The sequence below is a fragment of the Erythrolamprus reginae genome, chromosome 12 (assembly GCF_031021105.1).
Source record: "Erythrolamprus reginae isolate rEryReg1 chromosome 12, rEryReg1.hap1, whole genome shotgun sequence".
Taxonomy (NCBI): domain Eukaryota; kingdom Metazoa; phylum Chordata; class Lepidosauria; order Squamata; family Dipsadidae; genus Erythrolamprus; species Erythrolamprus reginae.
The window spans coordinates 2,892,668-3,036,846 of NC_091961.1; the positions used below are offsets into that span (position 1 = coordinate 2,892,668).

The following is a 144,179-nucleotide window of genomic DNA, read 5'->3' on the forward strand; positions in this document are numbered from 1 at the left end:
AAAGGATCCACAACAGCTGGACATTCAGATTCCATTCTCTGCTTCTGTACGGTTTGTTGCTCTATATCAGGGATGTCAAATTCCTATTCAGGATGGTTCCAGTGACCCTGGGTCAAGTGATCACCTTTGGTGACCTTCTGACCCAGCAAAAACTTGCAGCTATTCACTTAGCAGCAATGGCAAAAAAGGTAAGAAAATGGGGCAAAATTCACTTCAAGTTTCAAGTTTAATTGGATTTGCATGCCGCCCCTCTCCGAGGACTCGGGGCGGCTCACAACATATACAAAAAGACAATAGTAGGACAGTCCAATTAATATCCATAAAAAACAATCCTTAAAATTCTGGTTTTTAAAAAACTTCCATTAACATTCATTCAGCAAGCATATTAAAAACATTTGTTGGTCAGGGGGAAGTTCTAGTAACCCCAGGCCTGGCGGCAAAGATGAGTTTTTAAACTCTTACAGAAGGCAAGGACAGGTGGGGCCAGTGCGAATCTCCGGAGGAAGCTGATTCCAGAGGGCCGGGCCCCCCACAGAGGAGGCTCTTCCTCTAGGTCCCGACAGCCGACATTGTTTGGTCGACGGGACCCTAAGAAGACCAACTCTGTGGGACCTGACCGATCACTGGGATCCGTGCAGCAGGAGGCGGTCTCGGAGATAGTCTGGTCCTATGCCATGTAGGTCTTTATAGGTCATAACCAACACTTTGAATTGTGTCTGGAAACAGATCGGCAGCCAATGCAGTCAAGATATGGGCATGTTTTGGAAGGCCCAAACCATTCACGCAGATGCATTTTGGATGATCTGAATTTTCCGAACACTCTTCAAAGGAAGCCCCATGTAGAGAGCATTGCAGTAGTCAAACCTTGAGATGATAAGGGCATGAGTGACCGTGAGCAAAGACTCCCTGTCCAAATAGGGCCGCAACTGGTGCATTAGGCAGACCTGGGCAAACGCCCCCCTCGCCACAGCCGAAAGACACTTAATATATAGATTAGAACTGCTCCAAACCTCCTTGTCTTCCGTAAACTACTTAAGACCCACCTATACCGCCAGGCATGGGGGATTTGAGACACCTTTCCCCCAGGCTTATTATAATTTATGTTTGGTATGTATGTGCTGTTTGGTTTTTAATTATGATAGGGTTTTCAGTTTTTTTAAATATTAGATTTGTGCCATTATAATATTGTTTTTATTGTTGTTGTGAGCTGCCCTGAGTCTTCGGAGAGGGGCGGCATACAAATCTAATAAATTATTATTATTAAATTATATGTCTCCCTTAGCAACATAAATTTTGGGCTCAGTTGTGGTCGTAAGCCAAGGCCTACCTGTACAGGTTGATGGAGAAATCTACTCTTGGGATTGTAAAACACTAATGCTCTAATTGCGTAACATTTCTGATACGGAAAGAAAAATTATAAAACTCTAGTTTCCTATTTCACTTCCTACATTCCAAGCAATTTTTCAATCAAACCAGCATTTCCGAAAGCTCAGAAACTTGTCCAATAATTTACCCAATAAGTTCCGGTCCTTGGTGACTACTGGCTCTGTAATCAGATTAATGACTTGCAACTGACGGGATCCAAAGTTATGCTTTTCCCCGGTGTTGGTTTTCTTAGTTTATCCTAGTGCTTTTGTGCTAAGACTGAGTCACTCACTTCGCAGTTAATGAATGAATTAATCAATCAATCAGGGATGTAAAATAAAACCTTTTGAAATTAAGGACAATGGAGCGCTGTAATTTCAGATGCTGCGTTTGGGACCACTAGCTAATTTCAAGGAACAACATAAACATGAATGTGAATAAATAAACATGAATAAACAACATAAATATGCTTGGCTGCATAGCTAGAGGTATAACAAGCAGGAAGAAGGAGATTGTGAACCCGCTGTATAGAGCGCTACTGAGACCACATTTGGAATCCTGTGTTCAGTTCTGGAGACCTCATCTACAAAAAGATATGGATCAAATTGAACGGGTCCAAAGATGGGCTACAAGAATGGTGGAAGGTCTTAAGCATAAAACGTATCAGGAAAGACTTCACGAACTCCATCTGTCTAGTCTGGAGGACAGAAGGGAAAGGGGGGACACGGTCGAAACATTTAAATATGTTAAATAAGGTTCAGGAGAGAAGTGTTTTCAATAGGAAAGTGAACACAACAACAAGGGGGCACAATCTGAGGTTAGTTGGGGGAAAGATGAGAAGCAATGTGAGAAAATATTATTTTACTGAAAGAGTAGTAGATCCTTGGAACAAACTTCCAGCAGACGTGGTTGGTAAATCTATAGGAACTGAATTTAAACATGCCTGGGATAAACATATATCCATCCTAAGATAAAATACAGGAAATAGTATAAGGGCAGACTAGATGGACCATGAGGTCCTTTTCTGCCGTCAATCTTCTATGTTTCTATGAAAAAAAAGGCAGGCATGGAAGCCCCCGCCCCAAAGAAAGCATGGAAAGATCCAATAAACTGATACTTAAGGCAGGCACTCTGCTCAGTTAAAATTATAACCCCAAAATTGTTTCAATATTCTGAGCTTTCTCTTCGTCAGGCTTCCATTATTTGGCAATTGAATTCAAAAGACAAAAATAAAAGGAAAAACCGAGACATTGACCAATATATGGAGAAGTGGAGAAAATCAAATAAATATTCAGTTACAGGGCCTCTTAAGCTCTTAAAAAGGGCCCATAGTGTTCCTCAAGACTAGGAATGGTTTACAACAGTTCATTTAGTGACTGTTCAAAGTTACAACGGCATTGAAAAAGTCATATGACCATTTTTCACACTTATGACCAATGTAGCATCCCCATAGTCACATGGTCAGAATTTAAAACCTTGGCATCTGGTTCGTTTTTATGATAGTTGCAGTGTCGCAGGTCATGTAGTCACCTTTTGTGACCTTTTTTTAAGTCAATGGGGAAGCCTGATTCACTTAACAACTACTCGTGTTACCAATTCAACAACTGCAGGGAATCACTTAAAAGAAAGTGGCAAGAAAGGTTGTAAAATGGGACAAAACTCAACAAATGTCTCACTTATCGACAGGGTTCAATTGTGTTGTAAATCGAGGACTGTTTGAACTAAAAGAAAATACGGGATTCAGAGTTTAGGAGAAGGGGAAAGGGTTGAAGAGGGGGGAAATGTGAGATTTATTTTCTCAACTTTACTCTGGCTGCGCCAATTGCTCAGATTTGGCACAAATTGTTATATGGATAATAGGAAACACATATACAGTATCAGGAAAACATAATTCTGTGAATAGTTTACTTTTCATCTTCAATTATTGTCATTCTCAGACCAGAAAAAACGTTTCTGTTTTAAATACGCAGCTGAGAATACGTCTTCCCACCAGCTGTGTGATATTTTTTGACAACAGCTGACTATTTACGGGACAGCCTGACTATTTGCAGCACCATCTTCTGCCTCAGACTTCCCAGGAACCGATTAGAGCCCACAGGGTCAGCCTTCTTAGGGTCACGTCGGACAAACAATACCGACTGGTGGGAGCACATGGGAGGGCCTTCTCTGTGGTGGCGCCAGCTCTCTGGAACCAGCTACCCCTGGAGATTTGTACCGTCTCCACCTTGCTGGCCTTCCAGAAAGCTTTGAAAATCTGGCTCTGCCAGCCAGCCTGCGGCCATTGAGTGATGACCATCTAACTCCGGCCCAGAAGTAACGAATGCTTTTAGCTTAAGGGTTTTTAAATGTTTTATGTTGTTTTATTTATTGTACGCTGCCCAGTCCCCAAGGAGTTGGGTGGCTTATAAATTTAATAAATTACATTAAATTAAAATTAAATTAACAGTAGCACTGTTTTATAATACATGCTGCATTAGAAATCAACTCAATGGATCCCGTTAGGATGAATGTAATAATTTTACAGGATTTTTTTTTTGTAGAAAAAAATTCCAATTCCTTTTGGAATTAGAAATATTTGCCCTGTTCTAGCCATTTGGTACTTTATTTAAATAATTTTGTGGATTTAAAAAGCATGGACTGGATAAAAGTCTAGTCTAGTGAAGAGAAGAACTGGAGTGATACGATAGCAGTCTTCCAATACTTGAGGGGCTGTCACAGAGAAGAAAGGGACAACCTGTTCTCCAAAGCACCTGGTGACAGGACAAGAAGTAAGGGATGGAAGCTTATGAGATCCAACTTAGAATTAAGGAGAAATTTCCTGATGATCAGAAGACTTAATCAGCAGAATGACTTGCCTTCAGAAGTTGTGAATGCTTCATCATTGGAGGCTTTTAAGAAGAGAATGAACAACCATTTGTGCGAAATGGTGTAGGGGGCTTGAGTAGTGGTTGGAGTAGAAAATCTCCAACATCCCTTCCGATTCTGTTATTCTACTGTTTTGTTATTAAATTGTCCACCTTCCTCACAGTCTGACTCATCCAGTCTTTAGAATTTCACAAAAAATACTGAAATTTTACTAGACCATCAGTGTATTCCTTAGCACCACATACTAAACCATAAATTATAGTTTACAAACCACAGTGGCTGGATTCATGCAACATACTAACCCAAAATTAAACTATAAACTTTAGAATCATGTATGAGCGAAGCTTGTATTTATATAATTCTGGATCTTCACTATATTTTAAAAAATCCCTCTGTCCTTCATGATAAATAATGATCTTCCAATTCTTTCATCTACGGTTATTTCCAAAAATGTCTCTACATTCTGTTTGGCAGCCTGTTAAAAATGTTCTTAAGTGACATTTGAGTTTTAGAAACTGGCATTTGAGAAAGTGCTTTGTTTTTATATATATTCTCTCTATTTTAACGTATTTTACATGGAGACCACTTATGCTTAAATTAGAAGAATTGGGAAGAGCTTAAAAACATCAAAATTATTATCTTGTTTAATTTGGAGCCCCTGGAAGCATGCAAGAGTGCCATCTGGTGGACGAGCACTCACACTGCAGAGAATAAGAGGTCTGAAGAACCTCTGCAGCAACATCATAATGACATTTGTTTGTTTGTTTGTTTGTTTGTTTGTTTATTTTGTCCAAAACATAATGAAGGTTACAGAGGATATACTCATTGTAAAATATATCAATGAAAGAATAGAAGAAAAGATATAGGGAAAGAAGAAGAGATATATGAAGAAATAAGCAACTTGAGAGGATAAGGCAGAACCATGGGATGGGTGGTTCCCGCTTACTCTAATTAAGAAATTATTCAGAGTGGAAGGCATTAAACTGGTGGTGAGTAGAATGGAAAATTATTAAAATTAAAAATATCCATGGAAGACAACTGCGGAAGATATGGGCTGATCGAAATCTGCAGGGCTGCTCCCTCTACTTCTGGATTCCTAGAGAAAGAGGGTCACATTTAAATCTCAGAATGCTTAGGGGGGGATGTGATAGGAATGGCACAGGACCACCACCACGTGCTTCCCAACGAAGCTCTCTAGCTGTGCAAAGCACTTCTTGGGGCATTATTATTATTATTATTATTATTATTATTACAGTATTATTATTATTATTTAGAGTTGTATGCTGCCCCTCTCTGAAGACTCGGGGAGGCTCACAGCATATAATATAAAACAGTAAATACAGAGACAAATCTAATTAATTAAAAAACTACATAAGCTAAAACCCCGATATATTAAAAATCAATCAATCAAATTCAAATCCCAGTCATACGTCACATTTATTGGCCAGGGGGTCTAGATCTAACTGCCCCAAGCCTGGCGACATAAGTGAGTCTTAAGACTCTTGCGAAAGGTCAGGAGGGTGGGGGCAGTGGGAACCTCCGTGGGGAGCTGATTCCAGAGGGCCGGGCCCCCCACAGAGAAGGCCCTTCCCTTTGGTCCCGCCAAATGACATTGTCTGGTTGACGGGACCTGGGGGAGGCCGACTATGGTGGGACCTAACCGGCCGCTGGGATTGATACGGCAGATATTCCTTTGGAATATCAGGCTTTTGATTCATAGGTTAAACTAAACAATAGAATTCCAGAGTTCTTTGCAAAGAGAAGCCTAACTATACCCCTGCTAGGCTGGCATCATATCCCACCAATGTGACAATTGCCTCAATGATGGAGTACACTGCACATGTCCATCTGGCGTTCCCTGGCACTATTTGTTTTTCTCAGAAATCGCCTTTTTCACTGCTTGCTTTTGTGACAAAGGCTTTAGGCAGTCTTGGCTTCGTTGCTTTGCTGACTACAGTATGTTCCAAGTTAAAATGCTTGCCATTTTACTCAAAGGCTGCTGCTAGGAGACAGTCCAGGCTAAGGATTAGTAGACACCAAGCGGGCCAGTTTCCCCTGGGCAGCATATGTTAATCCAAGTAGGAAAAAAAATCATGCAACTGAATAGACTGGATTGTGAAGTTTACTGGAAACAGAACAAAAGTGCGAAGAGAAGGCCAAGGGGGGAAAGGCAACCATAGTTTCTCTCATAGTTTAGTGGCTACAAAATAAATGCGCTCCCCTTCTCCCCTTTTTCTCCTCCGGGTTCAGAAATAAAAGGAGTAATGTTTCTACACAATGCTTGTCCAAAGGCAGAAAGCTAGATGAAACAGCTGAAGAGAAACAACAAAAAACTGAGCCTTTGAGTGGTCACTAAAATATAATCTATGAACTAGGTCTGTCATGATCCAAAAAGATCTTAACAGACTTGAATGCTGGATCCAACCTTACACAATAAATTAAAGATAGATAAAAGTAAGGTATTACACTTAGGCAAGAAAAACCAACTGCTATGTGAAACTTGTTCTAATGCTAGTAACTGTGAGAGGAATTTTGCATTATTGTGGAAAATCGCTTAAATAAATATGAGGCAAAAATGAGCACCCAAAAAAGCCAATGCAATCCTAAACTGCATTAATAGAAGGATAAAACCAACAGCATATAAAGTTCTAGTATCACTTTACAAATCCTTAGTGTAGCCATACTTGGAACTGCATCCCGTTCTCGTCACCACAATATAAAAAAGAGGTTGATACTCTGAAAAAGAACAACAAAAATGATTAGGGGGTTGGAGGCTAAAACGTATGAAGTATGGCTACAGGAATTACATATGTCTAGTCCAATGAAAATAAGCAGTAGGGGAGATAGACATGATAGAACTTTTACAATATTTGAGGGGCTCCTACAAAGTCAAACTACTTTCCAAAGCACCAAAAAGCAAGACTAGAGAATAATCGCTGGAAACTAACCAACCTAGAACGAAGGAAAAAATTCCTAAGATGAACCAATCAACCTAATCAACCAATGGAATAGCTTGCCTTCAAAAGTTGTGAGTGTTCCATCTCTGGAAACTCTCTTAGAGACTGGACGACCATTGGCCTGGAATGATATAGGTCTGAGTTCCATTTTTTTTACTCTATGTTCTATCTTAAAAGTATGTATTCTAAGCACAACAGATGCTACAGTGTATTGCTTATATCCCATGTCTGCTATGGAAAACTATCAAATATGTCTAAAATATTGTAGAACGATCTCTTCCAATCTGGTCAGCACTTTGTTGCTCTCCAGATTTGCTGACGTAGTTCTTTAGAACCTTCATGGATTCTTTTTCTTTTATTTAACAGTATTTATGCAAGTCCATCAATTTTCATAACCTTTTGACTTGATGATGACTAGTGTGCTGACCTAGTTTTCATTTTCTAGTAGCAGAACTTCTTGTACGCAGGGAATAACTTCTAAGGTATACAGTATTGGTAATAAATATAATCCAACTGAAACATATCCAATTCTCGTCATTTCAGTTTGCTAACACCAAAGAAGCCAGTGGATAGTTGAGTCAATTTTTCACTGTTTTCAGTAAGATTTTTCTGATAAAATACAAGAATACCTTACCATTGCCTTCTCCAGCACAATAGGCTTGACTACTGTAATGCTCTCTACATGGGGCTACCTTTGAAAAGTGTTCGGAAACTTCAGATCGTGCAGAATGCAGCTGCGAGAGCAGTCATGGGCTTTCCTAAATATGCCCATGTTACACCAACACTCCGCAGTCTGCATTGGTTGCCGATCGGTTTCCGGTCACAATTCAAAGTGTTGGTTATGACCTATAAAGCCCTTCATGGCACCGGACCAGATTATCTCTGGGACCACCTTCTGCCGCACAAATCCCAGTGACCAGTTAGGTCCCACAGAGTTGGCCTTCTTCGGGTCCCATCAACTAAACAATGTCATTTGGCGGGACCCAGGGGAAGAGCCTTCTCTGTGGCAGCCCCTCTGGAACCAACTCCCCCCAGAGATTAGAATAGCCCCCACCCTCCTTGCCTTTCATAAGCTCCTTAAAACCCACCTCTGCCGTCAGGCATGGGGGAACTGAGATATTCCCTTCCCCCTGGGCCTCTACAACTTATACATGGTATGTCTGTATGTATGATTGGTTTTATAACAAGGGTTTTTAGCTGTTTTAGTACTGGATTGTCACATGCTGTTTTTATCACTGTTGTTAGCCGCCCTGAGTCCACGGAGAGGGGCGGCATACAAATCCAGTAAATAAATAAATAAATGTGAAATAATGCCCATATCTTTGTCACCCAAGTAATCACCCACCTCCAGAATATTTCTATTTTACTGCTACCCAGTGTAAGTGCCTACCTGTTTTAGTTTAGCTGGACAGCTGAAATAACCTTCTTGCTCTGGTGACTCAGCTGGGATTACATCCTCTTGGTAACATTCCCAATGTTCTCTGCTTGTCCCTCCCGGTAACAACACTCTGTCAAGATAAGGAAGCAGTACAGCAGGATTTGAGAATCACAACTGTGTAATCCTGCAAAAAAAATAATAATGGCTCTACCAGTGTTCCCTCTAATTTTTTTTTTTGGGGGGGGGCCGAAAAGTATAGTGTCTGAGTGGCAGTCCCTTTGGGACTGGACGGCACAGAAATAATAAATAAATAAACAAACAAACAAACAAAAAACCCACCCTGTTTTGCCTCAGAGAATTTCAAAATAAAATACTGTACTGTGTGTCTATAACAGTGAGCTCATAATAGGGCAACTCTATCAATATCAAAATGCCACTTAAATAGTTGAGCTACGTAGTTTCAAACTAGATTTTGATGTTCTTTCTCTCTTCCTTACTCCCATTCTTTTTTTCTCTCTTTTCCTTCCTCTCTTTTTTCTATCTGTTTCTCTCTCTTCCTCTCTTCCTCCTTCCCTCTCACGCTTTCCCTCTCGGCTTCTGGGCAGGTTTGGAAAACTCTGAGTTGATGATGATTTTTAAGTGAGCGATTGCTCACTGCTCAGCTTAGAGGGAACTATGGCTCTAGCTTAGATCCTGCAGAGAAGACTGCATAGGCCTGTAAGTGTTTGTTCTTAACTGAGTTAACTTCCATAGATTTATCTAGTGTTTTGAAATCATCTAACTGTCAGGTTATTGACACTGACATCAATACATAGAAACTTGAGACTGAATCTCAGAGGTGTCATGTGATAACTTAATAGGTGGCTTATGCAATCACTTCTGAAGCCAAAAATTAGAGAGGAAGTTTCCCTCCATCCTGCAACTATTGTTATGATAGTGATCCAGCATTTCTGCTCCGACATAAGAGAATGACGAAGTGGCCATATCCAAAACATTGCTCACTTCTTAGCACTTTTCAAAAATATGTAGCCCTTTCCGGTCTTAAAACGATTCCACAAAGTGACTTTAGGTCACACAAGTCGAGGGAAAAGGAAATTGTGATACTTATTATGAAGTGTAAAAGATTCTTAATGAAGTCCTCATGGCATGCTCAGTTTTAGCCATTTGGGGTTTCTCTAGTCTAAAGCAGTGTTTCCCAACCTTGGCAACTTGAAGATATTTGGACTTCAACTCCCAGAATTCCTCAGCCAGCGAATGCTGGCTGGGGAATTCTTGGAGTTGAAGTCCAAATATCTTCAAGTAGCCAAGGTTGGGAAACACTGCTGTAAAGCCTTCTGCAAACTATAGTTCAGAGGCCTTTCTCTCGCTCAGCTCATGTGTGTGCCACCGTCACACACATTTTCACCATCTATGCATACACAGAAGGCTTTGTGCATGTATAAAGGGTAAAAAAAAGAAAATGGCAGAATCTGGGTGGGGCCTTCCGCTGCCGCTGCTACCAATTCTTCAAACCACAGGCAGCCACCGCTATCAGTCAGCCCGAACCAAGCATTTCACCCCTGCTCCAGGGATGCAAATGGCATCAGAGTGCCTTCTGTCCTGTTTCTCTTTTACTAGTATCATGTATATACATATTATATCTTTGTATACCACCAATATGTACGTGACAAAACAAATAAATAAAAAAAATAAAAATAAAATCCATTTCCTGTGTTCCAGAATGTTTTTAAGATTTCTCTTTGTTCTCAGGCTTGTTGTGTTTTTAATTGTTATGGCCGGTTTTGTCTAGGCTGTTATGCTTTGTGGCTAGGTGTATTAAAACTCAGCATTTTGGTTTACTCAATGAACCATAATTAAATAATTCCAAGCTTATGATGATGTAGGACCCAGGTCAGAGCTGAAATCATTTGATGACCACCAAAGGCTGCACTACATACCACTAACTGGCTGACTTATCTACCTTAAAACTATCCTTCCGTATTACTTAACCTGACAAGGTCACCCATAATTCCATGAATCATGACTTCCGGGTTTGCACAATGGATTCAACAAGGTGGCCCTATGGCTAGATACAATGTAGCTAGCAGATAATATTGAATCAGTGGCTGAGTTTGAACTAGCTACTGTATACAAGGTTAAAACAAGATTGCGTAAGTTTTGAGTCCGTGTGTCCTGAAATCCCAAGCTATGTCCTAACCCGCAAAGTGAATCAGGCTTTGGAGCAGAGCAAAATATGGTTGGTTGGTGCACTATATAAACTGGGTTTAGAATTGAGCATGTTGTGTGAACCCAGGACAATAAAGTTATTCTATAACCTATTGTTAAGTGAGAAACCTGTCGAGTTTGGCCGCATTTTAGGACCTTTCTTACCACCGTTAAAATGAATCCGGTGTCCCGTTAACTTTGCTTGCAAAAGAAAGTTGCAAAAAGGGACGGAGTGATCCTGGGATGGTGCAACCAACGTAAGAGTCCAGAAGGAGTTGGGTGGCTTATCAATCAATCAATCAAATAAATAAATAGGAATGAGTTGCCAAGCATCTGGATTTTGATGACATGATTAAGGGGACGCTAGCGAGGCCGTAAGTGTGAAAAAACAGGTGTAAGTCACTTTTTTCAGCGCTGTTGTCACTTTGAATGGTCATTAATGAACAGCTGTAAGTCAAGGAATAATAGCTGGACCATGAGTCCCCTGGCTGGGAGAAAAAGGTGGTTTTGCACAGCCTGGGGCGCCCAATAGGGGGCAGCACAGCCTTTGGAAAACTCTGCTCTTCGCCGCCTTCTACTGGCCGGCCAGGGCGCTGCAGTCCGGGGTCTTCTCCGGCCTTCTGTCATCTGTAGAAGGACCCCGACGCCCGGCCTCAATTCGGCCGCCTCACCGCCTCCATTCGGAGCTGTTCCTTTAAGACCCGGCCTCCAGGCCGCCGCCGCCACCGCCTCCCTTTCCTCCTCCCGACGCGGAAGTGGCCGCTGCCGGGCCTAGCGCGGCTGTTGCTGCCGAGGCTGTTAACGACTTCGCTTCAGGCTGCTATCGCTGGCCTCCTCCGGCCCAGCCAGCCATGCCACCACCGCCACCACCGCCCTCTCCTTCGCCTTCTCCCACGCCGCCGGCGCCTCTGCAGCCCCTGAACAGCTGCGGCCCGTGGGAGATGCGCGAGCGGCTGGGCACCGGCGGCTTCGGCAATGTCCTCCGCTGGCAGCACAAGGTGAGCGGCGGGCCTGACAGGAATTGGCGGGAAAAGGCCGGGAAGAGGGGGAGGGGGAGAGTCTGGTCTGCTCCTGACAGGAATTGGCGGGAAAGGGCCGGGCCGGGAGGGGTGGGAAGAGGGGAGGGGTTTGCCCGCGGGCACCCTCGAGCCACAAGGAGGCTCCTCCCCTGCCCCACTTTTTCTGACCTCCCCCCCCCCCAGGAGAGAAGGTGGCAGAGGGGACTCTGGGTTAGGAGGGGGGTCCCGCCTTTCCCTTCTTTTCTTTTTTCCTTCTTGGCAGACCTTCCTCTTTTTCCTCTTTCTCACTTAGGGATCTGGGGTTTCCTTCCTTTCCTCCGCCTCTGAGAGGAAATAAACTTTCAAAAATCAGCCAGATCAAAATAGAATTTAAAAATATGTGTGTGTGTGTGTGTGTGAGAGAGAGAGAGAGAGAGACTCCGTGTGTCTATCATCTGTCAATCATCTATATCATCTATCATCTATCTTATCTGTCTGTTAATCATCTATCTCTATCATCTACCTTTCTATCTATGTATCATCTTTCTATCTATCCATATCTATCATCTACATCTATCTATCTATCTGTCAATCATCTAAAACTATCATCCATCTATCTATCTGTCAATCATCTATATCTATCATCTATATTATCTACCTCTCTATCATCTACCTTTCTATCTATGTATCATCTTTCTATCTATCCATATCTATCATCTACTTCTATCTATCTGTCAATCATCTAAAACTATTATCTATCACTCTATCATCCATCTATCTATCTGTCAATCATCTATATCTATCATCTATATTATCTACCTCTCTATCATCTACCTTTCTATCTATGTATCATCTTTCTTTCTATCTATCCATATCTATCATCTACTTCTATCTATCTGTCAATCATCTAAAACTATTATCTATCACTCTATCATCCATCCATCTATCTATCTGTCAATCATCTATATCTATATCATCTACCTCTCTATCATCTACCTTTCTATCTATGTATCATCTTTCTTTCTTTCTATCTATCCATATCTATCATCTACTTCTATCTATCTTATCTATCTATCTGTCAATCATCTAAAACTATTATCTATCACTCTATCATCTATCTATCTATCAATCATCTATATCTATCATCTATATTATCTACCTCTCTATCATCTATCTTATCTATCCTATCTTTCTCTATCTTATCTATCAATCATGTATTATCTATCTCTCTATCATATCTATCTGTATCATGTCTTATCTGTCCACTATCCATCCATCCTTCTTGTATTATGCATATCTATTATCTGTTTATAGATGATCTGTCAATCTATCATCTATCCATCAACTCCCCCCTCTATATATAGAGAGACAAACAGAGACAAAGATAATCTATGTATTATACAGTATATAACATGATGTATATGACATGTAAAAATAGCTTTACAGATCTGAGGCCATCTGTGGTTTTGTTTTCAAGCAGACTTGCCTGCATTACTTTCTTTTCTGGCTGATTTATGTGCAATTTCCTCTCTCGATATACGTACTATTTATAGCTCAGGATCCCACAACTTCTCTTCCTTCAGTCTGACGTTGGGCTTTATTAGTTATATTAATAAATAGATTGCTCATTTTCAAAAGACACTGAGCACCTCACAAATAATAAACAGTAAAATAGAAATATAGGGGGAAGTGGAGGAGAAAGTGGAAGTCAGCAAAGGTCATGACAGAAATTACAAACGCAAGTCCATTGAAAAATTACATCAGCTAACGAACACTATGTTTCTCTATTGAAGTAACAACCCAATTTTTTGCAAGAGCTATGTAATAACATTATTCAGACAAGCACAAATGCACTTGGGCAATCCAGTATATCAGAAAAAGGAAATTGATTGCCTATATATCATATTTCAACAAAATGGATATCCATGCAACCTTAACAAAAATGCCTGACAACTGAATCCACTACAGCACAGTCAATACCTCCGGAACCACCTGCTACCGCACGAATCCCAGCGGCCGATAAGGTCCCACAGAGTTGGCCTTCTCCAGATCCCGTCGACCAAACAATGTCGTCTGGCGGGCCCCAGGGGAAGAGCCTTCTCTGTGGCGGCCCCGGCCCTTTGGAATCAACTCCCCCCGGAGATTAGAACTGCCCCCACCCTCCTTGTCTTCCGTAAACTACTTAAGACCCACCTATACCGCCAGGCATGGGGGATTTGAGACATCTTTCCCCCAGGCTTATTATAATTTACGTTTGGTATGTATGTGCTGTTTGGTTTTTAATTATGATAGGGTTTTTAGATTTTTTTTTAATATTAGATTTGTGCCAGTATAATATTGTTTTTAACGTTGTTGTGAGCCGTAGAGGGGCGGCATACCAATCTAATAAATAATAATAATAATAATTATTATTATTATTAATAATACAAGCTATGAAAAGGTGCATATCAAAAACATCTCAGAAATAAATCCATTGCAACTGTGCAGCATCATTTTGGCACCCAAGCCAACCAATGCTCTCCAAAACATAAGTAAACTAAAAAAGAAAGAAAGGAAAATAGGAGTTTTCTCCAATATGAAATGTAAGGACTGACAGCCGCTACGTTGGGCAGACGGGAAGATTACCATCAATGCAAAGTAGCAGTCAAAAGACAAGATTAAAAACACTTCACAAGGGATGGACTTAAAGATAGTTTCAACTGGCAAATTGGAAGCATCCTAACCAGTGATCACCAACTGGTGGCCCATAGATTGCTGGTGGTCCACGAGAAAATTTTGGTGGTCCGCAGAAAAATTATTTGCTTTTTTAATATTGCACTAAATCATGGGTCCTCAAACTAGGCTGGATACGTGCAATGTAGATTAGTGTTGCTGCAGAGTGTCTCCCTATTTGGGGTCTTTTTGTGTGGGTCGGGGAGGGGCGTGCAGCCTCTTGGTGCAGGGCTTTGGGCGAAGGCTGGAAGGAAGCACCACTGGTGGCAAAGAGCCAGAGGGCCTTGTTCCAGTGGGACTGCATCATGGCCTGGAAGCAAAAAAAAAACGGCGAATGGACATTGTGCTGTTTTTGCATTCTGGACACTTCAGAGGAGCTTCCCTGAAGCCCCGGAGTGCAAAAAACACCACAATGGGCTCACCGGATAGGCTTCTCCATAGTTCACTTAAACTAGTCCTAAAGCAATTCGGAAAAATCTGAATAAAAATTATCCCCGTGAATTGGGGGGGGGGGTCAGCTTTCCTGGTGCAAAAGCCTGGGGTGGGAGCGCTGCTTATGCCCTTCAAGGCAGCAGTTTTAAGATTGGGAGTCCCGTGCGCTGAAAGTAGAGCTTGACCTCTTTTTCGGCTGCAGCCGGAAAAAACCCGGAGTAAAAAGAAGGGGGGGGGCACTGAAAGTAAAGTGGGACCTCAGAGTTCCTCCTCACTTGCACAGCCCTCCTCCCCACTGTGTTCAAATATGTACATGTGTTTGCCCTGCGTGGAGTGCTCACCTTCTTAGACCAGACACCGCAGAGCAAAAGGGCTGTGCGGCCAGCCCAACTTTTGCAGAAACCCGGACAATAGGATCCGGATTGCCTGAATCCACTATGACAAGGTGAGGCGGGATTTCCACGCCTGCTGTTATTTATTTATTTATTTATTTTATTAGATTTGTATGCCGCCCCTTTCCGTAAACTCGGGGCGGCTCACAACATAATAAACCAATTTATAACAAATCTAATAATTTACAATTTAAAAATTTAAAGTAGTTAAGAAAACCCCATTTTTAAGCAGACATACCTACAAACATACCATACATAAATTGTATAGGCCCGGGGGAGATATCTCAGTTCCCCCATGCCTGACGACAAAGGTGGGTTTTGAGGAGTTTACGAAAGGCAAGGAGGGTAGGGGCAGTTCTAATCTCTGGAGGGAGCTGGTTCCAGAAGGTCGGGGCCGCCACAGAGAAGGCTCTTTCCCTGGGGCCCGCCAACCGACATTGTTTAGTTGATGGGACCCGGAGAAGGCCAACTCTGTGGGACCTAATCGGTCGCTGGGATTCGTGCAGCAGAAGGCAGTCTCGGAGATATTCTGGTCCAATGCCATGAAGGGCTTTATAGGTCATAACCAACACTTTGAATTGTGACCGGAAATTGATCGGCAACCAATGCAGACTGCGGAGTGTTGGTGTAACATGGGCATTTTTGGGAAAGCCCATGACTGCTCTCGCAGCTGCATTCTGCACGATCTGAAGTTTCCAAACACTCTTCAAAGGTAGCCCCATGTAGAGAGCGTTACAGTAGTCGAGCCTCGAGGTGATGAGGGCATGAGTGACTGTGAGCAGTGAGTCCCGGTCCAAATAGGGCCGCAACTGGTGCACTAGGCGAACCTGGGCAAACGCCCCCCTCGCCACAGCTGAAAGATGGTTCTCTAATGTGAGCTGTGGATCGAGGAGGACGCCCAAGTTGCGGACCATTTCTTGCATTAACACCCGTGTGAACTATACCCTTGCCCACACGTGTCCGGGTGTTCAAAGGACGCTAGGCACAACGATATTTCACAAGCTCCCCCCTACTTTGTCTCTGATATATTTTACCATGCGGCATGACATATGCCTATCAGGTTAGCGGATATAAAGTTAACGTTATGTGTCTATTGAGGGCTGGTTTCTCTAGTGATACATGCCTATGGGGTTAGGAGTGAAAAAAACAGCACAGCCACAAACCGGAAGGGCATTTTTCCAAACTTCTGGTTTGCCTGTTTGACGATTTTTTTTTACGTACTAGGTTTCAGAAAGGCCTGTGCGCATTTGAGGTGGTGGTGTACATGCTTAGGGAGGGAAGGGGTGTGAGCACATCATGCATGGTAGCCCCCACCCCTACCCCTTTTAGCACGCGAACCAAAAAAGGTTCGCCATCACTGGTTTAGGTTCTTCTGCTCGTACAGGGGGTTAGACTAGAAGACCTCCAAGGTCCCTTCCCATTCTATTCTATTCTCAAGAGAGAAAAAACCATCCTGCTACAATATGAAATATCAAAGTAATTATCAAAGGCTGTTGTGATTTCCTCAGATTTAACAAAAAAATTTGATCCCCCTCTAGCACACTGGCAGAGTTCATTCATAATCCATAAAGTAGCTTATAGAGATTTGATGCTGTGATATATTAACTAAGATTTATGTATAAACTTAACCAATGTAGCTTATTTAATATTTATGAAATTTATATAGTAGCCCATCTCAAAGATAAACCATGACTAAAGCATCATGACTTACATGAAATATAAAGCCATCGTAACATTCCTGTTGCAGTTCCTGAGAGTTTAAGTGTCTTCACATTGTATTTTTATTGTTGGTAAAAGAACCAAAAAAAATTCCTCTTTTTATAGGAAACTGGAGAACAAATTGCAATCAAACAATGTCGTCAGGAACTGAGCCTCCGTAACAGAGAAAGATGGTGTTTAGAAATACAGATCATGAAACGGTGAGTAATACTGTAAAACACAACTTTCCACAAACTTTGTGAGAAATAGTCATTTGGTTTAGCAATTATCATGAAGATTATAATCCTGTTCCATAAATATTTATTTAGCCATGTGAAATAGCAAATGACACGGCTAACATGATCCAAAGTTTGGAGCATCCTTGTGCGTCACTTGAAAAAGAATTACTTATTTTAAAAATCTAAGCTTTTGAGATATATTTAAAGCATTAAATATATGCATGCATCAGTTAAAGAGGAAATCTTATTGAGCTGGCAAGGTCCCTACACGAATCTTGGGTGATCATAAAATAACAAGTGAGCTCAGGATCATCAGAAAGCTGAAGGGTGTGCCAAAACAAAACAGAATAGGTCAAAAAATTAATCATATGCCAGATAGAAATACATATAGCATCATTCCAAGTATTTTTATTCTGAGATAGGTCCCACAGAGTTGGCCTTCTCCGGGTCCCGTCGACTAAATAATGTCGTCTGGCGGGACCCAGGGGAAGAGCCTTCTCTGTGGCGGCCCCGACCCTCTGGAACCAACTCCCCCCAGATATCAGAGTTGCCCCCACCCTCCTTGCCTTTCGTAAGCTCCTCAAAACCTACCTCTGTCATCAGGCATGGGGGAATTGAAATTTCTCTTCCCCCTAGGCTTATAGAATTTATACATGGTATGTTCGTATGTATGATTGGTTCTTTAAATTGGGGTTTTTTAGATTATTTTTAATATTAGATTTGTTTACATTGTCTTTTTATTGTTGTTAGCCACCCCGAGTCTTCAGAGAGGGGCGGCATACAAATCTGATTAATAAATAAATTCCAATGTTTCAAAAATTTCAATGGGATTAGAGGGTTGCCTGAATATCAATCTGTTTGAAGTTAGCTCCCTTTATGTTTTTCTCTGGAATATATATATATATATATTTGCTATTTATCTTTAGATCATGTATAAAATACAGTTTTGCTCTTTACTGTGTGGTGGAATTTAATAACTAATTCTGCAGTGTTTCTTTTTCAAAATGATAGTATCTTTAATGAATATACGATCACATGTATTTCTGTATAAATAGTATCATTACTTTTTTGGTAATTCATCTTAAATTATTTTAATCTTGCAATGGTGTGATGGCCTAGAGGTGGAGCTCTCACCTCACAGTCAAGAGGCCATGAGTTCGAGCCTAGGTAGAGGCAGATATTTTTCTCTCTGGACCCACGGAGAACATAATTGCTGAACAAAACTCCACATTGGCAATAGGAAGGGCATCTGGCCAGTAAAACACTCTGCTACTTCCATTCAGTTGCCCAGACTCCACCCTGCAAGGGATTATGGGATCGTTAAATGAAGATGAAGAATGTATGATGTGCAGTCATATTTTTTATATATATACACAGTATTTAATTTGTTTAGGAATACATGGGAATGAAAGTAGAACACAACATGCTTAAAATATTCCCTTAATCTGTATGATAACAGAAAGGATTTAGTATTATTATTATTTATTATTATTATTATTATTATTATTATTATTATTATTATTATTAATTAGATTTGTATGCCATCCCTCTCCGAAGACTCGGGGCGGCTCACAACAGTAATAAAAACAAAATAGTAGTGGAACAAATCTAATATTAAAAAACATAAAACCCTATCATTATTTAAAAAACCAACCAGCACATTCATACCAAACATAAAACAAAGTATAAAAAAGCCTGGGAGAAAGGTGTCTCAAGTCCCCCATGCCTGGCGGTATAAGTGAGTCTTGAGTAGTTTATGAAAGACAGGGAGGGTGGGGGCAGTTCTAATATCCGGGGGGAGTTGGTTCCAGAGGGCCGGGGCCGCCACAGAGAAGGCTCTTCCCCTGGGGCCCGCCAAATGACATTGTTTAGTCGACAGGATCCGGAGAAGGCCAACTCTGTGGGACCTTATCGGTCGCTGGGATTTGTGCGGTAGCAGGCGGTTCTGAAGGTACAAGAGTGCTGCTGGCATAGGCTAATGATGTGAGCAGAGGATTAAAATGATAAAGAGCCTGCTCTTGGATGTGTCCCACAATCCTTTGCAAAGTTACAGCTCTCAAGAATTCTGTATTAGCCACTTAACATACAGGCATGCAATAAAGCCGCTGCTTTAAAGTTGCGTGCCAGGTGTTCCCAAGCTTTTGTGTATTCTCCATGTGTCCCTTTTATTTCTCATAGCCTAAATCACCCAAATGTGGTGGCTGCCCGGGATGTTCCAGAAGGGATGCAAAATATTGCGCCCAACGACTTGCCCCTGCTGGCTATGGAATATTGCCAAGGAGGAGACCTCAGAAGGGTGAGTCTTTCGGAACCTACGTTGTCGCGTGTCAGAAAGAAATGAACTGTCTAGAGCAGTGATTTTCAACCTTTTTTGAGCCGCGGCACATTTTTTACATTTACGAAACCCTGGGGCACATTGAGCGGGGCGGGGGGGGGGGAGTGGCTAAAAAAAGTATGGACAAAAAAATTCTCTCTCTCTCTCTTCCTCCCTATCGCTCTATTTCTCTCTCCCTCTTTCTCTCCCTTCCTTCCTCTTTCTTTCTCTCTCCATCCCTCTTTCTTTCTCTTCCTTCCTCTCTTTTTTGCTCTCTTTCTCTCTCCCTCCCTACCTCCCTCTATGTCTTTCTCTCTCTCTTCTTCCCTCCCTCTCTTTCTCTCTCTCTCTTGCTTTCTTTCTCTCTCTTGCTCTCTCTCTTTCTCTCTCTTGCTTTCTTTCTCTCTCTCGCTCTTTCTCTCTCTTGCTTTCTTTCTCTCGCTCTCTTGCATTCTTTCTCTTTCTCTCTCTCTCTCTCTTGCTTTCTTTCTCTCTCCGAGTTTCGCGGCACACCTGACCATGTCTCACGGCACACTAGTGTGCCGCGGCTCACTGGTTGAAAAACACTGATCTAGAGTGCAGTTGGGGTCTTGGCCTGAAACTCTGAAAGGGGTCTAGAATGACATTATTGAACCTTGACAACTTTTAAGATCTCTGTTAGAAAAAGAGGTAGACACATACCACTTTGGCTTCTCCCTAGCACGATGGTTTTGTGCAAAAGGGAAATTAAATTATCCGACATTGTTAAATGACTTTAAAAAATACCTTTCTAATTCTTTATAAGTTGAGATCTGCAAGGCCAATCTAATGAAACCAGTCTGAAAACTGGTAGTGGTTTGAAGGAGTTAAAATCAATTTCATTGTTGTGCAAAGCGTAGAACTTTTTTTGTAATTGTTGTTTTGGCTATTTCTTAAAATGAAAGCAAACATTAAAGAATGGGTTACTTTCTGTTTTGGTAAGCAAAGCTGAATGTTCCTGGATGTGAGAAAGCCCTTTTCAAAGATCCATCTTCAAGGCCAGGGCATCCTGGAAGGATTTTTTGTTCCCTCAGTTTTGGTTCACTCTTTACATGACTCAGACAGAAGGTTTACTCGGGATGGAAGAATAAACGTTAAACGGTAGAAAGAAGAAACAAATGAAATTGAGAAGATGGCGTTGACTACAAACATGCTTTTCCAGTTCTGAATTATCTCTGGATTCCTTGGGGCTACTCTTCCAAAAGAGGTTAAGCAAATTTGGTTTCTCTCTCCAAAAACCGAATCCCATAGCGGTCACAGAGGTGGGTTCCTCCTGGTAAGGACCGCTGGTGACATCATTATATTGTCACAGATCGGTTTGGTCAGCACCGGTCCGTGCGCACCACACCATCTTTCTTCTTCTTCTTCTTCTTCTTCTTCTTCTTCTTCTTCTTCTTCTTCTTCTTCTTCTTCTTCTTCTTCTTCCTCTTCTGAGCATTTGCAGAAGCCAAGTTTCTGGCACTGTGCATATGGTTGCCACCTGTTTTTGGCTTTTTAAAAAAAAAAATATTTATTTATTCTTCTGAGCATGAGCAGAAGGTGAGTTTCTGCCACTGCATGCATTCACCATCTTGTTTTCGGCTTATTTATTTCTTGGCACTGTGAATGCGCGCACACTTCACACATACGCGCCCACGAGGCACGCCCACATAGCGTGAGAGGAAGCAAACCAGCAGCAAGGTAAATTAGAACCCATCCGAGTGGTCAGCTATATATTCAGTAATATTCTCATGACTGGCTGATTCCCAAAGTATACGCCCGTATAATGTAGTCCCCAACATGGCCAGTTATAACAATTAAATCAGTGGAACCGCTTGTCTCAAGAAGTTATGGGTGCTCCAAAGAAGAGATTGGACAATCATTTGTCTAAAATGATAGTGGGCAGTGTGTCGGATGTCCAGCTAGTGAATCCAGAAAAAGAAACTATTGGGACATTATTTTACCAAGAGTATAAAACTTTACTGAATAAACCACATTGGCACAGAAGAAGTAAACCCAGCTCTGGTTTTCCCACGCAAAAGCAAACATAGTTGGTTTCTCTCTACACGTTACCTACGATCCAAAATGTCCACCAATCACCCTTGTTCATTTTTTAAATGGGAAACGGTCTGCAGTGCTGGGTGTCCTTGGGATGCCAGCCTTGAATATCCCTGCGGCAAAAAAAGGATGTTCAGCCCCACACCCCACACCCCGGCATCGCTCCGTGCCCCTTCAGGGGGACCCGCCCCACTATTTGAGAAACACTGCAATAGGCAGAGATGAGTGAAAACATTGGAGGCTGGGGGCAACAAATGAAGAATGAAATTCTGGGGAGAAAATATCTCTATTTGTTTGTCAGGAGGTCAGAACTGGAATATCACTAGGTGTGCCAGAATTTAGGCCAACAATCTGATAATAGTGTGCAGTAGGTCAGTTACAATTTTCCTCCCCAACTATAAATAAATTCAGTATATCTCATGTTAGCATGAGTTGGCTGTATTGCAGTAGGTTGGTACATTAATTGTGCCAGATCACTTTTTCCCCTCTGAAGTGGAAAATAAATACTGTGTAAAATGTTTCAGTATTTTTATCTCATCTCTCAGATTCCACTTTCTGATGAATGAATCAATCCTTGCAGCTTTTCCTCTGGAGACTTTTATACATCCTTGTTCCCTTATTGGAAAAATAATAATAATAATAATAATAAACCCTTTATAAAAGATAATATTCTAATCTGCAAAACATAACGACCAGAGATTAAAGTGTGACGAACGTTGGGTTTTTTAAAAAAAATTCATCCTTTTCTAAGGAGGGTTGTGGAAAGTATTACGCAATGTGATTTCCAGTTGTCAAATAAGAGAAATGCATACTATTTGCTTCATTAAAGCAGGACTGAGAACTAAACTTCAGTTGTTGCAAAATTTGCAAGAACCTCAGTGGTGCAGTGGTTAGAGTACAGTACCGCAAGCTACTTCTGCTGATCACCGGCTGCCAGCAGTTTGGCAGTTCGAATCTCAGTAGGCTCAAGCTTGACTCAGCCTTCCATCCTTCCAAGGTGGGTAAAATGAGGACCCAGATTGTTGAGGGCAATAGGCTGACTCTCTGTAAACCGCTTATTGAGAGCTGTAAGCACTGTGAAGCAGTATATAAGTCTTAATGCTATTGCTATTCTGCTAGGACAGCAACCCCCAACCTTTGGGGCACCAGGAACTGGTGTATTACAAAAGGCAACTGCATTTTAAAGCTGCTTTGGGACCACTATGGCCTGGATGATTGAGAATCTCTATAGACATTTAGACTGGATATAGCTCTGAAAGTCAGTGCTGGAACTGTTATTTATTAGCTGACAGTCTCTCCTTGTAGAACTAAGTGCTAGATTCATGGAAAATAAAACCAAACACTGTAGCCAAATAATTTTAGTTTTATTTTCCATGAACCTATAACTTAGTTCTACAAGGGGAGACTACCTAACTACTGAAGGACACTGTAAAATGCAAAACTCAGAGTCTTTTAGTAGTTAGGTAGCATATAAGTCCAAATAAATAAATAATAAATAACCAAACAAATAAACCTGCATAAAGATACATTATTTTCTCGTTCTTCCATAGCATCTGAACCAGTTTGAGAATTGCTGTGGCCTGCGTGAGAAAGAAATTCTTATTTTATTAGCAGATATTGGTAAGTATCAGATACTGTGGGTCAAAATCTAAAGGTGTGGAATCCCAAGGAGTGGATTAAGGTTGGCAGAGCGGGGCTGAAACAGTTCCAAGGTTGGCCATATTTCAAGAGAGGCCTGCCAGAGGAGCCTATGGAAAAAACCACACGTATTAAGAGCGCCGTATTTACAGTATGACAATTGCTTTCATGCTGTTGGTTCAGCACAATCGGTTTAGCAGATTTGAAATCTATTTTGTGTCCCTCCTTTTCAGTTTATGACGATCCAAGCTCACAGTTGGAGTCATGCTTCAGAATGAAGGCAAATGTATACGTGTCCCAGGATAATTTTGCAGGATCCAATCTGGGTCACTCACTGGGACCAGAGCTCTTGTCTTCCAAGCCCTTTAACTCGTGCTGGAGCCCATCTTCAGGGAACTTCTCCCTACAAGAATGTGTGTTTGGGCTGTTCTGTGCATTTATGTGGTGCCTGGTTGAGTGAGATTTCCTACTAGTTGATTAGTGTGTTGATGGCTAGCTATTGGCTGTTGCATCCTTGTGCTGCCAAGTCCTTTGCTCCCAAGTACCTGACAAGCTGGTGGTAAATCAGCCCTCCTGTTGACTGACAAGCTAAGCCCGTTTCTCAAGAGTCAATCATTTCTCTGGCTATCTTTGTACCTGCTCAGCCAACAATCTTAGTACCTGCGAAACTGAATATTGTCCTTGTTCATTGCAGTGTGAGGCTACCAATGAGTTTGGCTCTCCTTGTCTGACTGCTCGCTTGTGTTCTTCATCTATCCTACCTACAGGGTGTCGAGGAAACCTGGAAAACAGGGAAATCAGGAAATTATCAGGGAAATCAGCGGTTTGGGATATATCAGGAAATTATCAGGGAATTCGTGGAAAAAAATGGGATAAATCAGGGAAAAAAACAAACTGTATTAAAATGTTTAAAAGTTAGGGAAACATCATGTAAAAAAACCCCGGATCGCACTGCCTGGCAGAGTCAAGCAAAAATTAGCATAACTGGGGCAACAACTTGCTTCCTCAGCTACTGATATTTCTCCATGGCTTAGCCATTTGGTATGACGTCATCTACGACTGTGCCTTAACTAGATCGCAAGTTACAGGGAAATGTCAGGGAATTTCAAAATGCTTTCCCCCTGGACACCCTATACATAGTCCCAGGGGTGATCCATACAGGGGATCCGCTAGATTACATTGGAAGTATCTCCCTCCTCCAAGCAATCTTTGCAATGAGTGATTTGTCCTGGGAAATCTAAACCTCTGGCCCCAGGGAACGACCTAGATTAGGTCCTGGAATCAAGCTTCTCTCCACATCCATCTTTCCTCAAAACCTAAGCATACCCAGATTCTTCCGTTTCTCCACGCAAGGCATCGTTTTTGTTCCTCTGACCTTTTCTTAACCTGTTTCAGTTTGTCCAAAAACGCAGTGGAGTGTTTGTTTAATATGACAGAGTTGGTTGAAAGTATTTTTTTCCCCATCAACATTAGCTTCAGCCCTCCGTTACCTTCATGAGAACAGAATCATTCACCGAGACCTGAAACCAGAGAACATAGTTTTGCAACAAGGTGAAGAGAGGGTGAGTAAGATTCCTCTGGTACATTTCCTCATTCCTCATAAAATTTCAGGAAGTTAAACATAGTTCTTCTGTCAAATATGTGCCATCTAGGGCAGTGGTTCTCAACTTGGGGTTCAGGACTCCTTTGGGGGTCAAACGGCCATTTAACAGGGGTCACTTAAGACCCTGGGAAAAGACAAATTTCCCAGGGTATTAGCAACTAAAGCTTCTATTCTGGCACCTTGGAACATATTTTTACAATCCAACCAGTCAGGCGTTTACCCTCTGACCTTCCTGCCAATCAGCTTCAAGCTCTATTGGGAGAACTGCGCTAGGCTTATGGTTGGGGGTCACCACAACATGAGGAACTGTATTAAGGGGCCGCAGCATTAGAAAGGTTGAGAACCACTGATCTAGGGGTAAGGCTGGGGATGGCTTTCATTCACTCTCAGAGATTGACCTCTTATATTTACTCAAAAAACCCAGAAGGAAATAAAGTCCTTTGCTTAATTAACTAATTCACAGTTTCTCAACCTCAACAAGTTTAAGATGGGTGAACTTTGTCGGTTGGCGGGTCCCAGGGGAAGAGCCTTCTCTGTGGCGGTCCCGACTCTCTGGAACCAGCTCCCCCCAGAGATTAAAACTGCCCCTACCCTCTTTACCTTTCGTAAACTCCTCAAAACCCACCGGCATGGGGGAATTGAGATATCTCCCCCGGGCCTATATAATTTATGTATGGTATGTTTGTAGGTATGTCTGCTTAAAAATGGGGTTTTCTTAACTACTTTAAATTTTAAAATGTAAATTATTAGATTTGTTATGAATTGTTTTATTATGTTGTGAGCCGCCCCGAGTCTACGGAAAGGGGGGGCATACAAATCTAATAAATAAATAAATAAATAAACTCCCCAAATTCCCCAATCAGAGTTCTGAGATTGAAGTCCACCCATCTCTGGGTGGCCTAAACAATACTTTCAGGGTTGCTTTCTTTGAGTTGTGTACAAAGGGTTTAGGAGCCCTTTTCAGTCAATTATTGGCTTGTTGCATAGTGTGTTTTGAATTGTGTATAGTGTTGTATGGTGAGGTACTGCAACAGAAAGTCTTTACAAGGTACACTGGATGGAGAGCTTGCTTTTCAGTTTTACTGGGCACACTTTTTTTTGTGGATATTTTTTCCAAATTCAACCGTGCATTACTCCTAAGTCCCATCCCTCCCTTCCTGTAGCAGGAAAAGGCTGGGATTTTAGACAAACCTGTCATCTTGCATTTAATTGTATCTTTCCAGGCGGGTGATTGTTTTCAATAATTTATGCACCACTTTTCTTTAAGGGTTTACAGTAAAATACAGTTGTATTTATACAAGACATTGATTCTAATTTATTGAATGATCTACAGTAGTCTGTGTCTATTCTGAACTGCAAAACATGGTTTACCAATCATATTAGCTGATTATACACAACTTTTTAAATAATAATCCAGAGATGTAATTATTAATAATAATAATCGTCTGGGTTGAGTGAACCCAAGACATTAAATTGCATCTATGTCTCCCAGCATTCTTAGCACGCTCACATATGTCATTGTTGTGTTTTTCTTCAGTTAATACATAAGATCATTGACTTGGGCTATGCCAAAGAGCTGGATCAAGGTAGCCTTTGCACATCCTTCGTTGGGACTTTGCAGTATCTGGTAAGCATTCTTTCAGAGTAAGTACTGGGGCTTTCAGAATTGTACAATGAGATTTCTCATAGTAAGAACAAAAAGAGCAGTGGTGGTACAGTGGTTAGAATGTGGTACTGCAGGCTACTTCTGCTGATTGCCATGAGTTCTGCTCAAGGTTCACTCAGCCCTCCATCCTTCCGAGGTTGGTCAAATGAGGACCCTGATAGTTGGGGTCAATAGGATGGCTCTGTAAACCACATAGAGAGGGCTGTAAAACACCGAGAAGCAATATATAAGTGCTATTGCTAAAGTTAAAGAAGTCCCTGCGGATTTTGCTCCACTAATCGTTGCCGTCTAACTCAATGGCTTTGAAATAGACCATCTGCTCAACCCCCTAAAGACGGCCTATTTCAAGGCCATTGAGTTAGAGCTGTCCAAAGATGTTTCCCCGGTCATATAGCCAGCATGAGGTCACAGAGCACTGTTGGTACCTATTTATCTACATGTTTATCTACATGTTATCTGTATGTGCATTTGCATGCTTTTGAACTGCTAGGAGCTGGGGTGAGGATGGGAAGACACACCCATTGTGTGGCGCTCGGGACTCAAATCTGGGCTGCAGGCTTTCCAGCCGACAATCCCAAGTGGCTTAACTGCTCAGCCACCCCACTGCCCTGAAGAATGTGAGAAGCGTATTGAATTTGAGATGAACAGGTGGCTAGGATCATGCTGTGGGAAAGCATTTCAGTTATGACCTGTAAATGTTCGTCTTCCTGAGAGAGACCAGTGGATTTTTCACCGTATACAGTATTATCTGGTTCGCAGTGATTTTATTTGTCTCTTATAGATAATAAAATGAACAGAGCCCTCCCAGCCCACCTCTTCTTCCTCTATAGATTTATCTTACCATGGTCCAATTCATTTTAATGTAATAAACATTGGAATGGGACTTATTTTCAGTTAGGGTACATTCCTGTATCCACCGAATCTTCTTTAAAATCTTTTAAGATCTTCTTTTAAGACAGTCGCTTTCTTCTCCTTCCCCTATAAAGTCGGAGCCTTGTAAGAACAATGGATGGGTGAGGACCCACAAAAGGAAATAGTTTTTGATACGACAGTCACGGAATTTACTACCGTACTATAAACTACAATAGAGGTCTTCAAACTTGGCAACTAAGACATGTGGACTTCAACTCCCAGAATTCTCCAGCCAGCATAGCTTCATAGAAACATAGAAACATAGAAGACTGACGGCAGAAAAAGACCTCCTGGTCCATCTAGTCTGCCCTTATACTATTTTCTGTATTTTATCTTAGGATGGATATATGTTTATCCCAGGCATGTTTACATTCAGTTCCTGTGGATTTATCTACCACGTCTGCTGGAAGTTTGTTCCAAGGATCTACTACTCTTTCAGTAAAATAATATTTTCTCACGTTGCTTTTGATCTTTCCCCCAACTAACTTCAGATTGTGCCCCCTTGTTCTTGTGTTCACTTTCCTATTAAAAACACTTCCCTCCTGGACCTTATTTAACCCTTTAATATATTTAAATGTTTCGATCATGTCCCCCCTTTCCCTTCTGTCCTCCAGACTATACAGATGGAGTTCATTAAGTCTTTCCTGATACGTTTTATGCTCAAGACCTTCAACCATTCTTGTAGCCCGTCTTTGGACCCGTTCAATTTTGTCAATATCTTTTTGTAGGTGAGGTCTCCAGAACTGAACACAGTATTATTCCAAATGTGGTCTCACCAGCGCTCTATATAGCGGGATCATAATCTCCCTCTTCCTGCTTGTTATACCTCTAGCTATGCAGCCAAGCATCCTACTTGCTTTCCCTACCGCCTGACTGCACTGTTCACCCATTTTGAGACTGTCAGAAATCACTACCCCTAAATCCTTTTCTTTTGAAGTACTGTATTTGCTAACACAGAACTGCCAATACAATACTCAGATTGAGGATTCCTCTCTCTCTCTCTCTCTCTTCCCCCCCCCCCCTGCAAGTGCGGTGTGTAAACATAGTACGGTAATAAATTCCGTGACTGTCGTATCAGACGCTATTTCCTTTTGTGCGTTCTCGCCCATCCATTGTTCTTAAAAGGCTCGGGCTTTATAGGGGTGGAGAAGGAAGCGACGGTCTCAAAAGTTCTCCCTTTTAAAGAAGATTCGGTGGATAGAGGAATGCATCCTAAGTGAAAATAACTCCTATTCCAATCGTTGCTTCTGATTTCTGTGTAGACAAGTATGGGATTGCATTGGTTGCCAGCTTTGTGTTTTACTGTTCTAGGCTCCAGAGCTGCTAGAACAACAGAAATACACGGTCACGGTGGATTACTGGAGCTTTGGTACGCTGGCTTTTGAGTGCATAACTGGTTTCCGACCTTTCCTTCCCAGCTGGCAACCAGTACAATGGTAATTCAGACATCTTGTAACTTGGAGTTGCTATTACAGGTAGCCTGGATTTATTATCAGTTATGGCCATTTTAAATTACGATGGGCCAAAAATGAATGATTTATGGCCTGTGAAGCACTTTTCTGGCTATTGTGAAATGTCACACACACACACACACACACACACACACACACACACACACCGGGACCAATCATCCTTGCATTTTGGACTCACCTGTATGTCTGGTTGTAGTGTCCCAAACTCACATGGCAATGATTTGTGATGTGTTTTGCCAGTTTCTGACATAAAACAGGAAAGAGTTAACAACTGCCACGAAGATTTCAAAATGGATCTGGGCACACGGGTTCCTCCACTTACAACTATCACTGGAAAATATATCCTGATTGCAGTCATAAGTTGAGGACTGTGTCAGAGAGTGATATAGTACAGTGGTTAAAGTGCTGTATTAGAATTAGGCTGAGATCTGACTCCTTGGGCCCCTTTGGCTCAGTGGATCCCTTTCAGCCCAGCTATTAGAGATTGGCTATTTTGCAAAGAAATTGGAGGCAGGAATGCTCCATGTTTGCTCCTGCAGAAAAGTAAGATATGAATGGCGTCCTGACAATCTTGGAAAACATAACACTTTCCCCACACCTTGATTTGAGGTTGCTTCTGACCCTTCTGTAGGTCATTTGTTTGTTTTGGTTGTTTCCTTTTAAGTATCTGTGATTGGTATTTTTTATTTTTGTACTTGAAATATAAACTGACCAGACTCATTTGCAGTTTGTTTGTTTATTCAGAAGCACTGTGATTAAAATATACTGTTCAAAAAAATAAAGGGAGCACTCAAATAACACATCCTAGATCTGAATGAATGAAATACTCTCATTGAATGAATGAAATATTCTCATTGAACGAATGAAATATTCTCATTGAATGAATGAAATATTCTCATTGAACGAATGAAATATTCTCATTGAATGAATGAAATATTCTCATTGAACGAATGAAATATTCTCATTGAATGAATGGGGTCGTGATTTCTGACAGACTCAAAATGGGGGAGCAGTGTGGTCGGGCAGTAGGAAAAGCAAGTAGGATGCTTGGCTGCATAGCTAGAGGTATAACAAGCAGGAAGAGGGAGATTGTGATCCCCTTATATAGAGCGCTGGTGAGACCACATTTGGAGTACTGTGTCCAGTTCTGGAGACCTCACCTACAAAAAGAGATGGACAAAATTGAACGGGTCCAAAGACGGACTACAAGAATGGTGGAAGATCTAAGCATAAAACGTATCAGGAAAGACTTAATGAACTCAATCTGTATAGTCTGGAGGACAGAAGGAAAAGGGGGGACATGATCGAGACATTTAAATATGTCAAAGGGTTAAATAAGGTCCAGGAGGGAAGTGTTTTTTAATAGGAAAGTGAACCCAAGAACAAGGGGACACAATCTGAAGTTAGTTGGGGGAAAGATCAAAGGCAACATGAGAAAATATTATTTTACTGAAAGAGTAGTAGATCCTTGGAACAAACTTCCAGCAGATGTGGTTGGTAAATCCACAGTAACTGAATTTAAACATGCCTGGGATAAACATAGATCCATCGTAAGATAAAATACAGGAAATAGTATAAGGGCAGACTAGATGGACCAGGAGGTTTTTTTCTGCCATCAGTCTTCTATGTTTCTGTGAAATATTCTCATTGAATGAATGAAATATTCTCATTGTTGTGTACAAAGTTGAATGCGCACAACATGTGAAATTGATTGTCAATCAGTGTTGCTTCCCAAGTGGACACTTTGATTTCACTGAGGTTTGATTTACTTGGAGTTATATTGCGTTGTTTAAGGGTTCCCTTTATTATTTTTGAGCAGTGTATAAAATACAAGATTGAAATGTGTCCAAGTGAAATAGATGTTGCCCAGAAACTAGCAACACGCTTAATGGCCGATGCACACAGCCATTGAGATGAACACTGTTGACAGAATAGATTCAAGTTCATAAAAGCTTTTTGACACAATACATTTATTAGCTTTTATTAAAGGAGCAGAGACCTATGCTGCACTGAAATCTCTTAACATACGGACCTCCCTCTGTTCTCTTAGGCATGCGAAAGTCCGACAGAAGAGTGAGCTGGACATTGTTGTTTTTGAAGATTTGTCCGGAGAAGTGAAATTTTCTAACAAATTGCCCTATCCTAACAATTTAAATAGGTAAGGTGTTATATGAAGTTCAAAGAAATTCAGTTTTGCATTCAATACTGCATTCAGTTTTGGTTGCCTTGATATAAAAAAGGATGTTGAGACTCTAGAAAGACTGCTGAGAAAAGCAACAAAGGTGATTAGAGGACTGGAGGGTTTTTAACTGTTTTAATATTGGATTGTCATATGCTGTTTACTACTGTTGTTAGCTGCCCTGAGTCTACGGAGAGGGGCGCCATACAAATCCAATCCAATCAAATAAAAACATATGAAGAACCGTTGCAGGAACTGGGTATGTCTAATTTAATGAAAAGAAAGGATTAGAGGAAACATGATAGCAGTCTTCCAATATCTCAGGGGTTGCCACAAAGAAAAGAGAGTCAAACTGTTCTCCAAAGCACCTGAAGGCAGCACAAATTAATAATAATAATAATAATAATTTATTAGATTTGTATGCCGCCCCTCTCCGAAGACTCGGGGCGGCTCACAACAACGATAAAAACAATATTATGCTGGCACAAATCTAATATTAAAAAACTAAAAACCCTATCATAATTAAAAACCAAACAGCACATACATACCAAACATAAATTATAATAAGCCTGGGGGAAAGGTGTCTCAAATCCCCCATGCCTGGCGGTATAGGTGGGTCTTAAGTAGTTTACGGAAGACAAGGAGGGTGGGAGCAGTTCTAATCTCCGGGGGGAGTTGATTCCAGAGGGCCGGGGCCGCCACAGAGAAGGCTCTTCCCCTGGGGCCCGCCAGACGACATTGTTTAGTCGACGAGACCTGGAGAAGGCCAACTCTGTGGGACCTTATCGGCCGCTGGGATTCGTGCGGTAGCAGGTGGTTCCGGAGGTAGAAACAAAGAAGCAACAGGTGGGAAAAAATTGAGAGAAGCAACTTAGAACTAAGGAGAAATTTCCCAACAGTTTGAACAATTAACCAGTGGGACAACTTGCCTTCAGAAGTTGTGAATGTTCCAACACTGGAAGTTTTCAAGAAGATGTTAGATAACCATTTGTCTGAAGTAGTGTAGGCTTTCCTGCCTAAGCAGGGGGTTGGACTAGAAGACCTCCAAGGTCCCTTCCAACTCTGTTATTGTATTCTATTCCAAATCAGTTCAGTTCCCCTATCCCTCAACCTGTTTGGCAGTGACCTTCCTTCCCACTTTTGCTATTCCGTGTTTGTATTCATAGTGTTTTGGCCGATAGACTGGAGAAGTGGCTGCAGATGATGCTGAAATGGCACCCACGTCAGAGGGGCACTCACCCCACGTACGGCACCAATGGGTGTTTCAAGGCTTTGGATGATATTCTGAACGTAAAGGTAGGTTCCGCCCAGGTGGAAAGAAGTAGGAAGAGTAACATTCAGGAAGGGGTGTGATAGCAGCACATGCTGGGGCAGTTTTGGAAGTCTGAGCGATTTAATGTATTTTATTGAGATACTTTTGGCGTATTGTTTTGTAAATAGAAATGGTGGATTACACGTTGTCAAGCATTGATAGGGTATAATGCTAAAATATTGTAATATAATGCTCCCCAGGTGGTTTAGATCAGTGTTTCCCAACCTTGGCAACTTGAAGATATCTGGACTTCAACTCCCAGAAGTCCATTATAATCAGGAGTCAAAAACATTCCTCACAAAAAGAAAAAAAATGGCGCCACTGCAACTTCAAACTAAATGAACTGTTATTAAGTTATGAACTACCTGTAATTGTATCAATAATTATTGATACGATTACAGGTAGTTCATAACTTAATAACAGTTCATTTCGTTTGAAGTTGCAGTGGCGCCATTTTTCATGCTTACGACCGTTGCAGCATCCATGTGGTCACGCGATCAAAATTCAGATGCTTGGCAACTGACTCGCATTTACGACAGTCGCAGTGTCCCAGGGTTGCGTGATTCCCCGTTGTGACCTTTTGACAAACAAAGGCAGTGGAGAAGCCGGATTCATTTTACAAACCTGTTACTAGCCTGACAACTGCAGAGATTCACTTATATATATATATTTATATATATTATATATATATTTATTAGATTTGTATGCCGCCCCTCTCCGAAGACTCGGGGCGGCTAACAACAATAAAAAAGACAATGTAACAAATCTAATATTAAAAATAATCTAAAAACCCCGATTTAAGAGACCAATCATACAAACAAGCATACCATGTATAAATTCTATAAGCCTAGGGGGAAGGGGAAAAAATTCAGTTCCCCCATGCCTGACAACAGAGGTGGGTTTTAAGGAGCTTGCGAAAGGCAAGGAGGGTGGGGGCAACTCTGATATCTGGGGGGAGCTGGCTCCAGAGGGTCGGGGCCACCACAGAGAAGGCTCTTCTCCTGGGTCCCACCAAATGACATTGTTTAGTTGACGGGAGAAGGCCAACTCTGTGGGACCTAACTGGTCGCTGGGATTCGTGCGGCAGAAGGCGGTCCCGGAGATATTAACAACTGTTTTCAAGAAAGGTCATAAAATGGGGAAAATTTTGCTTAACTGTCTTGCTCAGCAACATACATTTTGGGCTCAAACTGTGGTCCTAAAGGACTACCTACTTTAACATGAGGCCCAGTGACAAGAAGAGGGAAATAAACTTTAGCGACAGCTTTGTTTATTTGCTTTATGGGTTTTTCTTTTTCCCAGCTCATTCACATCCTAAACATGGTAACGGGTTCGACGCATGTGTATCCTCTAGCAGAGGGAGAGACTTTGCAGAGCATAAAAGTCAAGATCGAGGCAGACACTGGCATTCCTGAGCAGGACCAAGAATTGCTACAGGAAGGAGGCTTAGTCTTATTTCCCGAGAAACTTAATGTGCAATATCTGGCTGACATAAAGGTAAGAATGTAATATTTTCACTTAAGTGTAGTTTTCAAACTAAATCAATTTTTTTCAAACTTCTTAATCCATTTTCTGAAGCATTTACGGAGAGTACAGTGTTCCCTCGATTTTCGCGGATTCGAACTTTGCGAATAGCCTATACCATGGTTTTTTAAAAAAATATTAATTAAAAAATACTTCGTGGGGTTTTTTTCTATACCACGGTTTTTCCCGCCTGATGATGTCATATGTCATCGCCAAACTAATAATTTTTGCAAATCAATAACAAAAAAAATAATTATTGTTAATAAATAATTATGTTTATAAATATCAGGATCACTAAGTGTCTTATTCAATGGTGAATACCAGTAATAATGGTGAGTAAATTATTGTTAAGGGAATGGGAAATGGTAATTTAGGGGTTTAAAGTGTTATGGGAAGGCTTGTGATACTGTCCATAGCCAAAAATTGTGTATTTACGTCCACATCTCTACTTCGCGGAAATTCGACTTTCGTGGGCGGTCTCGGAACGCATCCCCCGTGAAAATCGAGGGAACACTGTATTCTTACTCTAGCAGGGTTGGTGAGGGATAAAACAGCATCGACATAATGCTGTAATTTCAGCAAATTCTATGTCTTTAGGCCAGCGGTTCTCAACCTTTCTAATGCCGCAACCCCTTTGAAAAGTGTTCGGAAACTTCAGATCGTGCAGAATGCAGCTGCGAGACCAGTCATGGGCTTACCTAGGTATGCCCATGTTTCACCATCACTCCGCAGTCTGCATTGGCTGCCGATCAATTTCCCGTCACAATTCAAAGTGTTGGCTATGACCTTTAAAGCCCTTCATGGCATTGGACCAGAATATCTCCGAGACCGCCTCCTGCCGCACGAATCCCAGCGACCGATTAGGTCCCACAGAGTGGGCCTTCTCCGGGTCCCGTCAACTAAACAATGTCGGTTGGCGGGGCCCAGGGGAAGAGCCTTCTCTGTGGCGGCCCCGGCTCTCTGGAACCAACTCCTCCTGTAGATTAGAACTGCCCCTACTCTCCCTGCCTTCCGTAAAGTTCTTAAAACCCACCTTTGTCGTCAGGCATGGGGGAACTGAAACACCTCCCCCGGCCACATACAATTTATGTATGGTGTTTGTGTGTGTGCTTGTTAATATAGTGGGGTTCTTTTTTAAACTATTTTAAATACTTAAATTTATTGAATCTATTTGGATTTGTACGATTGTTTATATTTTTGTTGTGAGCCGCCCCGAGTTCGCGGAGAGGGGCGGCATACAAATCTAAATAATAAATAATAAATAAATAAATAAATAAATAATATAGTTCCTCCTGTTGTGGTGACCACCAACCATAAGTCTAGCGCCAAGTCTCCCAATGGAGCTTGAAGCTGATTGGCAGGGAGATCAGAAGGACACCCCCACTGTAAATGCCTAATTGGTTGTATTGTAAAAATATGTTCCAAGAATAGAAGCTTTAGTTCCTAACACTGTGGGAAATTTGTCTTTTTCCCATGGCCTTAGGCCAGTGTTTCCCAACCTTGGCAACTTGAAGACATCTGGACTTCAACTCCCAGTATTCCCCAGGCTGGGGAATTCTGGGAGTTGAAGTCCAAATGTCTTCAAGTTGCCAAGGTTGAGAAACACTGCCTTAGGCGACCCCTGTGAAATAATAACAATAATAAATTTATTGTCATTGTCAAAAACAACGAATTGTCATGGGCAACGAAAGTCGTGTGACACCCAGAGACCAGTCGCACCATACATAAAATCAGAATAGATAAATTTTAAAAATAGAATAAAAAATAGAATAAATGTTCCACCCACTACAAATTCCCCACCCTGAACCACTCAACCATCTACATGACAAACCGAGTAATATTGTCCAACAGTTCACTGATGGTGACCCTTTAGTTCGTTGTTAAGTGGGAGTATAGCTCTGGGATAAAAAATGGTCGTTCGACACCCCCCCAAAGGGCCCCCAGGTTGAGAACCACTGTTACATCTGGTTTTGCCCTCATTTGTGCTGAAATGATGTACTCACAGTTTTGCCTTCAGAGATTGGACCGTCTCGTCTGTGCCTCCTTGCTTTGCTTGGGTTTGCCAGTCGGAACGTTGGCTACAACTTTCAAATGCAATGAGTTTTTTTTTCCCCTTCCAGCTTAATGACGCCACTGCTGCTGATACCAACCTTTTCTTCCTGTTTGATGACCGAAAAGTAGCCTATGAGTCTCAGATCTGTCCCCGGCCCAACCCAGAAAGCATCAACTACATTCGTAAGAATCTGGGGTGGGAAGAAGCTGTCTTATGTTTTGGGGTTTTTTGTTTTGCATGAAGAGGGCTCCAGTAATGAGCTTTTGTATCTAGACACATCAATACAGGTAGTCCTCAACTTACAACCATAACGGAGCGTAAAATTTCTGTGGCTAAGTGAGGAGTGTGCAAAGTGAGTTTTGTCCCACTGTAAAACCTTTCTTGCCAGGGTTGTTAAGTGAATCACTTAAGTTAAGTTAGTAAACACAGTTGTGAAGTGAATCTGCCTTCCCCAATGACTTTGCTTGTTGCGGAAAGTGGTCACATGACCCCGGGATACTGCAACTGTCATAAGTACATGCCAGTTGTCGAGCAACCAAATTTTGATCCTGTGACAAATTTTCCATGGTGTTAGGAACTAAAGCTTCTATTCTGGCATCTTGGAACATATTTTTACAATCTGACCAATCAGATTGTTTACAGTGGGGGTGTCCCTCTGACCTTCCTGCCAATCAGCTTAAAGTTCTGTTGGGAGAATTGGCACTAGACTTATGGTTGGGGGTCACTGCAACATGAGGAATTGTATTAAGGGGGTCATGTCATTAGAAAGGTTGAGAACCAAACCACTGAGCTAAGACATGAACATGAGCATCGCCTCCTGGAGTCAGGCACAACCAGGCAGGGGAAACCTTGACCTTTTCAGACAGGTAGTAGAGTTACCGCAATTCCAAATGCTACACTGAGCTGTACGCAGTTGGCAAGTCGTGTGACATCCGCTTTGTAGTAGAGATATTCTCAGTTGAGGCTTTGGTTCAGGTAGAATTTGACATAACGTCCAATGAATTAGGAGACCTAAACCTCTAAAATGTCGCACAGGTCTTTTCCTAGGGACTAGCATGAGCTTGTTGATGGTTTTTGTGCCTGCCAATTCCCATCTCTACGCCTGGCCATTCATAGCGACGATGATGTGCTTCTTCCTCAGTTCAAGACCCCAAGAGGAACCTCAGCTTCTTGCAGTTGCGCAAAGTGTGGGGCCAGGTGTGGCATGCGATCCGAAGTCTGAACGAGGACTTCAATCAGCTTCAGAAGGGGCAGCGAGCAGCCATGTACGTATCACAGGAGACTTTGTAAGGCAAAGGGGGGCTCTCCGAGGGGCCTGTCTGAATTCTGCACCATCCGATATCTCATCCCACCCTCCCCTCAATTCCTTGTTTATTTATTTATTTGACTTCTATGCCTCTCAATCCCGAAGGACTCGGGACGGTTTACAAAATAATAATACAATAGAAAAGATATAAAGCAATAAGAGAACTCGAATATAATATCTAAAACTAACCCCATGTTAAAACCCATTTATTACAAAACAGACATAATCACATACATACACACCATTCATACAGTTTGGCCATGAAAAATGTACAATTCACGGCCCCGAGGCCTAACGGCAGAGCAGGTGTAGTATGGCCGTGGGAGTAGTACGGACGTCGGTGGGAAGCTGGTTCCATAGAGCCAGGGCAGCCACCGAGAAGGCCCTACCCCGTGGGTGGGTGGGTGGGTGGGTAGATAGGTAGATAGATATAGGTAGGTAGATAGGTAGATAGATATAGACAGACAGAGAGAGAGAGAAAGGGAGAGAGAGAGATAAATAGGATAGACTATTCCACACACACACACACATACGCGCGCGCTACATATCTTACTTATAGTTTGAATGTCTCTTTTAATAATAATAGTTAAAAAAACTCCGGTTCCTCCCTCCCCTAGTGGAGTGCAGGGCCTGTTGAATCTCTGCAGAAGGTGACTCTCTTTCTCCATCCCTCACCCCCCCACCCCACCCCTGGCTTCGTAGGCGGAACCTGCTGCGTCACAACAGCACTCTTTCCAAGATGAAGAATACGATGGCCTCGCTATCCCAGCAGCTGAAGGCAAAGTTGGACTTCTTCAAAACCAGCATCCAGATTGATCTGGAGAAATACAACGAGCAAATTGAATTTGGAATCAGTGAGTTTCCTATTTTCTCTTTGATAAGATGTGAGCAGTGGTTAGGAGTCATTTTATTATTATTTATTAGATTTGTATGCCGCCCCTCTCTGTAGACTCGGGGCGGCTCACAACAGTGATAAAAACAATACATGGTAACAAATCTAATAATTAAAATCTAAAAATAACAGTTTTACATTACAAAGTCTAAAAAAAAAAAATCCTTTTGTGTCTAATCCCTCTTGTCCTAGTCTAGTCTAATCTAGTCAATAACAACAACAACAATAATATAATGCAACAAGGAGCAGCATGAGCTGGGTTAGGACAGCTGTCTGTCTGTCTATCTGTTTATTTCTCCTGGTTATTTCTGGGGGGATTGGAAGTTAGAATAAGCTGTTCTTGCCAAAAAAAAAATCAAGTTTTATTTGGGGTGGGGGAAGAGGCTCTTAAAATTTGCTTCCTGGAGCTGCTGTAGCATGTACAAAATCTACACTACATTTTGAATGTTATTTCTACTGGTTTGATTCTCTTCTAAATACAAACTATCTCCTGATGTGCAAATGTCTACCTAGACACATGATCTCAGATTTCTTAAATGAAATCAGTGTATATTCCCCACCAGGGTATCAGCATTTTGAAGTTTTTATTATGCCCTAATGAAACAGCCCAAATGGACATTTTATGAATTTAGAAAGGTCACGTGTTTCTTTTGAAAATCATAGCAGGGTTTCTTTTTACAGCTTCTGAGAAACTGCTACTTGCTTGGAAGGAGATGGAGCAGACCGTTGAGCTTCGTGGAAGAGTACGTTGTAATTTACTTAAAATTAGATTTGATGCCGTAGAATAAATATCCCCCCCCCCTGCTCTTGTATAAGCATTAAACATTAACTCAAATAAAACTTAGCCTTAATATATATCAACTTTTGGCAAGTTGGGTGGAGTCACATATAAGCTGGGTTGCATGCAGCACGCCAAGTCAAACTAAAAGGATGTTGGATAATTTGTGACTCAACAAGTTGTGAATATTCAGCCAATGTCCTAGCATGTTGGGGGAGCCAGCCATTTGATACTCAGACCAGAAAATTCTGCATCCAAAAAGAAGTGGCTACCAGCTGGTTAAAGTGCAGTTAGAAGCATGTGAACAAACAGCCAAACAGCTGCTTCTGCTATTCTGTCTTCATACCCTATTTTTGCCTCTGAAAGGAGGAAGATGTGGAACAGCTGGTGAAGAAGACAATGGCCTTGCAGACAGACATTGTGGAGCTGCAGAGAATCCCACAGGGCCGAAAACAAGGGAGCTCTTTAGATGATCTGTAAGTGGTGGCTTCATGGTTCTCTTTATCTAGCAGCCATAATCTGCTTAGAACAATAACAATAGAGTTGGAAGGGACCTTGGAGGTCTTCTAGTCCAACCCCCTGCCAAGGATCTGTTCCAATATCCATTAGTTCGGAGCAGCAAAGAATGGCCATTTCCCCCCCAATATTCTGTATAAGGAATATGTTGTATTCATATAATATACCTGATTCCTTTGAGGCAAATATTTCTGGGCCCTATTAGCCTAGGATTATAAAAGCCCTAGTCAGATTGACATCTAAGAAAGCAGCTTTCTTAGATGATACCGTAGCCATCACAAAAATGGTCAGGGAGGAGAAGAGAAGATATTTAGTTAGTTTACAAGACTGACGGCAGAAAAAGACCTCATGGTCCATCTAGTCTGCCCTAAGATAAAATACAAAAAATAGTATAAGGGCAGACTAGATGGACCATGAGGTCTTTTTCTGCCGTCAGTCTTCTATGTTTCTATGTTTCTATTTGCTCAAACATGTCCAAAACAACTTTCTCCTCCTACCACCTTTCTCAGGCGGTAAGGAAAACAAATAGAATGCTTGGCTGCATAGCTAGAGGTATAACAAGCAGGAAGAGTGAGATTGTGATCCCGCTATATAGAGTGCTGGTGAGACCACATTTGGAATAATACTGTGTTCAGTTCTGGAGACCTCACCTACAAAAAGAGTTTGATAAAATTGAACGGGTCCAAAGACGGGCTACAAAAACAGTGGAAGGTCTTAAGCATAAAACTTATTGAACTCCATCTGTATAGTCTGCAGGACAAGAAGGGATAGGGGCGACATGATCAAAACATTTAATAGGAAAGTGAACACAAGAACAAGGGGGCACAATCTGAGGTTAGTTGGGGGAAAGATCAGAAGCCACGTGAGAAAATATTGCTTTACTGAAAAAGTAGTAGAAAACTTCCAGCAGACGTGGTTGGTAAATCCACAGGAACTGAATTTAAACATGCCTGGGATAAGCATATATCCATCCTAAGATAAAATACAGGAAATAGTATAAGGGCAGACTAGATGGACCAGGAGGTCTTTTTCTGCCGTCAGACATCTATGTTTCTATTTTTCCCACCCCTGTGAGATGAAGTGAGAGGGACTAGCCCAAGGGTTATATAGATCTGCAATAGTCTCACTATGATTAAAATTACTGTGGATAAAAGTTAGAACTGAAACATGAGAATCCCGAAGCACTACTGCTTTTGTGGGATTTTTAAAGCAATTTTGCTGTGTTGGCCACTAGATCACACAGTAATCCTTTCGTTAACCATTTTGTTTCTGTTCACGAGGAAAGTGAATTAAATCTGCAGGCCCAAGTTGATTCTGGCTGAAACCGACTCCCTTCCTGCTGACCAGCGTTAGAAACAATATCTATTGCACACTAGTTAATGTATTATCTGAACAGAACAGTAGAACGTTTTGGGACATCTAAAGCTCAGTGCAACTGATGCACATCACTTAAAGGGGACTGTAAAACTACTGTAACTGTGTTTGAGCTGCTTTGGGCATTTGCTCAAATTTACTTTGATGGATTGGTATTTTCTCAAGTTTTTTTTTTTCCAAAGACAATATTTGAAATCTTTATTCTTCAATTTTTATTTTCAATAGGGAGAACCAGGCAAGAGACTTGTACCGGAAATTGAGAGAAAAACCAAGAGGTATTTTTTTTTACAGCATTAGTCTTTCTCTATATTTTATTCCAGAGACCACTTTATAAAACCAGAGAGAAATATCCAGATGCAGTTTTCAAGCTTAAATCTTCTGTCATTTTAATGAATTCCAAACTCCCCCCCCCCCCCCAATTTCTTAACCTGGATTATGCCAATTTGACATAACTCACTTCTACTAGAATGGTAGATATTTTTGCTTATATCCTTATGATTTATATTAATATTGTTTCCTGATTGATTACCCTATGACAATCATTAAGTGTTGTACCTCATGATTTATTTTATGTACACCGAGAGCATATGCACCAATGACAAATTCCTTGTGTCCAATCACACTTGGCCATTAAAGAATTCTATTCTAAATCTGGATTCTTTTTCACGCTTTCACCAAAATAAAAATGATTTCTAAATTTTTTTAGAAAAATGCAAGTGAATACATAACAAAACAATGGCAGAATTTAGCAGTGTCCAAAATAGTTGATGTTTTGCATATACTTCTCATTGTTCTCCAGATCAAAGGACTAGTGGCGATAGCCAAGAAGTTGTACGGTTGCTCCTACAGGCAATCCAGACATTTGAAAAGAAGATCTGCCTACTTTATGTTCAGCTCAGGTAGGACTCTCAAAATTGCCTTCTGACACAACTGGGCTGGGAATTTGGAATATAGGTGTTCCGGCCCGATTAATTATGAGTAATTAAGCCACAATGAAGACTCAGAAGCAAAGTCCCTATGTATATTTGTCTATTTATAAAGAAATTTGCTGGAAACAGCAATTAAGTCATTGCTGTCCACCATTATCAGCACAGTTCATCGCAAGTGTCCACCATAAATTCAAGTCATTAGTTCTCGCGTTGACAGGTACTCACAAATGCTCTCAAAAAACAGATTCCAGGATTGCAGAAGTATTTAAGAGAGAGACTAGTGCTAGTTCTCTCTCTCCATATAAGAACATTGAACTTTTGCACCGAAGTTTCCCATCGTCCTTCCTTTTCTACTATCTGTAATGACACGCTGTGCATAGAAGTATTCAACGCCTAGATCTACGTTGCCAGAGATGTTCTTGTCTCTCTCGCATTCTTCTTACCCTAGCGTCTAATATTGCGTCCACAATATCCTCCTCCTCATCTGTCTCCACTATTACCATAGCTGGGTTGTAAGCCGCCTGAGTCCTTGGAGAGGGGCGACATATAAATAAAATACATACATACATACATACATACATACATACATACATACATACATACATGTAACCATAACTTCCTAGCCTCCTGGGGTGCCGTTGCTAACCGGTGATTTGATTGTTATTTGTGTAGCAATACAGTGGTCTGCAAGCAGAAGGCCCTGGAACTGTTTCCTAAGGTGGATGAGGTGATGACTCTAATGCACGAAGACGAGAAAACCGTTGTGCAGCTTCAGGAGAAGCGACAGAAAGAGCTCTGGAACCTCCTGAAAATTGCATGTGTGAGTAAAATCTCATGACAGCTAATCCCTCACCTTGCCACCATTTGTTCCATGACCTAAAGGTGCTTTTTCAAGAGGCAACTGGACTTTCCAGAAAGTCCCGTTGCCTCTTGAAAAAACACCTTTGGGGAAACCATGATCTGGACGACTGAGAATCTGCATAGACATTCGTTCAGGGACCATTCAAAGTTAATGACACACTAAAAAATAGAAATAGCACTTAAGCCTATATATAGCCACTTCACAAGGCTTTCCGGCTCTCTCTGAGCAGTCTAGAGAGTCAGCCTCTTGCCCCCAACCATCTGGGTCCTCATTTGACCCACCTGGGAAGTATGGAAGGATGAGTCAACCTTGAGCCAGTCATAATCAAACTGCTGGCAGTTGGCAGAGTTAGCTCTCAATGCTGCATTTTAAGGTCTGAGAAGGAGGAAGTGAGAGAAGGAAGGAAAATAGCAATAGCTCTTAGACTTCTATGCCACTTCACTGTGCTTTGCAACCCTCTCTAAGTGGTTTATAAAGTCTGCCTCTTGTCCCCAACCACCTGGGTACTCATTTCACCCACTTTGGAAGGAGGGAAGGCTGAGCCAGTCAGGGTAGAACTCCTGGCAGTAGGCAGAATTAGCCTGCAATACTGCTTTCTAACCACTGTGACGCCAGGAAGTGAAGGAGAAAGGGAATAAGAGAAAGGGAGGGAAGGAAGGAACAAAGGAAGGAGTCTATGGAGAGGGGCGGCATACAAATCCAATAAATAAAATAAAGGGAAGGAAGGAAGGAAGGAAGGAAGGAAGGAAGGAAGGAAGGAAGGAAGGAAGGAAGGAAGGAAGGAAGGAGTCTATGGAGAGGGGCGGCATACAAATCCAATAAATAAAATAAATAAAGGAAGGAAGGAAGGAATAAAGGAAGGAAGGAAGGACACATATACCTGCTTTCCAGCCCTAAATGCTTTACAGATTCAGCCTCTCACCCCCAACAATCTGGGTCCTCATTTTACCCATCTCAGAAGGATGGAAAGCTGAGTCAACCTTGAGCCTGGTGAGATTCGAACTGCTGGCAGTGAAAACCAAGTTACCTTGCAACACTGCCTTCTAACCATGATGAAAAAAGAAGAGAAGGAAGAAGGAAGGAATGAAGGAATGAAAGAGGAAGAAAGAAAGAAAGAAAGAAAGAAAGAAAGAAGTTTTTCACACAACCATTGCCGCATCCCCATCCTTATGTGATCATCATCTGGTTGATATTGATACAGGTTGTAGTGTTCCAGAATTACATATCCCCTTCTGACGAGCAAAGTCAATGGGGAAGCCACATTCACTTAACAACCATGTTACTTAATATTGCAGGGATTCACTTAACCACCATGGCAAGAAAGGTCATAGAATGAGGCAAAGCTCACATATCTTGCTTAGCAGACGACCTTTTGAGCCCAATTGTGGTCGTAAATGGATTACCACTGTATTGGCAAAGAAGCAACTCAGAAAAACCAAGTTGATTTAAGGCATCCCATTAGCACACCCAATTTCCAGTTTGCATGCAAAAACACCTTTTCTCTCCTTTCTCCTTCCGCAGAGCAAAGTCCGTGGGCCGGTCAGTGGAAGTCCAGATAGTATCAACATATCGCGTCCTAATAACCCTGGTCAGCTGTCACTCCAGGTTACAACTCCACAGAATCATTTGGTGGATTCTGGGGTTAGAAGGTAATGGTGAAAATAGAAAGGTTCCAAATTGGAATATCTGGCCCTGCAGTGGGTCAGTTGAAGTGGATCCGGTATTTAGCTCCAGTTTACATCGTTTCAACTACAACTGTTTCCATAAATCTTTGAGGGAAAAGACCTTTGTTATCATATTCCAAATGGGGTCTTCTTTGAGTTGAACCTTACGCAGTTTCATGGTAACCCATCCTAGATCTGAATGAATGAAATATTCTCACTGGATATTTCATTTGCACAACTATTCCATTTGCACAACAGCATGTGAAATTGACTGTCAATCAGTGTTCCTTCCTAAGTGGACAGTTTGATTTCACAGAAGTTTGATTTACTTGGAGTTAATATTCTGTTGTTTAAGTGTTCCCTTTATTTTTTTGAGCAGTATAGTTTCTACGGCTGCTGTGTGGGTTTCCATCCTTCCTTCCTTCCTTCCTTCCTTCCTTCCTTCCTTCCTTCCTTCCTTCCTTCCTTCCTTCCTTTTCTTCCATCCTCCCTCCCTCTCCCATTCTTTTTTCCCAGCTTACCTTTATTGGCCTTCTGTCTAAAAACTCATCTAATCCAGCCTCAATTTGCTTTTTGAGATTAGCCAAGGTCAAACCAGAAGCTGCCACCTGACTTCCAGAGTTATTGCGTGGAGAAAAAGGCATCTTCCTATTGGGTTGATTGCTGATGGTCAGTGACTGTTTTTCCTTGTGCCGCCAAGTCCTTGGCTCCTAAGTGTTTGATAAGATGGTGGCAAATCAAAATTCCCGTTGATGGACAAGCAGCATGTTTCCCAGGCTTCAATAATTTCCTTGGCTATCTTTGTACCTGCTCTGCCAACAATATTAATAGCTAGGAAATTGAAGTTCTGTCTGGCTTTGTAAAGGAGAAATGAAAATATATTTGAGTGGGAAGTGCTCTTGTTTGCCCATTTTCAATCTCATAGATTATCAGCATCAAATAAATGGTTTTATTTGATATTTATTTCCTTTTAGTACATAATATGCTTTTGCTCTTAGCAGATGCCACTGTCTCTTGAACTCAAGACTGTTGGACTAAAACCAACTGGTCATTTTTGGCTCCTGTCTAGAACCGACTTAATTTAAAATGTGTGTCTCCAAGTTGATACACGGGACAGCAATCCCGTTGTGGCCCAGGGTCCATTTAATGCACTTTGCTCAACACACTTACGCCCGCCTTACCCTCAAAATAGAAGCAGCTGTTGGAAAGCACGCTCTAGATATGTAGCAGGGCGGCATTGCTGAAATACTTTGTTCTTAAGGAAACTTATCTTTCAGTTTTTTTGAAAGAAATAAGAGGCACTTAAATGAGTAACGTGATGCGTGACACGGTGGATTGATATCTAATATTGCGATTTTATATTTAGAGATCTGTAGAGAACTCTAAAAGTAGACATGTGCTTTAAAATGTCAAAATACACGGAACACAATTCAGCAATTTTATTAGCTCGAAAACGAATTTAAATGTCCGTATTTCTATATAGCTTTTATGTGTCCACTGATTATAGATTCACGGTAGCTACAGGTTCTTTGGGACATTAAGTATTATATACTCATGTAGGAGGGAAAGCTAGTAAATCATGTATAAGAGTAGCAGATTTTGTATGCAGATATAGTGCTCACAAAGAGAATACTTAAGTTTTATTATGGATACATTAACCCCCCCCCCCCCCCAAAAATTGTTTCACTGCTTATACAAAACAGGACTGAATTACTGGTCCCCGATATCTTTTTATGTATATTATTTTTTCTATTCTGCCAGAGAAAACTGTAGTACTGTATAAGTAATCTTTGTTTACCAACTATTTCTTCAAAGTTAGAACAGTGCTGAAAAAATGACTGGCTCATTTATGATCTTTGTTGCTTCCCTTAGTCACGTGATCGCTATTAGTATATATCGTCCTGTGCTTGACCCGTTTTTTTCCTTCTTCCCCCCTCCCCAGAGCAGAAAGATAGAAGGGATTGCAAGTGAGCAAGCTCTTGGCTTTTGATAGCAATGTGATTGTGCCAGCAACAAGGGAGATTGACTAGAGCAAGGGGTAGGCAAAGTTGGCTCTTCTATGACTTGTGGACTTCAACTCCCAGAATTCCTGAGCTAATCATGCTAGCTTAATTTATGAGATTTATATGCCATGGGACTAAGGGTGGCTTACAACATATAAAATAATACAGAGAAACAGTGGTAAGTCAAATACAGTGGTACCTCTAACTAAGAACGCCTCTACTTAGGAACTTTTCTAGATAAGAACTGGGTGTTCACATTTTTTTTGCCTCTTCTTGAGAACCATTTTCTACTTAAGAACCCGAGCCTGGAAAAATTTCACAGGAAATTTGAGAGCGGCACGAAGGCCCAGCCAGTTTCCTGCCATTCCCCCTGGGTTTCTCTCTCTGGCACAGTGTATGGGAGGCAGCCTTGCACCAGGTGCATGGGAAGCATGTCCCTCTTTTTTAAAAAAAAGCCTTAAAGTTTTGGATTTTTTTGATTCCACTCCCTTCACCTTCTTCCTTTGGCAGTGACTGTCCTCCTCTTCTTCCTCCTCCTCCTCCCACCCTAATTCCGAGCTTTTATTTCTTTCCTAATGGGTTTGCATGCATTATTTGCTTTTACATTGATTCCTATGGGAAAAATTGCTTCTACTTACAAACTTTTCTACTTAAGAACCTGGTCACGGAACAAATTAAGTTCGTAAATAGAGGAACCACTGTACACTGCTCAAAAAAACAAAGGGACCACTCAAACAACACATCCTAGATCTGAATGAATGAAATATTCTCATTGAATACTATGTTCTGTACAAAGTTGATTGTGCACAATTGATTGTCAATCAGTGTTGCTTCCTAAGTGGACAGTTTGCTTTCACAGAAGTTTGATTTACTTGGAGTTATATTGTGTTGTTAAGTGTTCCTTTTATTTTTTTCAGCAGTGTATAAAACAATACAGACATTAAAACCCCAATAAAACTAATCAATAAAAACCCTAAACTACACCATACGGTCATACACTCATGCATGCCAAACAATCATAGTTCGGCCGTGACTAGATATTAACTCACACATTCCCCAGAAATTGGAGACCAAGAGATTTCAAAAGATCAAGCTGCTTGTGTAGTGTGTGTATCTGTTGCCTTGCTTTCAATGTTCTCAAGACAGCAAGCAGGCGCATGAGCATTCAGAGGGCTTAAGAGGCAAACAAATTTGTCTTTTTTCCCATCAAAAAGCAGCTCAGGTCCTGTGATTGACAGCCACTTTGCTTAGTGGTGGAGTTGCCAGGCCCAATCAGGACTGCCCCTAATGGAACCTTACACTTAATTTTCTTGAAGACTCTTTAAGACTCTGGTGGGTTGTCCTTTGAAGCCTCTTGCACTTAGGAAACAGATCAACCGAGTGCTATTTGTGGAATCCTTAAGAGCTGAAAAGTTTGCTTGCTCCTGGTGGGCCTCCCTTCGTACCCAACATTTCGCCTTTTATAATTTTGTCTCTTTAGTGAGCATCTTCTGGTGGAAACGCATAGTCTCTGCAGTCAGCTGGAGAATGTCATGGTTGATACCATGAAGGATCAAGAGCACAGCTTTATGGTAAGTTCTGGTCCACCACAGCAGGTGGGTGATGAGTTAGGACAGGGATGGCAAACCTTTTTTCCTTTGAGTGCCCAAAGCGTGTGTGCACACACTAGAGCGCCCACACCCATAATTCAATGCTTCAGGAGTGTGGAAATTGCCTGCCCCACTGAAGGCCAGAAACCCCCCGTTTCCCAACTTCTGGTGGGCCCAGGAGGCCCATTTTTCACCCTCCGCAGGATCCAAGGGCTTCCCTGGAGCTTGGGGAGGGCAAAAACACCCTCTCTATCCCCCCCAGAAGCCTTCTGGAAGCCGAAAATGCCCTCCCAGGGCCTCCGTGCAAGCCAAAAATCAGCTGGCCAGTGTGCTGAGCTAAAGCAACGGCTCGTGTGCCAGCAGATATGGCTCCATGTGCCACCTGTGCCATAGACTCGCCATCACTGAGTTAGGAGAAAAGCAGTAAGAGCCTTTCTCACTTTTCAGCCAACTGGTTACGTGGGATTCTCAGCTTAAACAGAGAAGAAAAGTTAAAAAGGGGAAGGGGAGAATTTACTTAACACACACAACATTATTATTATTATTATTATTATTATTATTATTATTATTATTGTTATTGTTGTTGTTGTTGTTATGTCAATACAACTCAGCAAACAAGATCACTATGCTGGATTTCGTATTATTATTATTATTATATTATTTTATTATTATTAATTAATTAAATTTGTATGCTGCCCCTCTCCGAAGACTCAGGGTGGCTCAGAGTAGATACAGACATAAGCATGTAGCACAAATCTAATAATTTAAAAAACAACTAAAACCCCTAATGTAACATGCAATCATAGAGTCCAATCACACCATACATTACATTTATTGGTCAGAGTGGCTAGAGTCTAATTGCCCCAAGCCTGGTGACATAGGTGAGTCTTGATGCTCTTGCGGAAGGCGAGGAGGGTGGGGGCAGTACAAATCTCTGGGGGAGGGCCGGCGCCCCCACAGAGAAGGCTCTTCCCCTAGGCCCCGCCAAATGACATTGTTTGGTTGATGGGACCTGGAGAAGGCCGACTCTGAGGAACCTAACTGACCGCCGCATGAATCCCAGCGCCCGGTCAGGTCCCACAGGGATTTATGTGGCAGAAGGTGGTCCCGTAAACATCTGTTTTTCCATCTCAAACCTGAGCATTTTACGGCATGGAGGCCACATCTTGCCCACGGGCTGTTCCACTCTGGCCTGGGGGGGCAAGCATCGTCCTCGAGGGTTGGGGTGGGTGAGGGACCGGACATCAGCCCTCTCTAACAGTCCTGGTTTCTCATGGAGGGAACATGAATTGTCCAAATCTGGACTATATACTGTATGTTAACAAATGCAGGTGACATTAATAGAAACATGTTTTTTCTTTACATTTAGACTTTGGACTGGAGTTGGCTGGAACTGCCAGAAGAAGAAAGAAAAAGACTAGAACAAACTCAGATGTGAATACGACGTTAATTTAATGACATAATAATTAACTTTCCATCATGTTGATGACCTCATTTTAATGTGCTATATTCTTGGTAAGAAACCTATACTTGCAGCCAGCTACTGGGTGACCCTAAATGTTTGCTGTATTTGATTCTTACTCTAATGTAATGTAATAAACTATATTTTTCAGTACGGTTTTTATTGTTCACCTGGTAGTGCCTGTTACTGCTTAATTGCAGATACTGAAAACAGTGGGCATACATTTTGTGACACGGATGTACACCCAAAAATAATCTCCATTTCCAGCAAGGAGAGAATGTGTGGAACACTCTTAATATGAGGCTTCCACTTGATACAATTCTGTTAATATTGCTCTGAATATATTTGTGGGGCAGGAGCTGCATTGATTTCCACCAGAGTTGGGGACTTCATGATGTAAGGATAGAGGCCAACACATCTGTCTCTCTACACACAATCTTCCCTCCTGAAGTCATTGGAAAGTTTGAGTGGCATTTGCAGGGGATAAATAGTTTTACTCAGTGGTCTTTGGTGTCAGCACTTTTTTGAGATAAGTAAAAATCTCATCAAAGAAATCAAAAGAGATCGAAGCCTTATTTTGGTTATTGTAAGTGGTAAATTCATCGCTCTTCAAGTGTGAGTGGGCAAAAGGTTTTGGTCCCGTCCCCCCAACCAGATTTTGTCCTGAATTATGGTTTTAAAAAAACTGAAAGCAGTGATATATCTAGGATTTGAGGAACCATCAGTATTCCATGGTTTGATTATTCCCAGTAATATTTTTTCTCCTAAAAAGAGGAACAGGTGGATACATTAACCATACATTTTAAAATACATTATTAAAAGATAACCCTTTGTGCCTTAAACTCTTGCCTGAATCTTTTCCCAAGCTATATGTTCTCTAGGCCAGTGTTTCCCAAACTTGGCAACTTGAAGATATTTGGACTTCAACTCCCAGAATTCCCCAGCCAGCGAACGCCGGCTGGGGAATTCTGGGAGTTGAAGTCCAGTAATCTTCAAGTTGCCAAGGTTGGGAAACACTGCTCTAGGCTTCAGAGGTCAGTTTTAAAAAATTAAATGTCCTCCAACTGCCAAAAAAAAAAAATCTCATTATTTTTTTACAGGGAACCATGATGGAAAATATGTATTGTTGTAATAAAGACTATAAATTACCATTTTGAATACAGAAACAGACTTAACACGGTAGCTATTTTATTGATTTATTTGTTAAGCAGTGTTAATGGATAGTATCTGAAAGGCACACATTGTGATTGTGCTATTTTAGGAGGGAAATAGCAGCAAAAAAACAAAAACCCAAAGAGTGAATGCTGCTGTTCAGCATGTCTTTCCCCAGGGGTGAAGAAAGGATCGTTTAAACTTGCTACTATATTTATTCTCTTATCAAGTGTTATATATCTAGTTTTTCTACTCAGAGAGAGCGAGCAGCGGTTGTAAAGAATTCCCTTTGGCAGCAAAGCTGTGAGAGTGACAGAAATATGTCATGCAATCCCCTCCTTCAACAATTATTTTCCTACTTTCGGCTGGTCTGGTAAACCAAACGGAGAACACTTAGGATTTGAAAAGCAGCATTAACCAAACAAAGGATTGGGGTTCCAAATGTGATTTCATTTATTTCCATTTTGATGCAAAACCAAAGCTTTGACTACAGCACAGAGACCAGTTTTACAAAAGGTCGTGAAATGTCGGACATGCACGATGTGATGAAGTAAACACAGAAGGGTGGGGAGTGGGGGGATTCTTCCTTTAATCAGATGCTATGCTGTCTTCCAAGGAACACTTTTAAAACAACTGAAGAACTGAACTGAAATGTAGCATTACAACTTCCATGTAACATTACAACCATTACAACTTCCATGCATTCCTTCAAGTATTGCCCTTCATGAGGTTGCACTCTCCAGACTTCTTCAGTGTTGGGGGGTTACAACAATTCTTTGGAAGAATATGTCAAGTTCACGCTTTTTTTAAGTTTCACAGAAGAGTTTAAGGCCAGAACATGTGGGGTTTTATTTTCTCCTTCATCTTCCAAATAAAGATCTAATACTTCATCAATACCTACATTAAGCTTCCAGCTCAAATCCCAGGCCAATTTTATGCCCGCCGGTGCTGAAATTCTTGCCATCGATCAAAGTGGAGAGAGTCAACTTCACACCTGGTAGAAAGAGGACATGGTTAGAGGAGGACAAACAGCAGAATTAAGAGGGGGAGAAATAAAAGGTTGGGAAAGCTGAAGCACAGAATTTATTTTATTTATTTATTCTTTGTCCAATATACAATACATATGGAAGAAAATAGACATTAAGTAATATATATGTAGGGATAGTAAGTAAAAAAGAAGAGTGGATGAGAGGGAGAGAATATATATGATATATGAGAAAAGGAAAGACAATTGGACAGGGGACGAAAGGCACACCAGTGCACTTATATGCGCCCCTTACTGGCCTCTTAGGAACCTGGAGAGGTCAATCGTGGAGAGTCTAAGGGAGAAATGTTGGGGGTTGGGAGTTGACACTATTGAGTCCGGTAATGAGTTCCACGCTTCGACAACTCGATTGTTAAAGTCATATTTTTTACAGTCAAATTTGGAGGGGTTAATATTAAGTTTGAATCTGTTGCGTGCTCTTGTGTTGTTGTGGTTGAAGGTGAAGTAGTCGTTGACCGGAAGGACATTGCAGCGTATGATCTTGTGGGTAATACTTAAATCAAGAGCTTCAGCTCTTGAGATTTTACGTTTTTGTTCGAGCCTCTATCCATCGGCTGGAGAGCTTCAACACGAGCAAATCTCCAGACTCGCTTTGTTTCATCTTAGTTACCTTCCCTTCCTTTGCCCTTCAGTTCTTAGGACAGGATCCTCTCTTGGCCTGATTGTTAGAGCACGCACTATTCTTGGCCAGATTCCTAAAGCCCATTTCTGTGATCCACGTGGAATCCCACCGAGATACTCTGAAAATTACAGCTGACATTGCTTGCATGCTTCTGAGCTGACGATCACAATCGCGAGAACCTTTAGACAACTATTATTAAAATGAAAAGCAAATCAGGCAAGGAAATGATTAACGTACCAGGTCGGAGAGTCTGAGTGTAACCAAGTCCAATGAGGCTGGCATTGTTCACTTTGGCCTAAAGAGAAAGAAAAGTGTAGCACGTAAATAACATGTGGGTTACTCCCTAGGGTAAGCATTTATGCCTATCTCTTGAACACTGAAATTTTCCAAGAACTAAAACTAACAACTTACAGATAAGGAAAAGTTAGTAACAATTGCCGGTAAAAAAAAGTTTTGCTGTGCAAAGATTCTCCTTCACTGACCTTGAATAAAAGATTAGTACCTACAACCGTAGGTATAAATCTTTTCTTATATATAAAACTACTGGGAAATAACTGAGGAGGAATTTTTTTTTCCTGTCTAGAGGCCATAAATTACTTGATTGCCCACATTCATTGGCAAATAAGTAGATAACTTTCTGTTAGAGGTTAGAGATAATAAAACTGCAATTTTTTTTCCTACTCAAGTTGCCAGATACTTTGAAGTCTATCTATGAATCTCAGGTTAAGGACACTTGGCTTAAAGCTACCATCAGCGAATGATCATATTCACACATTTGCAAGCTAGTATGGTTCGCTAAAACCTACAAAACAGTTCCAAAAAATCATCCCAAAAGGAATGTTTAATATTAGTATTTCCCATCAGAGTAATAAACTAATTAAAAATGTTCTATGTTCTGTATTCTAAACTAAAAAGTAGCAAAAACAAATGTGATGCCTTCAGAGAGGAGGCTCAGATATTTTGCTAGATGATGGTTTAGTGAGATGCGAATAGTCCGTGTTTGCCCTCAATGATGCTGTTTAATGTCACATCATCCGAACGTGGCAATGGCTAACAAGCCAACCTCAAAAGTTACAGTTCCTGAAGCCGGGTTAAAATGAAATAAACCGTAGCTATGGCAGATTCAGAAATATAATGAACCAATAAGGACTTTCCAAACTTCTAAGTAAATAGAACGAAGAGAGGAGGAGAATATGACATCCAAACGATTCCATTAAGCAATGCAGTTATAATATCCTAGAAAATTTTGGTAAAATTCTTACCGAGATAGAAGCTCTATCATCCAGCTGGTATTTGGAGGCAATGCCAAACCGAGTGTTATTGCTACCGGCAGTCCAAGCAAGACTTACAGCTGTTTCAACCTTGTCATTAACCTTCTGGTAGATTGAGCCACCAAATTCTGTGCCATCGTTCCTGTTGGTGACAAATCAGAAGAAATTCCATTTCTGCCCTTAAAAGAATTCTGCCTCAATTCAACCCACCCACCACACACACAACAATCACACCTTTTGTTCCCCCCTGTTCTCCTGACAAGTGTTTGAAAAATCCAACTGAATAATTTTCCTCTGGCCTTGGCATTCTTTTAATGTATCCAACACTTCAAGGTGATGTACAAACATTCCTCAAGAACAGTTGGAATCGAAAAGGTTACAAAAATATGGATTTCTCTCAAGCCCATAGAGTTAAAAAATCACTTATCAATTTGCAAAATCAGAAGGTTTGGTTGCAATTTTTCCAACTAACATGCTTTATTCAAAGACCTGAGCTTTCAACAGATCCTTCCAAATTCCCGATTGCTGAGGGGTTTTTTTTGGTGTTGTTTTGTCACAGCCAATTCTTCCTACAAACTTTGTATAAGTCACGGCATAGATTCAGGGAAAGACCAGGAAGAAATATACACAAGGAGTCCGAATTCTTCAGGAGGGTCATTACTACAGCTGTGTCTGCATTCTGGTTTACTTAACGTTTGTTATAAAAAACGGGAGCACTACATGTTTTGAGTTTCTGAAGGAAAAGCAGGGTAGAAATCTTAATATTCACAAACTTTGTTTTTATTTTTGACTCCATATTTATTTTTTTAAAAAATCTGGATTTGGTTCCAGTAATGTCAGTCATTCCTTTTAAGATGTGTGGACTTCAACTCCCAGAATTCCCCAGCCAGTATGTATTTTTAAAATAGCCTTGTTAAACAATTGAGCTGAAAGTAGACATAATGTTTATATTGTTCACTATTGTGAGCCGCTCCGAGTCTTCGGAGAGGGGCGGCATACAAATCTAATAAAATAATAATTATAATTATTATAATTATTATTATTATTATTATTATTCTGACACCATCAGCAATTCTCAGAACTTGGGGCCTTTTCCAAAACTTGCAAAATTAAAAACTTCTCAGCAGCTTCTCTACAAAAACCTCAACTGATAATTAGAAAAGAAACATTCTGTTTCTGGTAGGGCAAGTCTTCATTTAATCTGAAGTCTACACTCCTCCAACCCCCCAATACACACACACACACACAAAACAACCCCAAGGAGAGACGTCTGTTCAACCGTAATATTTTATCTTCACTGTCACACACTCGCTCCCCCCTTCAGCCCCTCCCACCCCTTGCCTTCAACCAGTACTTACACATTTGTATGGAGTTGGAAATCTGTTGCCTTGTAACCCAAGGCAAAATTATTCTGTGACAGTTTGGATTTGGCTGTGTCAAAAGCCATCTGATAGCCAGCCATCCAACCTTCATAGGCCAAAACTCCCCAGCCATGGACGGTTGGTCCTGAGAGATCGATGTCAACGTTACAACCTAAATTTATATATTCCCGCTTGTAAGATGTCTTCAACTTCCCATTTTTCTTCCTGGCAAAGAGAAGGTGAAGGAGGAGGAGGAGAAAATGGGATCAGGCCATCAAATATATATGTTTTATTGACATTTTCTACTGCATTTGAAGGATCAAAGCTCTGCCAACTCAATCTATGGGATCCCCAAACTATTTTGTCGACGCAAAGACATGTTACATTCATGTAGAAGGAAAATAATTTTCTACTAACATCTAATGTCCCACAGCCTGGTAATTTTTCAAAAGTGTCTGGGGTTCCAGGATGGATGTCCTCCTGGATTTAGAAAAGCTGCCTGGGTGTTATACCACATCCTACGGGAGAAGGGATGTAACGGAAGCAGCCTTTTAGGGGAAAACTTACCCTGTATTTGGTACAAACATGGTTTCAAGACTCAGCCTCAGTCCCTCAGCCAACTGCAGTGAAAAAAGGAAATGGAGACATTGGTTCTTTCTCCCCACAATATGGGTTACAGTTTTGGGGGTCCCGTTTTTGGATCCTCTACTTCACATTTCTTATTATCTCAGTAGAATTGTAACACAAACAAAGGAAAGAACTCCTGTAATTGTGTCCTAAAAGCTGTGTTTTAATTTTATGGACAAGGCACAGTTCTCATTTTACCATTATAGCATGAAGTGTTATAGTAATATGAATAGTATTATTGGAAACTGACAATTTGCCCTTCAATCACCTAAGCAGTAGCCGAGCAGCATTGCTCTGGACATATACTGAGTGACATACCTCTTCTATTCCCAGAAGGTTAACTGAGTCAAAAGAATGGAGAACATCTTAAAATCTCCTCCAAATTCACTATTTTCTCAGTTTTTCCCTCAAAGCTCTTCTTCCTAATCTTCAGATACTAGAAGACAAATCCACCCACTGCTCATCCTCAGATTTTAATTCTCCAAGGATTTCTCCAGATCTAGTGCTACCCATGCCCATTTATTATTTACTAATCACATTTACACCCTGCAGCTCACAAAATAGAAAAATACACTAACAGTATAAAACATAGCATAGTGTAACTCTGATTGTTTTAAATTTTGTAAGGTTTGTATGAAGATCTCATTTGGGAAAAATGTGGGACAAAACGATTAAAAAAACCCACGTTTCCTCTATAATACGCAAAATCTATTTTATTCTGAACTGTGCACAGAATACATTAGGTGCAATTAATGGTACTAACTATATTGATTTGTCCCAATATAAGATGCGTCTTGGCCCAAACTCCCCATTCTTACCTTATCTTCCATGGTAATCTCTGTGCCTAAGGTGTTGTCGGTATTCCATTTTTGAGCGAATGTAAGTCCATAATCCTTATACTTATACTTAGTCTCAAGGTTGCCCGAGGCTTTGCCCGTGTCTGTGTTGGAAGAGCCACTAGTAGTAAATTCCTGTAAACAAATTACATTTAACTTAAGTTGCAAAGATCTGGGCTTTTAACATGCCATGTTGACAAATTATACACTCTCCATCTATAACAGGGGAATCCAATCTTGGCAACTTTACAACTCTCACAATTCCCCAACCAGCCACGCTAATCCATGCCAAGGTTGGACACCCCTGGTCTACAACATGATCTACATTCCCCGTGCAGTGTTATAAATGTAATCTACTGACTTTCAGGACCTTATCAAGATATATTTCTCCTGTCTGAAGTCTTATAATTCAGTGTGTGCCATGACACTGATAAAATTACAGTGTTCCCTCGATTTTCGCGGGTTCGAACTTCGCGGAAAGTCTACACCAGTTTTTCAAAAATATTAATTAAAAAATACTTTGCGGGGGTTTTCCCTATACTGTACCATGGTTTTTCCCACCCGATGACGTCATATGTCATCGCCAAACTTTCGTCTGCCTTTAATAAATATTTTTTAAATAAACTTTAATAAATAAACTTGGTGAGTAATAATCTGAATGGTTGCTAAGGGAATGGGAAATTGCAATTTAGGGGTTTAAAGTGTTAAGGGAAGGCTTGGGATACTGTTCATAGCCAAAAATAGTGTGTTTACTTCCGGATCTCTACTTCGCGGAAATTCAACTTTTGCGGGCGGTCTCAGAACACATCCCCCACAAAAAGCGAGGGAACACTGTATACGTTTTCATACTGCTATCAATCTATTAATATTGATAATCTATTAATTCAGCATCAAGCTTTCCTGATTCTTTTTATTCTGGAGCATTGAGCCCAAGTTTCAAAACACCCTGGCAAGAAAATTCCCTAGTAGTCTGATCCTTGGAAGAGCGAATGTCAGAGCACGAGAGGATAATCAGAAAGAGAGAAATATTCTCCATCCATTTCTGGCAAGTGCCCTCACTCCTCATTTCAGCCATGCCTCGCAGGCAATCCAAGAAAGATACTTTAAAATCAAATAGGAGACAGAAGAAATAAATCCCATTATTCCAGGTTAATGATACCTTAAGTGTTGCAAAGATGGAGAGGGTCTTCAGCCCTTCTTGGTGGTTGGCCAATGCCATACAGAGCTACTGGGAGAAATCATCTTTAACCCCCACCCCCACCCCAAAAAAAACAAATTTCAAAAACTGAATCCCCACTAGAAATTCCACACTGTGGTGTAGATGCCAATTTTTTTTTAAACTGCCAGAAAGTATGCATGATTTAAAATTAATCTGATCGTGATTTAAGACCAGTGTTTTCCCCAATATGGGCAACTTGAAGATATCTGGACTTCAACTCCCAGAATTCCCCAGTCAGAATTCTGGGAGTTGAAGTCCAAATATATTCAAGTTGCCAAGGTTGGGAAACACTGGTTTAGACAAGTGATGGGCAAATCTTGGAATGCATACCACAGGTGGCACATGGAGCCATATCTGAGGGAGAGACTTTCCCTATGTCAGCTCCAGCTCGCATGTGGGTGACTGTCAACTGATTTTTGGCCTTCTGGAGGGTGGGAGGAGGCAGTTTTTGCCCTCCCCAGGCGTCAAGAAAGCCCCCAAAGCCTGTGGATGGCAAAAAACGGTCCAATGGGCTCACCTGAAGTTCAGAAATTAACTTCTGCTTGGGTTCTTTTTCACCGTCCCCAGGCATCACACACTTTTCCTGAAGCTTGTGGATGGTGAAAAACGGCCCAACAGGCCTACTTGAAATCTGGAGGCTTTAGTGGGGCCTGAGTAAATGTGCTGGGGGGTTGGGGGGGGGAGCATAGCAGCGTGGGTGTGGACACACATTTACGCACTATCACATGTATGCGCACTCTTTTGGCACCTGGGCAAAAAAAGGTTCACCATCACTGGTTTAGACCAGTGTTTCCCAACCTTGGCAACTTGAAGATATCTGGACTTCAACTCCCAGAATTCCCCAGCCAGCATTCGCTGGCTGGGGAATTCTGGGAGTTGAAGTCCAAATACCTTCAAGTTGCCAAGGTTGGGAAACACTGGTTTAGACCCTTAGATTGTTTTTAATAGTCAAGGCCAATTGTAGAATTAGTGAGAATTTCTAAGCAGGTATAATTAACGCTGGGTTGGGGAATGGTGCACGTGATAAAATACGGATGACCATTTTATTCCAATCTCTCATTCTTTGGACAGTTCCAATAGAAATGGTTCTTCTTAATAATGCAACACTTAAGAGTCTGTTTAGCACATTTCTTAAAACTCTTGGAATGGCTTAAAACAGACTGGATTACGGTCTAATTAAATAAACCTAAGTAACTAAATAACTAACTAAATAAAAGCATATAGAAGAGAATGTAGTGAATTCTTACCAGCTAATTACACATCCAAAAACAGTGTTGCATGAAAAAAGGGGGAAAAATTAAATTAGCACTGTTAATTCATCAGTAAAATTTGATTAATCCTATATATTACCATTTATACCTGGATTTCCAATTATATCAATCACATTATATATTCCTGCAATTATTTCTCTCTCTTGGTATAATTGAGAGTATAGCAGAGAAATGCATGATAAAAGTTGACATCAATCTAAATCTTTGCCAATTACTAAATCCAAACTCCAAATTATCAAGCTTTGTAAAAGTCAAGTCACAAAAACGCTGAGGGGGAGGTAAGTTTTGGGGATTCTACTAAGGAATATTTGTAGGCGCTACTTCTTTAGTATTACAGAGATTTTCCTAGATGTTTCACAAAACCTTTTGTTACAGAAATTATTTAATAATGTCATTGCTTACCACTCCGCTGGAAGACTTAGTCTTCAAATCTAACTTGACCATTCCAAACCCTAAAATTAAAATACACAGCAGAATCAATGATGTGATAAACAACATATATTTGTCTGAAATAGTTACAAATGAAGGCAACATGACTATGTCACTTAACAACCGCAATTCCAGTTGTTTGCCTGATCCTGTCACGATTCTTTTGAAGTTCTTACATTCCCTTTATGTCTTGCAATTACTGAAGTCTAGAAAAATACATTTTTTAAATGCTTGAGTCCTGAGCACTGCAAAAAATCTTGCAACTTTAATATCATCCAACAATTAAAAAAAAAACATTTTTAAGTTACTGTTGTGGTTAGCTCTGGCCCTGCTCCTGCCCCAAGGACTGTGGATGTGGGGAATACATCCACATGCTGCAGGCCTGTTTTGCCCCCGGTGGAATCTGATGATGAAGGCTCCTCTGACCAAGAAGACATGAGTGACAGGGAGGACGAGAGTGTAGCAGACAGCTCAGAAGGAGATCAATTATCTAGCTCCTCCTTGGATTCAGAACAAGAGTTAATGATACAGCCACACATGCAGAGAGCGATGCATAGGCAGCAACAACTGAGAGATTATTATCAAAGAAAATGAGGCCACCTGTGGTTGGGTGGGGCTGTGGTCATTAGTGAGGCTGCTATAAAGAGCAGCCTGTGGGTTTGGCCATTGTGGAGGATTATCTAATTGTTGTGTTTCGTGACTGCTTTACTGACTTTGACCTTTTGTGTGCTGATTTTCCCCCCGCTTTGAAACTAAACCAGAGCAAAGTGTGTTTCACTTTGTGAAAGAAGAAGGACTGTGAATTGCCTCACAGCTGCAAGCTAAGTATCACAGAACTGATAAGGGACTTGTACAAATTACCAGTTTGTTTGGAGACGAGGGCTCTTGGCTACTGTATACCAAAAGAGGGCTTGGTTTAAGTGAATTTTAATTATAAAGAACATTGTTTTGAATTTTCAAACGTGTGTGTGTCTAAAATTTCTACCTGTGACTTTTTGGGAGGAGTCTACCAGAGAGCCCGACAGAACAGTTACCTGAAAAGAGGATTTCACTAAAAGATAAGTAGTACCGGAGTATAATTTTACTAGACAGCCAGTCTAAGGTTGAGGTGAAAAGGACAAAATTGGGTTTGTGGACATTGCTACTCACCATATCCTTTGTTAAATACATCCCTAGCTGATTTCCCCAGGTCACAATAGGCTGGTGGAATATTCATGGGGTCTACAAAAAGCACAATTACAACAGATTTAGGAATAACTCAAGCGCACACATGAATATAACTTCAGTCGCCATTCAGGACTCTTTATTATATCACAAGTGATAAAATCCTGACAGTCTATTCAAAAACCTTCATGGATACAAGACTTGTGAAAAATACTGTGTGTTGAAAAACACAACCCCCAACAATTGGATTAGAGTCCAACAATACACTTCTTCCAAGGCAACCGCCCTCTCTTTTACATCCTTCCAACAATAACATTATGACTTGTTTCAAGAATTCTCCATTCCTGCCCATCCTTCATGTATTTTTGATCCCAACTTTCTTGACTCCTCAACAAGAAATTTCCAGGTCTCTAGGAAGCCAGACGTTGGAAAGTGAATTGAAGGTTAATGCAATATCTTATTTCTTTGAGAGGAAATGTTGCTTTCTTCCTGATTCCTTTCACCCATTTCCTCCCATGTTGTCTGTATGACTGTAACTTGTTGCTTATATCCTAAGATTTTTATTAATATCGCTTCTTCATTGCTTATTTGACCCCTATGACAATCATTAAGTGTTGTACCATATGATTCTTGACAAATGTATATTTTATTTTATGTACGCTGAAAGCATATGCACCAAGACAAATTCCTTGTGTGTCCAATCACATTCTATTCTATTCTATTCTATTTTGGATCCTGGGACCTGTCTCTTTATATTAATAAATTAGTGATAAATTGGCTGCTGGCTCTGAAGTGTGAATCTCTTTGCCTTGGTTTTCTACTCAACTAGAATCTTATTCTTGCCAGGCTTGGTTTTTAATATGGCCCCTCAGAAGGCAAGAATTCCTTGCAAATGTTCAACAAAATGCAAGATCAAAGCAGTGACTTTCTTATTGACATACACCCTCCCAGGACTCTTGGTCCCTAATTATTTGCTTGAAATGTTTAAACATCTCTAACGTATTTATGTAAGACATTTATAGAGCAAAAGCGAGAAAGACCTACCAGCCACTCTAGGGGGGCAGGTGTACATGGTTGCAGACTCTGTGTTTCACAGCTTAGCTCCTAAATCATTTACTTCTCACTGTGAATCTACAGAAGGTCTCGCCTCTTTTAAGTATACCTGTCAAGTATGGAAGAGAAGAAAAAAGGGTTAGGATTAGAATATAACAACTAGCACTCGTAGCGAAAGACCTGCAATATAAAATGTTTTTTTACTCAAACGTAATCCAAGTATACATTTATTTAAAAAAACTATACATACTGTGCACTTAATATTTTCAAAATTCTGAACCCCTAATCCTGAATTTAATTTATCTGATGTTGAGTTAGAATATTGTTCCAATAAAGAGGATATAATGCATTCCTAGGTCAGAACCATACACCACGGCATTGTATTTAATACCAAGAAAATTCAAATCTCAGTTTTATTAGACTACAGTATTCTGGGTGACTCTAAATCAGTTTCTATTTCTCAGTCTAAACATATTTCACATAATTCTTTTGGCATCTCTATCTTTTAGGTCCCGATAAGTTGAAAATATTTCTTGAATAGTTTTGATTAGCCTCAAAATACATGTTTGTGCCAACAACATAATTCAAATTATTATTTTCATTGACACCAACTTCTATACAATTTATTGACCAGACATTCCAGTTTCTCTAAAAAATGAATCTTTACCTAAATTTGGGTTAATAATTCCAACCTACATTCTTTCTATTGGAAAGATTTTGGATGTGAAAAGTGACAAACTCTTTTGGCTTTATCCTAAATAAAATTCCAAAGAATAAGCACCCCCCCCCCCCCCACACCTCCGAATATATAAAAAGCCATCATGGACAATCTGTAAGAAGAGCAGTGTCATGAAAAATATGCCATTTATTTATTTAATCAAATGTATATGACCACTTATCTCACATAAAGTGACTCCTGAGTGGGGTACAATACAGCCAACAATTTACCCAGATTGTAAAATCAACTAAAACAATTACATTACTTATTAAAACCAAGTTCATGAGAGGTTCAAAATCAGAATGTTACATGTTGTGCGGTCTCCCTGCTGTCTAGGGCATCCCTAGGCCTGATGAAAAAACCATGTTCTGAGACCTTGATCTGACTAGCTAAAGGGACATTCCAAGTGTTCCAACAACAGTGTGACCTTGAAGGGTTCTACTTCTGGAACACCTAGGCGGGTCCAGTTTGAACTCAGACCATTACTGGACACTTAGAATGGGTTTGTTTTGATGTAACAGTCTGTTCCAGTGTCAGAACATATAACAGAAAATATGTGCATATTTCTAAGCATGAGATTCATTTGAGGGGTGCACATTTACAATAAGAAAGTACTCCAATGTTGGGGGGTTTTTTTCTAAAATATATTCAAAAGTGTTCGGAAACTTCAGATCGTGCAGAATGCAGCTGCGAGAGCAATCATGGGCTTTCCCAAAAATGCCCATGTAACACCAACACTCCGCAGTCTGCATTGGTTGCCGATCAGTTTCCGGTCACAATTCAAAGTGTTGGTCATCACCTATAAAGCCCTTCATGGCACCGGACCAGGGTATCTACGAGACCGCCTTCTGCCGCACGAATCCCAGCAACCGGTTAGGTCCCACAGAGTGGGCCTTCTCCGGGTCCCGTCAACAAAACAATGTCGTTTGGTGGGGCCCAGGGGAAGAGCCTTCTCTGTGGCGGCCCCGGCCCTCTGGAACCAAATCCCCCCGGAGATTAGAACTGCCCCCACCCTCCTTGCCTTTCGTAAACTCCTTAAAACCCACCTCTGCCGTCAGGCATTGGGGAACTGAAAGATATTCTTTCCCCCTAGGCCTTTACAATTTATGCATGGTATGTTTGTTTGTATGGATGTTTGGTTTTACAATAAGGGTTTTTTAGTTGTTTTAGTATTGGATTTATATGTTTTTTATTACTGTTGTTAGCCGCCCCGAGTCTACGGAGAGGGGCGGCATACAAATCCAGTAAATAAATAAAGATGTAAAAGCATCACAGATGCCAGATTCCTCCAGCATACACCTTCCGTCTGAATGCAGGTATAAAGGATGGTACTGAGACATTTCTTGAGCAGTTTTTTAAAAAAATGAAAAGTCACAGTCATTGTTTTAATATATTTGCTGAGAATTTGTAAGCAAAGAAATCTGCTATTTTGGACTGACCCATTGCCAGGATACAACTCTGTGTAAGATTCCACACAGAATGTAATGAGAGGTGATAGGCAAAGAACAGATAGGTCAGCAGAAACAGCTCACTCCTATTCAGTAATCCCATCGATTCCTAATCTTACCATTTACTATTCTCTGCAAGTTAATGTTTCCCCAAACTTGTCTTTAAAAAGGCAGAGATCCAGACTAAGCCTTACCATTCTTTGCATTAATTCTTGCCACAATAAATAATTCTTCCAAAAATATACATCGCTCAGCAAAAAGTATGTAGAAATATTCTTCTACTTTTGTGCCTATGACATGCACACTTTCTGCTATTTAGTTCTTTTCCAGTTGTAACAGAACAGGATAACAGAGCTGGAAGGGACCTTGTGGGTCATCTAGTCCAACCCTCCACCCAAGCAGGAGACTCTACACCATTTCTGACCAATGGCAGTCCAGTCTCCTCTTGAAAGCCTCCAGTGATAAAGAAGCTCCTCATTTCTGTCCTCGCTCATACTAATGGACGGTTAGACAAAAGTCACGTTATTACAGAAAAAAAGATAGGACCAGGAGTATCTTGTGTACAGATTGAGTGTAAATATGGACAAGCTATTCTCATCTCTCCCTCTCTCTTCTCTCTGTCTCTGACCCCCTTCCTCCCCCCCAATCACTTCCTATATGTGCCATGTTGATCTGAAATGATCACCTACTCACATTTAGAATATAAACAGGATCCCCCCCCCCCCAGAAATCTGATTTAGGAGAGGGGAATCCCAGCGACCAGTTAGGTCCCACAGAGTTGGCCTTCTCCGGGTCCCGACAACTAAACAATGTCGTTTGGCGGGACCCAGGGGAAGAGCCTTCTCTGGACCCTTTGGAACCAACTCCCCCCAGATATCAGAGTTGCCCCCACCCTCCTTGCCTTTCGTAAGCTCCTTAAAACCCACCTCTGTCGTCAGGCATGGGGGAATTGACACTTTCCCTCCCCCTAGGCTTATAAAATTTATGCATATGCTAGTATGATTGGTTTCTAAATTGGGGTTTTTAAATTAACTTAAATACAGTATTAGATTTGTTTACATTGTACTATTATTGCTGTGAGCCGCCCCGAGTCTGCGGAGAAGGGCGGCATAAAAATCTGATTAATAATAAATAAATAAATAAATGACTAATGCAATGTCCAGAGCTAGAATCTACACTAATTACAAAAAAATGTTCCAGTTCCAACTACCATTTAATCTGTATCATTTCTCAGGTGGAAAAAAAAAATCACTGTCTAATAAAAAAATAAACTCTGTTGCTAAGTCCTAACTTCAGCGACACAATTCAGGAAACTTGCAATCTTGGGGAATTCAGAGCATCGCTTCCTACTTTGTACACGTTGTGCTGTTTGCCTCATTCATGGAGTTTCTGCAAAGGGCAATTCAAATAATAACCCACCCGATTTCCCCCCCTACATGTGCTTACTTTGTCTGAGTAGATTCTACTCAGATTGCTAGTAGGGAAAACATGAGCTTTGTGTAAGAAAGCAAAATTCACTCTTGCACTGATGCTGTGCTCAGCTGAAACGGGCTACAAGAACGGTGGAAGGTCTTAAGCATAAAACGTATCAGGAAAGACTTCATGAACTCCATCTGTCTAGTCTGGAGGACAGAAGGGAAAGGGGGGACATGATGGAAACATTTAAATATATTAAAGGGTTAAATAAGGTCCAGGAGGGAAGTGTTTTTAATAGGAAAGTGAACACAAGAACAAGGGGACACAATCTGAAGTGAGTTGGGGGAAAGATCAGAAGCAACGTGAGAAAATATTATTTGACTGAAAGAGTAGTAAATCCTTGGAACAAACTTCCAGCAGACGTGGTTGGTAAATCCACAGTAACTGAATTTAAACATGCCTGGGATAAACATATATCTATTCTAAGATAAAATACAGGAAATAGTATAAGGGCAGACTAGATGGACCATGAGGTCTTTTTCTGCCGTCAGTCTTCTATGTTTCTATGAAGCTATACCACGTAGCTCAGTCTTACCAGATGTTATGTACTACATGAATTACCATGGTATGAACTACAAGATTACCGCCTTACAGCAGTGCCTACCACAAGCTTAGGTGCTGTGAGTGACAACATTATAAGGTGAGCTCGAATGGAGTGCTCTTTCAAACTGGTACTGTCTGCAGCACAGCATTTCCACAAGTTTTTTTTCCAAAAAATGCAAACAAAATAAATTGCAAAATTCATATCTGGTATTAATATGTACCTAGCCAAGTTGACGCATAGTAATCCAGCCAACTGCAAGCTGTAGCTACTAGGGACTTTTAAACTAAGTTGTGTCAACTCATCATACAATAGTTTCAGAAATAAACACTGGAAGTGAGTTATTTCCTATTTTACCCTTAGAATAAAAGAATCTGCTTCCTTGAGGCACCAGTAAATCCCCTTTTGAATTGATAAAGCAAATATGGGTGGGGTTTTAGCTCAACCTTCCTATAACGTACTATAAATAAATCGCTTTGATAACGAACCATAAAGTAGTATAAGCAAATCGGTGAATTTACATAATAGGTTAAGTATAAAAAAGCAAGCAAACATTTGCATTTATGTTCACACAACTCTAAATAAAAAAGAATTGTGTGTAGGTATTCCTAGATGCAACCCATCTGATGTTTCACAATAGCCTGTTATAAAAGCTGAAGCACTTTACATACATGGAGCAATACATACAGTCTCACATATGATTTAATACAAGCCTTAGAATATATTGCAAGAGGTGAACTAGATAGACAAATGACTAGAACATTTTTTGAATATGTTGGGAATACAACTTTTCACCTTTTAGCCACTTTTTAATTTTGTTTTTAAAAAATACCAAGGTAGCCAGGTGTTTGTTTTTTTAAAAAAATTGTGGATTGTGACATCATAGCTGACTTCACAGTGTGTGTAGTTTCCCAAATGTGACCTAATTAGGAATAAGGGAGAAGGCATTAATGCATGCTCTAATTCATTCTTCATTTTTATTTATTTTTATTTTGGGGGGGGGGGGAGACGAAGTTAAATATCTCCGGGACCGCCTTCTGCCGCATGAATCCCAGCTACCGATTAGGTCCCACAGAGTTGGCCTTCTCCGGGTCCCATCGACTAAACAATGTCATTTGGCGGGTCCCAGGGGAAGAGCCTTCTCTGTGGCGGCCCCGACCCTCTGGAACCAGCTCCCCCCTGAGATTAGAACTGCCCCCACCCTCCTTGCCTTCCACAAACTCCTTAAAATCCACCTCTGCTGTCAAGCATGGGGGAACTGAAATATCTTCCCCAGGCCTATACTGTTTATGTATCGTATGTTGTGTGCATGTTTTTTTAAATTATGGGTTTTTAGCTTTCTAATTATTGAATTTGTATTATATATTGTTTTCTGTTCCTGTTGTGAGCCGCCCCGAGTATGCGGAGAGGGGCGGCATACAAATTTAATAAATAAATAAATATTTGACCAAACTCAACAGAATGACATACGGTGATGGATAGATCTTAGTTCCTGATAAAAAGGAAGAATACTGTATACATATGATAAAGATCTCGATTCAACCAAAAAGCCCTTTATGGCCTGAACCTTGTGAACCTGTAAGATTTTAAACTGTAGTTTTGTTCCCATCTCCACCCAAGGTGTTGAACTAGAATGATGGATGAGACAATCTTTTTGGAGTACAGTACCTAATTGGAGAGTCCTGGTGGCATGTTGTTTAAATGGGCTTCTGGATTTATGTTCTTGATTGCAGTATAGCACTATTTTCTTTGGGATTTTATTTGATGCATGCCACCAGTGTCATTGGGGTAGTTTTTTGTTCTGAATACATGCCACTCAAAGCTCTTTAGAAGGATATAATTTCAATGTTCTCATTTATACAACCTTCCCACTATCATACTCTTTAAAAATGACTATAAACTAGTTTACATAAGCATGCTGCTTGAAGCAGAGGACAGATATTCAGATGTTTTTATCCGTCTGAAAGTTCAGATTAAAAAATGAATAAACCAAGCACAATCGCCCAATAATCATGCTACTTAAAGTCTGGGCATTAGCCCAATCCATCCAGATGGCACCAAGTTGGGCAAATCTACATAAAGCTGAGTTGGATGGACAGACATTTGGCCTGGTTTAAGTCAGCTTCTTCAATTCTACATTTTAAAATTTAAGAGGTGATTAACATCCTTCCCATAGCTGTATTTATTATATTCTGCTACCTTACTTTTCTTGCCAAGTCGCTATATATTGGTCCTTCCAATGTTGATCTGTATACCACCCCTGGTCAAAAAGCTAGATTCAAAAATGATCGAAACATTTAATGATCGAAAACATTTTTCGATCATGCTTCATGGTCAAAACATTTAAATATGTTCAGGGGTCAAATAAGGTTCAGGAGGGAAGTGTTTTTAATAGGAAAGTGAACACAAGAACAAGGGGCCACAATCTGAGGTTAGTTGGGAGAAAGATCAGAAACAACGTGAAAAAATATTATTTGACTGAAAGAGTAGTAGATGCTTGGAACAAACTTCCAGCAGACATGTTTGGTCAATCCACAGGGACTGAATTTAAACCTGCCTGGGATAAACATAGATCCACCCTAAGATAAAATACAGGAAATAGTATAAGGGCAGACTAGATGGACCAGGAGGTCTTTTTCTGCTGTCAATATTCTATGTTTCCAAAAATACTTTCTGCAGGGTGCTGAGTGGGTCTCTTGGCAATGCAACGGTCTGAACCTTATATGACCTATAAAGCCCTTCATGGCACCGGACCAGTATTATCTCAGGGACCGCCTTCTGCTGCACGAATCCCAGCGACCAGTTAGGTCCCACAGTGGGCCTTCTCCGGGTCCCGTCAACTAAACAATGTCGTTTGGCGGGACACAGGGGAAGAGTCTTCTCTGTGGTGGCCCCGGCCCTTTGGAACTAACTTCCTCCAGAGATTAGAATAGCCCCCACCCTCCTTGCCTTTCGTAAGCTCCTTAAAACCCACCTCTGCCGTCAGGCATGGGGGAACTGAGATATTCTTTCCCCCTAGGCCTTACAATTTACGCACAGTATGTTTGTATGTATGTTTGGTTTTATAATAAGTTTTTTAGTTGTTTAGTATTGGATTGTTACATGCTGTTTTCTATCACTGTTGTTAGCCGCCCCGAGTCTGCGGAGAGGGGCGGCATACAAATCCAATAAATAAATAAATAAATAAATAAATAAATAAAAATAAATAAATAAATCTAGACTCTGATCCACGTGCTCTGTCTCATTTTCAGCCCAAGCCTCTCCAATGCTAAGCCCCTATTATTATAACCAATCCTTTCCCAGACTTGTCAGAACCCATAAATCCTAGCAAACACACCTGGAGGTTGGAAGGTCTGGAACCTACCCATCTTGCACAAAGATGACTCTGCTTCCTCCCTGCTGCCCTTCCATGGCAGCCTATGCCCTCAACATACTAAAAACCAAACCCCAAGGTTGATCAACCAAAATGGCTCCCACCAAGCCAAAGTAAACAATGCCCATTGTGACCTCACGGGATACACCAGTCTCCACACCTCCCTTCAAGGTGAGGAGGTGCCATGGGTTGAGTTTGGCTGGGCATCATGCTTTGTTTATATGTATGTATATATGTATGTACGCATCCCACTTTTATTCCTACAAATAACTCAAGGTGGTGAACTTATCTAACCCACCTTCATATCATGGTTTGTTTTATTTACATCCCACTTTATCTTTACAAATAACTCAAGTTGGCAAACATATCTTGCACACCTTCCTATCGTGCTTTGTTTTATTTATTTATATATATGTATCCTTTATTTCTTACAAGTAACTCAAGGTAGCAAAGATATTCGGCACACCTTTCTATCATACCTTGTTTTATTTACTTATATCCCACTGTTATTTTTAATAATTTAAGGCAGTGAACCTAGGATGCCTTCCTATCATGCTGTTTTATAGATTTACATCCCATTTTGTTATTTTTACAAATAACTCAAGGCAGTGAAGATATATTCACCACACATTATCACACTTTGTTTTATTTATTTATATTGCACTTTATTTTTACAAATAACTTAAGGTGGTGAAGATATCTCACACGCCTTCCAATCATGCTTTGTTTTATTTATTTACATCCCACTTTGTTATTTTTACAAGGCGAAGAAGATATATTCACCACACTTTGTTTTATTTACTTATATCCCACTTTATTATTTTTAATAATTTAAGGCAGTGAACCTAGCATGCCTTCCTATCATGCTGTTTTACTTATTTACATCCCACTTTGTTATTTTTACAAATAACTCAAGGCGGTGAAGCTATATTCACCACACCTTATCACATTTTGTTTTATTTATTTATATTGGACTTTGTTTTTACAAATAACTCAAGGCAGCAAAGATATCTAACAAACCTTCCTATCATGCTTTGTTTTATTTATCTGTATTCCAGTTTTTTACAAATAACTGAAGGCAGTGAAAACATCCATCACACCTTCCTACAGTATCATGCTTTGTTATATATATGTTTTATATATGTGTGTAACATTTTTGCTGAATATATACATACACACACACACACACACGCATACACACACATATATATCCCCACTTTATTTTTACAAATAACTGAAGGTGGTGAAAATATCCATCACACCTTCCTACAGTATCATAGCAATAGCATTTAGACTTATATACCGCTTCACAGTGCTTTTACAGCCCTCTCTAAGCAGTTTACAGAATCAGGCTCTTGGCCCCAACAATCTGGGTCCTCATTTGACCCACTTTGGAAAGGTGGAAAGCTGAGTCAACCTTGAGCAGGTGGTGAGATTCAAACTGCTGAACTACAGCTAGCAGGTAGCTGAAGTAACCTGCAGTGCTGCACTCTAACCACTGTGCCACCCCTGCCTCTTATTATCTCATGCTTTGTTATATATGTTTTACACACACACACACACACATGCATGTACATATACACACAAATATAAATGAAGAGGCAACAGCCATTGCAATCTCTGGAATTTTAATTTATTAAAAACTATTAAAATAACTAAGCTTTCGTTAGCCCTCTACTAACTCTGACGACGTTAGTTGGGGACTAACAAAAGCTTAGTTAATTTTAGTAGTTTTTAATACATTTTAAACGTTCTGGAGATCGCAATGGCTGTTGCCTCTACATTTATAAATACACCCAGAACTCACATTTTTAGGACAATTTTTGACACACATAAATACACATACATACATGCACACAATCATGTGTGTAAACATACGTACATACATATGTACACACGCATACATACACACATTTATATACACACACAAATACACATACATGCACACATGTGTATGTACACACAAATACACACACATATATGTACACACACCCATGCACACACACAAACACACATACACGCGCACACACATGTGTATACACACACACATATCCCCCACTTGGCTATTTTTTACCAAAAACTGAAGGTGGTAAAGAGATATCCAGCCCCCCTTCCTCCCCCCATCCACCCAAGGTGCTGGGGGCCCAGCCATCCTCCCTCTCTCCCTGGCCCCATTGGGAAGGCCGAGGGAGGCTTGGTGGGAAGCCCAGGCCCTGCCTTCCCCTGCAGACCTCCCGGGGGGGTGGCTGTGGACTGGGCCTGCGGGGGGGCACTTCTTAAGGGAGGCTGAATGTCTTCCTCAAGTCATTATTATTATTATTATTATTATTATTATTATTATTATTATTATTATTATTATTATTATTATTATTATTATTATGATTTGTATGCCGCCCCTCACCCGCAGCTCCCCTCACAACAGCTCCGGTCTCCCTCCCCCGCACCCCCGAGAACGGGATGCTCAAGTGCGGCCTTCATGGGGAGGAATGTCATTTTATCCCCTCATAAAAGAGACCATATAATTCATAAAGCCCCCACGGTCCCCTCCCCCACTGCGCCCTCAGCCCCGTCGAGGCCTCCCCCTCCCCCACCGGCCTCCCCGGCTGCCCCTCTGTGAGGGAGGGAGGGAGGGGGAGAACGGTCTCTTCCGCCCGCAAGCCGCCGCCGCCTCCCTCGCCCACCCACCGGCCGCACCTCAGGGGAACCTCGCCTTCCGCCGCCTCCTCAGCCTGACCGACCCTCCTTGTCAGAGAGCTTTGAAGGTCTCTCTCGCCCTTCGTTTCCGCGCACCGCGCAGCCGCAAACGCTCGAGGCCCGCCTTTGGCCACGCCCTTTGGCTGGACGCGGAGGGGAAGCGCGCAGGCGTGTCGATCTTCGCCGAGCTCGCGGCAGGGCCCATGCCCCTCCTTTTTCTTTTCTTTTAACCGCGCACGCGCGCTAGGTCCTTCTACGGTTTAACACTTCAAATGGCGCTTGTTTTAATGGGCGCTGGGGTGGGGCGCGGAGAGGGCAGAATGGGGAAGGGGGGAAATGGGCGCCTGGAATTTATTCATTTCTTTATTTAATTCGATTTATAGGGCGCCCTTCTCCCTCGCGGACTCAGGACGATTGCACCATAATAGCAATGGCCCTATAGACTTATAGGCAAAGTTGGCTCTTCTCTGACATGTTGGACTTCAATTCCCAGAATTCCTGAGCTAGCGTGATTGGCTCAGGAATTCTGGGAATTGAAGTCCACAAGTCATAGAAGAGCCAACTTTGCTTACCTCTGTTCTAATCCCATCATCCCCTGCTCAGGCAGGAGACCCTGCGTCGTTCCGGACAAATGATTACCCAAGCTCTTCTGGAAGGGACCTTGTAGATCATCTAGTCCAACCCCCTGCCTAACCAGGAGACCCTACATCAGTGGTTGTCAATGGGGGATCCATGCTTGGAAATTGCAGTTGAGAGATTTGCAAACTTCCATTCAGGAAGGGCATTTAGAAGAGGGGGGGGACAATTTCAGAAGGGGTGGGGATATTCTGAGTTATGTAATTCTCCTCTAATAAATGCATTAAATATTCTAATTAATCATGACACCAGCAACTTGATATTTGTTTGCGTTTGATTTTGCATTTAAATCTCCCGATAGCCGCCCTTTGCAGGAGAAACCGAATGTAAATTAATGCGCCACCTCTCGCTCTCCAGCATAATCTTCCCGCTTGCAGGGTCTTCAGCAGATTGATGGGCTTTGTGGTCACGAGGCTTGGCGCAGAGGAAATTTGCAGCTTCATTCTATTGGAACAAAAGTCCCCCAAGGTGACCTGGAGCATCTTCTATATCAGTGATGGCGAACCTTTTTCCGCTCGGGTGCCGAAAGAGCATGTGTGCGCACTATCGCACATGCGTTGAGTGCTCACACCCATAATTCAATGCCTGGGGAGGTTGTCACAGAAACATAGAAGATTGATGGCAGAAAAAGATTTTATGGTCCATCTAGTCTGTCCTTATACTATTTCCTGTATTTTATCTTAGGATGGATCTATGTTTATCCCAGGCATGCTTAAATTCAGTTCCTGTGGATTTACCATGTCTGCTGGAAGTTTGTTCCAAGCATCTACTACTGTCAAATATTTTCTCACGTTGCTTCTGATCTTTCCCCCAATTAACCTCAGATTGTGCCCCCTTGTTCTTGTGATGTATCCCCTTCGCTATACGTGGGGTGGTTGTGATCAGTGTGTGACACATCCATCCCGTGAGTTTGACACCTGTTCTATTCCATTATTTTACCTTATTCCATTATTCTATTATTTCATTCCATTCTATTAGCCCAGCCAGGCTGCAGAACAACTAGGGGGCAGGAAAAACATGGTGTCTCTGAGGCCCACTAGTGGGGATCTGGGGTTTTGCAGCCAATAGGGCCCTTCCAATAGTACAGTGGTACCTCTACTTACGAACTTAATTCGTTCTGTGACCATGTTCTTTAGTAGAAAAGTGTGTAAGAAGAATTTCCCCCCCATAGGAATCAATGTAAAAGCAAATAATGCGTGCGATTGGGGAAACCACAGGGAGGGTGGAGGCCCTGTTTCCTCCCAGGAGATTCCTGGAGAGGCCCCACGGAGGCTTCTCCTCGCCTTTTCCAGCCCTGTTTCCTCCCAGGAGATTCCTAGAGGCCCCACGGAGGCTTCTCCCTGCCTTTTCGGGTTTCGGAGGCTTTGTAAGTGGAAAATGGTTCCTGAGAAGAGGCAAAAAAATCTTGAACACCCGGTTCTTATCTAGAAAAGTTTGTAAGTAGAGGCGTTCGTAGGTAGAGGTACCACTGTACTTGAGCACATAGGATAACTTTACTTTGAGTTAATGTGAATACATGGTCAATCTAACCTTTCACCCAAATTGTACAAGGGAAACAAGCCCCCAAAGGAACAAGGTGCTCCTGGATTTATTTTTTTATAGGTGTCACAAAAGGTCGTTTTTTAACTTTGGAGCTGCTCAGAAGCTGTTGACCTTTATAAGACTTTTCCTCTGTGGGGTACATAGGACTTTCATGAGTCAACTGGCTGATTGCAAAATCTCTTTTGTTTATTTGGGTGTTTTCATGTTTGCAGAAATGCAGGTAAAGGTTTGAAGACATTGTTAGATAATCACAATGAGCAAAACAAAAACAAAGTCAAAAAGGCTCATATTGTTTAATAAAAAGCCTGAATTGGGAAAAAAATACTGTAGTGTTCCCTCGATTTTCGCGGATTCGAACTTTGTGAGAAGTCTATACCACGGTTTTTCAAAAATATTAATTAAAAAATACTTCGCAGGTTTTTTCCCTATACTGTACCACGGTTTTTCCTGCCCGATGATGTCATGTGTCATTGCCAAACTTTCGTCTGCCTTTAATAAATATTTTTTTTAATCAACTTTAATAAACATGGTAATAATCTAAATGGTTGCTAAGGGAATGGGATATTGTAATTTAGGGGTTTAAAGTGTTAAGGGAAGGCTTGAGATACTGTTCATAGCCAAAAATAGTGTATTTACTTCCGCATCTCTACTTCGCGGAAATTCGACTTTCGTGGGCAGTCTTGGAACACATTCCCCGCGAAAATTGAGGGGACACTGTACTGTCAAACTATTTAAAGCCTCTAATGCAGGATTTCCTCAACTCTCAACCAGTTGAGCCCAACCTCGGTCGTTAAGTGAGACATTCGAGTGAACTTTGCCCAAGTTTTATTTTTCTTGCCAGTTGTAAGTGAATCATGAGTTAATAACTTGGCTAAATGAACTTTGCTTGCCAGGTCACAAAAGGGGATCACTTGATCCCAGAACACTGCAATCATTGAGTCAGTGGCCAAGCATCCAAATTTTAATCACATGATCATGTGAAGTTTCGGTGCCATGGTAACTTCAAACAATCACTAAATGAAATGTTGTACATGAAGAGGACCGGCATTTATTCCCTTTAGACTTAGCTGTAAGATTCTCCGGTGCCTGGGGGCTGTTGGGGTCTGGATGGGTGTTAACAAACTCAAACTCAACCCAGACAAGACAGAGTGGCTGTGGGTCCTGCCTCCCAAGGACAATTTCATCTGTCCGTCCATTACCCTGGGGGGAGAATCATTGACCCCCTCAGAGAGGGTTTGCAACTTGGGCATCCTCCTCGATCCACAGCTCACATTAGAGAAACATCTTTCAACTGTGGTGAGGGGGCGTTTGCACAGGTTCGCCTGGTGCACCAGCTGTGACCCTATCTGGACCGGGAGTCACTGCTCAGTCACTCATGCCCTCATCACCTCGAGGCTTGACTACTGTAACGCTCTCTACATGGGGCTACCTTTGAAAAGTGTTCAGAAACTTCAGATTGTGCAAAACGTGGCTGCGAGAGCAATCATGGGCTTTTCCAAATATGGCCATGTTACACCAACACTCCGGTTTGCATTGGTTGCCGATCAGTTTCCAGTCACAATTCAAAGTGTTGGTTATGACCTATAAAGCCCTTCATGGCCCCGGACCAGATTATCTCAGGGACCGCCTTCTGCTGCACGAATCCCAGCGACCAGCTAGGTCCCACAGAGTTGGCCTTCTCCGGGTCCCGTCAACTAAACAATGTCGCTTGGCGGGACCCAGGGGAAGAGCCTTCTCTGTGGCGGCCCCGGCCCTCTGGAACCAACTCCCTCCAGAGATTACAATTGCCCCCACTCTCCTTGCCTTTCGTAAGCTGCTTAAAACCCACCTCTGCCGCCAGGCATGGGGGAATTGAGATACTCTTTCCCCCTAGGCCTTTACAATTTTATGCATGTTGTCTGTATGTATGTTTGGTTTTTAGAATGGGTTTTTAACTGTTTTTAGTATTGGATTGTTATTATATGCTGTTTTATTATTGCTGTCAGCTGCCCCGAGTCTCCGGAGAGGGGCGGCATACAAATCCAATAAATAAATGAATAAATAAATAAATTTCTGCACTAAAGAATTTCTCTCCAAAGAATTCCAGGGAAATGTGGGCCAGGCATATTATTTTGAATAGGTTTTTGTTTTTTTGCTAAAACAGCATTAAAAGCTAAAGATGCTTTCAATATTAGCTCATCCAACTCAAATTGGTCACACTTTTCCGCCTTCTAGTGCCATTTCTTCAATCTGTCCCATCCTCATAATAGGAACAACACTGCTTGAGATCAGACATTACTATTTTTGTCTATTAAGGAATAAATGTTTTTAAATGGCATCAGCTTTTAATGTGTCAAGTCTGTTTTTTCTGCATGTTGAAGCCAGAATAAGCTGCCTATTATTTAACTAATTTGCTCAGTAAGGCATACAAACGTTTAAGAAAGTATTTTTGACTATAAGATGCACCTTAGTTTTTCTGGAAATAAGAAAAAAGGTGATTGGCAGGGGCAACACCGCCAATCAGATGTTCCCAGAGGTGAATTTTAGCAACAAGTTCATTGATTGTTTCTGTTTGAGAGGTGGGTGGGGCTACATTCGGAGTATAAGGTTTTTACCCTTTTGGCGGAGGAAAAAGTAGAAACATAGAAGATTGACAGCAGAAAAAGACCTCCTGGTCCATCTAGTCTGCCCTTATACTATTCCCTGTATTTTATCTTAGGATGGATCTGTGTTTATCCCAGGCATGTTTAAATTCAGTTCCTGTGGATTGACCAACCACGTCTGCTGGAAGTTTGTTCCAAGCATCTGCTACTGTTTCAGTAAAATAATATTTTCTCACGTTGCTTTTGATCTTTCCCCCAACTAACTTCAGATTGTGCCCCCCTTGTTCTTGTGTTCACTTTCCTACTAGAAACACTTCCCTCCTGAAACTTATTTAAACCTTTAACATATTTAAATGTTTCGATCATGTCCCCCCTTTCCCTTCTGTCCTCCAGACTATACAGATGGAGTTCATGGAGTCTTTCCTGATACATTTTATGCTGAAGACCTTCCACCATTCTTGTAGCCTGTCTTTGGACCCCTTCAATTTTATCCATCTCTTTTTGTAGGTCTCCAGAACTGGACAAGTACATCTTATACTCTCAAAAATACAGTGATTTTCTTTGGTTTTAGGAACATTGGTGCATGGTAAGCATTGGAAAGCAACTCTGCCCTATATTTCTGATTCTCTCTCCTGTAGGAACATGTTCCAATTATTCCACTCCTACTTGCCTTTTGGTGACAGTTGACGCAAGTATGCTCACCCGAGCAAGATAAATCCAGAATAAAATCTCAAAGGCAGCTAGTCTCACCTGCAGCAATTTTCCCTTGGTGCTTTTTAAAGCCAGTTTATCATTAACTTTGGTTACTGCTTTATCTTCCCCTATTCAGTCCCAAATAATGTTCACAGCACTTTTTCTTGAAAGGAGTTGATGGATCTCGGTCCCACTTAAAAACCAGCTTTCAACAACTCCCGGGCAAATCCAGGCCGAGGAACAAAGATTGTGACTCCTAGGTCAGAGCCACCCCAACCACGCTTCCCAAACCAGGCAGTTGACGCAAAACAAGCTGTAAATCCCAGCCTTTTGACGTTGTGATGCTATGAACGTTTAAGAATGTTAACGAGTTTGGTGCAATAGTTGAGGTGGTAGCTTAGAGTCCAGGAGCTGAGCTAGTTCAAGCCCCACCCTAGTTGCAAAAGACAGCTGGGTGATTTTGGGCTAATTCTTCTACCCAACCCTACTCACTTCACTGGGTTATTATGGGGAAAATAGGAGGAAGGAGTACAGTACTAGCTATGTTTCCTGCCAGGATATTAAAATAATCTAGTATAGTGGTTCTCAACCTGGGGGTTGGGACTCCCCTTTAGGGATGGAATGGCCATTTCACAGGGGTAGCGTTAAGATCCTGGGAAAAGACAAATTTCCCATGGTGTTAGGAACTAAAAGCTTCTATTCTGGTGCCTTGGAACATTATTTTTACAATCTAATTAGGCGTTTACAGTGTGGGTGTCCTTTTATTTTATTTATTCATTTGTCCAATACACAATACATATGGAAGAGAATAGACATGAAGTAATATATATATAAAGATAATATGAAAAATAGGGAAGATATATGAAAGGAAGAAAATATATACTGTATATGAGATAAAGGAAAGACAATTGGACAGGGGACGAAAGGCACACCAGTGCACTTATGTACGCCCCTTATTGACCTTCCTGCCAATCAGTTAAAACTCTGTTGGAGGAATTGGCACTAGACTTATGGTTGGGGGTCACCACAACATGAGGAACTATATTAAAGGGTGGCGGCATTAGAAAGGTTGAGAACCACTGCTCTAGCAAGCTTCGACTCAAACCACTTTGAGGAGGTGGCCCTTGTTCCCTGCGTTCAGACAGCCAGAAAGCAGCGTCCTGGCTTTGGGAAATGGGCCTTGAATCGCTTGCAGGAACAAACCAAACCTCTCTCCAAGCCATTATCCTTTGGTCCTCTATTCCAGTGTTTTTCAACCAGTGTGCCGTGGCACACTAGTGTGCCGCGAGACATGGTCAGGTGTGCCGCGAAGCTCAGAGAGAAAGCAAGCAAGAGAGAAAGCAAGCAAGAGAGAAAGAGCGAGAGAGAGAAAGAACAAGAGAAAGAAAAAGAGAGGGAGAAAAAGAGAAAGAAAGCAAGAGAGAGAGAGAGAAAGAAAGGGAGGGAAGGAGAGAGAGAGAAAGACATAGAGGGACATAGGGAGGGAGAAAGAGAGCAAAAAAGAGAGGAAGGAAGGACGAGAAAGAAAGAGGAAGGAAGGGAGAGAAAGAGGGAGGGAGAAAGAAATAGAGCGAAGGGGAGGAGAGAGAATTTTTTTCTTCAAACTTTTTTTAACCACCCCCCCTCCCGCTCAATGTGCCCCAGGATTTCGTAAATGTAAAAAATGTGCCGCGGCTCAAAAAAGGTTGAAAATCACTGCTCTATTCAGTAGCACAGAGGGGAGCATTTCATTCCATGTTACCAACTAGGAGAGGCAATCTCCTACACAATGTTTTGAGACAGATCATCTGGGGAATGTGCGCTAGCCAAGTATACTGCTCAAAAAAATAAAGGGAACACTCAAACACAATATAACTCCCAAGTCAATCAAACCTCTGCGAAATCAAACTGTCCACTTAGGAAGCAACACTGATTGACAGTAAATTTCACAGGCCGTTGTGCACATTCAACTTTGTACAGAACTAAGTATTCAGTGAGAATATTTCATTCATTCAGATCTAGGATGTGTTCTTTGAGTGCTCCCTTTCATTTTTTTGAGCAATGCATTTATTTAACAAGCCTTCCACTTCTTTAAGAGCTCATGAAAATCAACCCAGCAGCCGGAAGGGAAAGACCTACTGCCAAGGAAGCCGCTCTTTTAAGCCACACCTCAAGAGTTTAGATGTCGGGCGACAGAGCGGAAGACCTAACTGCTTTGTGTGGGGTGGGGGAAGAGGAGGGAGAGAGCTGCTGTCCTTTGTCCCAGCTCCTGTCAATCAAGCAGTTTGAAAGTACGCAAATGTGAGCATATAACCAGGTGGTTAACAGCGTTCCCAAAGGCTCAGTTAGGGTTATCTGTGCGTGATTTCTCTACCTGCCCAGGTACAGTAGCAGAATTGCGCTGGACTCCGCTAGCACTCAGAGCCATGGGGGGGAGGACACCTCACCGTTCTACCTTAGCAGCCCACCTCTAGCCTTGGTGTATAGTCATAGTAGTCACATGACCAGGGAAGGATTTCAGACAATGCTTGCTCTCTCAGCTACGAAACAGAGGTAAACACTGCCCTCACCCCCGCCCAAGAGTCAGATACAATCGCAGGGGGGAAAAACCATTCACTTTTTAATTCAAACCATTACACGTGCCATCGTTTAAGATAGAACCTAGCACTTTATTGAAGATTTTAATGTGGAATTTCAAGAACCAGACATATGTAGTAAAACGCCCAGGGGGGGGGGAAATAAAAATAAGTGGAACGCAAAAGGCACTTCCTGTTTGGGATACTGACCACGGGATGGGGGCAAGTAAACAAGCTGGCTTCTCTGTACAACACCAACCAAGTTAGCCTCTCCCGTGGCCAGGTCCCCCCCAGCACTGCCCTCTCCCCTGTTTTACACAAGCCAGACCCCCTGTAGGTGACACCCAAGGCTTTTCTGTAGGACACCTTGGCCTAGCAGGGGATGCTGGGAACTGTCAAGGAATTTCATGGTGTCAACGTAAAGTTTTAAAAGCTGCCGTTTGAGACAAGGGCTTCTCTGTACTCACACCCCATCCCAAACACAATAAATAAGCAATTATTAAAAAAAGTTTTGTTTTTTTTCAAGTATGTAGGGTTATCTTCCCACAACCTTCCCAATTGCACCTGTGCTCTGAAGGGGCCTGGCTTCTCTGTAGCTACGCCAGGACTTCAGAAGGCAGGTTGGAACTCGGCTGTGAAAGTAAACTGGGAACAATTTTGTGCAATATGAAATTTTCTTGGCTCTTAACAAAAAGGAAACGAAACAGGTCCAGGGGGCCAAAAAGTGTGCAGCCTACAAGTCTTGGGTACAATCTTCTGACCTCTCTACAGTATATACCAAAGATTGCCCAAGTGCTCATTTGATAAGGGGGGGAAGGGGGGGTTGTTAGGGTTTTTTTTTTGAGGTCTGGCTAGTGCTAAAACTGCATAGGGTTTTGTTTTTGTTTTTGTCAATGAACCTCAAAGGAAGCAGCAGTAAAAGATGACAATGGGACGCCGGCTTGGATTTAAAAAGCATTTGTAAGAACCGCCCTTGTTAGGAGTTGTGTAACTGGCAAGCTCTCTGCTTAGGCAACTTGCCGCTGCTCCCAAGAAGTCAATTGGGGTGGTGGCCTTGGCATTCTCCAAAAACCGGTTGCTGGCACTGCCCTGCTTTAAAAGCATCTTTGGGCCGAGGAGGCAAAACCCCAGACACTGCACACACATCGCAAGGGAAATGGATTTTGGGACTTTTTTTCTCTTTTCGAAGGGAAGGTTTAAAAGCCTTCGAGGGGGGATGCAAAAGATTTAGGCCAAAGCAAGTTTCGGTTACAGCCTTTCTTCTCTATGGTGTTTTTTTGTCTTTTTTTGTATGGTGCCTAGGTTCAACTGGCTCACGCATCAAGCCCACCAGGCGGAGGAGAAAGCACGGCCCCTTCCCCAGGAGACTGATATCGGTGGTGGTGAACAGAGTGTGCCAAGTTTTTAAAGAGCAGAGGAGGACAGGACCAATGGAGGGGTGGGGGCTCTTTCCCACAAAGGAGCCTGAAGGTTTCTCTGTAATGTACACCAACAGGTCTGGGGAAAGGAGCCCAACATAATTCAGTATTTAAGCTTTTTGGGGACTTCCCAGGGGAAGTTGTTCCTACCAAAGTGACCATAGGCTGCAGTCTTCTGATAAATAGGCTTCTTCAGATCCAGCTCCCTGGAATATACAAGTCCATAACTCAATACACAGCATTCACCCAAAACAAAGCAAAAAGCACCTACATCCCCAAGAGGCCGCCGAGTTAGTGGGGACGCCCAACGCTTCTCGGCCCCCATCATCCTGCTACAAGAGATTTAGGTTCACAAACAGCATTGCCAAAGCGCGTCTTGGAAATCTAAGCCCCCGGGCTCAAACTGAGAGCAATGGAATACTTACCTTCTAGGTACTTAGGAATGCCTACTTCCCAGGCAGACCAGACGTTCTCCAGGAGGGACACTCCCTATCTCAACATCACCCCACCTCAATGCAGAGACTCCCCCCCCCGACAGATTATAGGCACATAAAACCTGTGCTTGCAGAGCTAAGCTTAACCCCCCCCGCCCCCCGCCCCCAAAGTCACAACAAACATCTACCTAGGATAGCCAGCCTCTGAACAAACAAGACAAAAACAAATGTAATTAAGGTTTAACTATCAGCATTAAGGAGCTAAATACAAAACCCATAAAAATGGCATATTAATCATAGAAACTTTTCTTTATTATTATATGCTTGCTGTATAGCAATTAAAACCTTTTATAAATTACAGTGTTCCCTCGACTTTTGTGGGGGATGCGTTCCAAGACTGCACGCAAAAGTCGAATATCCGCAAAGTAGAGATGCGGAAGTAAATGTTATTATTATTATTATTATTATTATTATTATTATTATTATTTATTGGATTTGTATGCCGCCGCTCTCCGGAAACACTATTTTTGGCTATGAACAGTATCCCAAGCCTTCCCTTAACACTTTAAACCCCTAAATTACAATTTCCCATTCCCTTTAGCAACCGTTTAGATTATTACTCACCATGTTTATTTATTAAAGTTTATTAAAAAATATATTTATTAAAGGCGGACAAAAGTTTGGCGATGACATATGACGTCATCGGGTGGGAAAAACCATGGTATAGGGGGAAAAAACGCAAAGTATTTTTTAATTAATGTTTTTGAAAAACCGTGGTATAGACTTTTCGCGAAATTCGAATCCGCGAAAATCGAGGGAACACTGTACTGCTATAGTTCCGGTGTTGCTTAGAAAGTAAGATTTCAATTGCAAATGTAGTTAGTGTTGCACAGCAAGTGAAATCCCCATTAAATGACTTTGAAGGTGTCAAACAGCCACCTAAAAATATCTTTTTTGAGTGTGTAAGGTCAGCCTCCCAAAGATGTTTTGCTTTCTGGGCATTCCCTGCCTCCGGGCAAATCCTCTCAGGGCAGCACCCCACCCAAACCATCCCTGGAGAGGGTCAGAGGGGATGGCTTTGAGGGAGGGGAGGAAGACAAGAAGAGCTCTGTCTGGAGCAAGAATTAGACTCTCAGACCAGCCCCCTTCCCAGTTCTTCACAAAGGTAAAAGGAAGAGGTGGGGAAGTGTATTGAGGTTTTTTATTGCTACAGCTTTCCAATAAGGCAGCGTTAGCCTACCTAACGCCCTGTTCCCAATTAATCTACCTTGACCGTCACTTATCCAAGAGCATGCGTTGCTAGCTATGAAGCATTCCGGTGAGCGTTCCGCCTCCCCCCTCGCCACAATGCAGGGACATCACCTCTGATTTTGATTGACACTGTAGCCATCTCCTGTGACCACACAACCAAGACACGCCGTGCTCGGCAGGCCGCTTTCCTCTGTCTCCTCGTAGTGGGTATGGCGCGTACAGCAGAAGGAAGGACAAAACGTTGGCACATTAAGGGCAGATTTGCCCAACGGCCATTGGCTAGTTTATGCCTAATCCCCTCCTTCTTAGCCCCTACGTATTGTCCATGTTCGTATACGGACTAGCGTTACCATGTTTTACCTGACAATGACCCCCGGGCGAAGATCGAAGTTCTTCTTCACAATGTCCAGCAGCTCGTACTCTGTTTTTTGGGAGGTGCCGTAGTGGAAAATAGAGACCGATATCGGATGGGCGACTCCAATGGCATAAGAGACCTGCAAGCAAAGAGGAAGCACAACCGAATTTAATTTATTCGTCTTCTATGCCAGGGTTTCCCAACCTTGGCAACTTGAAGATATCTGGACTTCAACTCCCAGAATTCGAATCCTGGGAGTTGAAGTCCAGATATCTTCAAGTTGCCAAGGTTGGGAAACACTGTTCTATGCCACCCAATCCTGTAGGATTCAGGGAGGCTTACAACAATAAAAATAGTGATACAATAATAAAAAATAAATATAACCCCAAGACACTAACAAACCCAATTATACCCTCTTCCCCCCCTTCCCCCCCCCCCCCCGAAAACCCAATCTAACAACATACCAACAAACATAATTCGGGCACCTCTGGTGTTAAAATTCACTGCCCCCTGGCCTGTCGACAAAGCCAGGTCTTAATAGCTTTTCAAAAAGCCACCAGTGTGAACATCCGGGGGGGGGGGGGGGGGGAGGGAGGAGACACTGGACCCATAAAGCCGAAGTGGCAAGTGTGAAGGGCTAGATGTAGCATATGGACTGGATGGAAGTGAGCATTGTTTACAAAACCATAAAAGGCATGGACAAGGGTCGCCCAGAAAGTAATGCACCACATTTCTTTCCTCGGCCTACAGTAATGGTACGAATGTGAAACTTTAGATATACGTTATTTGAATTGTCAGGAGTGCATGTGTAAATTTTGTGCTTCTTCAGACAGATAGCGTAGCTGCAGCAGTGTTTCGAAATGGCGTCTGTAAGTGATGTATGTTACAAGCAGCGTGTCGTCATTGGATTTTTCACTGCGGAGAAAGAAACTGTTGGGAACATTCACAAACGTTTGTGTCCAGTTTATGGAGAATCTGCAGTCGACAGAAGTACGGTTAGTCGCTGGGCACAGAAAGGGAGGCCATTGTAGTGCAGAAAGGGCTTCGCGACTAAAACAAGGAGTGGTACCGACAGGGCATACGTGCCCTTGTGTCTCGTTGGAGGAAGGCCATAGAACGGGACAGAGATTACATAGGAAAATAGGGAGTGAAGAAGAGTGTTCTTGTGTGTTCATTGTGTTCAATAAATAATTGTTGAAGAAAAAAAACGTGGTGCATTACTTTCTGGCCAACCCTTGTTTAATAGTACTGTGCACATCCCATTTAGCTATACAGTGTTCCCTCGATTTTCACGGGTTCGAACTTTGCGAATAGCCTATGCCACGGTTTTTCAAAAAATATTAATTAAAAAATACTTCGCGGGTTTTTTTTCCTATACCACGTTTTTCCCCATCCGATGACGTCATACATCATTGCCAAACTAATAATTTTTGCAAACAAATAACAAAAAAAATAATTATTGTTAATAAATAATTATGTTTATAAATATCAGGATCACTAAATGCCTTATTCAGTGGTGAGTACCAGTAATAATGGTGAGTAAATGGTTGTTAAGGGAATGGGAAATGGTAATTTAGTGGGTTAAAGTGTTAAGGGAAGGCTTGTGATACTGTCCATAGCCAAAAATGGTGTATTTACTTCCGCATCTCTACTTTGCGGAAATTCGACTTTCGCGGGCGATCTCGGAACGCATCCCCCGCGGAAATCAAGGGAACACTGTAATACAGTGATACCTTGTCTTACAAACTTAATTGGTTCCGGGACGACGTTCTTAAGGTGAAAAGTTTGTAAGACGAAACAATGGTTCCCATAGGAATCAATGGAAAAGCGATTAATGCGTGCAAGCCCAAAATTCACCCCTTTTGCCAGCCGAAGCGCCCGTTTTTGCGCTGCTGGGATTCCCCAGCATCACAAAAACACGGAAGTCCGGAGGTGGGGTTTCCCATGGAGGGGAGCCTCAGGGGAATCCCAGCAGCACAAAAACAGGTACTTTGCTGGCAACCGAAGTCCGGAGGGGGGGCATCCCAGCGGCGGCGGTGGGTTTGTAAGGTGAAAATAGTTTGTAAGAAGAGGCAAAAAAATCTTAAACCCCGGGTTTGTATCTCGAAAAGTTTGTATGATGAGGCGTTTGTAAGACGAGGTATCACTGTATTCCCCTTCCTCTATCTCAGGGTTTCCCAACCTTGGCCACTTGAAGATATCTGGACTTCAACTCCCAGAATTCCCCAGTCCTGGGAGTTGAAGTCCAGATATCTTCAAGTTGCCAAGGTTGGGAAACATTGCTCTATCTCATGGCATTAATCCCTCAGGCTACTTAACGTAATCTCTGCACTGCACTTTAGTCAGCACTGCTTATCCCCCCACAAAGGGAAGAGCAAGGTGAATATGTCGGAGTGAAACTGCCCCGAGCATCTTTTAGCGCCAAGGAACAGGCTGCACATACCTGAACAAGCACCCGTCGACACAGGCCAGATTTCACAAGGGATTTGGCAACCCAGCGAGCAGCATAAGAAGCGGAACGGTCGACTTTAGTGTAGTCTTTCCCAGAGAAAGCCCCTCCTCCGTGGGCTCCCCAGCCGCCGTAAGTGTCAACAATGATCTTCCGGCCTGTCAAACCAGCATCTCCCTAAAACAACAATGATCTCTCAGCCAAGCCAAACCAGCATTTCCCCTAAAACAACAATTGTGTTTCTTACGCAATTCTGCTGCAAATGTTAGGTAAGGATCTGCAATAGATAGAAACTGAATAAAGAGAGAGAAGCCACCTAGAACCTAAGGAGAAACTTCCTGGCGGTGAGAAGAAAGAAGCAGTGGAACAACTTGCCTCCAAAAGTTGTGGGTGCTCCAACCCTGGAGGCTTTTAAGAAGGGGCTGGACAATCATTTGTCTAAAATGGCATAGTGCCTCTTGATTGAGCAGAGAGTTGGACTAGAAGACCTACAAGGTATAGTGGTACCTCTACTTATGAACTTAATTCATCTTGTGACCAGGTTCTGAAGTAGAAAAGTTTGTAAGAAGCTATTTTTCCCATAGGAATCAATATAAAAGCAAATAATGCGTGCGACTGGGGAAACCACAGGGAGGGTGGAGGCCCTGTTTCCTCCCAGGAGATTCCTAGAGGCCCCACGGAGGCTTCTCCCTGCCTTTTCTGGCCGTTTCTTCCCAGGAGATTCCTAGAGAGGCCCCACAGAGGCTACTCAATGCCTCTTCCAGTTAAAGTTTCGGAGGCTCGGGTTCGTAAGTGGAAAATGGTTCTTGAGAAGAGGCAAAAAGATCTTTAACACCTGGTTCTTATCTAGAAAAGTTCGTAAGTAGAGGCGTTCGTAGGTAGAGGTACCACTGTACCTTCCAACTCTTGTTATTATGTTCTTTTAAAACATCTCTGCTTATCTTGCAAAGTCCTGGCTTTGTTACAAAATACTGCCAAGTAACTTTCCCGCGGTGGTCATTTCAGAAGGCTGCCAATATTCTTGTAATGCATCACTTGACGTACCTGGGGTCCACCAATCACGAATCTGCCGCTAGGCTGCAGATGATAGATAGTGTCATCATCCAAGTATTTTGCAGGCACCACCGCTCTGACGACTTTCTCCTTCAGGGCATCTCTCATCTCATCCAGTCCAATTCTGTCATCGTGCTGGACGGAGATGACAATCGTGTGGACCCTAATGGGGATGACAGCCCCGCGGTCCTGCTTATACTGAACCGTCACCTGAAACACAGGGGAAAAGGAGCACATCTCGCAGGATGGCCAAAAAGAGACCTTTGCCCTGTCTGCATTGGGGGTGGTGGGGGTCCCCACTGAAAGGCGCCAAGCGTCGTTACCTGAGTCTTCGAATCTGGTCGCAGCCAAGTCAAAATATGATTCCGACGGAGTTCTGCCAGTTTTGCATTCAGCTGGTGCGCTAGCAGAAGAGTCAGGGGCATGCACTCGTCGGTCTCATCGGTAGCATAACCAAACATCAAACCCTGAAGCCAGAACAACATGGGGGACAATAAATTCCAGGCTCAAAACAGGCCTAAAGTGCCAAAAAATTCACATTAGGCTCTAATTCAGGGATATCAAACTCAATTTCATTGAGGCTTGTGTTTGATCTCAGGGAGTTGGGGGTGCCCATGGCCAGCTCAATGTCACTCTTGCTGGGGTGCCTGTGGCAGCCCAATAATTAATTTGATTTATTATTAGATTTGGATGCCGCCCCTCACCGCAGACTCTGCCAATGAAAACGGGCCTCCCGAGCTCCATTTCCGGCTGCTATGACCTCCTGCAACCCCGACAGCAAACATTGTTGTGGTTAGCTCTGGCCCAGCTCCTGCCCCAAGGACTGTGGATGTGGGGGAGACATCCACATGCTGCAGGCCTGTTTTGCTCCAGGTGGAATCTGCTGATGAAGGCTCCTCTGACCAAGAAAACATGAGTGACAGGGGGGAGGAGAGTGTGGCAGACAGCTCAGAAGGAGATCAATTATCTCTCTCCTCCTTGGATTCAGAACAAGAGTTAATGATACAGCCACGCATGCGGAGAGCGATGCATAGGCAGCAACAACTGAGAGATTATCATCAAAGAAAATGCGGCCACCTGTGGTTGGGTGGGGATGTGGTCATTAGTGAGGCTGCTATAAAGAGCAGCCTGTGGGTTTGGCCATTGTGGAGGATGATCTGATCGTTGTGTTTCGTGACTGCTTTGCTGACTTTGACCTTTTGTGTGCTGATTTTTCCCCGCTTTGAAACTAAACCAGAGCAAAGTGTGTTGCACTTCACAGCTGCAAGCTAAGTATCACAGAACTGATAAGGGACTTGTATAAATTACCAGTTTGTTTGGAGACGAGGGCTCTTTGCTATACCAAGAGGGCTTGGTTTAAGTGAATTTTCATTATTTATTTATTTATTTATTGGATTTGTATGCCGCCCCTCTCCAGAGACTCGGGGCGGCTAACAGCGACTATAAAGCAGTGTACAATAGTAATTTGGTATTGATGATTAAAAATCAATTAATATAAAAACCAAACATACATACATACATACCATGCATAGAATTGTAAAGGCCTAGGGGGAAAGAGGATCTCAATTCCCCCATGCCTGGCGGCAGAGGTGGGTTTTAAGTTGTTTACGAAAGGCAAGGAAGGTGGGGGCAGTTCTAATCTCTGGGGGGAGTTGGTTCCAGAGGGCTGGGGCCGCCACAGAGAAGGCTCTTCCCCTGGGTCCCGCCAGGCGACATTGCTTAGTTGACGGGACCCGGAGAAGATCCACTCTGTGGGACCTAACTTATAAAGAACATTGTTTTGAATTTTCAAACGTGTGTGTGTGTGTCTGAAATTTGTACCTGTGAATTTTTGGGAGGATTCTACCAGAGAGCCCGACAGAACAAAAAATAGGGCTCGGAAAGTCCGTGTCACGAGCAGAGGGTTGCAGGAGGCCATAGCAGCCAGAAACAGAACTCAAGAGTCCATTTTTGATAGCAGAAGCACCATGGGCCAGTCCTAAATACCCCCACGGACCCGACCTGCCCCCCAGGCCTTGAGTTTGACTGTTCCAGTTTATTACAAATCAGCAAGGTCTTAGTACCAACCTGATCCCCAGCACCGATGTCTTCTTCCTTCCTATCAAGATGCACCCCTTGAGCGATGTCAGGAGACTGCTGCTCCAGCGCAACCAGCACATTGCACGTTTTGAAGTCAAAGCCTAAAACGCACAAATGTTGTAACCTTAGGAACAGGAAGTGAAGTTGCATCCAAACCAAAAAGCTTCCTGATCAAAACTGGAACGCACCAAAAAACAAAAACAAACCAAAACAAGTGACTAATCTTAGTGAGCATTCTCAATCCATTCACCTTTTGAAGAATCATCATAGCCAATGTGCTTGATTGTTTCACGAACAATTTTCTGATAGTCAACCGCGGCAGTTGATGTGATCTCTCCGGCCAGGAGTATCATTCCAGTCTTTGCAGCAGTTTCTACATTGAGACACAGATTTAATGCTTAATTTATTTATTTATTAGATTTGTATGCCGCCCCTCTCTGTAGACTCGTACAATAGAATTTCCCACTGGTAAAAAAAATATTGAATATACTGTTCAGCCCTTTCATTAAAGAAAGCCAAGTGCACTCACCGCATGCTACTTTGGCATTTGGATCTTGCTTCAGATGCGCATCGAGAACAGCATCACTGATCTGATCGCAGATCTTATCTGAAAACAAAAAGGTTCCATCAAAAAGGTTTTTTTGTGATTCTAGGAATATTTGTTCACATTTTGTGCTTTAAAGAGTAACTAACTGTTCCACATTTGAAATCTGTTACTTCACTGATCAGTTAAAACCACCTCTCCTTGTCAAAGTCTGTTCTGCTCATCTCTTTGACAAGCAATTTAAGACAGGGTGGTATTGTTTATGTTAACTCCAAACAATATATCCCTCTGTCCTGTGTAACCTTTCAGGCCAGTCCAATGCTTAGCACATGATAATCCCCCGTCCTGTGTAACCTTTCAGGTCAACCCAATGCTTAGCACATGAACTGGGAGCAGCCATCATTTCTTATAAACAGACAGTCTTAGAAAAACCTAAATAAAGAGTCACAAGAGCTGGGTTTAAGCTGATGACGCACAAGCCCAATAAATCATTAATTGCTTGGCAAAAACTTGCAAATATTATTTTATTCAAGAATTATTTATGTATATAGTTCTTAGCTTGGTTTGGGGGCAATATTAGAACTAGGTTTCTGCTAATTCACTGCTCCATGGGAGTTACTCAAGCAATAACAAAGCTGCAATTGTCCAGGTGTCAAATGTGAACTTCTGAGTCAATCCTGTTTCTGGTGACTGCTTGGAGAAGTCCATGCAGTTTTCTTGGCAATATTCTTGGAAGTGGTTTGACACAACTGCCTTTTTAAAGCCTGAAAAACGTGCCTGGCCAAGCCATCCAGCTGGCTTTTCTGCCCAAGATAAGACTACAATCCAAATCTCTTGGTTTGTACCCTGGCACCATTAAACATACAAAGATGGCTCTTCCCACTATGAATGTTTAAATTTACTCAACCCACTCTGTCTACTAGCTAGATATATTATCAATTATTAAGACTTGCATTTAGACATTTTATAGGATGGGAAAGCTTAATACATATAATGGTTCTTTACTGCAAGATTAAATGTTTTACATCCCCTTCTGAAAACACCAAACTTGAATATCCTACAGTCAATTAGAGCTCAGCAGGGCCTCTGCTGATTTACAGAGTGTATTGTAAGAGGCTATATCTGCACTCTCCTACTACCCTGCTCTTTAGAGGTCGAAGATGGCCATAAGGAGAATAAGCATATTTAGGTGAGAAACCTATATAGAGGCAAGTAAGGACAAGATAGGAACTACTGCATGGTTACATGTGGTACTATCAAGTTAATAATCAAGGCTCCTTCCAATTCTTTTACAAGGAAATGGTAACCTTAGAAACCTGAACAAATAGGGAACATGATTGGAATTCTATGTGATAAAAAATATTGCTCAATAAAGCTGAAACATGGAATATTTGGCTTAAGCTATGGTATATCAAGGTGATTAGAAATCTTGGGAGGTGAAATAAGTGGACAAGCATCACTGCATTCATATCATAGAAACATAGAAGACTGACGGCAGAAAAAGACCTCATGGTCCATCTAGTCTGCCCTTATACTATTTCCTGTATTTTATCTTACAATGGATATATGTTTATCCCAGGCATGTTTACATTCAGTCACTGTGGATTTACCAACCACGTCTGCTGGAAGTTTGTTCCAATGATCTACTACTCTTTCAGTCAAATAATATTTTCTCACGTTGCTTTTGATCTTTCCCCCAACTAACCTCAGATTGTGTCCCCTTGTTCTTGTGTTCACTTTCCTATTAAAAACACTTCCCTCCTGGACCTTATTTAACCCTTTAACATATTTAAATGTTTCGATCATGTCCCCCCTTTTCCTTCTGTCCTCCAGACTATAAAGGTTGAGTTCATGAAGTCTTTCCTGATATGTTTTATGCATAAGAACTTCCACCATTCTTGTAGCCCGTCTTTGGACCCTTTCAATTTTGTCAATATCTTTTTGTAGGTGAGGTCTCCAGAACTGAACACAGTATTATTCCAAATGTGGTCTCACCAGCGCTCTATATAAGGGGATCACAATCTCCCTCTTCCTGCTTGTTATACCTCTAGCTATGCAGCCAAGCATCCTACTTGCTTTTCCTACCGCCCGACTACACTGCTCACCCATTTTGAGACTGTCAGAAATCACTACCCCATCCTGTATTTGGGTTTCTTGTTGGAATGCCTGGTCACTATGGTCTTGGAATACCTAATCCCGTAAAATAAGCAGTATCTTAGATCATGCAACAACCACAAGCAATACTACGCTACTAAAACCTAGACAATGCTTGTTCCTATAGCTTTAAAAAAAAAACCCACACTCTATTTTAAGCATCTCCCTCAGAGCGAAGAGTAGAAATGCGACTCCCATTGTTGTAGAATGCAATTCAATATTCTGGTAGGTGCCATATCAGAAAAAGAATATTCTACAGTAAAATGTAATTTGGATCGGTTTTACAAACTAAATTACAGCTGGGGATTCAGAACAAATTTCGGGGAATTTCTAGCTTGTAGTCTCTCCAAAAAACAGAGTAGAGATTGCCTAGCCCACTGTTTATCTTTTAGCAACTGATATCTTGCACTAGGGCAGGCTTAGGTGACCTTTGAGATATTGTTCTACAGCGTGTCTCCCCAAACAAGTAAGACTCTTAACTAGATGAGAGGAACAAGACTAAAGAGCACTTAAATCAAGGAGGCAAGGTCGCCCATTCATTTCACCAAGCACATGCATTAAATGTGTGTCCATTGCTATCAAACTTTTATTTATTCCCAAGAGCAGAGGAAATGAGCCTAATAGACATCTGATCCACCCTGCAGGAAGACTACAGCGTTCCCCTTTTAATGTGAACCACATGGGATTCAAGGGCTACATGTCAATGGCGGAAATGATGCTCTACTGGTTCTTCCTGCTCTTTTGTGGCAGAGGACCTTGGACAAAGCGCTAACCTCTCTCCTGCTTTTACATCCAATGCAGCAATAACCCAATGGGCAATATAACTCAAATGTAGAACATTGGTTCGTTCCACTGCTGGAAAACGAATCCTTTTCAAGCTGATGTCCAAACTTCCCCCCCCCCGCCCCAAAAAAGCTCAGACATCATGGCGGAAGACAATGGAAAAGCGAAGGTGCCTTCAAGATCCAAACCAGGATCGCTCCTCTGGTTTCAAGCCCGTCCTCCTCTATCCTCAAGTCTCTTTGTTGCAGAAGACCGCAAGTGCCTTTCTTATAAACTCGCCCATTTATTTTAGAGCAACTGAGGTCCCATTCCAGGCCAGTGGACTTTTAATCCTTCCCATTAAAACCTTCAATGGTTTTAATGAGAAGGATCAGAGGAAACTTTTATTTGGTTCATTTAATCAGAAAGGGGGGTTTTGTCATCAGTTTTACTCCTTAAGCCTTGTGGGTCCCCTCCTCCTCCTAGCCCCGCCCCCCCTCAAAAGAGGCGCTCTGCGAAATATTAAGAGGTGGTTCTTTTTTGTGTGTGTTATTGTTGGTCTTTCTTCCCCCCTCCCTTCTTCACCCATCCTCTCTCCTCCCAAGGTCTCGCCATGCGGGCACCACGTGGTCGCCTGCAATGCGGGCCGCGCCGCCGAGGCTCAAAAGCGGGGAGTGCGCGTGCGCGGGAGGGCCCGCTTTCCCCCCCATCTCGTTTCGCCGGTCGGCCCGCATGGCTGCTCCGAGACGGCAAAGGGGGAGGAAGGGGGACGCAGGCCAGACGAAATTCGTTAAAAAGGGGAGGCGGGTCAAACCCCCCCGCCCGCTCAAGCCGCTCCCCTCACACACGCGCGCCCGATTTTCGGCAGCCGCCCCGTTGCGTCACTCAGCCGGGGCGCGCTAGCCAATCAGGCAGCGAGCGGCGGGGCGCGCGCCCGCCTCCCTACCTGTCAATCGTCGCCTCAGTGCCCCTGTGCCCTCATCTGTCCCCCCCCACCGCCCTGGTACAGCCGGGTCCTCCCCTCCCCCGCCTTCCTCTCACCTGGATGCCCTTCTCCCACCGACTCTGAGGTGAAGAGGAAGGTGCCCTCCTCGATCCTGCTGTCCCGGAAACCATTCATGGCGGGCGCGAACACTGCGAAGCCGAAAGAAGGGAAACAAAAAAAAAATCAACAACGACGAGGAGGCTTCGAAGCCGGCAGCGGGAATGATAATAATAATAATAATAAAAAATAAATAAAAAAGATTATTGATGGCCGCCCTCAAAGCGTAGCAATTGAAGCAAGAGCGGAGCGTCCGAGGAATGAAGACGCCCGCCGCCTGGCGCCGATATTTATAAGGGAAGCCACGCCCCCCCAGGCGAAATCCCGCCCTCTGGCCTTTTTGGGAGAAGCGGGAGGCGGCCGAGGCGTGAGGGGGGCCGGCCCAACCCCCGCGCGCCTTCCGGTGTCCTGAGGGGGCTACTCGGTCCCCTCTTCTTCTCCCACCCCGCTGCTAGGCGCCTCAGCCGACTCACCGGTCCCCATCTCTGAGGGGGAGGCGCCGGCTCTGCCCTGCCGGTCTCCGCCCACGCGCGGAATTTTCCCGCCTCGCCGCTCCGCCACAGCCCGGCGGCTTTCGGCGGGCGTCGGGGCCTAGGCGCGCTCCCTCTGTGTGTATGTGTGTGTGTTTGTGTGTACTCTATGTGTGTGGGAATGAAAGAAGGCTCTGTTGTGGGAGTGTGTTAAGGCTCTATGTGTGTTTGTGTGCCTTCACACATACACACAACCTTCACTTATAGTGTGTGAAGGTTCTATATGTGTGTGTGAAAGGGGGGGGCTGTGTGTGAGTGAGAAAAAGAAGGTCCTGTGTGGGAGTGTGTTAAACGTGTGTGTAAAGTCTATGTGTCTATGATTCTGAAGACTCAGTGTGTATGTTAAGCTTCTGTGTGTGCATTATTTATTTATTTATTTATTTATTTATTTATTTATTAGATTTGTATGCCGCCCTTCTTGGAGGACTTGAGGTGGCTAACAGCATATAATATTTGGACTTCAACTCCCAGAATTCCCCAGCCAGCATTCGCTGGCTGGGGAATTCTGGGAGTTGAAGTCCAGATATCTTCATGTTGCCAAGGTTGGGAAACACTGATATAGTGCAATGGCAAATCTAATTAAATTTAAAATTACAGTCTAAAAATCCAATATTTAAAAACAATCATACCAGTTCAATCATACAACATATATCTCGTTTTGTTGGCCAGGGGAGACCTAATTGCCCGAAACCTGGCGACATAAGTGAGTCTTAAGACTCTTGCGGAAGGCAAGGGGGGCAGTGACACTTTCTGGAAGGAGCTGATTCCAGAGGGCTGGGGCCCCACCGAGAAGGCTCTGCCCCTAGGCCCTGCCAAGCGACATTGTATGGTTGACGGGACCTGGAGAAGGCCGACTCTGGGACCTAACCGGTCCTGCATGTAATCTGGCCCGATGCCATGTAGGGCTTTGTAGGGTCATTACCAACACTTTGAATTGTGTCCGGAAACCAATCGGCAACCAATGCAGTCCGCGGAGTGTTGGAGAAACATGGGGATGCCTGGGAAGGCCCATGACCGCTCTGGCAGCTGCATTTTGCATTATTTTGTATGTATGTGTGAAGGCTCTGTGCAGTGTGTGAGTGAGAGAAAGAAAGCCCTGTGTGGGAGTGTGTCAAAAGCTCTGAGAATATGTGTGTGCCTTCACACATATATGCAGAGAGAACGAGTGTGAAGACTGTGTGAGAGAAAGGGGGGCTGTGTATGTATGTGTGAAGGCTCTGCATGTGTGAGTGAGAGAAAGGAGGCCCTGTTGGAGTGTGTGAAGGCTATGTGTGTGTCTATGAGTATGAAGTGTATGAGTGTGAAGACTGTGTGTTAAAGCTGTGCGTATGTGAAAGTTCTCTGTGTATGAGTGTATATGAAGGCTGTGTACAAGTGTGTGAAGGCTATGTGTATATGAGTGTGAAGGTTGTGTGTGTATGAGTGTGTGACAGCTGTGTGTGTGTGTGAACACTCCCTGTGTGTATGAGTGTAGGAAGGCTCTGTATGAATGTGTGAAGGCTCTGAGTGTGTGTGTATGTATGTGAAGACTCTGTGTGTATGAATGAGGGGGGCGATCCACCAGACAGTGGCTTCTCGGAGCTTAGGTCACAACACTGTGGGGAGTGCAGGTTCATACTGGGGGAAGAGTTTGAACAGTTGGGTCAAATCCTGCCCACAACAGAACCATAGAAAGGACACTTGGCTGGTTTTTCGGGGAGGACATGTGCTCACTGAGTCATGTGAACGTGATCCATCTATTTATTTTTATTTGTCGAGCATGTACAATATCATAGGTATTGGTATCAACATAACAATTAGCAAAGCAGGTATAGATAAATTAGGCAATACCGGTAGGACATTAGGTAATTATAATTATAATTAAATTAGGAAACATCTAGAGGATGTTTCTTCGGGGCATGAGAGTCCCTGTCATCTTCGGTTTAGGTTCTGTGTGTCCTGCAAAGTCATAATTCAGTTAATAAACCACAGCTCCATTGTATGTTGTGTAAACTCGGTGTATTGCGAAGACACTGGCCCAGCAAAGAGAACGGAGCTCAGCTTAAGGAAGCATCAGGCATCTCTGTCTTTGGGACTTCTTCCATATGGAACATGTCTAAAGCTTACAGGTAGAGTCATGATGCAAAGTGAGAAATGTGTTAAGCAACATTCACCCTGTTTGACAACTCCTCTTGTCACCTTTGTTCAAGTGAATCACTGCAGTTGTTAAATTAGTAATGTTATTAAGCAAATCTGGCTTTCATATTGACTTTGTCAGGAGGTCACAAAGGGGGAATCACATGACCATGGGACACAGCAACTATCATAAGTATGAATCAGTTGTATGTAAATCACATGACCATGGGGCTACTGCAAAGGTTAAGTGTGAAAAATGGTCATACATCACTTTTTATCAGTGCCGTTGGAACTTGGAACGGTCACCAAATGAACAATGTTGTAAGTCGAGGCTACCTGTATTTAATATATGTATATGCCATCCATATTAAGGTAACTTTGAACAGCTTGCAAAGTAACTACCAAATAAGAACTACCAAGCTCAGAGAACAGCAAGGCCTTTAATTTCAGCCCAGAGATAGAAAGGTAGCTCTCAATTGAAAGGAGTCCTTTTTGCTCTTTGAACTTGGTGGTTTTCTGGCAGAGGTTTCATCATCAAACTAGGTAACTATCTGATATTACCTGATTACTACAAAGTAAAGTTGAAAGTGACCTTGGAGGTATTCTAGTCTAATCCCCTGCGGTAGCAGGAGTTCCTATACCAGAGATAGGCAAAGGGGGCTCTTCTATGACTTCAACTCCCAGAATTCCTGAGCCAATCATGCTACCTCAGGAATTCTGGGAGTTGAAGTCCACAAATCATAGAAGACCCTCCTTTGCCTACCCCTGTCCTATACTATTTTAGACAAGTGATTGTCCAGTCTCTTCATTAAAATTTCCAGTGTTGGAGAACCCACAACTTCTGAAGGCAAATTGTTCCATTGGTTAATTGTTAGGAAGTTTTTCCTTAGTTTCCAAGTTGCTTCTTTTCTTGATTAGTTTCCATCCATTCTTTCTTATCTTGCCTTCTGGTGCTTTGGAAAATAAACGGAACCCCTTCTTTATGGCAGTTTATGGTGACCAAAGCTGGATGCAGTATTCTAGATGTAGTCTTACTAAGTAAGTTTATAAAGCAGTACTAATACTTCATGTGATCTTGATGCTGTTACCTAGCTTGGGTAATAGACATCTATCTGCAAGAGAATCACCAAGATCAGAGAGCAGGAAAGAGCCCTAAAAGTATAGTGTTTCAAAGTGGCATACGCCTATTTAGGATAACAGCCATTTTTTTCTTAACAAAAAAATACTCAAGGTCAAAGCCTGCCTTTCAGAATATGCATGGTAGTTTATGACTACAGTATATGATATTTAATAGACAAGTCTGCAGCTATTAAGGAATTTTTAATATGGACAAAAGCATGTTGGGATGTGTTTTGAATTCAGTCTTGATGTTACAGCTACTTAATTTGCTTTTTTCCAGAAATCAAAATAAATTAAAAAAGCATGTTCATGAATATAAAGGTGCATCCCACAGAATACAAATTTTATGGACTCTTAAGACTTTCTTTCTTTTTTTTTTGTTTCTAGTAAACAATAATAAAAACACTGGATTGCTCTATCATATGTACAAGATCAGAATGACCTGTGGACAGCTCCGCCATTTAGGAAATTGGTAAACTTTCCTCAGGCTGGAAATGAGTCAGGTAAATAAACACACAATTCTCCGAAATCAAAAAGAGTGTTTCCTAACAATATACATCTATTGCGTTTGTAGAGCAAACAGTGTGAGAAAGATAGGGAATCCTATTTATTTGGGAATCAAAATTTTAAATGGTATTTCTCTGTCTGAACCACCAACTGTAGCTCTATCTCTTCGTGATGATCAGCAAAATATAAATGTGATGGGAATGTGTCATATGATAAATAAGATCATAAATAGCAGATATAAAAAACACATCTTTTGTTGCCTTCCTTCAGTATTATATTAATAATACTGGGGGATGGCATGGGGGAACTGAGACATCTCCCCCGGGCCTATACAGTTTATACGTGGTATGTTTGTGTGTATGTTTGCTTTTAATAATGGGGTTTTTAGTGTTTTTTAAATTATTAGATTCGTTCTTACATTGTCTTTGTTATTGTTGTGAGCCGCCCCGAGTCTACGGAGAGGGGCGGCATAGAAATCTAATAAATAAAATAAATAAGCTGCCCAAAATAGTTTTGGATAGTGAGATGGGCAGTATTTAAATTTAATAAATATTAACCTATACTTGTAGAAAGCAGAAGCCAACTGTTGGCCATGATATAACTTAGTTCTGGTGATATATCAATACAAACCTTACAACCTCTGAACATAGCTTATGACGTAGTATGTTGTGAATTTGGTTAGTTTAGTTTTCCATAGACATAATTAATTGGCATGATACAACAAATATTTGTGAGTGGTTTGAGCATTTCAACCTTTTCATTTCAGCTCAGTTTAACTCCAGAGATATGGATTATTCTGGCTGTGTTTATGATGCACTTAATAAAGGTTATTCGGTCCAGTTTTCTGAAAACACAGTAAATAATAGACTATAGAATAACAGACTTGGAAGGGACCTTGGAGGTATTCTAGTCAAACCTCTTGCTCAAGCAGTAGACACTTTGCCATTCCATACAAATATGTGTCTAATCTCCAGTGTTTGAGAACCTATAACCTCCATTGATTAATTCTTCTGTCAGGAAATTTCTTAATTCTAGGTTGGTCCCCCTTAATTAGTTTTCATCCATTGCTTCTTGTTCTGCCTTCAGGTGGTTTGGAGAACAGGTTAACCCCCTTTTGTTTGTGGCAGTCACTCAGATATTGGAACACAGCTATCACATCACCTCTAACTAACTAACTAAGTAACTAACTAACTAACCAACTAACTAACCAACTAACTAACTAAATTGGCTAGATTTATAGCACACACTGTATGTGGTGATTAACCATGATTAACTGAATGGGCTAATCTCTTTATATGTTGTTCGATGGCTAGGAGAACTTAAAGCCCTTCATGGCATTGGACCAGAATATCTCCGAGACCGCCTTCTGCCACATGAATCCCAGCGACCGATTAGGTCCCACAGAGTGGGCCTTCTCCGGGTCCCGTCAACTAAACAATGTCGGTTGGCGGGCCCCAGGGGAAGAGCCTTCTCTGTGGCGGCCCCGACTCTCTGGAACCAGCTCCCCCCAGAGATTAGAACTGCCCCTACTCTCCTTGCCTTTCGTAAGCTCCTTAAAACCCACCTTTGTCGTTAGGCATGGGGGAACTGAAACATCTCCCCCGGGCATATACAATTTATGCATAGTATGTTTGTATGTATGTTTGCTTAGTAAATGGGTTTTTAAAAATATTTTAAATTATAATTATTAGATTTGTTATGAACTGTTTTGTTTTTTTGTGAGCCGCCCCGAGTCTGCGGAGAGGGGCGGCATACAAATCTAAATAATTAATAAATAAATAAACTTTCCCTTGGGAAAACACTACACTGAATATCTAAGTATTGGATAGAACAATATACTGGCAGTCCCACTATCAATATATTTTGATTTCTGTTTTCCACGCATGCTACCGGCATGGAGACTCTTGGTTATGGTAAAACAGAGGGAGAACTCGGAAGATAGCGATTGAGAGGACATGTCAATATTAGCCCTTTTTTCTATTTTGGGAACTGAACACAATGACGACTATTGATGTGCAATCTACCAGCATCAGCTGATTACTGGATAAACCTTCACAGAACGTCTTGCAGTCATATGTTTTCCTTTGGATGTTAAGCGTACTTAACAGAAAGCCAGAATGAATATGGCCCTTCTCTAACATCATATATGAATCTGAAATAAAATTAGAGAGAGACAGTAAAGGTATGAAAATGACTACAAAAATGACCAATGGAACTGCAAAGGAACACAGGATTAGATCAGGAATAGCAATGGCACATAGAGTTATACAGTGGAACCTCTGGTCAGAAAAGTGTCTGACCAAGGCCAAATCAGGTTCCAACCAAAAAATTATCAATCTTTTTCCCCAGGGCCGATTTCATCTGTTGCGGCATTTTTTTTTTTTGTAAGCATCACATTTCCAAAATTAGGCTCAGATTTTTTATTTTTTATTTATTTATTTTGTCCAATGCACAATACATATTGAAGAGGATAGACGTGAGTTATTATATATAAAGAAAGGATATAAAAGTCCAATACACAATGAGGGTTTTAGTGGGTATATATCTATACTGTATACACATAATAAAATACATGATGAAGGTTATAGAGGAGATACTCATAGTAAAATATATCTAAGAAATAATAGAAAAGAAGATATAGGAATAGAATATATCAATGAAAGAACAGAAGAAGAGATATAGGAATAGAGGAAAGGTATACCAAAGTTGTGGAACAAATTATGGTCATGACCGGAGAAGTTCTAATGTATAGTACTTCACAGTGCTTTACGGCCCTCTTTACGTGGTTTCTACAGTAAGCATCTTGATCCCCTCAACTGACCTCAGGAGGATGGAAGGCTGAGTTGACCTTGAGCCAGTCAGGATTGAACTCCTGGCAGTTGGCAGTGCAATACAGCATCCAAACTATTGTGCCACCTCATAAAAAAAGCAATGGGATGCTTTTTTACCTAATCAAAAAGCATTAAATAATAGAATGGGGAGAAAAATCATTTGACTGAATATTTATTGCGAGGCAGGCTGTGCAGGCTGAAGTCTTTCCATATAATAGTCTCTTCTAATGTATTATTAGTGACTGAGATTTTTCAGAACAAGATAACATCAAGGGAAGCAAGGGTAACAAGAGCTTTTATGATCAAGAGCAGTTGCAGCTGGCAGGAAGCAGCAATAAATGTTACGATACAAGAGAGCATTCTGGGAATGAGAAATCTAATTTTTGGTAGGAATAAGTAGTCTCAAATGCATATGTTATAGATAAGTGATACTTATCTGAGCATCAATCAGTAGTGAAAATTCAATTATAAACATATATCCATTGTAAGATAAAATACAGCAAATAGTATCAGGGCAGACTAGATGGACCATGAGGTCTTTTTCTGCCGTCAGTCTTCTATGTTTCTATGTTTCTAATTTCTGTTGGAGCATTTTGGAGAATAGTTTTTAGCATCAGGAGAGGCCATAAATGAAGGGGAGGGTGTATATTTTCTCTTCCTGAGCTGGTTTCCAAAATATTTAAGGAAAGCCAATAAATATTTGTTTGAAAGCAGATATTGGTTAGAAATTGGGTACCCAAAGTGGTTTATTTACTGTTGGTTCAGTTGCCAAGCGAGTTTGCTAAATAAGCCACAACTACTCCATTTCACATAACACACTAAGCAAGAACTATTCAAACTCTGGACTCATGACCCCTGGGGAGGAAGTGGATTGTGCTTGCCGAAAATAGCACTATTGTTACACAAATCCCTGCTTCTGCTTTGGCAGGGTGAGCTACGTCCAGGCAGCGAGGAGAGTCCACCCTGGAACAAGTTTTGAGAGATGGCGAGGCCCGTAGTGATGGGGAACCTTTTTTCCCTCGGGTGGTGAAAGTGCGTGCACGAGATAACACACACATGCGTGCCCACACCCATAATTCATTGACCTCCTCATGAACCCTGCCCCTTACACATACATGTGCAACACCCCTGGCTACGCTGCCCCATGCATGTGTGCGCAACCCCCCATGCTCCCCCGTGTATGACACCCTCCCACGCCCCACTTTGGGCCTTGCAGGCATTCCTGAAGCTTCCAGGGGCTGGAAACAGCCCGTTTCCCAACTTCTGGTGGCCCAGTCGGCCCATTTTTCACCCTCCCCAAGCTCTTGGAGCCTGGGGAGTTAACATCCCCCCCCAGGAGGTTCTGCAGAGACCAAAAAAGCCCTCTCGGAGCCTCTGTGTGAAGCCTATACTTACCTGGCATCCAAAACGGATCGTATGGAGGCTCCGCAGAGGGAGGGACAGCCAAAATTAGCTGGCTGGTATGCGTGCTGGAGCTGAGCTAGGCCAACGGCTTGTGTGCCCACAGATACAGCTCCGTATGCCACAGGTTTGCCATCACAGGTGTAGTGGATTTTATCCTGGCAGTTTTTAGTCTGGAATGTAGAAGTGCATTATTAGGAATATCTTTGGAAGTTGACTCAGTCTTCCATCCTTCCGAGGTGGGTCAAATGAGGACCCGGATTGTGGGGGCAATATGCTGGCTCTGTTCAAAAGTGCTATTGCTAACATATTGTAAGCCACTCTGAGTCTAAGGAGAATAGAATAGAATAGAATAGAATTTTTATTGGCCAAGTGTGATTGGACACACAAGGAATTTGTCTTGGTGCATATGCTCTCAGCATACATAAAATAAAATATACATTTGTCAAGAATCATGTGGTACAACAATGATTGTCATAGGGCTCAAATAAACAATGAAGAAGCAATATTAATAAAAATCTTAGGATATAAGCAACAAGTTACAGTTATACAGTCAACATGGGAGGAAATGGGTGAAAGGAATGATGAGAAAAACTAGTAGAATAGAAGTGCAGACTTAGTAGAAAGTCTGACAGTGTTGAGGGAATTATTTGTTTAGTGGAGTGATGGCGTTCGGAAAAAAATGTTCTTGTGTCTAGTTGTCTTGGTGTGCAGTGCTCTGTAGCGACCGTTAGGGCGGCATTAAAAAAATCAAATAAATAAGTAAGTAAGTTAGTAAGTAAGCAAGCAAGCAAGCAAGCAAGCAAGCAAGCAAGCAAGCAAGCAAGCAAGCAAGCAAGCAAGCAAGCAAGCAAGCAAGCAAGCAAGCAAGCAAGCAAGCAAGCAAGCAAGCAAATAAATAAATAAGTAAATAATAAGTACTTGTACTCCTCAACGTACAAGCACAATTGAGCCCAAAATTTCTGTGGCTAAGTGAGAAATTTGTTAAGGAAGTTTTGCCCCATTTTATTACTTTTCTTGCTACATTTGCTAAGTGAATCACTGTGGTTATGAAATGAATAAAATGGTTGTTAAGTGAATCTGGTGTCCCCATTGACTTTGCTTGTCAGAAGGTTGCAAAAGAGGATCACATGGGCACTGCAGCCGTCATAACTGTGACTCAGTTGTCAAGCATCTGAATGCAAATTACCCGAGTTTGAAAACCTTTGTGCTAAACACACACCCCATCTCTTTTGGCTCTTGTAATGTCATTTGGTTATTGTTATTGCTCTTACTAAGCCGCAATTTTACTGATTTAAATCTATTTGACTCCATAGCACAATCCTCAGTGATTGGATGACTGACCTTGTTTGGGTTCAAAAGCTAAGCAGGGGTGGGTTGATTATTACTTGGATGAAAATCTGCAGGGATTTCTGAGGCTAGAGTGAGAATTTAAAAGAAAAATACCAGAAGAAGCCAACTTCCATCTTTCTGCAAAGGGAATTTACACAGGTATAAGTCAGTTTTCTTAAACAGTATGAATATGTTACAACCCATCCTCTGTTTAAATATTTACCAGGCAAAAAATATATGTACATAAACATCCTAGCATTTAATCCAAGTCCTGCAGAAGTTTAGAATTTTGATGATACAGCTAGCACCTATGAATTGCACCTAGTAAAACTCACCTTTCCACCAACTGGGTTTGAAGAATTTGATTCTCATTTGCAAGCCAGTTTGCCTTATTTGCTCTGCCTGGTGCCAAGGAGTTCTTTAGAAGATAATAGTGAATGCTTTTCTTAAATTAAATCTGAATGATGAGATTTCTCCCTTCTTTCATGATACTTGCCTCCGGCAAGGGACCTAAACTGCCACCTTCTTTTAAATGACTGCATTGCCCACTAATGGAGCAGTTGGCAGCTGATGGGGAAGGAAATACACCAGGAGAGGAACCGTGGGTTCCTTTATGAAAAGTGCTATGACCTCAAGGATATGTCATGTAGTCCTATATGATGCAACAGATCCCAAATCTTACTCCAAATAGATTTACCATATTTTTCAAAGTATAAGATGCACCTTTTTCCCCATAAAAGAGGCTGAAAATTTGGATGTGTTTTATTTAATTTATTATTTATTTATTTATTTGTTTGTTTGTTTGTTTGTTTGTTTGTTTGTTTGTTTATTTATTGGATTTGTATGCTGCCCCTCTCCGTAGACTCGTGGCGGCTAACAACAGTAATAAAACAGCATATAACAATAATACAATACTAAAAACAGTTAAAAACCCATTATTATAAAAACCAATCATACATACAGACATACCATGCATAAAATTGTAAAGGCCTAGGGGGAAAGCGTATCTCAATTCCCCCATGCCTGGCGGCAGAGGTGGGTTTTAAGCAGCTTACGAAAGGCAAGGAGGGTGGGGGCAATTCTAATTTCTGGGGGGAGTTAGTTCCAGAGGGCCAGGGCTGCCAGAGAAGGCTCTTCCCCTGGGCCCCGCCAAGCGACATTGCTTGGTTGACGGGACCATATACTCTGACTGTAGCTCTTTTTTTGAAGCTTTTTCCCCCAGCCCTAATGAGGTTCTAATGATCTTCCCAGCTTGCAGGACGTTTCCATTCCTACTGCAGCCAAAGTCTTTGCAGGATTTTTTGCATTGCTTCCTGCTCGAAATAAGTTTTTTTCCAGCCCTAACCATGGGACAAAATAATGTGCTGAAACTGACCAGATTAAGGATGCTAGCCAGATGAATACCTGGTAGATAAATTTTCCCTCCTATTTTCCTCCCTGAAAACTAAGGTGCATCTTATACTCTGAAAAATACGGTAAATCAGTAAAACTGCAAATCTATAAGAGCAATAACAATAACCAAATACCACTACAAGACCTCAAAGACACTGTGCACAAATTTTTCAACCTCTGCAGTATTGTGACCCCAATGATGAAAGCCTATGTATGAGGTCTCTCATGAATAAAACTGATTATTTCACTGGGATTAGGAAACGAAGCTAAAATATCCATGTAAAAAACAAACTTGATGTAGAGGTCGTCTGTTGCTCTTTATTTGTCTTTACTATCCCAAAGGAACACCTCCATTTTAACATCTAAAATGATGAATAAATAAGTTAGCTTCACTGGCATGTCCAGTGGATATCCATAGGTAGTCCTTGACTTAACAACAGTTCACTCCGCGGCCATTTGAAGTTACAATGGCCCTAAAAAAGCGAATTATGAACCATTTTTCACACTTATGGCCATGGTTGTGTGATTTACATTCAGATGCTTGACAAGTGAGATTGAGATCCTCTTTCCCCCTAGGCCTTTACAATTCTATGCATGGTATGTATGTATGTATGTTTGGTTTTTATATTAATGTGTTTTTAATCATCAATACCAAATTACTATTGTACACTATTTTATTGTTGCTGTTAGCCGCCCCGAGTCTCTGGAGAGGGGCGGCATACAAATCCAATAAATAAATAAATAAATAAATAAGTGACTCACAGTTATGACTGTTGCAATGCCCATGTGATGCCCTTTTGCGACTTTCTGACAGTCAATGGGGAAGCTATTTACACTTAAGAATAGAATAGAATTTTATTGGCCAAGTGTGATTGGACATACAAGGAATTAGTCTTTGGTGCAGATGCTCTCAGCGTACATAAAATAAAATATACATTTGTCAAGAATCATGTGGTACAACACTTAATGATTGTCATAGGGGTCAAATAAGCAATGAAGAAGCAATATTAATAAAAATCTTAGGATAACAACCATTTTACTGATTTAACAACTGAATGATGAAATTTTCTCCCTCGTTCCCAAACCTAAACTGCCACCTTCTTTTAAATGACTGCATGCCCACTAATGAAGCAGTTGTCAAGGCAATACACCAAGAGTGGAACTGTGGGTTCCATTAATAAAAGTGCTGAGACCTCAAGGACATGTCATGTCGTTCTATATGATGCAACAATCCCCAAATCTTACTCCACTGATGCCCAATTTGAGAGCTGTTTGACCAGCGCGCATGTTTGTTTCAACAAACATTCGTTCTCCCCAATAGGTCACACATTATCCTCTCTTTGTGCCAATATTTGCACATCTTAAAATTCTTCCGTCCATTCCCTCCCCTTCAATCTTCCCGGTCACCAGATGTTTCTACTTGCTGTAGTTTCAGTCTTTTATCCTGAGACATTGCCATCCATCTTGCTTTTTTATTTATATTTACTCTTCTGCCATGTGTTCATACTACATTTAAATTGCATGTTTAAAATGATCCCTTTTCAAGTAGATCTTCTTGGGTCTTCCAAGGAAACGGGTACCATTCCTTGCCCTCTAATCTTCTTTTTAACCCATCTAGTTGGCATCTAAGCAGCTGGATTACATTTGTTTAATTTTTTTCTCCCCCCAAATCCATTACTGGTTCTTCCCTTATCATTGCATAAGCTCAGCCTTCCATTCTTCCGAGAAGGGGAAAATAAGGACCTAGATCAGTGATGGTGAACCTATGGCAGGCGTGCCACAGGTGTCACAGGGAGCCACAAGAGTGCACCGGCCAGCCAACACAGAAGCTCTTGAAGGCCATTTTCACCTTCCAGAGGGCCTCTGGAGGATGGGGGCGCAGTTTCACCCTTCCGAGGCTCTGGGGAAGCCTCTGGAGCCTGGAGAGAATGAAAAACGAACTACTGGGCCCACCAGAAATCAGGAAATGGGCCATTTCTGGCCTCCAGAGGGCCTCTGGGAGGAGACTTTTTGCCCTCTCCAGATATTGAATTATGGGTTCTTATCTAGAAAAGTTCTTAAGTAGAGGTACCACTGTATATAATAATACGCACGAATCCCAGCGACCAGTTAGGTCCCACAGAGTTGGCCTTCTCCGGGTCCCGTCAACTAAACAATGTCGTTTGGCAGGACCCAGGGGAAGAGCCTTCTCTGTGGCGGCCCCGACCCTTTGGAACCAACTCCCCCCAGATATCAGAGTTGCCCCCACCCTCCTTGCCTTTCGTAAGCTCCTTAAAACCCACCTCTGTCGTCAGGCATGGGGGAATTGAGACTTTCCCTCCCCCTAGGCTTATAAAATTTATGCATGGTATGCTAGTATGTATGATTGGTTTTTAAATTGGGGTTTTAAATTAACTTAAACTTAAATATTAGATTTGTTTACATTGTACTATTATTGCTGTGAGCCGCCCCGAGTCTGCGGAGAGGGGCGGCATACAAATCTGATTAATAAATAAATAAATAAATAAATTATATACATGATACTAGTAAAAGAGAAACATTAGGACAGGGGACTGAAGGCACGCTGATGCACTTATGCACACACGTCTCTCCCTCTATGTGTGTGGCTAAGAATGAGTTCTGTTCCTCCCTTTAAGTGAATTTGTATGTAAATTGGAACTTTTATTTATGGATGGACTTCCCATTATTAAAAATGGCAGATGGTGTTCGAATTGCCAAAGCTGCGCAATGTTCTCGTGAACCTCTGAAAACAAGCTGTGCATTAAGAGTCCGCAGCTTCAGCAGTTCATGAGAATATTGTGTCACTTCAGCTCATCAGCTTAAGGAAGGAAAATCCTGCCCACTGTTTTTAGTAATAGGCAGCACATTTATAAGTATGAGTGACATTTTGAATCCAGAGGCTACCTGTTCCTGGATTAAAAGTGCCACTCACACTTACAATGCATCTTTCTTTTCAGTTGGTAAATCTGAGCCCAATTTTGCTGGTATTGAAGTCTGGTTTACTCCATACATGTGTTTATTCTGCCCAAATTGTCACCTTACAAGCCAGGATACTTTTGCCTGCATTTGAGAAATAGAAATGCACAAATTATGACAGTGCTGTATAAAAATCTCTCAGCCTTCTGGTTTAACTATGGTTCGCTGTATAAATTAGTTTCTAGATTTGTATAACTACTAGGTTATACCTTATCGTTTATAATCGTAATATGAATTTTGAAGATTATAATTTTTAATTTTTATATTTATAATATAAATGTTTGTGTGTGTGTGTGTGTATTTTTTATTTATTTTGTCCAATACACAATGAGGGTTTTAGTGGGTGTATATCTATATACACATAGTAAAATACATGATGAAGGTTATAGTGGAGATACTCATAGTAAAATATATCTAAGAAAGAATAGAAAAGAAGGTATAGGAATAAAACATATCAATGAAAGAATAGAAGAAGAGATATAGGAATGGAAGAAAGGTATAGGGGATATAGGAGAGCAATAGGACATATATATGTGTGTATGTGTGTGTGTATATATATGTGTATGTATGTATGTAACATATTTTTGCTGATAAGGAAAATTATCCTTTGCTGAAAATGAAAATGATAATTATTTGCTGATAATGAAAATGATAATGATAAATGGGCCCTTTCTTATAAACATCAAACATGCTAATACACCATATTTTCCCACAGCTTGGCTTAACTTCCATGTTTTGAAACTATGGTGCAACACACACACCCCAGCATTTTTCTTGAAACTGTTTTACTCATTGTATTTTCTCTAAATATTCCGATCATTGCATCCTTCTGCAGTTCCATATGTCACCGGACAAATAAGATTGTTCTGATTGAGTTGTTTTCCTGGTACATTTGCAGGGACATCCAAAAAGCAGAATGACCTGCTTAGCCATAAAGAAGCAAGCTACGCTCTCACACGCCTTCGGGGAACATTAGTGGACTATCGACTTAAGTTGGGCTGATGTAAGATGGAATATTTATTGCCCTATGAAGGCTGCCGCAAAACAGCAGCAGCCGAATTCAAGAGTACAAAGAGATTCGGGATAACAGTGGTAGCTGCTAATAATACACTGCCAACTTTTCTTAATGGTTCTGTTCTTTGGGGGTAAGTGGGGGTGGCGTTTGTAGCGGATAATTAGTCGAGCACTTTATCTGGCCTGAAATTGAAGTGACAGGAGAAGCTTCGGCTGTTAGGTTTTATTCTAACTAGGCTATCCTCCCTGGTAGCCAAGGTGTCTTGAAAAGCAGCCAAAGTGAAAGGCAAACGCCAAACATATTTCCGTGCTTTTTAGGATATGGTGGTTATTATTATTATTATTATTATTATTATTCTTACTATTATTATTATTATTATTATTATTATTTATTAGATTTGTATGCCGCCCCTCTCCGCAGACTCGGGGCGGCTCACAACAGTGATAAAAAACAATATATATTGACAAATCTAATAATTTAAAATCTAAAATAGCAATTGTACATTTGAAAAATCTAAAAACAAGGAACCCCAATATAAAAAACATACATACAGTCATATCATGCACTAAAACTACATAGGCAGGGGGAGATGTCTCAGTTCCCCCACGCTTGACGACAGAGGTGGGTCTTGATGAGTTTACGAAAGGCAAGGAGGGTAGGGGCAGTTCTAATCTCTGGAGGGAGCTGATTCCAGAGGGTCGGAGCCGCCACAGAGAAGGCTCTTCCCCTGGGTCCCACCAGACGACATTGTTTAGTCAACGGGACCCAGAGAAGGCCAACTCTATGGGACCTGACCGGTCGCTGGGATTCATGCAGCAGAAGGCGGTCTCGCAGGTATCCTGGTCCGGTGCCATGAAGGGCTTTATAGGTCATAACCAACACTTTGAATTGTGACTGGAAACTGATCGGCAACCAATGCAGACTGCGGAGTGTTGGAGTAACTTGGGCATATTTGGGGAAGCCCATGACTGCTCTCGCAGCTGCATTCTTCACGATCTGAAGTTTCCGAACACTCTTCAAAGGTAGCCCCATGTAGAGAGCGTTACAGTAGTCGAGCCTCGAGGTGATGAGGGCATGAGTGACTGTGAGCAGTGACTCCCGGTCCAAATAGGGCCGCAACTGGTGCACCAGGCGAACCTGGGCAAACGCACAAGGCTGGTCTTCCAGGTCCTGCAAACCTATTAACAGAACCATAGAAAGGATCATGGAGATCATACAATCCACCTCCTGCCCATTGCTAGAAGCTGTGCTGACCAGCCTCTCTTTGAGCCTTGTGGTTAGAGTGCAGTACTGCAAGCTGCTTCTGCTGACTGCTAGCTGTAGTTCACCAGTTCAAAGCTCACCAGGCTCAAGGTTGACTCAGCCTTCCATCCTTCCGGGGCGGGGGGGGGGGTTGTGTGTGTTAAAATGAGGGCCCAGATTGTTGAAGGCGATATGCTGACTTTGTAAACTGCTTAGAGAGGGCTGTAAAGCACTGTGAGGCGATATATAAATAATTCTAAGTACTATTTATATAGAAACATAGAAAGATAGAATATTGACGGCAGAAAAAGACCTCCTGGTCCATCTTGTCTGCCCTTATACTATTTCCTGTATTTTATCTTAGGATGGATATATGTTTATCCCAGGCATGTTTAAATTCAGGTACTGTGGATTTACCAACCACATCTGCTGGAAGTTTGTTCCAAGCATCTACGACTCTTTAAGTAAAATAATATTTTCTCCCGTTGCTTCTGATCTTTCCCCCAACTAACCTCAGATTGTGCCATTTAAACCAGAGGTCTTCAAACTTGGCAACTTTTAAGACTTGTGGATTGCAAAAGCTATGGCTGGCTGGAGAACTCTGGGAGTTGAAGTCCAAAAGCCTTAAAATTGCCAAGTTTGAAGAGAAGGAAACTTTGCCACCTACCAAAATGATTTGTTGCTTTGTCAAACATGTACAACCACAATCTCTTTCCTTGCCTTGTCTGATCTTTTGGAACACATCCAAATAATTGTGTGCCATCTAGTCTTCTGCGAGCCAGCTATTCAGGCGAAGGTAAAAGGTAGTCCTCGACTTAGTGACCATTCGAAGTTACAATGGCGCTGAAAAAATTGACTTATGACAATTTTTCACATTTAGGCCGCATCCCAAATCCCATGATTTCAGGGGAGGGCTGGTAGCCAGAATGCTAAATTGTGCTCACCGTGGCGGCTCGTGAAGTGCTTGCGGGGCCAACGCGAGTTTGCTCCTGCACCTGTGGAGATAGCAAAATCTCTCACGGAGCCGCAGGTGTGCCCGTATTCCGGTGAGGTTTTTTTGCTTCCGCGCCTGCCGAAACACAGGCGCAACTGCGGCTCTGTGCTCGATTTTGCTATCTCCACAGGTGCAGAAGCAAAATCGAGCTGGCCCCGCAAGCACTCGCGAGCCGCGGTGGTGACCCCAATTTAGCGTCCCAGCTAGAAGCCCAGCCCTGCATGATTTATATTTGGATGCTTGACAATTGACTCAAAACTACGACGGTTGCAATATCCTGGGATCATGTGATCCCCTTTGGGACCTTTTGACAACAAAATCAATCACCGTATCACCGCGGTGGATCACTTTGGCAAGAAAGGTCATAAAACGGGTCAAAAGTCACTTGGCAAATGTTTTACTCGGTAACAGAAATGTTGGGCTCAATGGTGGTTCATAAGTCGAGGTCTTTGGATAATATTTTTCCTGCAGTCTTGTGTTAATCTTTATTATTTTTATAAGTGACTCAAGATGGCAAATATCCAGCACATCCTCTTCCTCTTTCACCACACAACAACAATCCTGTGAGGTGAGTTGGCCGAGAGGGTCAGCCGTCCAGCCAGCTTTGATGCCTGGGGTGGGATTGGAATTCTCCATCTCATGGTGATTAACACCCACCCACCCAAATATAGGTAGCCACATCCTAGGATCCCTCAGGATACATCTAGTAGATTAGAAGGTTATAGTGCTATCTCTGGACTTGGAACTGACAGTGTACTATTAGCACACTTTCAAAATTCACATGTCCAGGGTAACCAAAGTTCATTGAACAAAGATTTTAGCTTTCAAAGTATACGCGCCAAGGATTGCTTTTCACTCCAGATGGATCACAAGCTACTTTAGGGAAGGACATTCTAGCATATAAACATATGCTTCAACTTACTACCTGTATCAACGGCCCTACATAGCACCACTCCCACAGTCTCCGTTCAGATGCTGGGCAGCTGGCTTAGATTTATGACATTGTGGTGTTCTATTGTCACATTTGCTACCTTTTTTGGGGGGTGGGGTGACTTCCCTCAAAAAACAACTCTTAACGGGTTTGCTTAACAACCTCACAATTCACTTAACAACTATGGGGATTGCTTAATGACCACTGTAAAAAAATTGTTGTAAAATTGTGTCCACCTCCATATATAGATGCCTCCCTTCTCCTGGCACTCAATGACTTACAATGGAAATGCCTGTTATAAGCTCAAGGTTGACTCAGCCTTCCATCCTTCCAAGGTCTGTAAAATGAGGATCCAGATTGTTGGGGGCAATATGTTGACTCTCTGTAAACCGCTTAGAGAGGACTTAGAGAGAGCACTATATAAGTCTAAATGCTATTGCTATGGGGGAACTGAGATATTCTTTCCCCCTAGGCCTTTACAATTTACGCATGGTATGTCTGTATGTATGTTTGGTTTTTATAATAAGGGTTTTTTTTAGTTATTTTAGTATTGGATTGGATTGTTACATGCTGTTTTTATCATTGTTGTTAGCCGCCCCGAGTCTACGGAGAGGGGCGGCATACACATCCAATAAATAAATTAAATAAATAAATAAATATTACTACCTGCCTACTTTTTGTCTTAGTATCATGCCCCATTCATCCCTCTCTCTCCTCCCCTCCCTCCCTCCTCTCAGTTCTCTCTCTCTTCTAGACCAGGGGTCTCCAACCTTGGCTACTTTAACACTTGTGGACAGCAAATCTGGCTGAGGAACTCTGGGACTTGAGGTCCACAAGTCTTGAAGTTGCCAAGCTTAGAGACCCCTGCTCTAGGCCATCAAGATGCAACATTTTGAAGAGGAGTTTTTTTTTTCCCCTTCAGAAATGTCCAGGAAGCTGATGCAAATGGTCCTGACCTTGCATGACAAGAAAAAAGAATGGCCTAATTTAGTTGTCGCAACTTAGAATATCTCTAAATGAATAGCTGCCACTAAGTGTATTAAATTATAGCTGACTATTAGTCTCTCTCATCATGACTGACTCATGTTTTATGTTCCACAACCCACCTGGCATTTTTCACATAAAACATCAAGAGATTCACACATTGGCCAGAGGTTGACCTCTAGCCACCCCTATTTTTTTTTTTTTTGCTGATCCATTAAAGTAGTTTATCAGAATTAAATTGACAGCATGGTTAAAGAAGAAAGTGTTGCTTTCATTCACATCACCTGCCAATTATATATCCTTTCTGCCAACAGGGCAATTTTCCCTTCAAGAGTTCAAGGGAAAAGAGAGATAAGAGACGTGGAAGGGAGAATTAGTTCAGGCAGAGCTTTGACCCAAATGATATATAAGAACAAAATGAGCATATGGAAGTCTGTTCCTGAAACTGAAAATAAAGGCAGAATTATAACTTGTAATTGACCAGATGCTTACAGATGCTATGTGAGGTTTGCCATCTGCCCAAATCTGGACAAACACAGCAAATCACAAACATGGATTTTGAAAATATGTGCAGGTAGTTCTTGACAGTTTAGCCCAAAGTTTATGTTGCTAAATGAGACAGTTGCGTAAATTTTCTGTGTTGCATGAGAAAAGTACATCTTCCTTCTCCTGTCCTTATCATTTTCTATAGGGGGACGATTGGGAGCATCCTGTCATACAGATTAACAAAGTAGAAGGGACTTTGTAGATCATCTAGTCCAGTGATTTTCAACCTTTTTTCAGCCGCGGCACATTTTTTACATTTACAAACTCCTGGAGCACACCACCAACCAAAATGACACAAAATGACACCCTAAGACACTCTCCTCTCTTTTTCCATCCCTGTCTCCTCCCCACCCTTGTTTGTGTGTGTGTGTATACACACTCTTGAACCATTTCTAAAAACAGTTTGAGGGCTGGGTTTTTTCTCTCTTATTCTTTGGGTGCTTTTTATCATATGCTTTAAATCAAGAGTCACTTCTCTCTCTCTTTTGTTTCTCTCTCTTTCCTCTCATTCTCTGTCTCAATCATTTTCTCATTTCTCTTTTTTCCTCCCCTTTTTGCTCATTTCTCTCTCTCTCTCTCTTGCTTTCTCTCTCTCTCTCTCTTGCTTTCTTTCTCTCTCACTCTTTCTCTCTCTTTCTCTCTTTTCTCTCTCATTCTCTCTCTCTCTTTCTTTCTCTCTCTCTCTCACTCTCAGCAAAAAGTTGCAAGACCGGAACCTGAGCTTCCTTCTTCATGGCACACCTGACCATGTCTCGCGGCACACTAGTGTGCCACGGCACACTGGTTGAAAAACATTGATCTAGTCCAACCCCCCACTCAAGCAGGAGATCCATCATTATTTCTAACAGATGGCAGTCCAGTCTCTTCCTGAAAGCTTCCAGTCATGAAGCCCCCACAACCTCTGAAGGCAACTTATTGATTGTTCTCCCTATTCCCAACTTGAATCTCTCCTTGTTCACTTTTCATCCATTATTCCTTGTCTGGCCTTTGGGCGCTTTGGAAAATAGCTTGAATTCCCCCCCCCCCTCTTTGTGGCAGCCCCTCAGGTCTAAATCAACAGCAGGTGCACAACTTTTGACTTCCAAACTCTGTTAAAAGGACAGCTAGCTTCACAGTCTTGAGGCTAGCTTGAATCTTGACAGATGGATATCTATAAAGAAGAGTGTGTTAAGTCAGCGTCTGTTAAAGGTCAATCATGTTAGCACACATAGATTGTAAATTGGAGGATGGGGCTAAATAACTGAGCATTTTCTGCTTTTTAAATTTTTATTTTAGGCTCCCTTCATTTTGGACGCATTATGCTAAGAATTGCTTGAGGAGTCCATAACGCTTGGAAAGAGAAGCCCAGGAACATGAAAGATGGACTCAAGTTATTGTGGTGATGGGTGCACCATTGGAAGACCCAAAGAATCAAGCTGGGGACAGATCTTCACGGATAAACCTGCCTACCTGTAAGTTTATTATAGTTGTTTTTATTTATCTATTTTTTAAAGCTTATTGATAATTCTAAGGAAGTAAATATTTCCAGCAATTCAGGGTTCAGAACCAATTGAGAAGAAGCTGTATGCATTCTGGCAAACCCAAGTACTGTAGGTTATTTTTCAGAAATTAGTACCATATTTTTCAGAGTATAAGACACACTTTAGTTTTTGGGTTGGAAAATAGGGGAAAGAATCTGTTTTCTAGATATTCATCTGTCTAGCATCCTTAGTCTGGTCAGCTTCAGCCCATTACTTTATCCCCTGGTTAGGGCTTAAAAAAACCTTATTTGGAGAGAGTAACAATGAAAGAGCTTGCAAACCAGTAAGAGCTGGGAACATTGTTAGAACCTGGCTAGGGCTGGAAAGAAAAATTCTGAGCAAGTAGAACAATAATAAAGCCTATAAAGAAAGGGTTTGGAAAACATTATTCACAGAGAATATTTCATTCATTGAGATCTAGGATGGGTTATTTGAGGGTTCCCTGTATTTTTTTGAGCAGTATGGTTGCCCCCAACTCCTGTATGTTTTCAAAAAGCATCAGCCTCTCTCAGAGTCCTCCTTCCTGAGATTGATTCATGGCTAAGACCAATTCCTGCAGAGAAGTAGTTGACCCTTTCCTCTCGGCCACCTGTTGGGACTTCAGGCCACAAAAGTCCAGCCAGGCTGAATAGGTTGCCGTGGTGACAAGGGTGATTTAAGCCACCCTCTTGAAGGATGCTTAGAGAAGAGGCCAGGCCCTCAGGGTTTTCCTGTTCTAGGATTGCATTATGGAGGGCGGGCGTTTTGGGTCATTTTAAAATCTCCTGCAGATGGCCTCGACTTAATCCTATTAGTCATTGCAAAATAAGTTACATTAGGAAGACGAGGAAAAGCCTGGCTTGGATTGTTGGATTTTCTTTGTTACCTAGACAGACCTAAGCCTCCCCAGGGTGTGAGAAGCCTTGGCCTCTTTTAAATCTTTTCCCCCCTTCTCCTTCTCTCCTTCATGGGAGATTTTCAATTTTGCTCCTGCCAGTGATTGCTGCAATAACAGGGGAAGGAGGAGCCGGAATTCTGAAGCAATAGTGCTTTATAAAATGTGATTGCAAGACTACTTTTATTTATTATTTATTTATATTTATATATTTATTTATTTATTTATTTATTTATTTATTAGATTTGTATGCCGCCCCTCTCCGTAGACTCGGGGCGGCTCACAACAATAACAAGAACAATGTAAGGACAAATCTAATGATTTAAAAAACACTAAAAAAACCCATTATTAAAAGCAAACAAACACACAAACAAACATTCCATGTAAAAACTGTATAGGCCCGGGGGAGATGTGTCAGTTCCCCCATGCCTGACGGCAGAGATGGGTCTTAAGAACTTTATGAAAGGCAAGGAGGGTGGGGGCAGTTCTAATCTCTGGGGGGAGCTGGTTCCAGAGGGTCAGGGCCGCCACAAAGAAGGCTCTTCTCCTGGGTCCCGCCAAACAACATTGTTTAGTCGACGGGACCCCGAGAAGGCCAACTCTGTGGGACCTAACTGGTCGCTGGGATTCGTGTGGCAGAAGGCGGTCCCGGAGATATTCTGGTCCGATGCCATGAAGGGCTTTATAGGTCATAACCAACACTTTGAATTGTGTCCGGAAATTGATCGGCAACCAACTTTTGCATCTAGAGATGTCTGACGCTGGCAATTTTAAAGACTTATGGACTTCGAGTTGTCGAAGTGTGGAACTCATTACCAGACTCAATAGTGTCAACCCCTAACCCCCAACATTTTTCCCTTAGACTCTCCACAATTGACCTCTCCAGGTTCCTAAGAGGTCAGTAAGGGGCGTGCATAAGTGCACCAGTGTGCCTTTCGTCCCTTGTCCAATTGTCTCTCCTTTATCTCATATATCATATATATTTTCTTCCTTTCATATATCTTCTCTATTTTATATTTTTCTTTATATATAACTTCAGAAGAGAAGGATTTAGGGGTATTGATTTCTGACAGTCTCAAAATGGGTGAGCAGTGTGGTCGGGCGGTAGGAAAAGCAAGTAGGATGCTTGGCTGCATAGCTAGAGGTATAACAAGCAGGAAGAGGGAGATTGTGATCCCCTTATATAGAGCGCTGGTGAGACCACATTTGGAAGAATACTGTGTCCAGTTCTGGAGACCTCACCTACAAAAAGATATTGACAAAATTGAAGGGGTCCAAATACGGGCTACAAGAATGGTGGAAGGTCTTAAGCATAAAACGTATCAGGAAAGACTTCATGAACTCAATCTGTATAGTCTGGAGGACAGAAGGAAAAGGGGGGACATGATCGAAACATTTAAATATGTTAAAGGGTTAAATAAGGTCCAGGAGGGAAGTGTTTTTAATAGGAAAGTGAACACAAGAACAAGGGGACACAATCTGAAGTTTGTTGGGGGAAAGATCAAAGGCAACATGAGAAAATATTATTTTACTGAAAGAGTAGTAGATGCTTGGAACAAACTTCCAGCAGACGTGGTTGGTAAATCCACAGTAACTGAACTTAAACATGCCTGGGATAAACATATATCCATTGTAAGATAAAATACAGGAAATAGTATAAGGACAGACTAGATGGACCATGAGGTCTTTTTCTGCCGTCAGTCTTCTATGTTTCTATGTTTCTATATATTAGCTCATGTCTATTCTCTTCTATGTATTGTGTATTGGACAAAATAAATAAATAAAAAATAAAATAAAATAAAAAACTTCAACTCCTAGAATTCCCCAACCAACCATGCTGGGAGTTGAGGTCTTAGTTACCAAGGTTTACACAGAGGCAAGACCAGACGGGGGTTGCTGCTTACTGCCACTACCGGTACAATGCGCATGCAGTTCCACATCGCTGGCGTGCACACATGCGCACCCCAGTGAGCTTTTTCATGCTCAGGAAACAAAATCTCGTGAGAGGACGCGCATGCATGTGAGATTTCAGTGGGTTTTTTCCCTTCCGCATATGTGCAGAAACAAAAAATGGCCTAAATCTCTCTCGCATGCATGTGCTCTCGCAAGATTTTGCTTCCTGCGCATGCGCAGAAGCAAAAATCTCATTGGGGCACGTGCACATGCAAACCGGCAACACAGCTTAATTAATTGAAAAGGTGAGGGGACGACAATCATGGCACCGGACCAGACTATCTCAGGGACCGCCTTCTGCTGCACAAATCCCAGCGACCAGTTAGGTCCCACAGAGTGGGTCTTCTCCAGGTCCCGTCAACTAAACAATGCCGCTTGGCGGGACCCAGGGGAAGAGCCTTCTCTGTGGCAGCCCCGACCCTCTGGAACCAACTCCCCCCAGAGATTAGAATTGCCCCCACCCTCCTTGCCTTTCGTAAGCTTCTTAAAACCCACCTCTGCCATCAGGCATGGGGGAACTGAGATACTCTTTCCCCCTAGGCCTTTACAATTTTATGCATGGTATGTCTGAATGTATGTTTGGTTTTTACTTTAATGGGTTTTTACTTGTTTTTACTATTGGATTATTGTGTATACTGTTCTATTATTGCTGTTAGCCGCCCCGAGTCTCCGGAGAGGGGCGGCATACAAATCCAATAAATCAAATCAATCAAATTAATCATTACAGCAATGCATTGCAGGAAATGCTCCCTGGAAGGGCCCATTGGAAATGCCAACTGCCTGGGACAGCTAATATCCCCGGAGACCGAAATAGCTTTCAAGATAATTAGGATCACTTCATACACAAGGGATAAAAATAACAGAACGAAATGAAGCAGTAAAGGCAAAGTCGGAACAGGAAATCAAAGGCCCGGGTGTTCAACTGAGAACTTTTAGAATTGTAGACAATCACATTTCGGAAGCCACATCACCATAGTGTGATGTGGCTTCAGTGTTCATCAATGAAAACAGATCAATGTGTTCCAGCATTCAGTCTTTAGAGCTGTACTTCGACTCCATTAAGAAGTACGGTATATTCAAAACAAGAGCGAGTTTTATTCTGAATCGCTAGGAAAACTAGAGATCGCTAGAGCAACTCGAATATCACAAAAAACCCTGCAAAGACAATGACAGCATTCAGTTTGGGATTTCCAAAGGCCCAGAGTCCATTCTCTCCCTCTGAACCTTCACAAATAATTGAAATGGATTCTCTCCATTATCGAAAATATTTCACTGCTTCTTATGTTAATTCAGCTCTCTTATGTCTTATTTATTCATCTATCTATCTATCTATCTTTCTTTCTTTCTTTCTTTCTTTCTTTCTGTCTGTCTGTCTGTCTGTCTGTCTATCTTTCTATCTATCTATCTATCTATCTATCTATTTATCCATCCATCCATCCATCCATCCATTTATTTATTTATTTATTTATTTATTTATTTGATTTGTATGCCGCCCCTCTCCGCAGACTCGGGGCGGCTAACAACAGTGATAAAAAACAGCATGTAACAATCCAATACTAAACAACTAAAAAAAACCCTTATTATAAAACCAAACATACATACAAACATACCATGCGTAAATTGTAAGGCCTAGGGGGAAAGAATATCTCAGTTCCCCCATGCCCGATGGCAGAGGTGGGTTTTAAGAAGGTTACGAAAGGCAAGGAGGGTGGGGGCAATTCTAATCTCTGGGGGGAGTTGGTTCCAAAGGGCCGGGGCCGCCACAGAGAAGGCTCTTCCCCTGGGTCCCGCCAAACAACATTGTTTAGTTGACGGGACCCGGAGAAGGCCCACTCTGTGGGACCTAACTGGTCGCTGGGATTCGTGCAGTCTTAGGCTGGGGGGGAAGGCCATGGAGTAGTAATGGGACCAGGATTACTCTAATGACTAACTTTTTGTTAGTTAGTCTTGTGACAAGCTTTGACTTACCCTCTGGGCTACTGTTAAAATAATATAAACTCCACCGAGCTTGCTTATGAAGAGTTTTGTGTCTTCAAGAAGAATCAACAATTCATTCCTAAACACACCCACCCACACACACATCAAAACCAGCTGCTTTTTGAGGGAATGATCAGCAAGGAGAAATTTAGTGAAGAATGGGCTAGTTTAGAAAAATGTCTAGAAAGAGGCTGCCACAAAGAAGAGGGAGTCAAGCTACTCTCCAAAGCACCAGGGTGGTAGAACAAGAAGCAATGGATGGAAACTAATCAAGGAAAGAAGCAACCTAGAACTAAGGAGAAATTTCCTGACAGTTGAAACAGTTGATCAGTGGAACAGTTTGCCTCCAGAGGTTGCGGTGCTCCATCACAGCAGTTGTCCTTGGAGAGGGGCGGGATATAAATCCGATAAATCATCATCATCATAATCATCATCATCGGAGGTTTTAAAGAAGAGATTGAGCAGCCCTTGTCTGAAAAGTATAAACTCTCCTGCTTAAGCAAAGCATTAGACTAGAAGGTCCAAGGTCTCTTCCAACTCTCTGTTATTCTAATATTCTGTTAAATTTTTAAACTTTACCCTGAGACTGTCCACTGTTGACCTCTCCCAATTCCTAAGAGGTCAATAAGGGGCATGCATAAGTGCACCAGCGTGCCTTCCGTCCCCTGTCCTAATGTTTCTCTCTTACTAGCATCATTGATATGAACATTGTTATATCTTTGTATACTACCAATTCATACTTGACAAAATGAATGAATGAGTAGGTAGGTAGGTAGGTAGGTAGATAGATAGTTAGATAGGTGATAGATAGATAGATAGATAGATAGATAGATAGATAGATAGAAAGATAGATAGATAGATAGATAGATAGATAGATAGAAAGATAGATAGATAGATAGATAGATAGATAGAAAGATAGATAGATAGAAAGATAGATAGATAGATAGATAGATAGATAGATAGATAGATAGATGAGATAGACAGACGAGATAGACAGATGAGATAGACAGACGATAGATAGATAGATAGATAGATAGATAGATAGATAGATAGATAGATAGATAGATAGAAAGATAGATAGATAGATAGATAGATAGAAAGATAGATAGATAGAAAGATAGATAGATAGATAGATAGATAGATAGATGAGATAGACAGACGAGATAGACAGATGAGATAGACAGACGATAGATAGATAGATAGATAGATAGATAGATAGAAAGAAAGATAGATAGATAGATAGATAGAAAGAAAGAAAGAAAGATAGATAGATAGATAGATAGATAGATAGATAGATAGATAGATAGATAGATAGATAGATAGATAGATAGCAAAGATTGGGAAACATGCTAGATAATTTCACCCCTTCCCAGGAAAGCCAATATGCATATATTTGCAAGATTGCAGGCAGTTGTTGTCTGGGTGAATTCAGCTAATCAGAATGACCTAGATGAGAAAAATGAAGTTTTACATTTAGGCAGGGGGAAAAAAATCAAAGCCACGGGTACAAATTAAGTGTGACCTGGCTCAAAACCAGTAACTGCGAGAGGGACCTTGGAATCCTAGTGGAGGATCCCTTGAATATGAGCCAGCAGTGTGCAGCAGCAGACGCCAAAAAAGCTAATATGATCCTGGGTTGTATAAACAGAGGCACAGAATCAATGTCACGTGAAGTATCAGTGCTGCGTTACAAAACCTTGGCAAGACCACACACTGGGAATACCGCAACCAATTTTGATCACCGTATTACAAAAAAAGATGCTGAGACTTTGGGAAATGCTCAGAGAACAGCAGCTAAGATGGTCAAAAGCCTGGACACTAGGCCATATGAAGAACAGCTGCAGGGTTTGGGTTTGGCTGGTCTGAACAAAAGAAGAATGAGGGGTGACATGATAGCAGCATCCCAGTGTTTGAGGGGCTGCCACGAAGAAGAAGGGGTCAAAGTATTCTCCAAAGCACCTGAGGGCAGGACAAGGAACAATTATTATTATTTTTATTATTATTTATTAGATTTGTATGCCGCCCCTATCCGTAGACTCAGGTTGGAAATGTTGGAATGGTTGGAAAGTAATCAAACAGAGAAGCAACCTGGAATTGAGGAGTAATTTCCTAACGGAGGACAATTAACCAGTGGAACAGCTTGCCACCGGAACATCAAATGCTACTTAAAAGGGGGCTAAATAGATTGGCTGCAGAATACCAGCTGGAGGGTGGAAACCTTTGCTCTCCCCCCCCTTGTGAAGAACGTGTGGGACCGTTTCCATTCCAGAAATGCCTTCCCGCTCATCATTAACGCGGAGACTGCTCAAACCACCTCATTTGCCTGCTCAGCATAATGGGATAGGGAAACTTTCCAAATTCAGAGCCACCATAAAGGGGAGTGTTTTGCTCGTGCCCCACGGCTGAACTTTGCAGCTGTGCCGGGTGTGGGGTGGGACTTCCCATTCGGCCCTCCATCTCAAAATAGGAAGGCGGTAGCTGGGGCATGGAGAGGGAAGGGTGATCTGGGATTAGAAGCCAGAGCGACAAAGAAAGAATTTGGGGGGGGGGGAAGCGTGTGTGTGGCCTCCATAGAACATAGAAACACCAACACTCCGCAGTCTGCATTGGTTGCCGATCAATTTCCGGTCACAATTCAAAGTGTTGGTTATGACCTTTAAAGCCCTTCATGGCATCGGACCAGAATATCTCCGAGACCGCCTTCTGCCGCACGAATCCCAGCGACCGATTAGGTCCCACAGAGTGGGCCTTCTCCAGGTCCCGTCAACTAAACAATGTCGGTTGGCCGGCACCAGGGGAAGAGCCTTCTCTGTGGCGGCCCCGACTCTCTGGAACCAGCTCCCCCCAGAGATTAGAACTGCCCCTACTCTCCTTGTCTTTCGTAAGTTCCTTAAAACCCACCTTTGTCGTCAGGCATGGGGGAACTGAGACATCTCCCCTGGGCCTATACAATTTATGCATGGTATGTTTGTACATATGTTTGCTTAGTAAATGGGGTTTTTTAAATATTTTAAATTATAATTTAGATTTGTCATGAACTGTTTTATTTTGTTGTGAGCCGCCCCGAGTCTGCAGAGAGGGGCGGCATACAAATCTAAATAATAAATAAAATAAATAATAAAATCTAAGCTCTTTATATATATACCCCTTCACGGTGATTTTACAGACCTCTCTGTTGACAGAGTCAGCCTCTTGCCCCCAATAATCTGGGTCTTCATTTTACCGACTTTGGAAGGATGGAAGGACGAGTCAACCTGGAGCTTGGTGAGATTCGAACTGCGAAGCTCCAGGCAGCCGGTAGTCAGCAGAAGTAGCCTGCAGCACTGCGCTCTAATCACTGCGCCACTGCAGCTCATGGTTTTTCAATCTATTTCTGGAAACCTCCAGCCATGGAGCACCCACAACCCCATGAGGAAAGCTTTTCCATGGATAAAATTGTTTTCCATAACAGGAAAACTAATTTTCCAAAGCACCTGAAGGCCAGGCAAGGAATAAACAAGGAACCCCAAAATTTTACCCTTAAATTATCCATGGTTGACCTCTCCCGGTTCCTAAGAGGTCAGTAAGGGGCGTGCATAAGTGCACCAGTGTGCCTTCCGTCCCCTGTCCTAATGTTTCTTCTTTTATTTTTTTATTAGTATCACGTACAGTATATAAATATTCTTATATCTAATGTTTCTTTTTATTTTTTACTAGTATCCCGTACATGAATATTCTTATATTCTTATAGTGTTGGTTATGACCTATAAAGCCCTTCATGGCATCGGACCAGAATATCTCCGAGACCGCCTTCTGCTGCACGAATCCCAGCGACCGATTAGGTCCCACAGAGTCGGCATTCTCCGGGTCCCATCAACTAAACAATGTCGGTTGGTGGGCCTCAGGGGAAGAGCCTTCTCTGTGGCGGCCCCGACTCTCTGGAACCAACTCCCCCCGGAGATTAGAACTGCCCCTACCTTCCTTGCCTTTCGTAAACTTCTCAAAACCCACCTTTGTCGTCAGGCATGGGGGAATTGAAACATCTCCCCCGGGCCTATATAATTTATGTATAGTATGTTTGTAGGTATGTCTGCTTAAAAATGGGTTTTTTTAACTATTTTAAATTTTAAATTTTATATTATTAGATTTGTTATGAATTGTTTTATTGTGTTGTGAGCCGCCCCGAGTCCACGGAAAGGGGCGGCATACAAATCTAATAAATAAATAAATAAATAAATAAATAAATAAATAATAATAATAATAATAATAATAATTTACCTACCTCCAATATGTACAGTACTTGACAAATTAAATTAAATTAAATAAATTAAATTAGGTTGATTCAGCCTTCCATCCTTCCAAGGTGGGTAAAACGAGGACCCAGATTGTGGAGGCAATATCTGGCTCTATTAAAAAGTGCTATTGCTAAACCAATGGAACAGAAGTTGCCTTTGGAGGTTGTGGGAGCATCAATTACTGGAGGTTTTCAGGAAGAGATTTATTTATTTATTTTGTCCAATACACAATGAGGGTTTTAGTGGGTATATATCTATATACACATAGAAAAATACATGATGAAGGTTATAGAGGAGATACTCATAGTAAAATATATCTAAGAAAGAATAGAAGAGAAAGTATAGTGATAGAACATATCAATGAAAGAATAGAAGAGATATAGGAATAGAAGAAAGGAATAGGAGATATAGGAGAGCAATAGGACAGGGGACGGAAGGCACTCTAGGGCACTTGTACTTGCCCTTACTGACCTCTTAGGAATCTGGATAGGTCAAATGTAGATAATCCAAGGGTAAAGTGTTGAGGGTTTGGGGATGACACTATGGAGTCCGCTAATGAGTTCCACGCTTCGACAACTCGGTTACTGAAGTCATATTTTTTACAGTCAAGTTTGGAGCCATTAATATTAAGTTTAAATCTGTTGTGTGCTCTTGTGTTGTTGTGGTTGAAGTTGATGTAGTCGCCGACAGGCAGGACGTTGCAGCATATGATCTTGTGGGCAATACTTAGATCTTGTTTAAGGATGGACTGTCATCTTGGGGTGTGTGGGTGCGTTATTGTTTCTCACACTTTTACCTTTTTCTCTTTTTAGCTTTTAACTTTCTTTTATATATTCTTTCCTCTTTATTCTTTACATGCAAAAAGTAAATTGCATTTTGGTGGCATGGGGGAAAGACAGCTTTGCAGAGACAGATAGGTATTCTGCTCACATCAAAATGGCTTCTAAGTCCCCCATGCCCCAGAAGAAGTAGCCATGGGGTGTGTGGAGAAGGAGGTATCTAACTTCAGAATTGCAAAAGTAAAAAAGGCAAGGAATGGTGGCTTTTCCCTGGTGAAGAGAAATGGGTTGGAAAAAAAACTGTGATTAACAGTGGAATCTGATCTTTAATACTGAGTCATAATTTATACAATTTCCCCCATCTTTGACCTCTCCCCTCTACTCTGACCTATTATAACTTCCGTGGAGTCACAGCTTCCGAGCAAAGACGGAGGTTTTATTGAGGGAAGGAAGCCTGGAGGGTAAATCTTTGTCTTATTTCAAGGAAGAATCTGGCCCGTGGACATAACTTCCCTGTTAAGGTCATCTGGATAAGGAAGGTTCTCTTGGCTTCTCGCCTTTTGTAGACCTCTGGTGACAATTGGTACAGAAGAGAAGAGCCCCTGTTGGGCCATTAGTCTTCAGGACTTCCAAATGATTTGGTTGCAGGTTGGAATATATTGATTGATTGATTGATTGATTGATTGATTGATTGTTAGAGTTGAAAGGGACCATGAAGGCCATCAAGTTCAAACAAGGAACCCTATAGTACACCAGTCAAGTGGCAGTTCAATCTTCTCTTAAAAATGTCCAGAGTGTTGGAGTTCACAACGTCCGCTGGTAGGTTGTTCCATTGGTTGATCGCTCTGACCGTCTGACGGAAGTTCCTCCTTATCTCCATGTTGAATCTCTCCTTGGTCAGCTTCCAGCCGTTGTTCCTCGTCCGGCCCTCTGGTGCCCTGGAGAATAAAGTGACCCCCTCCTCTCTGTGACATCCCCTCGTATACTTGTAGACTGCTATCATGTCCGCTCTGGCCCTCCTTTTCTCTAGGCTATCCATGCCCAGTTTCCTCAGTCTCTCTTCGTAAGTCTTGGTTTCCAGTCCCTTAATCATCTTGGTTGCTCTTTTTTGCACCTATGGAAGCCTCTTTCCAAGTTCATTTACTTGGAAGAAGTCTACTAGAGCTTTATCGGGATTGTTTTTTCAACCTAGAAAAGGTTGGACTACAGAACCTCCTAAGTCTCTTCCAATCCTGGTATTCGATGTTCTAGACCAGTGATTTATTTATTTATTTATTGGTTTTGTATGCCGCCCCTCTCCAGAGACTCGGGGCGGCTAACAGCGACAATAAAACAGTGTACAATAGTAATTTGGTATTGATGATTAAAAATCAATTAATATAAAAACCAAACATACATACATACATACCATGCATAGAATTGTAAAGGCCTAGGGGGAAAGAGGATCTCAATTCCCCCATGCCTGGTGGCAGAGGTGGGTTTTAAGTTGTTTACGAAAGGCAAGGAGGGTGGGGTCCGTTCTAATCTCTGGGGGGAGTTGGTTCCAGAGGGCTGGGGCCGCCTCAGAGAAGGCTCTTCCCCTGGGTCCCGCCAGGCGACATTGCTTAGTTGACGGGACCCGGAGAAGATCCACTCTGTGGGACCTAACTGGTCGCTGGGATTCATGCAGCAGAAGGCGGTCCCTGAGGTAATCTGGTCCGGTGCCATGAAGGGCTTTATAGGTCATAACCAACACTTTGAATTGTGACCGGAAACTGATTGGCAACCAATGCAGACTGCGGAGTGTTGGTGTAACATGGGCATACCTGGGGAAGCCCATGATTGCTCTCACAGCTGCATTCTGCACGATCTGAAGTTTCCGAACATTTTTCAAAGGTAGCCCCATGTAGAGAGCGTTACAGTGGTCAAGCCTCGAGGTGATGAGGGCATGAGTGACTGTGAGCAGTGACTCCCGGTCCAAGTAGGGCCGCAACTGGTGCACAAGGCGAACCTGGGCAAACGTCCCCCTCGCCACAGCTGAAAGATGTTTCTCTAATGTCAGCTGTGGATCGAGGAGGACGCCCAAGTTGCGAACCTTCTCTGAGGGGGCCAGTGATTCTCCCCCCAGGGTAATGGATGGACAGATGGAGTTGTCCTTGGGAGGTAAGATCCACAGCCACTCCATCTTGTCTGGGTTGAGTTTGAGCTTGTTGACACTCATCCAGGCCCTAACATCCTCCAGGCACCGGCCCATCACTTCCACTGCTTCTTTGACTGGACATGGGGTGGAGATGTAAAGCTGGGTATCATCGGCGTATTGATGATACCTCACCCCATGCCCTTGGATGATCTCACCTAGCGGTTTCATGTAGATATTAAATAGCAGGGGGGAGAGGACCGACCCCTGAGGCACCCCACAAGGGAGAGACCTAGAGGTCGACCTCTGATCCCCTACTAACACCGACTGCGACCGACCAGAGAGGTATGAGGAGAACCACTGAAGAACAGTACCTCCCACTCCCAACCCCTCTAGTCGGTGCAGAAGGATACCATGGTCGATAGTGATGGTGAACCTATGGCACAGGTGCCCCAGGTGGCATGCGGGGCTATATCTGCTGGCACTCAAGCCATTCGCCATCACTGTTCTAGACTAAAGGTCTCCAATCTTGGCCACTTTAAGACTTGTAGACTTCAACTCCCAGAGTTCCTCAGCTAGCAAAGTCTCCTGCTTTAACAGAGGGCTGGACTAGAAGACCTCCAAGGTCCCTTTCAATTCTGTTCTATATTCCAAATGCCATAAAGCCAATTCCTGCCTTCATTACAGATGCATATTTAATACCATATTTTAATTTCTGGGCAATCAGCCTAAGACACTCTTGCTACCAGGCTCACAAAAACTCCCTCTCGCCTTGCAAGCTTATTTTGTGACGGAGCTCTTGATTTGCAAAATTCAAAAATGGCACTAAAATGCTCGACCCTCTTAACATTTTGTGAAGCTGGGGGGGGGGGAGAATAAGAGGCTGAGGCACCCTTCAGGAAGGAGAAAGACAACTCTTGTTAAAATATAATCTACCTCTTCACAATCAAATAGGCTTCTGTTTTTCTGGATCTCACGTCTCATCTCTCTCTCTTTCTCTCTCTCTTTCTCTCCCTCTCTCTTTCTCTCTCTCTCCCTCTCTCTATCTCTCTTTCTCCCTCCCTCTTTCTCTCTCCCTCCCTCTCTCTCTCTCTCTCCTGCCAACAGGATGATTTGGGCTGAGAGAATCTGTTCACCCAAGCTGCAACTCGGTATTTTATTTGAGTTGGCAAGAAGCAGAGAAAAATGTCAGGCTGACCCGTTGGCCGCCTTTCTTCACTTCTCTCTTTTCTCTTTTCTGTTTTTTGATGGTCAGAGCCAAAAATTTCCTGAATCTAGGCTTTGACATTCCTTTCAGAACTATGGGATATTTAAGGGGGAAAAAACATTTAAATGTTTCTGAAGATGTCCAAAAGTGCCTTTTCCAACTCACGAAAGTTATGAAATGTTTTTTTTTTATTAGAGGAGACTGGCAGCTCCCAAAACTAAATAAAAATGAATAAAAGCTGTTTGTAAGCCGCCTTTAGCTGGGAAATTTCAGCTGCATGGATTACAACTCCCAGAACTCCCCAGCCAATATACTGTCTGACGAATTCCGGGAGTTAGATGTCCAGGGGGTGGGCAGCAGGCAGAACTGGGTGGAACATACAAAGATATAACAATATTTACATACATGATACTAGTAAAAGAGAAACATTAGGACAGGGGACGGAAGGCACTCTGGTGCACTTATGCAGGCCCCTTGCTGACCTCCTAGGAATCGGGAGAGGTCAACAGCAGATAGTCTAAGGGTAAAGATTTTGGGGTTAGGTGATGATACTACAGAGTCTGGTAGTGAGTTCCATGCATCAAATACTTGGTTACTAAAGTCGTATTTCCTGCAGTTGAGTTTAGAGCGGTTTACTTTGAGTTTGTATCTGTTGTGTGCTCATGTGTTGTGGTGCTTGAAGCTGAAGTAGTCGTTGACAGGAAGGACGTTGTAGATGATTTTGTGTGCTATGCGTAGATTGTGTTTAAGGTGATGGAGTTCTTAGCTTTCTAAACCGAGGATTGTAAATCTACTTGCGTAGGGGATTCCGTTGTGAGTGGAGGAGTGGGGGGATCTTCTGGTAAAGTATCTCTGGACATTTTCTAAAGTGTTTATGTCCGAAATGCGGCCTTGAAAGCCATGCTCGCGGCGCCTAGCTGAAACTGGGAATGGCAGGCGCCGATCTTCATGGTGTCACGGGGAACAAGAGTAGAGTTTGCTCCTTGGCAGAAGTGCTGCCGTCGATCAGCACCAGGGGGCGCTCCGAGTACTTCTTGATGATGCTGGAAACGCTGTCAACCAGCTGGGGAGGGAAAGACAGATCAACACTTGGGGTCCCCAATTCACTCCTTTCCCCTCATTTGAGATCTGGGTTTCCATATATCTAGGAAAGCCATGGGGCAAAGGTGTGTGTGGCGGGGGGAGTGACTTTGGGGCCAGGCACTTCATAATTATCCCCTTCAATGAATGTTAGTTTACATAGAATGGAGTGGAGTGGAGGAGGAGAGAAGAGAGAAGTGGAAAAGAGAAATGAGAAGAGAAGAGAATGAAGAGAGAAGAGAAGAGAAAAGAGAATTTGGAATAGAAGAGAATTTGGAAGAGAAGGGAAGAGAATGAAGAGAAAAGAGAAGATAGAAGAGAAGAGAAGAGAATGAAGAGGGAAGAGAAGATAGAAGAGAAGAAATGAAGAAAGAAGATAGAAGAGAAGAGAAAAGAATTTGGAATAGAAGAGAATTTGGAAGAGAAGAGAAGAAATGAAGAAAGAAGATAGAAGAGAAGAGAAGAGAATTTGGAAGAGAAGAGAATTTGGAAGAGAAGAGAATTTGGAAGAGAAGAGAATGAAGAGAGAAGAGAAAAGAGAAGAGAAGAGAATGAAAAGAGAAGAGAAGATAGAAGAGAAGAAATGAAGAAAGAAGATAGAAGAGAAGAGAAAAGAGAATTTGGAAGAGAAGAGAATTTGGAAGAGAAGGGAAGAGAATGAAGAGAGAAGAGAAGATAGAAGAGAAGAGAAAAGAAAGAAGAGAGAAGAGAAGAGAAAAGAGAATTTGGAATAGAAGAGAATTTGGAAGAGAAGGGAAGAGAATGAAGAGAGAAGAGAAGATAGAAGAGAAGAAATGAAGAAAGAAGATAGAAGAGAAGAGAAAAGAATTTGGAATAGAAGAGAATTTGGAAGAGAAGAGAAGAGAATGAAGAGGGAAGAGAAGATAGAAGAGAAGAAATGAAGAAAGAAGATAGAAGAGAAGAGAAAAGAATTTGGAATAGAAGAGAATTTGGAAGAGAAGAGAAGAAATGAAGAAAGAAGATAGAAGAGAAGAGAAGAGAATTTGGAAGAGAAGAGAATTTGGAAGAGAAGAGAATTTGGAAGAGAAGAGAATGAAGAGAGAAGAGAAAAGAGAAGAGAAGAGAATGAAAAGAGAAGAGAAGATAGAAGAGAAGAAATGAAGAAAGAAGATAGAAGAGAAGAGAAAAGAGAATTTGGAAGAGAAGAGAATTTGGAAGAGAAGGGAAGAGAATGAAGAGAGAAGAGAAGATAGAAGAGAAGAGAAAAGAAAGAAGAGAGAAGAGAAGAGAAAAGAGAATTTGGAATAGAAGAGAATTTGGAAGAGAAGGGAAGAGAATGAAGAGAGAAGAGAAGATAGAAGAGAAGAAATGAAGAAAGAAGATAGAAGAGAAGAGAAAAGAATTTGGAATAGAAGAGAATTTAGAAGAGAAGAGAATGAAGAGAGAAGAGAAAAGAAAAGAATTTGGAATAGAAGAGAATTTGGAAGAGAAGGGAAGAGAATGAAGAGAGAAGAGAAGATAGAAGAGAAGAAATGAAGAAAGAAGATAGAAGAGAAGAGAATTTGGAAGAGAAGAGAATTTGGAAGAGAAGAGAAGAGAATGAAGAGAGAAGAGAGAAGAGAAGAGAATGAAAAGAGAAGAGAAGAGAAGATAGAAGAGAAGAAATGAAGAAAGAAGATAGAAGAGAAGAGAAAAGAGAATTTGGAATGGAAGAGAATTTGGAAGAGAAGGGAAGAGAAGAGAATGAAGAGAATGGAGAAAATAGAAGAGAAGAGAACAAAGAAAGAGAGAAGAGGATGTGGCTTACTGCCATGAGCGATTCAGGTCATGATAACCTGTCAGTTAAAAATGTTAAACCCACCCATTTCCTTTAGTTACCCAAATTATCCACAGCCAACATAATTTTACCAGATTGCCTGCCATACCCAGATGATGTCACAAGCATTGTGATGTCACTGAGCAAAATTACACACATGACATCACTCATAGCTGTTTGACACCTGCCCCTGGTCCCCTCCCATGGTTGTCTATGATTGGCTCAGGAATTCTGGGAGTTGAAGTCCACAAGTCATAGAAGAGCTGCCAACTTTGCATCCCCCTGGTCTTGTGGGATCTCCTGGAGATCCAGCTGTTCCCTTCCACTCACCTCGTGGCTCTTGGGGTCTTTGCCAAGCGCAAACTGGCCGCTGCTCTCCTGGTAGTGGACAGGAATATTGTAGACACGATTCTTGTAAAAAACCACCAAGGTGAAAGGCTGCCTGGCCGAGTGGCGGGAACTCTGCCGTACCATGAAGCCGCCGTTCTGCAAGAAAGAGGAGGGGAGCAGAGGAGAAGGAGAGTAACAGAGATGGAAGGGACCCTGGAGGTCCAACCCCACACCACTTCAGACAGAGGGTTATCCAACACCTGCTTAAAAACTTCCAGTGTTGGAGCCTTCACAACTTCTAAAGCCCTGTGAAGTGGCATATAAGTCTGAATGCTATTGGTACAGGCAGGCTTGCTATGGGATGGGCTTCCCTTGTGCTGGCCGTTCCCAGCCAGGATGGACTAAACACAACCCCCAGGGCTCAGACTGCGCAAACTAGAGATTGGAATTGATAAAGCATCATTAAACAGGGCCAGGCTACCTTGTTAAATTGGAGGAGAGCTGCTTCCGCTGTGGGCCGGTCACAACTACCTGCGTACCACGGAGCATTTTTCATATCAGGATCCTGCAGAAATATAACAGAGTTTGTGAAACTGATAAACACTCCCTGCCTTCCACTTTCCTTTTCTTTCCTCTTCCTTTCCTCCTTTTTTCTTTCCTTTCTTCTTCCTTTTCTTGCCTCCTTTTTTCCTTTCCTTTCCTCTTCCTTTCCTCCTTTTTTCCTTTCCTTCCCTTCCCTTCCCCTCATTCTTCTTCCTTCCTTTCCCTTCCTTTCTCTTTCCTTTCCTTCCTTTCCCTTCCCACCCCACCATCCAAGGAGCAGTAACCCAGCCAAACATTTTTATGCTCACCTCTGGAAGGTTATCAGATTTGAGGCACCGACCTGGGAAAAAAACAACAGCAGAGCATTTCATGGGTTCTTTAGAGGTCAAAACCTATTCTTTTTCCAATGCCAGTCCCAAGCTTAGCCTTTATTCTCAGGTTTATTTCTTTCTTTATTAGATTTCTGTGCCGCCCTATTCCTCAGACTCAGGGCAGCTTACAACAAAACAATGCCTAACATGCAGAAAGCTAAAATTTAAAAACATACTAAAACTCCAATTTCTTAAAAAAGCCAGTCACTTATATTCAGGCAATCAAACATGAAAACATTCGTCAGCTGCGACTAGATTGTTGGTCTTAGCGGCCCCAAGCCTGTCGGCAAAGATGGGCCTTTAAACTCTTGCAGAAGGTGGGGAGGGAGAGGGCAGTGCGAATCTCTGGAGGGAGCTCGTTCCAGAGGACCGGGGCCACCACAGAGAAGGCTCTTCCCCTAGGTCCCGCCAAGCGACATTGTTTAGCAGTACCGGCCGCTGGAACACATGAGGTAGAAGACGGTCCCGTATCTGGTCCGATGCCATGTAGGGCTTAATAGAGCCGAGGTGGCGCAGTGGGTAGAGGGCAGTACTGCAGGCCACTAAAGCTGACCGCTAGATCTGCAGGTCAGCAGTTCAATTCTCCTCACCGGCTCAAGGTTGACTCAGCCTTCCATCCTTCCGAGGTGGGTCAAATGAGGACCTGGATTGCGGGGGCAATAGGCTGGCTCTGTTAAAAAAGTGCTATTGCTAACAGGCTGTTCTGCCCTTTGTTAAAAGGGCATTATAAACAAAGGTTTAAAATAAAATAAACGTTTAAAATAAAATAAAATAAATAGGTCATAACCAACCAATTGTGTTCGGAAACCGATCGGCAACCAATGCAGCCCAACCAGGATAGGGTCATAAATACTCAGTCATCATCATAATAATAATTATAATTTATTAGATTTGTATGCCGCCCCTCTCCGAGGACTCTTTGCTTTGTCTTTGCTTTGACAAATTACTCAGTTCAGAGACAGCTTTTCTACCTCCCGTGAAAAGCAGGTTTCAAAATCCAGGGAATTGGGAGAGGCGCTCAGCTTCCAGTCTCTGCTCCCCATTTTCAGAGTGTTGTTTTTCCACACCCCTGTTCCCATCAGCCTTTCTTTATATATTGCTAAGGAGTGGCCAAATGTCCCATAGAGCTATTCAGTGCCAAGAACCCCTCCTAGAGAGATATTCATGTCTGGATTTAAACCTCCTGACTCTTGCATCTAACAGGGGTTCCTGATCCCCAACATGCCCCTTGTCCTTTGACTCAGACATTACCATAGCTGGAGGTTCTACAATCTCTGGTGGTTCCCCAGGTTCCAACTCGCCTTCACTCTCACTCTCAGACTCAGCAGGCAAGAATCCTGGCCTAGGATACCAAGATGGACCCGGCTCATCTTCAAAATCCTTGACCAGCTGAGCCGGATGTGGACCACTCACAACAATTTTTATTATTATTATTGCTCTGATCTTTCTGCCCCACTAGCCATGCCCAGATCCATCCGTGTAAAAGCGTTGACGGTTACCCTCAGTGTTGTCTTCTGGACAGACCTGGGGGAAAAAGAAAGGATAGAGGAGGCGGTTATTTCCCTAATCTGGATCAAGCGCATCTCTTCATTTGTTGTGTCTTTACAGAAAGTTGTAAAGTTTGTATCACCTGCTGAGATCCTAGAGAAGAAATTTTGGACCTAATAGAAAGAAAAAGAGAGAGGGATTAGGCTGCATGGGATCCCTACTATAAGGAAGTATTTATCAGCCGTGACAACTTTTAAGATATGTGCACTTCAACTCCCCAGAATTCCACAGCCAGCACGCTGGGCTGGTTTAAAGTTATACTAAGGCTGGAGAATCATTGGAGTAATGTGTAAGAGACAGATGTCTCATTACATCAGACACATCAAAGGTTGGGTGACACATTTGGAATTTTGGAAACACCCCAGCATGTTTTAAATAGTTGCCACGCAAGATAACTTAGTTCTGTTGGAAAGGGCGGCATACAAGTCTAAACAAACAAACAAATAAATAAACTGTGTGTATCAGCCCCCTTTACACAGAATTCAGAATAACTTTATTGTCACTTTGAATGTAATTGTCATACATTAAAATGATATTTCATTGCATACAGCTCGCAAAGGCTCTCCACTTCCAACATACACTACATAAACATGATAACATAAATCTTCTTTTAACAACCCCATAATCCCTTCCGGAGTGGAGTGTGGCCAACTGAATGGAGCTAGCACATTGTTTTCATGGTCGGATGCCTTTCCTGACGCCAATGCAGAATTTTGTTCAGCAGATACATTCTCATGTGCCCAAAGAGAGAAATATCTGCCTCTATCTAGGATCAAACTCATAAAAGAAGGGGAGGGAGGGAAGAAGGGAGAAGGGAGGGAAACAAGAGAGAGGGAAGGAGGAAAGGAAGGAAGGGAGAAGGAAGAAAGGGAGAGAGAGAGAAAGAAAGGGAGGAAAGCAAGAGAGCAGGAAGGAGGAAAGGAGGGAGGGAGGAAGAGGGGGGGAGGAAAGCAAGAAAAAGAGAAGGACAAAAGGAAGGAAGGGAGGGAGGAGGAAAGCAAGAGAGAGGGAAGGAGGGAAGAATGAAGAGGAAGGAAGGAAGCAAGGAAGGAAGCAAGGAAGGAAGGAAGCAAGGAAGCAAGGAAGGAAGGAAGCAAGGAATGAAGGAAGGAAGCAAGGAAGGAAGGAAGCAAGGAAGGAAGGAAGCAAGGAAGGAAGGAAGGAAAGGAAGGACTTTGCTGGCTGAGGAATTCCGGGAATTGAAGTCCACAAGTCTTCAAGGTTGAGGACCCCTGCCCTAGAGAGCATTCGAACAGATAGATCTAGTTTCCAGATTTGGAACCACACACAGGGCCTCTAATTCCAGGCCACCAAATCTGGAATATTGCTGGGTAAACCTCTTCCGTGCCCTCCTTCTGTGGACATACCCTACTCACTTGGCTTGTTTCAAGAGGGAGGTTAGGGGTTCCAGGGCTGAAGAGGTAGTCCCTTTACAGGGCTCCGTGCCTGGCAAGAAATGAAAAACAAATCAGGTCTAGGAGAAAAGTGGTTTACAAAAAGCTCAGGACCACCATGTTGCATTTGGGCCAACTTTTCTCTAATTACCGTCAGCTTGAAAAGGGCCAGTGATTTAAGAAAAAAACTCTTGCTGGTGACAGCTGGCCCAGCAGATGGCCCACGCATGCGCAGAAGGAAAAGATTGCCCAAATCTCATGGGTGCGTGCCTCCCCTCACAATATTTTGTTTCCTGCTCATGCGCAGAAGCAGAATCTCGCTGGGATGCATGCGTGTGCATGCCACAGACCCAAAGCTGCGCAGCTCCATTTTTACTACCAGTCTGGCGTCCTCATCCGTACTGGTAGGAACCTAATACTCAGTGAAGGACTCCTCATCTTACCTCCTACCAGTGTGCCCGCCAAGGCTGTTGTGGTCGCGCATGCACCCATCAGCACGAGATTTGGCTTCTGTTCATGCGCAGCAAACGAAATCCCACGCGAGGACGTGCATGCAAGCGAGATTTGGGCAATTTTCACCCAAAACCAGCAAAAATCATCGCAATCCCGTTTGCGGCAGCATCATCACACAAGATTCTGCATGCGCAGAAGCCAAATCTCATGCCGGTGGGTGCGTCAGGGGCGCGCAGCTGCGCACGCATCACTAGGCCGGCATTAAAGGCAGGAAACTGGCCGGGCCTTCGTGCCGCTCTCAAATTTCCTGGGAAATGTTTCCGGGCTCGCGTTCTTATCTGGAAAAGTTCTTAAGTAGAGGCATTCTTAGGTAGAGGTACCACTGTATAGCCCTAATGAAAGCTTATGGGGCTCCACTGAGCTCTCCAGAAACGCTTCTTAGGAGAAGGGACGAAAGAAGGAACATCACCTTTGCTGCCCTCACATTCCAGATAGATAGGTTGGTCTTCAGGTTCTTCCTGCAAGAGGGAAAGAGAATTTTGAGCCTGCTAGAAACCAGGGCACCGTGTTGTGGTAGAGTGTACAGGACGTTGCAGCGTTCCAGATGAACTACAACAAATTTGTCCTTTGATGCAAAGCTACTTACCTTGTCACCTTTTGAAAGCAGGAAAAGATCTGGGAAAAAGTCCAAAGAATAAGAATCAACAACACCAAAAGAAGCTAGTTTCTGGAGATTCTCAGTCAGTTCTTTAATTCTCAAAATTCTTTTTATTGAATTTTATACATTAAAAAAAAAACCTACAAACACAACATATAAACAAACATCAACGCAAATCCAAATCCTAATATTTTTCAAGTAAATCAACATCCAACTTTTTCCTTCTTATCCGTATACTATAAGATTATATATCTATACATACATTGTAATATCATACACATTTTCATTGTAAATCAGATTCTCAGTCACGCCCTTCTACAATTCTACCTACCACTGTTTGTGGCCATTTTGGGTTGATGGACAGAGAAGGCCGAAGCCGGCAAAGACACTCGGCGAGCTGAGGGTGGGAGAGGAGGGGGCTGAGGGGGCTTCATTAATCCTTTTCTCAGTCCTGTAAAGAGGGGTGGGGGAGTTATTCAACTTGCACAGTGTTGGGGAATTTTCAACTGCTCAACAGAAGCAGAAAAAAATATAATTTATAACATGAACTATATGAAATATAATGTTCCCGCTCTTTACGATGCTTCAATCCTTTGATTTGATGGGCAACTGAATGGAGCTGAGCATTTGCCGGCTGGAGGCCCTTCCTGACACCTCTGCAGAGTTCACAGCAGATAATTTCTCTTTGCGCCATAGAGAGAGAGATTGAAATCTCGTCCTTCCGAGAGGGGTGGGGGCTTAGCATCTTCACCTGTAGGCCACCATGCTGTTCTCTCCCCCTCCAAGTTTTTCCTCTATCAAAAAGCTAAATTGCACCCTGGCATTTGGAGTTTTGCTTCTCTGCTTTGATACTGATGGCTGTGGAATCCTTCCTTCCTTCCTTCCTTCCTTCCTCCCTCCCTCCCTCCCTCCCTCCCTCCCTCCCTCCCTCCCTTCTTTCTTTCTAGGGTGGAGATAGTACAGATCTCTGGGGTCGGAGCCACCACAGAGAAGGCTCTTCCCTGAGACCCCGCCAGTCGGCATTGTTTGGTGGATGGGACCTGGAGAAGGTTGACTTTGTGGGTCACTACTGGCCGCAGTTGTGGATTTCAAGTCTTAAAGTTGCCAAGTATGGAGACCCCTGAATCAATGCGATACTCAGAGGTTGCAAGATGCCTTCCTAACCTCAATTGGTGCCCAAGAAACTTCCTACCTACGCCATTGAGTCTTTCAGTGGCCAAAAGAGAAACAGCAGTTAGAAATCTAGATTAGGACACCTTAAAAGATGTCAAGTCCTTCCATCACAGTGTTGCCTCCTGCACCACAAGCCCATCCCTCCAACAGCCCCATTGTCAAGCCCCTTCCTCTGACCTTCCTCAGTGGCTTGGATGTTCATTGCCTCTTCACCATCAGCTCTGGGTTTTGTGAACAACTGTAAAAGGCACAAGAGGGGACATTGGGTAGGACAAGACAGAGAACTCTTATTTTATTCATTTATTTCATTTGTCAAACATGTATAGGATAGTAGTTTGCATAAACATAACATAAGTAAAAGTAATGATGAATAAAAGTAATGATGATAAAAGTAATGATCAGCCACTGAAGCTGATTGTAGATCTGTAGGTCAGCGGTTCAAATCTCATCACCGGCTCAAGGTTGACTCAGCCTTCCATCCTTCCGAGATGGGTAAAATAAGGACCCAGATTGTGGGGTCAATAGGCTGGCTCTGTTCAAAAGTGCTATTGCTAACATGTTGTAAGCCGCCCTGAGTCTAAGGAGAAGGGTGGAATAAAAATCAAATAAATAAACAAACAAACAAACAAATAAATAAATGATCAAAGAGGACAATAGGACAGGGACGGTAGGCACAATGGTGCGCTTATGCACGCCCCTTACAGACCTCTTAGAAACGGGGAGAGGTCGATTGTAGACATTCTAAGGTTAAAGTTTTTGGGATTTGGGGAAGAAACCACAGAGTCAGCCTCCTCAGGCTGGTTTCCCCTTATAGGTTATCCTCAACTTACGACCATTCATATAGTGACCATTTGAAGTTACAATGGCACGAAAAAAGTGACTTATGACCATTATTTTCACACTGAACGACCATTACAGTATCCTCAGCGCCATGTGATCAAAGGGTTTGGCAACTGGCATGTAGAGATAGTCCTTGAGTTATAACGATTCGTTTAGTGACCGTTCAGAGTTACCATGGCACTGAAAAAATGGCTGGCGGCCGTTTTTCACGCTTATGATGGTTGCTTGGCAGGATCTCTTGGGTGACCTTCTGACAAGCAAAGTCAACAGGGAAGCCAGATTCGCTTAACAACTGGGTTACGAACATCACAATGGCAGTGATTCCCTTAGCGACAGTGGCAGAAAGGGTCATAAAATGGGACAAAAACTCCCTTAACAACTCCAACAAATCTCTTACCATGCAGGGATTGGCATGCAAACTGCCGAGAGGCACAGAGAAGCGTCTCACAGTTGGACAATCTATGGATAAAGAATGATCTGAGATGTTTACTGGACGTTTTTTGCTCTCATTTTTTGCTGCTGTCTCTTCTCCTGCTCCTATCCCATCTTCTCAAGCCATGAAACCTCTTTCTCTGGTACGTAGAGGTCCTCCATGGATTAGTTAGTCCAACCTTGTAACATAATAATGTACAGTGGTACCTCTACTTGCGAACTTAATTCGTTCCGTGACCAGGTCCTTAAATAGAAAGTTTGTAAGAAGAAGCCATTTTCCCCATAGGAATCAATGTAAAAACAAATAATGGTGGGATTGGGGAAACCACAGGAAGGGTGGAGGCCCTGTTTCCTCCCAGGAGACTCCTAGAGAAGCCCCACAGAGGCTTCTCCCCACCTTTTCCAGACCTGTTTCCTCCCAGGAGATTCCTAGAGAGGCCCCATGGAGGCTTCTCCCTGCCTTTCCTGGTTACCGTTTCAGAGGCTCGGGTTTGTAAGGGGAAAATGGTTTCTGAGAAGAGGCAAAAAAATCTTGAACACCTGGCTCTTATCTAGAAAAGTTCGTAAGTAGAGGCGTTAGAGGTACCACTGTATATGTAGGTAGAGGTACCACTGTATATGTCTTAAATGAAGAGAAATTTCCCATTTTCTGAATGCAATTTTGATTTCAGTTCTGGGCTGTCCAACAACTGCAGGCAATATCAAGCCTACTTGTTTCCTAATCTCTCCTTTTTGACAGACTTCTAAGCTGCCATGTTGCCCAGTGAGATGATTTTCCATCAGGTTTCATGAATACCAGGAAAAGAGTTGTTTTGCCTAACTTCTTGATCTTTTTTAATAAAAAGAAAACAACCTTTTCCCTCAATGTTCAAAAAAGAGATTTATAATTCATCTCTTGTGCGCATGTGACTCAGTTTTTGCTCTGCTACCTGTAACCCTTTGTCCCAGAAAATGAATGAATGAGAAAGGAAGGAAGGAAGGAAGAAAGAAAGAAAGAAAGAAAGAAAGAAAGAAAGAAAGAAAAGAAATAAGAGAGGTGGAGAAGAAAGAGAAAGAGAAAGAGGGAAGGAGGGGATACAGAAAAAGAAAGAAAAAGAGAAAAAAGAAAAAAGGAAGGAAAGAGAAGGAAAGAAAAAGAGAAAGAAAGAAAGAAAGAAAGAAAGACTGATTAGTTTCCAAAATCTACCATGTCTCAAAATATCTATTGCATAGCATCACGATTTGGTCTGCCAAAAATCCCGCAATTAAGATTAAAGGAAATTATTCCATGATGATGATAATCCTCGCATACTTCTCTCCTCTTTGCACCTTACCCAGGTATATCCCCTGCTCAGACTCTTGCGGTGGGACTATAGACACTTTCTGGATCGGTTCTTCTCTTGGGGGAGCTTCGTAGGTATCCTGAGCCTCCTCCTCCTCCTCCTCCCCTTCAACAGTGTTTGGCTGAACCTACAAGAACATCCCAAGAAAATGGTATGAGGTCCTGAGGCTTTCCCACGCCATGAGTTTAAAATGGGTAGGGAGGAGGAGGGGAGGAGGAGAGGAAGAAAAAGAAGGAGGAGGAGAAGAAGAGGAAGAGGAAGAAGAAGAAGAAGGAAGAAGAAGAAGAAGAGAAGAAGAAGAAGAAAAGGAAGAAGAAGAAGAAGAAGAAGAAGAAGAAGAAGAAGAAGAAGAAGAAGAAGAAGAAAAAAAAACAGGGGCATGAGGCCAAATGCCAAAGGCTGTAATTCAAGGTTGCCAGGAGGTGCCTTTGTACAGACTGGGGGTGTGGAAAGCAATTGTCAAGCCAGAGCCAGTTTTCCAGAGCCAGTTCTTCCCACACGAGATCTGTCAGATGTGCTGGGACTACAGTTCTAATCCCAGATCAGCTGGAGAGAGTGGAGCTGTAGAGAAGAGAGCGGCACGGTGGCCTAATGGTGGAGATAATCACCTCACAATCAGGAGGCTCTGAGTTCAATCCTAGGAAGAGGCAGTTATTTCCGTCTCTGGGCACATTGAGAATATATCTGCTGAGAAGAACTCTATATTGGTGACAGGAAGAGCAGTGGGCCAGTAAACACTCGACTCCATTCAGTTGCCCAGACTCCATCCCACAAGGGATTAAGGGGTCATTAAATGACCAAGAAGAAGAGAAGGAGAAGGAGAAAGAAGAAGGAGGAGGAGGAGGGTGGAGGAGGAGGAGAAGGAGAAGAAGAGGAGGTGGAGACGTTGGAGAAGGTATGAAGAACAGCTGGTCCCTGACCACCATTGAGTCTAAAATTCCCCTGATTATGCAAGGCCATTGTAGATTGAGTTTCATCCTGTTTTACAACTTTTGGGCCATAGTTGTTTAGCAAATCACTGCAGTTGTGAATTTGTCTTCCTCCATTGGCTTCGCTTGTCGAAAGACAGTTGGGAAGGTGACACATGGCAATCCCATGACCCCGGTACATTGCAACCATCACGAACAACACACCAGTTACCAAGCACCCAAATTTTGACCATGCGATCGTTTTGATGTGAATAAGCCTTGCTACAAAGCTCAAAGCCTACCGAGCAGTAGCGCCCTGTTTGTGCCAGTGAGACTTGGACTGTGTACAGGAGACACACTAGGCAATTGGGAAGTATTAATACCACTCTACTATGCCCTGGTCAGACCACATCTGGAGTACTGCATCCAGTTCTGGTCACCACATTTCAAAAGAGACATTGAAACTCTGGAGAAGGTGCAGAAAAGAGCAACCAAAATGATTAGGGGACTTGAAACCAAGACTTACGAAGAGAGATTGCGGGAACTTGCCATGGATAGCCTAGAGAAAAGGAGGGCCAGAGGGGACATGATAGCTGTATATAGGTATATGAGGGGTTGCCACAGAGAGGAGGGGGCCACTCTATTCTCCAGAGCACCAGAGGGCCGGACGAGGAACAACGGCTGGAAGCTGACCAAGGAGAGATTCAACCTAGAAGTAAGGAAGAACCTCCTGACGGTCAGAGCGATCAACCAGTGGAACAACCTGCCTGCGGAGGTTGTGAACTCCCCAACTCTGGACACTTTCAAGAGGAGATTGGACTGCCCCTTGGCTGGGGTGCTTTAGGATTCCAGCTCAGGCAGGGGGTTGGACTTGATGACCTGCATGGTCCCTTTCAACTCAATCAATCAATCAATAAATAAATTGAACCCCTTCCACGCGACCTGCCTCTGTAGAATTGTGAGGATCCGGTGGCAGGATAAGGGGCCTGACACTGAGGTCCTCTCCAGAGCAGGCCTGCCACCAGTTCCCACCCTGTTGATGAAAGCCCAGACACGCTGAGCAGGCCATGTTGCTAGGATGCCAGATCATCGCATCCCTCAACAGCTCCTCTATGGTGAAAGCGATCACACGGGGGACCGGGAAGCGATACAAAGACACGTTGAAAGCCTCCTTCCAATCCCTCGATATTGACGCTACCTCCTTGGAAACCCTGGCACAAGATTGACCAACATGACACATGCTGATCCATCAAGGAGGCCAGAAGAACATTCATAGCAGAAGCGAGCACTCCGCAAAGCCAGAGCTGCAAATGCTGCGACAATGGTGCCTGCACATGTCTGCCCAACATGTGGCAGAACATTTCATCCCTGTGGAGGCCTTACCAGCCACCTGTGGACACGTCGCGGACAGCCCACAAAACCATTAGATGTCAAGGTTCTCTTTGAACACGACGGACGAACCTCATCACAACTCTCATTAAATGTGCACAGCTCTAGAAGAAATAGGTTTTGCTTTTGGGGAAATCCATGCCGCACGAATCCCAGCGACCAGTTAGGTCCCACAGAGTTGGCCTTCTCCGGGTCCCGTCGACTAAACAATGTCGTTTGGCGGGACCCAGGGGAAGAGCCTTCTCTGTGGCGGCCCTGACACTCTGGAACCAACTCCCCCCAGAGATCAGAACTGCCCCCACCGTCCTGGCCTTTCGTAAGCTCCTTAAAACCCACCTCTGTCGTCAGGCATGGGGGAACTGAGATAACTTCCCCAGGCCTATACAGTTTATGTATGGTATGTTGTGTGCATGTTTTTTAAACTATGGGTTTTAGTTTTTATTAGATTTGTATTATATATTGTATTTCTATTGCTGTGGTGAGCCGCCCCGAGTCTACGGAGAGGGGCGGCATACAAATTGAATGAATGAATGAATAAATAAATAAATAAATAAATAAATAAATAAATGTACTTGCCACCTCCTCCTGGATGTCTGAAACACACAAAAAGAATTTGGGTCAATTGCCTGCATTGCCTTCACTTGAGCAACACAATGAGGTTTTTTCCCCCACTCTTCACACTTACAATGACTATACACACCCTTGTTGTATGCTGCTTTATGTCTGTCACAACTCTTGACGTGATATACCCAGATCAGAACAAGTATTCAGGCCACTCTGATCAGCTAGGATAAATATACCTGGGCCTTTTATGTGTTAAACATTAGCAGAGGGAACAAAAGTAACTTAGAACAAAAGATAGGCAAAAACAGGGAAAGGGCCAGACACAAACAACGCCATGGGATGGAATCCATCACTTACCGGGTCTCTTTGGAGGTTCCGGTGGAAGTTCAGACCTTTAAGGACCACAAGACAAGGATGGTGAATTCAGAGCCTTCCGGAAAGGTCCCCATTTGCTACATCCATCACTAAAAACAGCTTGCAAGAGCTCGCTACCCTCTAGTCCTCTTGCCAGAGCAAAGAAAACCTGAGCATTAACTTGGGTTATGTTTTATTGAGTCAGTTTATACGCTGCTCAAAAATAATAAAGGGAACACTTAAGCAACACAAAAGAACTTCAAGTAAATCAAACTTCTGCGAAATCAAGCTGTCCATTTAGGAAGCAACACTGATGGACCATCAATTTCACCTGCTGCTGTGCACATTCAACTTTGTACACAACAAAGTATCCAATGAGAATATTTCATTCATTCAGGTCTAGGATGGGTTCTTTGAGGGCTCCCTTCATTTTTTGAGCAGTATAACTGCAAGAGCTGAAGAAAGCATACGTGACACCCCCTGCTCCCTTGCCCCATTTGGTCTCCAACCTGAAGCCACGTTTAGCTGGCTTCCACCAAGTTTTTTAGAACATTTCTGAAAACTTAGAATACGAAGACACACTAGATGGCAAGCAACATCTGGTTCTTTCAGGCAGAAAGAATGTGGTTATGACGCCTTCTTGTATTGGAACCCTAATTGGAATTAAGGCTCCTTCTGCGTCAGAAGGTAAAATCAGTGAATTAATTAAGCTCTTGTCGCTGATAAGAGCTGTGGTGGAGCAGTGGTGAGAATGCAGTATTGCAAGTTAATCCTGCTGACTGCTGGCTGCCTGCAGTTTGGCAGTTCTATTCTCACTGGCTCAAAGTTGTCTCAGCCTTCCAGCCTCCCATGGTTGGTAAAATGAGCACCCAGATTGTTGGGGGTCGATAGGCTGACTCTGTAAACTGCTTAGAGAGGGTTGTAAAGCACTATGAAGTGGTATATAAATCTAAGTCCTTCCTTCCTTCTTTCCTTCCTCCCTTCCTTCCTTCCGTCCTTCCTTCCTTCCTCCCTCCCTCCGTCCTTCCTTCCTTCCTTCCTTCCTTCCGTCCTTCCTTCCTTCAGTCCTTCCTTCCGTCCTTCCTCCCTCCCTCCCTCCTTCCTTCCTTCCCTCCCTCCCAGTGGTTAGAACCAGTATTGCAGACTGACTCTGTCCACAGGCAGGAGTTTGATCCTAACCAGCTCAGGGTTGACCCAGCCTTCCATCCTTCCGAGGTGGATAAAATGAGGACCCA

At 42.3% G+C, this 144,179-nt stretch overlaps 4 protein-coding genes and 2 long non-coding RNA genes across 7 annotated transcripts in view; 1 reads left to right on the forward strand and 5 right to left on the reverse strand.

Annotated features, from left to right (window-relative positions):
- Positions 1-5,132: 5,132 nt before the first annotated feature.
- LOC139174858 (uncharacterized) lies at positions 5,133-11,062 on the reverse strand. The gene is made up of 4 exons (XR_011560438.1): positions 10,936-11,062; positions 8,578-8,695; positions 6,915-6,966; positions 5,133-5,326 (listed from the first exon to the last, which is right to left on the reverse strand). It is a non-coding gene; the product is annotated as an uncharacterized lncRNA (long non-coding RNA).
- A 198-nt stretch (positions 11,063-11,260) lies between these two features.
- Positions 11,261-49,502, forward strand: IKBKB (inhibitor of nuclear factor kappa B kinase subunit beta). Its single transcript, XM_070765501.1, has 21 exons — positions 11,261-11,768; positions 17,129-17,223; positions 19,420-19,537; positions 23,161-23,230; positions 24,722-24,810; positions 26,389-26,478; positions 28,741-28,865; positions 30,952-31,059; positions 32,247-32,376; positions 33,695-33,889; positions 36,037-36,151; positions 37,111-37,234; positions 37,978-38,129; positions 38,849-38,910; positions 39,312-39,421; positions 41,061-41,110; positions 41,635-41,734; positions 42,437-42,584; positions 44,148-44,275; positions 47,774-47,864; positions 49,252-49,502. Exons 1-21 carry the CDS (start codon positions 11,622-11,624, stop codon positions 49,318-49,320), a joined length of 2,316 nt encoding a protein of 771 aa, XP_070621602.1. The 5' UTR covers positions 11,261-11,621; the 3' UTR covers positions 49,321-49,502.
- A 1,423-nt stretch (positions 49,503-50,925) lies between these two features.
- VDAC3 (voltage dependent anion channel 3) lies at positions 50,926-71,878 on the reverse strand. Of its 2 annotated transcripts, none has more exons than XM_070765502.1 (10): positions 71,645-71,878; positions 61,386-61,503; positions 60,327-60,398; positions 59,151-59,200; positions 56,241-56,393; positions 55,363-55,415; positions 54,793-55,020; positions 53,426-53,576; positions 52,401-52,458; positions 50,926-51,490 (listed from the first exon to the last, which is right to left on the reverse strand). In XM_070765502.1, the coding sequence occupies exons 2-10, from the start codon at positions 61,411-61,413 to the stop codon at positions 51,399-51,401; spliced, it is 885 nt and encodes a 294-aa protein (XP_070621603.1). In that variant the 5' UTR covers positions 61,414-61,503; positions 71,645-71,878; the 3' UTR covers positions 50,926-51,398. The 2 variants fall into 2 exon arrangements, with proteins under 2 accessions (XP_070621603.1, XP_070621604.1); XM_070765503.1 differs by having other exon boundaries at positions 71,636-71,835.
- A 7,846-nt stretch (positions 71,879-79,724) lies between these two features.
- MAT2A (methionine adenosyltransferase 2A) lies at positions 79,725-93,838 on the reverse strand. Its single transcript, XM_070765128.1, has 10 exons — positions 93,667-93,838; positions 93,193-93,285; positions 89,221-89,298; positions 88,942-89,064; positions 88,680-88,792; positions 86,936-87,079; positions 86,604-86,822; positions 85,554-85,736; positions 83,116-83,249; positions 79,725-81,276 (listed from the first exon to the last, which is right to left on the reverse strand). The coding sequence occupies exons 1-10, from the start codon at positions 93,674-93,676 to the stop codon at positions 81,174-81,176; spliced, it is 1,200 nt and encodes a 399-aa protein (XP_070621229.1). The 5' UTR covers positions 93,677-93,838; the 3' UTR covers positions 79,725-81,173.
- Positions 93,839-127,954: 34,116 nt separating this feature from the next.
- LOC139174660 (B-cell linker protein-like) lies at positions 127,955-137,368 on the reverse strand. The gene is made up of 11 exons (XM_070765154.1): positions 137,313-137,368; positions 136,294-136,413; positions 135,951-135,979; positions 135,774-135,822; positions 134,834-134,903; positions 133,540-133,570; positions 133,409-133,433; positions 131,847-131,878; positions 131,477-131,560; positions 130,996-131,151; positions 127,955-128,871 (listed from the first exon to the last, which is right to left on the reverse strand). Exons 1-11 carry the CDS (start codon positions 137,335-137,337, stop codon positions 128,755-128,757), a joined length of 738 nt encoding a protein of 245 aa, XP_070621255.1. The 5' UTR covers positions 137,338-137,368; the 3' UTR covers positions 127,955-128,754.
- Positions 137,369-142,606: 5,238 nt separating this feature from the next.
- Positions 142,607-144,179, reverse strand: part of LOC139175102 (uncharacterized) — a 3,770-nt gene continuing 2,197 nt past the window's right edge. Inside the window, exons 3-4 of the long non-coding RNA XR_011560467.1 lie at positions 142,948-142,982; positions 142,607-142,619 (exon numbers count right to left, since the gene is read on the reverse strand). This is a non-coding gene — a long non-coding RNA (uncharacterized lncRNA). The remainder of the gene's footprint in view (positions 142,620-142,947; positions 142,983-144,179) is intronic.

Bases quoted from the DNA above. Each gene is read 5' to 3' on its own strand.
- IKBKB (XM_070765501.1), top strand. From the start codon at position 11,622: ATGCCACCACCGCCACCACCGCCCTCTCCTTCGCCTTCTCCCACGCCG. The intron at 36,152-37,110 runs GTAAGAATCTGG...CTTCTTCCTCAG, and splicing joins AGAAAGCATCAACTACATTC to TTCAAGACCCCAAGAGGAAC. The intron at 47,865-49,251 runs GTAAGTTCTGGT...CTTTACATTTAG, and splicing joins ATCAAGAGCACAGCTTTATG to ACTTTGGACTGGAGTTGGCT.
- VDAC3 (XM_070765502.1), bottom strand. From the start codon at position 61,413: ATGTACACCTGCCCCCCTAGAGTGGCTG. The intron at 55,416-56,240 runs GTAAGAATGGGG...TTTTCACTGCAG, and splicing joins AGATTACCATGGAAGATAAG to TTGGCTGAGGGACTGAGGCT. The intron at 52,459-53,425 runs GTAAGAATTTTA...CTTTCTCTTTAG, and splicing joins ATGATAGAGCTTCTATCTCG to GCCAAAGTGAACAATGCCAG.
- MAT2A (XM_070765128.1), bottom strand. The intron at 87,080-88,679 runs GTTGGTACTAAG...TTCTGGCTTCAG, and splicing joins ACATCGGTGCTGGGGATCAG to GGTTTGATGTTTGGTTATGC. The intron at 85,737-86,603 runs GTACGTCAAGTG...TTGTTGTTTTAG, and splicing joins TCGTGATTGGTGGACCCCAG to GGAGATGCTGGTTTGACAGG.
- LOC139174660 (XM_070765154.1), bottom strand. From the start codon at position 137,337: ATGAACATCCAAGCCACTGAGGAAG. The intron at 135,980-136,293 runs GTAGGTAGAATT...ACTTTTTCCCAG, and splicing joins CAAAATGGCCACAAACAGTG to ATCTTTTCCTGCTTTCAAAA. The intron at 131,561-131,846 runs GTGAGCATAAAA...ATATTTCTGCAG, and splicing joins AATCTGATAACCTTCCAGAG to GATCCTGATATGAAAAATGC.